The following is a 123,929-nucleotide window of genomic DNA, read 5'->3' on the forward strand; positions in this document are numbered from 1 at the left end:
TTACCATCTAAAACTATGAATAAAAACACATAATAGTATTTTAACGAATATAGACAAAATGAAACATTTTTTTCGTTTCCTGTAATGTTTGGTTCTCTGGACATACGAGGATATCATTCTAAAAAGGCGATATACATATTTTGAAATTGACAAACTAACAAATTTAATTTTGACCAAAATATTTTAAAAATCACACAAAAAAGAAACAATGCCATTCACCTCATACGTCACACGTAAAGGCTAAAGCCCTGACTCGCCGAAATCTCATTTCAGATTCTGTTTACGATAGTTCGGACGTCTGAAAATGTCATTCAACTATTATCCGAAGAATTTTCGCGCCAACGGCTGGGGTTGGCATCGTACTGCAAACACTGCGAAAGCGGTTCGCGGGTTTTTAGATAGGGAAAGGGATGGTGAACACAGTGACATCGTTGGAAATGGACTGTATCCGAAACTGCCATCGGAAGATGACTCCACGTTCAGTGGGGTCAAATTGTATCCCGCCTTGCCAGTGGAAGAGTATGAGAGTGGCGCTGTGGAGGAGGTAGTCGAGGAGGCGTGCGCGGCTGTCAATGTAGATTTGGCGGTAAGTTTTTTTTTATGTAAACAAAGGAAGTTCGGCTTCTGTAGTGTTTCTTTGTTTAATTGTTTGTGTCACCCAACCAATGTATAAAGTTACGTATATTAGTGGATTTTTATATAAGCTGACTCAACTCCCAAATGGGCTATTGGGCATAGCAACCTTGAGTAATCACCAACCTAGACTTGTTCCGCCAGGATCAAACGCACGCTAATCAGTGAACGGTTAAAAAAACCCAATTGGCTTACTGAAGACCACCTCCAATGTATGATTTTCAATGAAATATCACGATTTAATTGATATTGTTATTACTAATTTATAGAGATTAAATAATAATTACATATATTATGAGTAATCAAGGATTCAACACCCAATGAGTCATTCTAAATTACAGATAAGTCACCTTACTATTTCCGACTTCCTCAAAAGTAAATAAGACAACAAGTTTATAGAACTTAGATTAGATAATTATAATGATCATGTACAATGATTAGAAATACCTACTGACAGTTTAATATACAACAATATTCAATAAATAAATAATGTATTTTTCGAATTCCTTACAAACGAAATTATATGTTAATTAGTTTACAGACTTTTTCATACAATCGATACTAAGTAAACACTATTCTACTTTACCAATGAAACAAGTTCTATTAAACAGCTGGCCGGATTGTGAACCGACTGAATGACCGCGACCTTGACTCATAATAAATAAAAGAAAATCGTAACTTCAATTTTTTTAGGGTACTAGGTACAGATAATTTTGTTTTTAAACTTCGTAATTTAAATTGGTAATTTGCTTCTTATATAATATGTGTTTAAATGTTCTTTGTGCGTAGTTTGTTAACCATTTACGACCTCTAACGAAATGCATCCTGTCGATTTAAACGAGAACGGTTTTGACTCAGCAACTGTACTGTACTTCGTTGTCTATGTATCTATTTATTTGTTAAAGTTCACCACATTATACATAATGCTATATCGATAGTCATATACTATCATAAAAATCAGATAAATCTTAAGTTTTTTAACGTTTACAATGCCATTACAACCATAAAGATGCCAAGACTCCAAGAAATACAGTTGAATGCTAATATTATACTCTTAATAAAGCAGATGAAAAGTGACTTACTTGGAATTCCCCGAAATAAAAGCAATAAAATCCAAAATTGATGTTCGGGTTCGGGGCTTCTAATCTATTTTTTTTTGTACACGTGAAATGAATGTATTCATACACTCGAAAATACATTTAGAAATCGCGCCTCTGTACGTGGAAATTTTAGCAATTAAATCATATATGTATCTGGAGTTCCTCGAGAAAACTCGTTAACTTGAACTTTTTTGCATTTCCCTTGACATTCGAGTTATAGAGATTCCACTGTATAATGTATTCCATCTTTGGCTATATCTTTATTTTGGTTTTTGTTATATATAATTTAAGTTAGTTGAGCATTACGATATAAATAAATCCTACTGTAGCGACCTACAATCTGCGCTTACAAATTACTGTGATCAAAAGCGCTAACGTTGGAAGTTATTCTGGCCGCTAAGGACATGACTTCCCGACCTTACCCACTGGCCCAGTCAATCAGTGGTTTGACTGGCAGAGAATCCAGCCTTTAGATACGCATTTTAAGAATTGGTACGCTCTTTTCTTTCCTTCAAAAAAAGAGCGTACCAATTCTTAAAAGCCCGGCAATGCACTCGCGAGCCCTCTGGCATTGAGAGTGTCCATGGGCGGCGGTATCACTTAACATCAGATGAGCCTCCTGTCCGTTTGGCCCCTGTTCTATAAAAAAAAGATACTTCCTCCACACTACAATATCCCTGAGTAGCATAAGCTATATTTACAAAATATTTATTTAAGCCAGTAATAAATAAATGTCTGTACATTTATCCAATCTAATAATTATTTAATTATTAATTCCCCGTAAACATCTCTTATACAATCGTCTATTATTTATTTTGATTGCAAAGATAAATCTTATACTCAATTCATAATTATAAGCTGAACAAATGGTGGCCAGTGATCTAACAGTTAACCATCTGGTCTTACGAGTGCTATAAATATATCTATTTCCAACTCTGACGTGCATTTGTGTATATTGGAGTGTGTTAAGATCGTAAATGTACTGAAAAGTGGTATAAATAATTTACTAACAAAAATTCTTTAAAGATTTTTTTGTCTTTATTCCGTAATCCTACAGCTAACACAAATTATATATAACAAAAACAACATAAATATATAGCCAAAGATGGAGTATATAATATATACAAAAGGTTAAAGTATTTACAAAAGGAAAAAATTAATACATTTTATTCAATACTTTTAATACTGTTGATGGCTGTTCATTCATATCCAGCTTCTTTGTCGAAATGTATACGATCTTTGTGTTAGATACAGAGTATATATAATATACAATACAATACAATAGTATATATACATATACAATAGTCCTAGACTATATATGGAACTAAGTGAACTGTCTTTTGTTTAACCTTTTTGAACTATACCTTATTCCGATCCAATTCGACTTATGGTCCTTCAAGAAAAAACCGTACCAATTCTTAAAAGGCCGGCAACGCAATCGTCCTCTGGCTTTGAGATTGTCCATGGGTGGCACTTAACATCAGGTGAGCCTCCTGTCCGCTTGGTACATAAAAAACCGGAGTTATACTTACCGACTCGACTCTGAATAATGAAGTCAGATTTTAGCCTAAGATTTTTATTCGTTAACCTAATTGAATTAAAATATTATATTTTCTGAGCTGCATTATTACAAGATTTAAAAACTCCCATAGTTCTTTTACTAAGTACTTGTTTGCGTCCAAGTAACATGTATGACGAATCCCAATCTAGACTTTATAGTAGTATTCAGATAAGAGAGTCAAGGATAGATAACATCGGCATGATGCATTCATTAATCCTGAACTGTCCAAATTTTTAATAATTTCTTACTCACTGCATATCTCATCTCTGTCTTTTGTGCACTCTAACTAGGTACCTATAGGAGTCTGAGGAACCTGACAGAAAGTTCTGACAATTAAAACGTTGGTACAAATAACATTAGGAGCAGTGTTGGTCTAGTGGCTTCAGCGTGCGACTCTCATTACTGAGGTCGTTGATTCGATCCCCGGCTGTGCACCAATGGACTTTATATGTGCGCATTTAACATTTGCTCAAACGGTGAAGGAAAACATCGTGAGGAAACCGACATGTCTTAGACCAAAGTCGACGACGTGTGTCAGGCACTGGAGGCTGATCACAGATAGATTTAAAAATGATCATGAAACAGATTCAGAAATCTGAGTCCAAGACCTAAAGAGGTTGTAGCGCCACTGATTTTTTTTTTTACAAATAATGTTATTGATAGTTCTAAATAATTATTCACTGTCCAATATTATTCAAATTTCATGTTTTAGCATTGTCCATTGTCTTACAAACTAAAGATATATTTAAGAGAAAACACGCCAGTGCCTTCTCTATGTTTGACAGGCCGAAACTAATAATATGATAATTATTTCAGGAATTAAAATATTAGAAAACCTTGAGAATAACTAAGAATATAAAAACATAGAACTGAACTTCAGTTCAAAACTAAAAATAGATATGAGTTTTCCAAAGAATATAACTAAAATTAGCTGCCGCTCCCTATGAACATGACGTAGTGTTCCCTTTATAACCATAATGATATTTGAAACCTCATCTAATATTTAAAATGAGAACAATCTGTGGATAAAAAAAATAAACAAAAATGACAGGTATGGTATGGTATCTAGCCAGGCCATAAACCTACAAAAAAAAATATTGGTTGTTTGTAAAGTAGGTTTACGATCGAGATGTTTACGTGATAACGTCTTATTGGTGATATAAGTTTTTGGGAAGTAAGGAATTAATGAAGATAACAATTTTTTTCAATTTTAAATTACATCTATCGTTTTATTCACACTTTTGATGATAAATTTCGGGTGTAAAATGACAAGTTTACTTATTCGACTATGATATACATTTTTCTTCATACATTCACGGAATGACTGGCAGCGCCCGAGATGAGACGGGAGATCGGTCCGTCTCTCTCTCGTTATACCTGCGATCGCGCTCGTGAGGTTTTGGTGTGACACAAGTTTCTGAACATGTCACCCGACTAAAACGATTTTAAAGACGTTATCACGTCAAAAAAATAAACAAAAATGACAGGTATGGTATGGTATCTAGCCAGGCCAAAAACCAAAAAAAAATGACAGTTTACAAGATCAATAATACTTTGAATGTTTTATTATAGTTTGATTAGTTTTTCTCTCATTTCTCAGGAGAGATTTGGAAGGTGACAAAATAGATTGAACGATTGACTCTGTTATCGGGAATTGGCACTCTAACAAAGGCGGTTAATAATCATGACGGCATTAAACGACGAAAACCAATTTTAAAGCTCCTTTAATAGTCGCAATGAATTACAAAATCGCAATATTGCAATTGGAATCGCTATAAAATAACATTCATATTTGTGTGGTTTAATGTTTGATAAATAGAAGAGGAAATGCCTACGCTTATCACCTCGGGGATACAGTTATAATTAAAATAATTAAAACAGCTTATTAGACCATTTACTCGTGGGTAAAACCAGCAAAACTGCATTTGTTTCCGCCATTTTGTAATAGTGCCAAATTTTACAATATTTGTCATCTTCATTCAGAAAGAATGCATTAACAAAAATAATTTATATATATATACAGTGTTAACTCTTTATAACGTTATTCGTTATAAAGAAAAAGTCTATGTAACGTAAAAAATTAGTTAAATTTATTTGGTTTAACCCAATACCATACATTAATTCTGCTCTCCCTATAACGAACTCTCTATATAACGAATAAAATGGCTCGGTCCCTTGCAATTCGTTATAAAGCGTTGACACTGTATATATATCTATTAAGCGGGCCATAGACGGACCGCATGTTGCAGTCAAGACCGACTGCAATATGCCATATGTCTATGGCCCGCTTTAGACTAAAATATTGAAATTAATAATAATATAACAACTGTAAATATATATTTAATTAATACATGTCCTAATAGTTAATTAGGGTGACATTTAAAACAACTCCATCCATGCCCGTAGGCAACAGTATGTCGTAAAAAAATTATTACAAGGAAAACCATCGGTTAGGTTTTTTTATTATGGTTCATGACATACATTTAAAGTTCACCATAACGTGCCCAATTGATTATCAGATACCGCTACACATAATAATAACCATATGAAATATATCAATCAAAATCACATCAATACAAGTACATTTAGTACCTACTTAGTTCAAAACATTAAATGAGAACTATTTACGTTTTCGCGCTCTGACATAAAAGGCTTTCTATTCTAAATTCTAACATAGCCATACCTACTGACAGTATTATTCTAAAAGTATATAGTTAATATATGTAAGCCATTACGTAACGTAAGTATTCTACTATTATTTAACGGACGGCTAATTAATCAAAATTAGTATCTTGGGAATTTAATTATAATGAAGCTGCAGTAGACAAATACATGAAATAAAACTTAACAATTCACGTACACAGAAATAATATTTTCATAAAAACAACTAATTAAATACTTAAAAATACAAGGTGAATCACTTATTTCGTATAAAATCTCTGAGCTCCATACCTTATATGGTTTGGTTAATTCTCACATTGAAACTGTACCCATTTTAAAACCGATTACAAAAACGCGATGCAGGATTTCTTGTGTTTCACGCATTATCGGTATGATTGGTGATTGAAGTGTCAAATTTCAAACGATTTGGCTAAGCTGGGAAATAGTCGTATAGCTTCTGTATTTGGGTGTAATCTGTATCGTTCAAACTTTTTTATACTTTGTTTGTTATAGTTATAGACACACTCTATAGTCTATACATTATAGTATACTATATAGTCTATACACTAGACACTGAGCGGTTTTAAGGCAGTTTTTGCCGCGCACCGACAATATATGGATCCAACTGAAGTATGTATTTCCGAACCAAGACGACAAATCGACTAAAGTACTAATAAGGCCTTTACGAGTTAAGGAGCTTGAACTTTGAAACTTGAAGGACTCTAGAATAGTGAATACGTATTTCTTAAAAGGCCGACAACACATTTGCGAGCCTCCTCACAGTGTAAGTGTCCATGGGCACTTGACTTAACATCTGGTTTGCGCATTTTCCCCTTGTTCTATAAAATACTTATGTTTTGTATACACACTATCATTTATGTGCATAGCTATGAGCCTATGCTTACCTAATGTTATATATTTTTCCTCAAACCATATATATTAGCATAAATTAATCAGCGAATGCAAGAATTTCAATTCTTATCACATGTCCTGCTACCTTTGTTTGCATTACCATAAGAAGGCATTTTAACATTACGTCAATGCATAATCTGCATTTAATTTTCAATATTCCAATAAACGTCATATTTTTATACTATGTCTTAATATAGTATTATTGGTAAATTAGTTAGTATATTTATATTAGTTGGCCTAGTAGCTTCAGCGTGCGACTCTCATACCTGAGGTCGTAGGTTCGATTCCCCGGGCTGTGCACCAATGGACTTTCTATGTGCGCATTTAATATTTGCTCGAACGGTGAAGGAAACATTGTGAGGAAACATTTCTTAGACCCAAAAAGTCAACGGCGTATGTCAGGCACTGGAGGCTGATCACCTACTTGCCTATTAGATTTAAAAATGATTATGAAACAGATTCATAAATCTGAGGCCAAGACCTAAATAGGTTCTATTACGAAATGATATTTTTTACATGAAAAACTTAATTATAATAGGAACGAAATGCACGCCACCATCAGACAGCCGTCCTAATTTTAGTCTTCTGGGCTCATTCTGATATTATCTCCACTCTGACCTCCACAGCAAGGAGCTATTAAATAATTGTTGCAATGATAAAATTAAAACCCGTTCTTGCGAAATAAAGCAGCATTGCCGACCAGTGTAGATCTTCATCTATACTTTAATCCACTAGTGGCTAAAGCAAGCGACTCTCAATTCTTAGGTCGTACGTTCGAATCACGGCTGTGCACTAATTTTTATTTCTATGTGCTCCAATAACACTACCTTGCACGGCGAAGGCAAACATCGTGAGAAAACTGGAATGTCTTAAAACCCCAAACATTTGCGACATTAGTCAGGCACAGAAGGCTGATCAGCTATTTGACTATAAAAATAAAAATGATCGAAGAAACCTATACCATCTGTGATCTAGACCCAGAGTTGTAGCGCCACTGGATTATTATTTTATTGCGAAAATAACAATAAAAATTTAAAAATGTAAAATACTCAATAATTAAATAGTACAACGATAAGGATCATAATTTTTTTTTTAAATCATGAATAACGTAATAATCCTTACGTCATTTCATCCGGCTAACTGTAGTATAAAGCTACTAAGAGCAAAAGTCGATGTTTATAATACGAACATATTCTTTCGCTGGTTCGTTTAAAATCATCCGGTTTCTTCGTTGTATAATGTCAATATTGGAATCGTGAATTGTAGAATGAGCAGTGAAGTGTCAGATGTCAATATTCGTTCAAATTATCTTGGTGCGGTTGTGTTGAAAATATTTTATCTAAATTATTGTATTAAATTAGTAAAAATGGTGTTAAATTAAGGTAAATTCACCTTAGATTTGTTGCTATGTTATATGGAAAAGTTATAAAAATAGCCTCTCAATAGTATGTGGAAATAATGAATTAAAGTAGTAGATGCAGCTTTTGTATTTTTCGATGGGATGACCTCACCAGTTAGATTTGTGACGATAATGAATTTATAGAGCTTGGAAGAAATTTTATGGTTGTGGTAGTGTAGTCCGCCGTTAGTTTTAGGTTGGACTCGCCATTGACCTGAATTTAAGTAAGCAATTCATTAAAGGCTAGACACTTTTAGAATGTAATTGTACACCCACATATGTAGTGTATGTAACACGAGCTTTTAACTCATAAATAAAATAATTGATATTAGCACTTTGCTAGTTTAAAGCATATCTTTTAAGTAAAATTTTATAGATCATATTCTGTAGCAGTATTATTATTAATAATTAAATAATTTTGAGTTCTAGAAGTTTAATCTAAATTTTGGGATCTTACTTTGAGTCATTCTATTTGGCAATTTTATACATCAAGAATAACTTTTTCATGTACATAGTTTCTGAGATAAAAACATTGTAAAGCCAATTAGCATGTTTCTAGTATGATGTCATAACATACTAGGAATATGACTGCTGACCAGGCTTATTACATTTTTTGTAATTAAATATGCAGCATACACTTGTAGTAAAATATCTTATTTTACTAATACAATGTTTTGTTTTAGACAATATACCTACCTTAATTTTGGATGCTATGCATATTTAATGTTTATAACACTTCTAAGTTAAAGAATCTCTTTTACTCATCTTTATTCTTATTAGAATCATTTAGATATATAAAATCTAAATAGTAAATAGTAATTTTCAAAAGTATCATACCATACAACAAACAGAAAAATATTTTTCAACAGTCACTGTCAAGATGTCATAGAAGTGTGAGAGTGAATGGTCAATATGGCGCAAAATGGTGGTGATTTTGGTGCAATATTGCAAGGTGCAGGAAAACAAATTTTCAACCAAGGGGGACAGGCGTTACTCAATTATGGGGCACAAGCATTGGGAAACATCATCAATGAGGTCTTCCAAAAGAAAGAAGCAGAACAAAAGCGGTTTTTGCCAAGCATTAAAAATTATAAAGTGGTATGTTTTATGCTTAGTAATAATAAATAAAAATAAATCAATGGCGCTACAACCTCTTTTCGGTCTTGGCCTCAGATTTCTGAATCTGTTTCATGGTCATTTTTAAATCTAATAGGCAAGTAGGTGATCTGCCTCCAGTGCCTGACACACAACCTTCCTCACGATGTTTTCGTTCACCGTTCGAGCAAATGTTAAATGTGCACATAGAAAGAAAGTCCATTGGTGCACAGATGGGGATCAAACCTACGACCTCAGGTATGAGAGTCGCACGCTGAAGCCACTAGGCCAACACTGCTTATTATCCTTAGTGATACCATGTCTTAAATACCTTATATGTGACTAGGAAAATCTGTAGTATGCCTTCTTTTACTATGAGTATTAATGTATACCATTGGTTTATTTAAATATGTAGATGTAAGTACTAATTTGAATTTCTAGTCTGGAGTAAGAACTAATTTTACATAGTCAGAATTTGACAATTAGAAGAACCATATGTGGTTGTGAAATATATTTATACAAGTAATCAGGATTCGGAAATTAAATATGATCTCAGCTTTAATGGAATTCAATCAGCAAATAAATCCTAATTATAAGAATTACCATTTACCACCCACATAGTTCATTCACACCTTTATTTTAATGTTGGTCATCCTTACTTCCTTTATAACATTTAATTAAATCGAAATATATAAGGCTACTGAACACCATCAGTGGGGCTCGGAGCATATGTTTCACAGACATTTCTGTGTATTCTATAGATTATTTACATCCGTACCAATGAAATAATGGAGGCTGTGAATACCATTTATTCATTTAAAAAAAAATGTGTGTGCAGGGCACCAACATTCATTACCTATAGAGTAATTTATTTTCCTAAATATCATTATACATTTTATATTGTAATGCAACAAAGTGTAAATAAATAAATATCACAAACAAAATAGACATGTGATATTACCAACAGGGAATTTATGTGATTTAACTGTCCGTTAACCTTATCCCAGATGTAGGAAAACGCGTTTGATTAAATTCTAATATAAACAAGAAACGCATAGTGTTTGATCTGGCGGTTTCCTCAGTCGAAGGTCGCGATGTGTCATAGTAATTACTACGGTTTGCGAGCTATGTTTACCCCACCAGAGTCTATTACACTTCAGTGACTCAACTTTACAATTTAGTTTGAACACGTGATTTCTGACAAGCACCTTGTATAATCACTATTGTTTAAAAACATACACATCTTTCACTGCAATACAGGAAAGGGTAAATTGTCAATTGATAAACTATGGGTTTTCAATTTTAATTAAACTTTTAATAGTTAACTCCTATAAAAATCTTAATTCACATATTATGTAGCGTTCAAGCTTTTGTATATGTTACTGTAAAGCTCTAATTCCTTGTTTTATTAATTGATGAAGTCTGTAAGGTTTTTGTGTAAACTGGGAGATTAATAATTTATATCTAGAAATATAGAAGAAACCTTTACTTTAAAACAAAATTAGGGAATATTTCCTATTCTATCGGTACAATTGAACCGCTAACAACGAACTTCCCACGATACGTAATGTCTGCATTGAACAAGACTCACATTGTCGAGTTAGACGCGTATAAATTAAATTGGAACTAGCTCGATTTGTTGCCCCATATATTTTGTTAATTATCATAATAGTATCTCAGAGACCTGTTATTTCTTGTCTAGTTCTATAATAATTGTATTACACGCTCGTATAATTTAAATTACTATATTAAGCTAGAATATAAGGATTGAAAAAAAACGACGGGTTGCACTCCGGGAGTGCCGGCAGAAGTGAAAACTTGAATATTAACGTTGTGCATTTTTGATATTTTGGAATGGTTAGGGTATAACTTTGCACGAATTGCTTTAATTATAAGTATAAAAGTACTATCATTTATGTGGTAAATACAATATTTATTTATTGCGCTATCGTACACAAACATGACAATTTATATCACATTAAATACGCCGCGCCAGCTATCACTCTCCAACCGTCTTACGAATTTTCGATCAGGTCACGTGTCCTGACGCGAGTTTAACATTTTGTACCCATTCCAAAAATTAAATGTACGACGCCGCTAAAGAAGTTTTCACTTCAACATGACAAAAATGATGAAATTAGAAAAATAATTGTCACTAAAAATGTTAAAGAAAGTATTCCCTCGTAAATACAGATAAAAGGATTCTACCGTGAGTTGGAAGTGCAAAAATAAACTCTGACATTCTGCCAAAATGTAAGAGATGGTAACCAGTACACAATTAATAGTCTAAAAGTCTGGAACAAAATAGAGATACTACTCCTAAAATTATGTGCGATAGCTCATTGGATCCGGAATGACGTCTAGAAAAATGTGCTAAAAGCGTGTATTAGCACATAAAAAATTGCAAAAGTTATAGACCATTAAAGATGAAAAAATAATGGCATTTAGTTTTTTGCCAATATTTAATAAACTATTAATATTTAAGAAATTTCAAATAAAGATTCTGAAAGAAGAGGAAATTTCCAACAAGAAACTCCTGACTCCCGGAACTCTATCTCCATTATTTATAATGTTAATTTAACGCTAAAAATAGGTCTGCGGGTGACATTTTTAGGATTCGCGCGTGGCGTCAAAAGCGACTACGGCACATTAATTAATTTATTTAAGGTATTGAATATTTTTTTTTAAATTTGAAAAAATTCTGGTGTGTTCTGAACACTATAATTAATTTATTCCCGTTGAAAATTTTACTTAAAGTTAATTTTTCAACAAGTTAAATAATTGTTAACTAACGAAATTTTCTCGAACGACCGTCTTAATTGTAAGTGAAAAAAAATGTTTAAATAATGGTCGTAAAAATATTTCGCTTCGTAGAGCCTTTCTTACATACATACTTAACAAGATCGTGCCATAAAAGTTAAAAAAATATTTATACTTTGTTTATAACAATTTTTTTACTTAAACAAAAACTTAAAAATCCATGTAATGATGTTAAAAAAAAATTTTTTTTTCTCAATCATCATATAATCGTTTTTTTATTAATACAAGATATTTATTGATTTGCAAAAAAAAAAATTCCCGCCATTTGTTGATAAATTTTTTTTAAACAAATTGATTAAATCAATATTTAAAAAAAAAATTTTAACACAACTTTATTACATTAAAAATTTTATGATTTAAAAAAAAAAATTTTCCTTAATAACAATTTTTAATTGTTTATAATCGTTTTTTTTAATTTTCTATTGTTTAAATAATTAGTTAAGAAATTTTTTTTTCCTAAAAATCATAATTGACAGTCTTCTATAAAGTAACAGAAAAAAAATTTTTTTTTATCAACAATTCTATTGTTTATTAACTTACCAATTTGTTATAAACAAATATTCAACTTTTGTTTATTTTTTTTCTAAAACTTCTAAAATTAACAAAAACAACCATATATAACAAAGTATAGAAAAAAATTTTTTGTAAATTTTTTGATTATCATGAATATTACTTTTATTTAAAATTAAAAATTTTTTTTTCTATACTTTGTTATATATGGTTGTTTTTGTTAATTTTAGAAGTTTTAGAAAAAAAATAAACAAAAGTTGAATATTTGTTTATAACAAATTGGTAAGTTAATAAACAAAAGAATTGTTGATTAAAAAAAATTTTTTTTCTGTTACTTTATAGAAGACTGTCAATTATGATTTTTAGGAAAAAAAAATTTCTTAACTAATTATTTAAACATTAGAAAATTAAAAAAAACGATTATAAACAATTAAAAATTGTTATTAAGGAAAATTTTTTTTTTTAAAAATCATAAAATTTTTAGTGTAATAAAGTTGTGTTAAATTTTTTTTTAAAAATATTGATTTAATCAATTTGTTTAAAAAAAAATTATCAACAAATGGCGGGAATTTTTTTTTTGCAAATTAATAAATATCTTGTATTAATAAAAAAACGATTATATGATGATTGAGAAAAAAATTTTTTTTTTTAACATCATTACATGGATTTTTAAGTTTTGGTTTAAGTAAAAAAATTGTTATAAACAAAGTATAAATATTTTTTTAACTTTTATGGCACGATCTTGTTAAGTATGTATGTAAGAAAGGCTCTACGAAGCAAAATATTTTTACGACCATTATTTAAACATTTTTTTTCACTTACAATTAAGACGGTCGTTCGAGAAAATTTCGTTAGTTAACAATTATTTAACTTGTTGAAAAATTAACTTTAAGTAAAATTTTCAACGGGAATAAATTAATTATAGTGTTCAGAACACACCATAATTTTTTCAAATTTAAAAAAAAATATTCAATACCTTAAATAAATTAATTAATGTGCCGTAGTCGCTTTTGACGCCACTCGCGAATCCTAAAAATGTCACCCGCAGACCTATTTTCAGCGTTAAATTAACATTATAAATAATGGAGATAGAGTTCTGGGAGTCTGGAGTTTTTTGTTGGAAATTTCCTCTTCTTTCAGAATCTTTATTTGAAATTTCTTAAATATTAATAGTTTATTAAATATTGGCAAAAAACTAAATGCCATTATTTTTTCATCTTTAATGGTCTATAACTTTTGCAATTTTTTATGTGCTAATACACGCTTTTAGCACATTTTTCTAGACGTCATTCCGGATCCAATGAGCTATCGCACATAATTTTAGGAGTAGTATCTCTATTTTGTTCCATTTTCAACTTGTCGACTAGACTATAATAGGAAACTAACGAAACAATTAAATTTATAATCTAATGAAATGATAAACAGGAAAAATACTTCGATGCTTGTCATATTGTTCTTATGCGACACTCGATCTTACCTGACTCATTTTTACTATTTCTACGATCGATTTATATATTACTAGCTGCCCTGCCTGCTGCCTTTTTCCATTTTTTCTCTCCATAACAACCTTCGTTAGACTTCAAATAATAAATTTATAAATACTCTAATTGGTCCAGCCTTCTTCGAGTTTTGCGCTTAACATACTTTGCGATTCATTTTAATGTATATAGATTTAAAACTTAAACGCTCGTATTACATAATACTCGACGTTACGAGATCGAAGTGTTTCTCACGTATATTTTTATAGGAAAAATAAACGTAGGTTGCGGTGATTATAAAAATTACAACAAAAAACCTTTATATAATAATTTTAATGCAGGAAGCAAAAATAAGAACATTTGTTATCGTTTCAAACCCTTGTCTATTGATTGAGGGTTGCATTAGTCGAGACGAAATGACATGAAACTCTTGCTTCTGAACAATTTATACTAAAACCATACACTGTCTAAACAATTGATTTGGTCAAGTACCAAGTACTGTGATGAGACGTGTACGTTGAGGAGCGTTCAAGTATTACGTAACGAATTTTGGGGGAGGGGGGTCCTTTTCTAAAACGTTACGACGCGGGGCGGGGATTGAATTACGCGTTATTGTTAATATTATTTTCGACTTTCCAGTACTTTACACAACATAATGGTAACTTTTAGGTATAAAGAGTCACTGGGTGGTCACGAAACGTTTTACCATTGGGTACAGAAAAACGTTACGGCGTGTTACATGGGGGGGGGGGGTCAATAATCTCCAAAAATTGTGTGACGTAATACTTAAACGCTCCCTTAACTTATATATAACAAAATAATCCAATAATTTGATAGCATTTATTGAACACTAAAGCTGTTGAGAATCGCAAACAAATCGTTAAATGTACAATCGTATTTTCAGTTCGTTTCATAGGGCATGTAAAATTGTTGTTAATGTAGAACAATAGTGACGCTACAACTTATGATCTTGGCTAGACAAGTAGTATAACGTCATAGATCTGTCGCAGCTTAATAAGCTGTTCAATTAACAGCCTAGCCTTTTAACTAAACAGGGCCGTTTAACTAGCGGCCTGAAAGATATTATTTTCATGATGGGTTATATCTAAGGTCGCCGTATCTTATCTGTCCTTGAATATCCCCAAACTTTCGTTAAGGCGATGAGCAATTCTCTTTATCGCTTTTCATGAAAATTTCTTTGTCGTGACTATTATACGTCAGGTCGGTATTGATAACCTAAGTACATTTGACACACCTATCATTAGATTGTCTATACACTATACAGAAAAATATATTTCAGAATTCTTATGTAGGGCTGCGGGTGGGAACTTTTTTGTGGCTCTTTCTTTGACGCTTAGGTCGAATCAACTTGTCAATTGAGCTTTGACACTTTATCACAGGGGGCCTACCATGAACTTTCTTAAAACAATCCAGTTGAGATGCAGTTGAGTATAGGTACCTAAAGTCAGTAGCATTTTTTCGTACCATGACCGCCTATAAGCTGAAATGTATTGGCATCGCAAGAACGAATGAAAGAACGATAATTTGTTTGATGTTTCTATGTAAGTTTTGAAATTTAACTTTCAAACTTTATTTGACAGATGTTTCTATAAAAATAAGTTTTAAATAATTCATCGATCACAATAAGCTATTATATGTCTTAATATATATACATATTTATTTAATATAAAACTATTCTTTTCATATATTTTAAACGTTTCCGCCAAATTTTGATAGGAGCTTTCAATACTTTGGTGTTTACAAAATTTCAGTTTTAAAAATATAGTTTTACAAATTGTTTAACTTATAAAATAATATAATGGGGTAAGTATTGTTCACAAATTTGTTTATTAAAAATAAATACCTATATCGAAGTTAATTCCTGATATAAAACCCTTTGCAAAAGATATTACAAATCAACTTATTACTCGAAAATCATAAGTAACTATAATAAAAATTAATTCCTTAAAATTTTACAAATTAAGTTTATACGTTAACTAATTCGTATAGTAAAAATAATTATATTTTCTTTACAGCTTAAACTGACTGAAATATCTAATATATAAAATTCCCGTGTCACAGTTTTCGTTGCCATACTCCTCCGAAACGGCTTGACCGATTTTGATGAAATTTTTTGTGCTTATCCGGTATCAATGAGAATCGGCCAACATCTATTTTTCATCCCCCTAAATGTTAGGGGTAGTCCACCCCTAAATTTTTTTCTTATGTTTTAGACAAAAATTTTAATTTCTATTTTTTTATGATACATCATTAAAAAATACATACAACCCCTAATTTTCACCGCTTTACGATCAACCCCTATTTTTTATTATAAATGATGGCAAAACGACGTTTGCCGGATCAGCTAGTATGAATATATGTTTATATCCAATTGAACATTGCCTGAAGACATCTTTTTCTATCTTGATTGAGTCATCCTAACTAAATGAATACTGTCATTATAATATTTTCAAATGGCTTATTATTTACACATTATAAATTTGAAAAATACCTATGTTTTTTTAAACAACAGCAGAGGAGAATAATAAAAATTCATTAACATAATGAGGAAAAATTTAATTATTATAATTAAATTATTAATATTATATTATTATCACCTAGAGATATGGCATTCTCATTTATTGTAAAAATGATATATTGGGGAATTATGTTTTTGTTAGACATGCCTAAATAATTAATTGAATATTATTGGACAGTTTGTGCAATTATTTGTACACTGAAATCTTCAACGAATCAAAATCGTTAATCTATAGCAAATTATAAACTCGATCTACGATGTCGGTAGAAGGGCATTGCCGTCTTGTTTCAATCTCCGTCGATAATTTAATAATTTATTTATAATCACACTTTCCCAAAATATCCGATCCGATTTTTTGTTTCCTATATTAGCCATAGTAGATACATCTTATTATTTTAACTTTATCAACAAGTTTTAATTCAAATATTGAATTTTATTGGTTCTAAACTATTATTTGGACATTTCGATACAAAAAAGTTGAACAGAAGGTAACTTTTTTAGAATCGCTTATTCTGTCATAGTTTGAAGGCGCAACTGTCAAATTTCGGTTCAGCCGAGCGGTCATGGTACGAATTTTCATACAAATTGAATAAACGAAATCTGATAACCGCTAAGCTTACGTGGGAACCTAAACTGTCTCGTTTTTTGGATGTCATGGTACGAATTAGCGATGCTATTAGTTGTAGAAGAGCAATAAGAGCTCATGGTAGGGCCCCAGACTTCAACAACAACAGACAAGTATCTATATCAGATACAGTTAAACAAATTACATTATTATTGTCTGTGTATTTTTTCTTACCTCATATCCATCCTAACAAATCGATATCAACTAATGCTTTCGACGTAGTTACTAATTATAATTATTGCGTTAGCTTTTAGCTAATTGGTCCCTTATCTAATTATGGGTTTTATTGTACCAACAACAGGTCCTTCATATAATAAATTTAAACCACGCCTCAGTTATGACGTATTGTGTAGTATAGGGGTGAAGTCTATGGCCATTTTAATTTTTTTTTCTTCTACTAATAAAATTATGGCTAAATAAATACCAATAAACATAGAACCTATATATATTCTGTATATGTGTTTGCATGTTAACATGCATTACGGAAAAGCTTTTAATCGACTGTGGTTGAGGTTTGTGTTTATTAATACTTCGTTATCTAAAACATACATAAAAAACAGGTTACATAAGTAATAAGTCAATGGGCGGTCTTATCGCTAACAAGCGATATCTTCCACCCAACCCTAGTAAAAATAAAAAATCACGTGTATCCGAAATTCTAACTAAAACTAAAAAGTAAAAATAATAATATTATTATATACGTTGCTATTATACATTTTAGAGAGTCTACGCCTGGCAGGTTTATCTTCATAACTTAACAGTTTTTCACCAAAGTAGGAAAGGTTTTTTTTTATTTGCATTAATCTCCAAGACATTAGTTCCCATCGACATGCTTATTAAACGTATTAGACTGTTTTGAACAGCTCCGTCTAGTCGTGATAGAAGTAAATGGTCATATCCCTATGGATTTCACACCTGTATATAGTTATACTGTATCCATCACTATTTAAAAACTTGTTATCAGCAATTTATTTAGTCAGTCACGACTATATTTTAGCGGGGTGTGGACATGTTATAAGGACTCAATACGTAATTAGAACAGTGATAATGATTGTTTAAATAGTCTAATTGTTAAAAAACTATTATTGATTTTGTTACAAGGTCTATCGTTAAAAATTAAAATTGGTTTAAGAATGGAGGTAGAGGATAGTTGTGTTCAAATATATGCTCACGATGCGCGCAATATTAGTACTCATTTTGCGTCCCCAAATATTATTAATGTGTTTGAAACCTGGAAAAAATCCGTAGAAACGAAGAACATAAAAGAAAATAAAGGAGGTCAAAAACCTGATAGTACTGGAGACGAAAAATCTGATCAAAAAAGATGGGCAGTCCCATGGTTTAAAGGAAAACAAGAAAAACAAGAAAAAACTGTCAAAATAAAAATAATTCCTAAAGTTAATAAAGTAGTAACGTTTAATGAGAAACAAAAAGTGACTTTAGCTGATAATGACACACCTAATAAGAAGCTATTTTCTGTGGTTGAACATAAAGAGAACAATTTGAAATTACCCCCATATTATAAAGGAAGTAATATGTTCATGCCGACAGGACAAAAGTTATACTGGGTTTGTTAATTTACATACATTAAGTGACTAGAGACAGATTATTGTGATATTAATAAGTATAATCTTAAATCTATATCCAATTCTCAAAACTAAATCAGTCTTGTACTTCTAACTTTCGTCTCTTTCTGTCTAGTTAAGTTTACGCTATGATAAAAAGAGGTGCTTTAGACGATTTTTAGTGGTGTACTTTTTTAAACGGTGATAGTAGTTGCCTATATTATTTTTATAAATAGGAGGATATATAATGCTACTTTAGATTATAGTTCTTACATCTGATTTCTACCAGTATCGTCTGTTATAAGTATTACAAAGTCAAATCATGTATACTCTAATTTTCATTCAACTTCATTCAAAAATAAAAAGGTATATTTTTTATTTTGGAACTCGAGTTCCAGTAGCCACCAAAATAACAAATATGTATCTATTTTAATGCTTTACTTAATTCTCATGTAGGACTCGATAGAGCTTTAAATTTGAAGGTCTAACGGTAATTCTTAAGTTTATTTGCGAGCTAAACAAATGTGTCGAATTAAGAACCTTTTCTGTAAATCGTGTAAAACAGTACGACGGATTTTGTTAATCTTATATTACTCGTTCACACACTTCTTAAATGGACAAAACTAACCAAGATTTCAAAAGAACTTAGTTCAGATAAGCGTTTAAACTTTAAACAATCGCTACCTTTGTAAAGTTAGTTTACAACTAATTAATATTCAGGTTAAAAGAGCTTGTAAAAGTGAGCATTTACATAATGGTATGAGTGGCAAGGAGAAGTAGAGATACAACGCGTCTTATGAATTCGGGTTTTATTTTTAAGCCCGGCTGGGTCTAATCTTTTTCGACCTCATTTATAATATTGTTACATATAATAATAATGACAATTAAACCTCTTTATTCCTTGAAACATTCATCCATCTTTATAAAATATACACGCACTTAAAATTGTATACAGAAATAAATTATATTTTTCTTCCAAGGACCTCTTATAGAGTATAGGCCTCCTCCAATGAGCTCCATCTCTCTTTAAACTTGCCATCCCACCGTACGGACGGCCTCTCTTTTTTTTCTGGTGGCCCTTTCCGCCTTGCCTCTCTGTCCATCTGCATTTGAGCGAGCGGTGTGGTCCGCCCACATACAGATATTTATAAATGTTCAAGAAATGTATCATAGGCATTAAGAATACAATATTTGTAATAATGACAATATCTTCCAGCTCGGGGAATCACGACCATCATCATTTGGTCCGGCATCATACCAGGATTTCAAGGAGATCAAATCCAGTTGTCTGGCCGAAGGAAGACTATTTGAGGACCCTGAGTTTCCAGCAACTGACCGGAGTCTGTACTACAAGGAGAGGTTGGACCGCCCCATCACTTGGTTGAGACCTGGGGTGAGTTATATAGATACTAGAAAATTCAAGTTAATGAATATTTTTTTAAAGTCTATACACGGCACTTATAAGCTGAAACCATCTTATACATATACATGTCACTTTATTGACACTAGGTACTTAACGGTATTTTGATTTTTTTCATGAATTAAATTTAATAACAAAGACGAAACATTCTTAGATAATCTGTTTGTTAAACATTTAATATTCTATGAATAACATCCAAAAAACGCAGAACGCTTTATGTATATATGTTTTTTATCTACCATAAGGTTCGGCCATTGCGGCTAAACTCCAGCGATCTTTATATCGATATAATGATAATGTACAAGTGTGTACAGTTGCGGTGTTATTTCTCTTCATAACTCCATGACTCAATAGAGTATGGCGAGATCTGGAGCTCATTTAAAAGCTTTATGTACTACGAGACCCTGTTAGCATAGGGAGCGTTCAAGTATTACGTCACGCAATTTTTGGAGATTATTGACAAACCCCATGTAACGCGCCGTAACGTTTTTCTGTACCCAAGTATAGTAAAACGTTTCGTGACCTCCTAGTGACTCTTTATACCTACAAGTTACCATTATTTGGTGTAAAGTACAGGAAAGTCGAAAATAATATTAACAATAACGCGTAATTCAATCCCCGCCCCGCATCGTAACGTTTTATAAAAGGACCCATCCTCAAAATTCGTCACGTAATACTTGAACGCTCCCTTATCCATAATTGATTGTTACATCATCTTGTATTGCCCGACACGTCATGAACTGAATACGAACAAACTAGGCAACCAAGTCCTTGACTCACCTAATTTTGGGTAATTTGTAATTATGCTCAATAAAGTAGATAGTGTGTGACTAAGCTTATGTCTACTTGAAGATTAGCTGTAAATTATTTTTTTAATATTCTATTGTTTTAATATAAGTCATGAAATTCAATTTCTTAAATGGGTATTAAGGAGTTCATTCAATCGTACAGATTTAAATTTCATTGATAACAAAGCTACTCAATAGATATCACACATCCAACAGACAATAGAGGAACCAAAGAAGGAAATAGAACTTAGCAAATATCAATCAGTATTGTCTTTTATTGACACAGAAAAACTTTTACTTAACTTTTAGACATAGAAAAACACTTTTTAACGGATTTGAAGTTATGTTTTATTATAGGTTTCTGCAGTGCGTGCGGTCACCGTGACCACGCACGCTGTAAAGCACGCGAAACGTCGGTTAAATTTAAAATTATGTAAAATAATTGTATAATGTATAATAAAACATAACTTCAAATCCGTTAAAAAGTGTTTTTCTAAATATCAATTACTTAAAACGAACTTACTCGTTTGTGGAATACCCAAAAATAAAAAGAGCAATAACATAGACATAGAGAATTGAAGAAAACAAAGCAATTTAAACATGTTGAAAAGGATAATACAAAATGTGCCAAGAAAGTTATTATAAGTAAAGAATTTTACAGGAAATCGTAAACGATCCACAACTCTTCGTGGAGGGCTACAGCCGATTCGACGTGCAACAAGGAGAGCTTGGGGATTGCTGGCTTTTAGCTGCCGTCGCCAATCTCACGCTGTATAGGAAGTGAGTTTAATATAATATATAGCTAGTATAATATGAGATACAAAAATTTGAACAAATACAATTTTTTAAATATTAGGTTTAAAGACATTTATTCTCATAACATACAATAGTCACTTACATCAGAACTTATATACTAAAGATACAATTTATCACGTCGTGGGTCATTGAAGAGCTTTAAGGATGAATTAGCGAACTAGAACTTGGGTGGACTTTTACGTAGTGAACTGAGAACACTCAAGAGATGGTCTTTTAGTTTTTCCCCACTCCACTTCCCCAACGCTCAATGTTTTTTACCGTAAATATTTAACATGTAAGTGAAAATAATAGCGAGCCGTAATATGCATAATAGAACAGATTACGAAAGGAACTAAATATGGCAAATTGAAAAAAAAAATTCTTAGGATTGTTTCCTGAAAATTACGACTACTTATTTAATACAAATAAAATTTTCATTAAATACAAACTATGTAGCACACACTTCTACATATAGACTGTATATGTACTATCATATTGCGTGGCGACGCCAACAATATAATATAACAAAAATAAATAGCCCGCGGCCAAATAAAAATAAATCGCAAAATATGTTGCTAAGCTCAAAACTCGAAGACAGTTGAAATCCAGGTATTTTGTTTTTTGTTTATTCCTAGAACTCTGAGCTTTTTATGAAGAGTGAATATAAAAAAAAAGTGAAAAATTTAGTTTTCATTCCGGAAAAGCTAACAGTGTCTTTGGGGTAGCATAGCAAAATGTTATATAATAAGTTGGTATGTAGCTACTAAAAAGGTAGGCTAAGTAAAAAATTAATATCATTGCGAAACGCAGTTCGCGGTGGCTTTATAGTTAAGGTTACACTTAAACTAAATAAATTATTTATACGTTACAAACATAATTTATATTACAAATACAAAACATTATTAAAAATGAATAAAAAATAACAAAGTAAGCATACCCTTTTTAGCCGTCGTATAGTGATTATTTTTTTTGGTGAAAGATTCCACTATATTTCTTATTGATATGGTTGTAAAATTAATCTTCAATTGCGGCATTATATAATTTTCGTATTCTTAGAACGTTTAGATAAAAACAGAAATGCTCTACTCATATACAGTTTCATAGATGATTTCCTTTTAATAAATTAATTAAAAAACCTAAATCATGCTATTATTTCTTTTCGTTGCAGCCATATTTCTACTAATTATTGTTTCTGTAATTTTCAGACTCTTCTTCCAAGTTGTTCCGGATGATCAGAGCTTCGACGAAGAGTACGCTGGCGTGTTTCATTTTCGGTTTGTATTTATACATTTTTATAGAAAAAACCACTCCAATAATTGTTCAATAATTCAATTTGGAATACCTACCTTATTCAAACTTTCAAATTTAGGCGGAAAAAAAGGAGCAACAATTCTTAAAAGGCCGGTAACGCACTCGCCAGCTCTCTGGCGTTGAGAGTGTTTGCCTCCGGTTCTAAAATGTTTTTGTCCTTTTCTTCTATCGTTTCTAGAATTTAAACCAAGCCAAATTTCCTTTTGTGTAATATTTAAGTTAACCAGTCGTGGTTGTTACTAGCCACAGATTTTTTATAGTATACGTCTCGTTGCAATTACGAAAGGTTTTTGAATTTATCTGGCCCCAAGCATTTTATGAGCATTTTTTTTTTAAAAATAACTCTTAGATTATAAAGGCTTACTTTAAATCAGTATTACCAATTTAAAAAAATATCGTTTTAGTTTCTGGCAGTACGGTCGCTGGGTGGACGTGGTGATAGATGACCGTCTACCAACGTACAGAGGGAAACTGGTCTTCTTACATTCTTCGGAGACCAATGAGTTCTGGAGCGCTTTGCTGGAGAAGGCGTATGCCAAGTTAGTATTTTACAATTACATACAAAAACACTTAATTTTATAGCGATTCTTGAAGAAATTAAATTACTAATAACTTTTAACTATTAAAAGTTCCAGAATTATATAAACGCTATAGTGTCATATATACAGGTTGTTCAGAGTGTGTAGTTTTCATTTACAGGATGTACAAATCTACCGATATCTGAATGAAACATGTTCTTTTGTCCTGATTACCAGTACATATTATTTGATATGGAAATTAAAAACATAAAATACGTGGGGTCCTTCAAAAGCGTACCAATCAAAAGGCCGGCAACACACTGGCGAGCCCTCTGGCATTGAGTGTCCATGGGCGGCAAAATATAAACGACTTAGGGTCCTTCAAGAAAAGCGTACCAATTAAAAGGCCGGCAACACACTCGCGAGTCCTCTGGCATCACTCAACATCAGATGAGCCTCCTGCCAATTTGCCGAATGTTTTTAAAAAAAAATATATGCACATTGAAATTTGAATGCATATTTCCTGGGTTTAGATCCCCACCACTTACGGAGAGCTGATCAACTTTTACACGCAAAACGATTTTTCTGTCACCAATTAAAAGGCCGGCAACACACTCGCGAGCCGTCTGCCATTGACGAGCCTCCTGTCTATTTGCCCCCTGTTCTATAAAAAAAATACATAGGCATATTTAGTGAATATAGTTCCCCACCACCTACGGAGCGCTGATCAAGTTCTCCACGCATTTTTTTAATTACCTATTACGTCATTATAGTAGTGTTTATAAGTAAATTTAATACAGGCTCCATGGATCGTACGAGGCCCTCAAAGGCGGCTCCACGTGCGAAGCTATGGAGGACTTCACGGGTGGAGTCACGGAGATGTATGAGATGAATGATCCGCCACCGAATCTCTACACTATACTGTTGAAGGCCTATGAACGGAATTCCCTTATGGGGTGCAGTATTGAGGTAGGTACCCGCTTTGTGTATTTGGCATAATATTAGAAAAATCTATGTTTCCCCCTTTTATATATAGAATCGCAATCGCAACATTTGCTCTTCTCTGATTGATCGTAGTAATATTCGTACTTTTATTCGTAAAGTAATAATTGTAAACTATGAAAGAATTAAAACAAATACAAATACAAACAAATATCGAATCAAAATAAATTAAGATTCTTAAAATTAATAGAAGAAATCATAATAATTAACAAAAGCACCAAAAAAATCAACGGTCAATTGACTCGATCAGAACATTTCCTGATAATCCGAGCATTCCTTGACAGATATAAAATACGGACTAAAAATCATTTTGCGCAAAAGCTAACCACAGCTGCTGTAAAAACCTAAAGATTGATTTAATTTTAAATTTCGATTAATCCGTGTCGAATACACACGCCTTAGCATAAACTTTACGATATTCGTATACGTTAATGTACGTCAACTTTTTATAGTTTTACGTACACGTTTTCGATGCATACGTTCCGTTTTCCGGTTATTTAAAAAAAATCTATTACGATAGCTACTAAATTCCTTTAAATAGATTAATTGGTTGATTTCAGCCGGATCCGAATGTCCTGGAAGCGGAAACGCCAGTAGGTCTTATCCGGGGTCACGCGTACTCTGTGACCCGGGTGAAATATGTGGACATAGAGACCCCGGGGAGGTCTGGAAAGATTCCTTTACTGCGTCTGCGCAACCCGTGGGGTAATGAGGCAGAATGGAACGGACCCTGGAGTGATAAGTGAGTTCTAACGCGTTTTTATATTTGCCTCTAGATCTATAAACGAAAATAACATTATGTAGAAGTAGAAGCAGTGAATATGTATATAATCTTTATATATATAATTCTTCTGTGAGTGTGTATGTCACTGAACTTCTCTCAAACGACTGGACCGATTTTGATGAAATTTTTTGTGTGTGTTCAAGGGGATCTGGGAATGGTTTAGATTCACAATAGGCCCGGCAGGTGGCGCTGCAGTCGGTACTTTCATACTTTAATATCCTAATAGCTTGAAATATCATGCAGGACAACGTCTGTCGGGTCCACTAGTATACCTATATATTATTTTATAAGAAAAAACATAACATTCTAGACGCTATTACACACTGCAATAAATTTAAATGGAAATGGACATACACCTCGATACAAAGAATATAACAGCTTGGTCTGTTCCACCTGGAGTAAAAGAGAGGTGGTTAGAAGGAATTAATAACACACGGGGGGAAAGACTTGGCTAAGGTTAGGGAAAAATGAAGTGGTCTGGAAGAAGACCGTTGTACGTAAAGAGGTCCTTACAACTAAGGGCTGACTAGGATTAAATTCTTTTATTTTATGTTGGTCACATTTTAACCAAATTTTATATCTTGGTAATAGTTGTAAAGGCTTTTTTAATTATTATTTTTTAAGTATGTACCACTAACATTTTCTAGTCACCCACAAAATAAATACCATATGTTTTTGCAATATTTTTTTTATAAATACCATATGTTTTGCCATGTATATTATTTCTAGGAAACATTTTTTTCGTTCAGTAAAAATAACTATCTACAATCATTAAAAATAGGGGTTGATCATGATGAAAATTGAGGTGGACACTCCTTATCACTTAGGGGTTTGAAAGATAGATATTAGCCGATTCTCAGACTTACTGAATATACATAAAAAATTTCATAAGAATCGGTCATGCCGTTTCGGAGAAGTATAGGAACAAACATTGTGACACGCGTATTTTATATATTAGATTACTATGAATTTTCAGGTCACCAGAATGGCGTTTCATACCCGAATCGGAGAAAGAAGAGTTGGGCCTAACGTTTGACGATGATGGTGAATTCTGGATGGCTTTCAAGGACTTTTGTCAGCACTTTGACCGGTGAGACATTTATCAATAACTCATTAAATCATTCTGGAGATTTGTGTTATAAAAAAAATTGTGTTCCAGCCTGGAAATATGCAACTTGAATCCCGATTCTCTGGACCCAGCCGAGTGCCCCGAAGGATGTACCAAGAAATGGGAAATGTCCGTGTTCGAGGGGGAGTGGGTTCGAGGTATGATTTTTTGAAGTTATACGACGGCATATTAATTTTGGTGCGTTACGGGAAAATAATGAGAGTAAATTTTTACAGCGTCACAAAAAGCCGACACCCTGAATTAATTTAAACGTCGGTGAAACAGTCTGGGCCGCTAGTTGGCGCTTGCTCTGTTTTATCGACAAGTTGCATTGTCATGGCGTAGTTTTTTCAGAGTCGTGTTTGTTTAAACCAAAATAATGATTTCTTTACGAGAAAACCCGTTCCAATGTGATAAAAACATAGTGTCCATTGTAAAATATCATGATTAGTACATATTATATCCTTTCGATTGGAAGTGACCATTAAAATGGACAAGAAAAATGCAACTTGAAGAGGGAAACGTCCCTCTAAAGTGCTTAAAAAAATTATTACGCCAAATAAGTACAACTTATAACGCGTGTACATAAGTAGGTACGCGTTTTTTTTAAATTGTGTTACAAAAATTAAAAATAATAATAATCAACAGTCTTTTCAAGTCAATTGCGTTTTAAAGCGATAAAATTTTATTTTTGTTTGTATATAAATGTAAAGATGTATAGGTCGGTTATCGAAAGCCGGCGGGTTCACAGTACTCACACTAATGCAATTTCACATACAGTATGTTTCAAAATATATTTTTTTTGCCATGATATACATTTTGTCCACTCTGGTTTTAGTATGGTTGGGTGGGTTGTAAATAAATAAAAATGTGTCAAATACATATAAATATTATGTGCATACGAGGGTGGATCCAAAAGTTCTAAGCCAGACCAAGAACGTGAAAGAGTAGTTCGTGTAAATAATTTTTCATTTTTCGACATAAGCTCCATCTAGCTTAACCCACTTCACTTTTACTTCACCAACTATTTTTTCAATACTCCTCTTAGAAACCCCAGTCGCATCTGATGTCAAATTAAATATAACATATTTTCATTAAACTGTTTTTATTAAGATGCTTAAAATAATTAAAAACATTGTGCACCATTTCACGAGATTGCCCTGGTAATGTTTGAAAAAAGATCAACATGTATAAAATAATAATAATATAAAACAGTAAAGATCAACATAAACAGTAGCAAAAGAAAATAACTGTCTCTAGTATTGTCTTTGATTAACATAACTTATGTTCATTTGAATAACACACTATTTTGACCAGATTGAAGTTATGTATTATTATAAATTTACAACTATTTAACATAATTTTAAATTTATCCGACGTTTCGCGTGCTTTACAGCGTGCGTGGTCACGGTGTCTGAAGACAAACCAATTTTGACAAGATTCTTCCCAAGTTTGGTACGCGAAGCCATTGAAATCAAAAAACACCCCAATTTCAATAGAGAAGACGGCCTAAAATTGTCAAACACCTGGGATCCAATAATATCCAAATTAAAATCTCAAAAAGAAACACAATCCGCGAAAATAGAGGACACCGTGAGCCATTTTTGCCAAAACCCTCCATCTTTTAGTCGATACCAACTCCGGGGAAATAAATACAGATAATGCAACTTTCTCTGCAGCTGTGATTCTTTTTGACATTCAACATCTTTTGTCTTCAGTCACCGTGACCACGCACGCTGTAAAGCACGCGAAACGTCGGATAAATTTAAAATTATGTTAAATAGTTGTAAATTTATAATAATACATAACTTCAATCCGGTCAAAATAGTGTTTTATTCAAATAACTGTCTCTTTTATACTCATAAGCTTGACCGAGCGCGAGAGAGACGGACAGTCTTTTCATGATGTATTTCAGTTTGACATCACGTCTCGCGCTTATTCACAGACACTACACAAGCACAAAGTGTAAATGTGTTGAAGCCGCCAGCTTTAGATAACATACCTATATATTGATTAAGCCTGGAAATCCTGGGTTTGATATATACACAAAATCAATGTAACAGTAACCCTAATTGTTCCTTGTATTTCAGGTGTAACAGCCGGTGGTTGCAGGAATTATCTGGAGTCGTTTTGGAAGAACCCACAATATACGGTCACTTTGAAAGACCCTGATGAGGATGATGAAGAAAATAAGTGTACTGTAAGTGTAGAAGCATTACTACGTGTATGGGGCATGGGGTATTTTTTTATAAACTATTTTCTAGGCAACACGAAAGTGTGAAGTTAATATTATTTCATTGTACTCTACAAGACTGATCTTCGTTAACTCATCCCAGCGAGAATAGATATTAAAAAAACTTTTTTTTTCTTTTCTCGGTTGACAAAAAAAAACATTTATATATATAACTAAGAAAATATTATATTATTAGGAAACACAAAAGATTAGAACGTGTAGGTACTTTAGACTTTTAAAATCTACTGAGGTTAGGTTAGTAACAAGTCCGTTCCGCACGAAGTCTCGAAATAAAAGTGAGTCAACGCCGGTGTTGCCACGCTTTATATAGGTTTCTGCTACAAGATGGCGTTAGTCCGCTAACAATATTATAATTTAATTTATATAACTAAGAAAATAAAACATAATTTCATTTTTAATTCATTTTTGTGATTTTTTGCTATTTTCGTGTAACAAAAATGGATGAAATTCCAGATAATCGTAGCGCTCATGCAAAAGAACCGTCGGTCCCAACGGCACCAGGGACTCGAGTGCCTCACCATCGGATTCGCAGTCTACCGCCTCCCGGACTACGGACACGTGCCCAAGCCCCTCGACGTCAACTTCTTCAAATATAATGCTTCTGTTGGACGCTCGCAGGCGTTTATCAATCTGCGTGAAGTTAGCGCTAGGTAAGACAAACGGATACTCGAGATTCCAAATTTGAATGTGTGAAGTTAGCTATATGTACTCATATAATTTCGAATTAATGTGATGTGGTTCTATTTTTAAAAAGAGAATACTATGGAAGTATATTTAAATATATACTAGCTGATCAGAGAAACATTGTTTTGGCAAAGATTATTACCGCTATTAATTGATGTGCTTTTAATTCCTAATTATAAAAAAATCTACATGTTCTCAGACCTCACAGAATATGTAAATTGGTCAAGTCGGAGGAGTTTGATTACAATATATAAATATCAATATATGTCAGCTGCCTTTGTGATTATGTCACAGAGGTCATAAATTCATAGTCATTATTATTAAAATTTATTATGTTGGAAGTAACGAGTGTCAAATGATTACTTTACAGTTTACACATTACAGCGTACGTAAACGTAAACAAATTTAAAAAAGACTACACATATTCTAATAAAATAAAACGTGGGATATTTTTTATACTTTTTATTAATTTTTTCAGATTTAAGTTGGAACAAGGCCGATACGTCATAGTTCCGTCCACCTTCGAACCGAACGATGAGGGAGAATTCCTTCTTCGAGTCTTCTCTGAGAAGGACAACAATATGACGTAAGTTGAACTGAATAATTCATGTTTATTTCAGTTTTTTTTTAATAATAAAAGTGAGAAGCAACTTTTGCTTGGAAGAGATTACTTAATAATGATACCCGTCGCACTATTCGTCGTAGTGTTTTATTCCTGTTTCATATTTTGTCAATTGAATTTTGACATGTTTGACAGCGCTCAAGCCGAGATTGTGACTTAGATAAGAATATAAACTTGTTTTTAAATTGTACCCTTAGGGTCAAGCCCTGGAGCGAAGTAAACCTTCGTATGTCAAAAATATTGGAATTGTCATGTTTTTTTTTTACTTTATGCGTAGAATAAAGTTTATATATTGTTTGTATTTAAGTCTCCTTGTGTTTATCCTTAAATATAAAAAATATCTTTTCAGTGAGAATGACGAAGATGTTGGCATGGGAGAAGTTGATGATAGGGTAAGTTTTAAATATTATAAAGAGGTAAAGTCAGGTTGTGGGGGGGAACCTCTGGAACTACTGAACAGATTTTGAACATTTTGCCATAGAATTAAGAAACGTGTATAAACGCGTTAAAAGTTATACTTTTTGGCGTAATCATTTTCTTTGAGCATTTTAGAGAGACGTTTCCCTCTTGGAATTGCATTTTATTGTCCTTTTTAATGGTCACTTCCAATCAAAACGATATAATATGTACTAATCATGATATTTTAGATAGATAGATATTTTACAATAATCACTATGTTTTTTATCACATTGGAATGGGTTTTCTCGTATAGAAATCATTATTTTGGTTTAAATAAACACGACTCTGAAAAACACTACCCTATACTAACAGCTAGCGGCCCAGACTGTTTTACCGACGTTTGAACAGATATGATAGGGTGTCGGTTTTTTGTGACGGTGTGCGCGCGCATCGTGAAAATTTACTCGTAATTTTTCCTAACGCGCCAAAGAAGTATAACTTCAAAAAAATCTAGGTTTATTGCTTCCGGTTACCTGCCGGGGCGGGTCGCTCGTCTATTGATGAACTTCGTTTTCAAAGTCTTTATAAAGAGTATATATCTTAATCCACAAGTATAAGGGTCTGTTTCACAATGTATGGATAAAGTACCAAATAGCTATGCAACACATAAATTATTTGCAAGATAAATTATGCTATTTGACATTCATCGAACTCATAACTTTAGATGGACTTTTTGTGACGAATAGCGCTATCTGACAGTCGTGAAACGCAACAATAGTGTTCGTCCTACCAATAAGTAATAAATAGCTAATTTGGAACTTATCCGTACATTGTGAAACAGACCCTAAGTTTAAAAATACTTTGGTGGTTGACAATAAAAATGACATTCTAGGTGAAAGACGTCCTTCCCTCTCAACCGGAGCCGGCTGATCCTGTGAGGCAGTTCTTTGACCGTCTCGCTGGTGATGACGGAGAAGTAGACTGGCAGGAACTGAAAGAGATCCTGGATTACGCCATGAGAGAGGGTAAGTAGCAGAGATAGTTTTAAATATATAAAGAGAAGGGGTAGAGTTTATTAGGAATTAAAGATTTTCTTTAGTAATAGGTAAATAACAAAAATGTCTAACAATAAATGTCAAATGGAAGGTTAATATCATTCATATAGATAGGTAATGGCCTACAAAAGAATTGGTATCTAAATTGGGTCCAAACTCAAAAATTTAAGATACGTTTAGAAGTATACTCTTACATTAGCTACACAGTTTTGGCCTGGTGTCTTTAGCGTGCGACTCATTCTTGAGGTCGTAGGTTCACTCCCCGGCTGTGCACCAATGAATTCTATGTGCGCATTTAACAGTCGTGAAGGAAAACATTGTAAGGAAAGCGGCCTTAGACAAAAAAAGAAAATGATCACGAAACCTATAGAAATCTGAGGCCCAGACCTAAAAGGTCGTAACGGCACTGGTTCAGTTCGGTTTTATCTAAGAACAATTTTATTATACCTTTTGTGAATATTCATTTTGGCCTACAAAGGAATTGGCACCGATATTAGTGCCAATTTCTTCAAAAGCTTTAGGATAAATAGGTTCACTTTCATTTTTATTTCAGAACACTTATTTTTTTTGTTTTTAAATTTTAATTATATGTTGATTTCGCATATGTTATATATTTTTCGTATAAATACATATAATACGTAATAAAATGCCCATTTTGTGTCATTAAATTATATACAGTTTCGGATTAGTTATATTTATAGTTGAAACTGTATTTAATTTAATTGATGTGTATAATATTGCTTGATGTTTTAATGCTTCTTATTTCGCTGAGAAATTATGTAAGTAACTAATCAGTAGTAGTGTATAAATGACAATTTATCACCTCTTAAACTAAATTATTCTTAACGCAATCACAATAATATATTCGTCTCTTTCTGTCAAATCGTGTTTACGCTGATGAAAAGAGACAGCATCTGTCCTCTGTAAATCTTGCATCAAATATTTGTATGATTATATTGTTTAAATTTTTTTTATTATATTGTTAATTTAATGACGTATCCAGATTTTGCAGATATGTTTTGCGTAACCAAAGCTATATATGTATATTTATTTATAACGAAACCCAACAAAAATAACACAAAATCGAACCAATGTGTGGTCTCGATAATAGGTGCACAAACAATGATTTTTTAAAGGCTGACAACGCATCCACTATAATGAGTGTCTGTGTATGTACTCTGACTGACTTTTGGCTGCCCTTTTTGGGCTTCACGTAGGAGCGTATGCCCCTTATACAAAAAAATAAATAATATGTCATTAATAATATAGCAAAGTGTACCAATTCTTCGCACCAACGCACTCGCGAGCCCTCTGGCATTGAGTGTTTATGGGCGGAGTGCCAGTATATTATCACTCCATGTATTTTTATATCTATATTCTCACTGTTTTCACACTGTATACGTGCTTATGATAATATAAATAAATAAAAAATCTGCGTTTACTGCACAAGACGTTATGCGACAGAATTGCCATCTAAAGTTCTAATATGTAACTACTAAACGAATACATAAACCATAGCGTGTATTTTTCTCGATCTCTCTTACTCTCTCTCTCAATCTTTCTTACTATAGCTCTCTCCCTACTCTCGCTCCATGGCTATTTGCTTCATGCTACGTTCGCCCTTTCTCACTCTCTCTCAATCGCTCTCTCCCTTTTCTTCGACTAAAATCTGCACATCTTCGTGACGCTAATATTATTTATTTATATTGCGTTTCATCCGTAAAAATGTTACCCTCATGCGCCTTAAAAGAAGTTTCACTTCAAAATATGAAGATTGTATTAAGTAAGTTTCAACCTGCTTGCTTACCATATATTTTCTGTACACGTATTCTATTATTTATTATTTGTTCGTGTTTCCGTTTAGTTGCAAATATTTCATACATCAAATAGTTTTATTTTAAACAAACGCTGTTTAACAAATATTAGATGCAGGTATATTATACTGAGATTACAGAATAGTAAAGACATTATTACTTTAACAGCCTACAATTGGTAGCCCAAACCTAACAACTATACTAAAATCAGTGTCTCTGTCCCAAGTTTTGTTTCATTTGTCTTACATTAACAAAAACCATTATAATAATGCAATAAAATGGAGAGTGCCCAATATAACATTGTGTTAACAAATTAATTGAAATTATTGATCATAAAACTCGTTACCGTAACGGGCAATCTCCTTCAATGTTGTGTAATATTAAGACAACATCATCTACGTACGTTAATAGAAATGGCAATGCGTCACGGCGCTGCATACGATGGCGGAGGGAGTCCCCAAGTTGCAGAGCAGAGTTGCCTAGAGCAGTTGCTCTGTGCACTCTGCGCACCCATTTGCAAGGAGATCGGGGTCGACTTGCAACAAGTAGCCCAACAGAATCAGGAACAGGTGCATTTGAATCAGCCACAGCCGCAAGGTAAAGGAAAATTCAAACAAAACAATTTTGAACGAAACAATTCAATTCAAACAAGACCATTTCGAATGAAACAATTCAATTCAAACAAGACAATTTCGTACAAAACAATTCAATTCGAACAAAACAATTTCAATTTTAAATAAATCCATTTTAACGTAAGGTGCGAATTCATTGTAGATTACTGGTTTTAAAACAAAATGTTAGTCAATTTATTCACGCTTCTTTAAGAACTACTTAACCAATTTTGTTGAAAGTTAATGATGTCATTTGTAATGAACATACAATCATTTAATAAAAACCTTCATGGTCTTTGATTTTTCAAAATATTTTTGATGTAGCTAATAAGGTATTTTAAATAAACTATTAATGTGTGTTTACATGTTCACAGGATTGCAGTGCCGTGCATGATTCTATTATTTATATTTTATCGAAATGGAGGCTGCATTTTAAAATGTCTATTTGTTTTTTTTTATTATGTGTTTTTTTTTTCAGGTTTTTTTAAATATTTCGAAATACGAAAAATAAATGTTTACGCTTAAGCCACTAACCATCATAAATGTAGATTTTGCCAAAGAATTTGGTGAAATTTACATTTACCGCTTATTGCATGTTTATCACAAAAATGGGCATTTTAAGTTTATTTAAAATTTATTTAAAATTATAAGAAATCACCTCCATTTCCATAAAACTAGAATGTAAGAGAAATGACGTCATCAGAATAATGTTGTTAACTTCAGTAACATGTTACTACAGTTAGCAACACATTGTTCTTTAAAGGCCTACAGTTATGTCAAATATAACTATAATTTAAAGCAAAATTGAACGATAAAGTTTGTATCTTATAATATATTTAATAATGTTATTTAAATTGGAAAAGAAATACAAAACACACATACACAACATAAAGACAAAAATATAATAACTGTAGGCCCTTAAACGTGTTTACTATTGTATTATTATCAAATATATTACTTCTATTGTATTATTATCAATTATATAATTTTTATTGTATTATTATTAATTATATTATTTGAAAACAGAACTCCGCGGTCAGGGTTTCTCGAAGGATGTATGTAGGAGTATGATCGCAATGCTCGATAAAGACAACTCGGGCGGACTCGGCTTTGAGGAGTTCAAATCGCTTTGGATCGACTTGCGACAGTGGAGGGTGAGTTGATTGATTATTGAAGTCATTTTACTGTGTACTAGAAGATTTCTAGATTAAAGGAAGTTCAGGAGGAACAATTCGTTTTTAAAGGAATAATAATAATAAATTATTAATTTTAATATTTAGGAATGTAGGTAACTTTACTCTTAATTTTTGGTCTAATTTGACCGGACTATTATAACCGCTTATAAAGAAATAATTTATAATAACATAAACAATATAGTTTTTCAAAGTCAACTTAGTATTTTACTTTTGGCGAAAATTTATTATTCTATTAATTATTATTTGCGTGAAACATTATAATTAATATTAATTTGATCACGCAATAATATATTTTAATAATGTGATAAAATAATTCATAATGAAATAAATGTAATATACATATAACTTTTATCTAAAATTCTACCTTTTAATTATATAAGACAAATTTTATGTGGCAGATTGTACCACTATAATATTTTTGTACCATTTTCTTGCAAATAAATTATTATTATTATTACAAAGAGTTTCGCAAGAGTAAAAGCATCAAAAAACAACCGTTACTAAGGTCATATTGTATACGAAAGGGTTACACCGTATTTTTACTTAAACAAGTACTACTTTGCCCCCTATCTTCTAATATATAAAATTCTCGTGTCACAATGTTCGTTCCCATACTACTTCGAAACGGCTCGACCGATTCCTATGAATTTTTTTATGTATATGCAGTAAGTCTGAGAATCGGCTACTATCTATCTTTCAAACCCCTAAGTGATAAGGGGTGTCCACCTCAAAAAAAATCTTTTTGTTTTAATTTTTTTATGATACAGCATACAAAACACATACATCCCCTAAATTTCAGCCCTCTACGATCAACCCCTATTTTTATTATAGTAGATAGTTATTTTTATTGAAAACAACGTCATCAACATCAGCTAGTTTTATATAAAAAATACATTGGAAAACATTTTTGTCAAAAAAAAAAAATATGTTTATACATAAAATCACTATATTATTGGTATCACTTATTCCACGTCATTAAATTTGAATTTGTAGGCATCCCTACTCATCGGCAAAGAAAACAGAAGGTGTAGGCCGAGAGAAAAAGCCAGCGTAAAAAAATTTCGATACTCTTTTAAAATAATCATCAAACAACACTTATTTTAAAAAATATCACAAATTAATTAGAAGTAGCCTGTCTAGCACTAGTCCCAAGCCCTTTTATCAATTAGATTATCGTTAAATTTATAGTAAGCCTTTTTACACATCTTTTCTTAAATTTTTTCTATGGAATTCCAAACTTTAATCCGCTGATAGAATTGAAAATCGTTTTTATCTTTCAAGGCGGTGTTCCGTCTTTACGACACTGAGGGTCGTAGCGCAATACCAGCTCAGCATTTAAGGGACGCTCTACACTCTGCCGGGTACACGGTCAACGCGCACGTCCTTAATGTTTTGGCTCACAGGTAGGTTTCATTAATAATTACTGTCTATTAAGATCAAAATACATCAGTGGCGCTACAACCCATTTAGGTCTGGGCCTCAGATTTCTGTTACATGATCATTTACCAATCTAATAGGCAAGTAGGTGATCAGCTTCCTGCGCCTGACACACGCCGTCTTTTTGCGAATGAGACGGTTTCCTCACTATGTTTTACTTCACCGTTCGAGCGAATGTTAAATGCGCACATAGAAAGCCCATTGGTGCACAGCCGGGGATCGAAGCTACGACCTGTGGGATGAGAGGCGCACGTTGAAGCCACTAGGCCAACACTGCCTTCTCTGTCTGTGAAGATCAAGGAACAGAAATCAGAAGTTGTCCTGGTCGACTAGTTCGATTTCGTTTATGGAATTTGAAGTTACCGTTTTTTAAATAAATTTGACATCAATCAAGCTATGTTAAGAGTAACTTTTGGGTATCGTAAACATATCTATATATAATTTAATAAATATCCTAAAATTTTAAATAATGTTGTACATAAAAAATGTTTATCGAATGAGATTTTGTTATACTATTTTATATTTACGATACGTTGCCAAAGTTACTCGTAACATAGTCAAATTTCTTTATTTATAAAAATCGTGCTTTTTAATAAATACAGATACGGAACAAGTGATGGCTACATTCAGTTCGATGATTTCATTATGTGCGCTGTGCGACTCAAAACTATGATTGGTAAGTTTTTGTTTCAGTTCAAAGCATGTAAAAATAGTTAAATATATACGACATTTAGCTTAGAAGTTTATAAAATAAATTAATTATTTAAAATTTTAAATGTCTATTTTTAACGAAGTATTGAGCAAAATTAATCATTTTTTTAAACTCTTTTGGATTGTATAACAATTTTTACGTTTTTAACGTTATTTTTTACAATTAAATAAATACTTTTTATTTTACAATTTTCACAATGAACTATAACCCCAAATAGTTTTTCTATATGAGAAAAAGTATGTATGTTTTTTAGTATTATAATTAATATTAATATAAAAACAGCAAACAACGAGCCGCTTGAAAATCTCGAACGTGAGCTGGCGGTCCCGTGAGCGGACAAACGGACACACGAACAAGTATAACTATACAATATCACCATATTGTATGCATCATTCAAACCTAAGAGGAACGTCTGAAAACAGATTAAAAAATATCTTTTTTATATTCTATATTTTCTTTCAATTTCGATTTTTTTTGTTACATATTTCGATTTTCCTCTTAGATATTATCGTCTTTTGCAATGGTTTAAATAATTTAAAAGCTACTTGTATTCTAATTTTAATAGTTTTTTTTTTAAATATGACTATTTGCAAACGGCTCAATTCATGTATAGTTTGTTTACAGGTGATAAATTTAAAAAAAAACGATACCCTGTAAACATTCTATCACCTACACGCTTACTAATCAAACTTCGCGCCATTTTTTATTTTTTTTTAAATATTTTTTTTAATTTTCAGAAACCTTCAAAGGAAGATCTTCGGGGGGCGAATACGCTACGTTTTCCCTAGACGAATGGTTGAATCGCACAGTCTACTCATAGACAATTGCCTTATACTAAACTTGTATATTCCTCTACTATTAATGAGATATAGATTTTTCAACATTTGCTTTTTAATTAACTGAAATTGTATAAATTATGAAATATTTTTAAGTTATAGTACAAATATATGAATGTTGAATCTCAAATATAACAGATTATGTCACAATTTTTCATATTACATAAATAGCAGTATTTTTTTATCCACCGATTTTCCATTCCAATTTAGTCTTTGGTTGCTGTGCGATTAAAGTTTCAAGTTTACCGACTTTTTAACGCGCAATTAAACAGTTAAAAAGTCGGTTAACGTAACTAAATGTATACACGTTTATATTCTCTATATTATTTTGCGATGACAATGCATTTTATTTGCAATTTTATTTATTTTATGTCAAATCTGAATAAATAATGTTTTAAAAGTTTTGTTTTATTGTTTATAATTTTATGACTACATGACGTAATCTGGTTACCAATAATTATAATTTTTCTGTGTTAATAAGAACAATCCTTGCCCTTAGATTGCTGTTTCTTAATTTTTCCTTCTTAAGGACCTATCCGGTCGCCAAACTCCAAAAAATTACATTGTTTCTTTCCATTTTTCGTTATCGTTTCTTAAAGTAGGGCGAATGGAAAAAATATATGTTGGAGTTGACTAGTTTATGTATCCATTTTGAAAGTTGTTTTAAAATAAGTGTTGTATGCCATATTCATTTTGAATGATGATTTTTTTAAAGAGTACCGAGAGTTTTTCACGCCGGCTTTTTCTCCCGGCCTACACCCTCTGTCTTCTTTGGCGATGAGTAGGGATGTCTTCCGATTCAAATGTAATGATATGGAATAAGTGATACCTGTATCTTATATTCCATAATAAACATATTTTTTATTTTAACCATTCGACTTAGGGGTCCTTCAAGAAAAGAGCGTACCAAATTTAAAAGACCAGAAACGACTTTCGACCCTTCTGGCACTTTGAGTGCCCATGGGCGACGGTACCAATTAACGTCAGGTAAGCCTTGCCCGTTTGCCCCGTTCTATAAAAACAATTCATTTCAAAACATCTTTATTTCTCGTCTACCACTTCTCCCACGTTTCAACCATTTCAACATCTGCTCCACCCTGATCCAGGCTTTGAGCTAGATCTTGTTTTATTTCCTCTGGAATTGAGTACTTCTCAATATCTTCTCCGCGTATCACCAGTTTACAATCAGCTGGAAATATATACGGTTATAAAAGCTAAACCTTAATCATAAAAACTACTTTTTCCGTCTCTTTCTGTCAAATTTTCTGCTTTTTTTTATAGGTAAATTTCTGTCGCCGTGACGAAAAGCGATATACAGGATGGTCAAAAAGTCGTGGATCAAACGCAAATAGGGAATCTAGTGGATATTATGAAAAAGATACAGGGTGTATATTTTTTTCGAATTTTAATAAGAATTAGTAAAAAAAAGTCAATTTTCTTAAAAAAACGCAAAATAAATTATAACTCTGCAGGGGTTGAGCTTAGAGACCTCCCGTAGAACAATTTTTTGCAGCTGATGACCTCATCTAACCCCTATTTGAGTTTGATCCACGACTTTTTGGCCACCCTGTATATGGAGATAGAGGTACATATTTATGAAGGGAATTAATTCATCTAGATTAGTAAAAATGTCACATTTATTCACAGTTTCTCTCTCCTTGCATTTTTGACGTCACATCTGACATTTTTGTAAATACAAAAAGGTTTAAACATTTACGAAATGAAACAGTCAATATTAATTATTAAATACGTAATTCTTTTTTATAACTATATTTAAGGTTATAGGATATAACTTTATTATGCACAATATACAAGATATTTAGATTTAACGAGTTTTAACGGTAGAAGAATTTATACTATAAGATTGTCCGACTAATATCTTTTAATTTATTTTGGAGTTTACTCACCCAAAGAAATGTTATCCTTAGCTAACAATTTGTTATAGTTTTGTCTCGGCACTACACACGAAAGCATATTAAACATTTTCTCAGATCTTGCGAATCTCTTGATAAAGAAACTCTTAAATAATGGTTCGGTAATAGCACGATTTGGCATGTATGGCTCGCCGTAAATCTGAAATTATTTAGAATTTGAAGTATCGAACATAAATATAAAACTAAAAACGTATAGGTATATAAGATTATTAATAACAATAAAAATTTCGTCACTTCTCGTTCATCGAAAAAAAAATCATTTAAAACTCCATGTAACGTCAAAGTCCCTAAAACGTCAAAATTCTTTACTTTTTTTTGTTCATAATAATAATAATCAGTGGCGCTACAACCTCTTTAGTTCTGGGCCTCAGATTTCTGAATCTGTTTCATGCTCATTTTTAAATCTAACAGGCAAGTAGGTAATCAGCCTCCTGTACATGACACACGCCGTCGACTTTTTGGGTCTAAGACATGTCGGTTTCCTCACGATGTTTTCCTTCACCGTTCGAGCGAATGGTAAATGCGCCTTGTTCATAGAATTCTTTATTTCCAACATAATTATTATACCTTTACGGTTATTACTAATACGATATAACTATATGTGCCGTTTACATTGTATTATACAAATCGTTAAACAGATTAGGAAGTTGTTATAATAGAAGATGCCTTGTAAAATACGTCTAAACTTTAGAAAATCTAAGAACAAAGGTAATATGAACAACGCAATTTGAGCGTTTGTTTGAAAGAGATGATGCGATTGGCTGATATGAGATGATCCTTTTATTTCAAGAAGCAACACAGATTAATGAAAATAATACAGTTTAATAAAGAAAAGAATTCTTCGATTGGTCAAACGAAAAGACGCATGTGATTGGTCAGTTGTTTACCAATCACGATTCAACGAAACGCCATAGTGTTTTTACACTCATAATAGTTCGACGTAGTTGTGTGTGGATTGACACACAAAAATTACTCGATGAATGGTTTTAATATCCAAAAATGATCTTACCCGGACCTTTTGATACATAGGTAATTTAGGTAAAAAGTGTTTGTTTACAACTTCATTGACTATCTGAAAAAAAAAAAGTTCAAATTTGTCAAAATATCTTAATCTAAATAAGAAAATTATTATTATTAAACGGTTAAATAATTATTCCATTGAAATGGTGTATATTTAGCAAATAGCGTCTAATATTAAGTGACATCGCCCGCACATTCATATTTCCAGAGGGCTCGCAAGTGCGTTGCCGGTCTTTTAAGAACGAAATGAACGAACGTTCATTTCTTGAAGGACCCTAAATCGAAATGGTTCAGAAATACTTCAGTGGGCAGCTGGTTCCAACGTATTGGTGCGCGGCAAAAACAGCGACAAGAAAGGCAGTTGTGGAAAGACGGGCGTCGTGGTGATACGGTTATGGACTTTTGATTTATCGACAATAGCAAACAGCACTCAGAATAAAGTAAGTAAATAAATAATTCAAAAGTATTATTTCAAAAACACGTATTCTAAGCTATAAAAGTCGTTTGAGACAAATACATCCATGCTCTAATTCGTCACAACAATCTCGTCTTGTACACTGTCAAATAAGTCAAAATTCTTACAGAAAAATGGTTTGACAGCTCTCGAAACTAGATTTAAGTTTGACAGGAAATATAATTTTTATATTATTCTTGCAATCAATAAATTATTATTATTATTATAACTTACATCGGGCAGAAATTGTTCAAGCCTCTTCAGCTGTTGCCTAACTTTTGCTTTAGCCACTCCCACTTCGGGATTTTCCGGATCTTCAACTTCAGTCTTCAATTTATTTATATGCTCGACTACCTGGAATATATTCATTCTCCTTATATATTCATGCTTATTCTCTATACATGTATGTAAATTAGAAACAAAGCGATTTTACAATTCTAAAAAAACCTTTAATATTCACGGCACGCAAAAATTATTAAAATCCTACTAATATTATAAACGCGAAAGTTTGTAACAATGGATGGATGTTTGTTACTCTTTCACGTAAATACTACTGAATGGATTTTAATGAAACCTTACAATAATATAGCTTATATATCAGAATAACACATAAGCTAAAATTTATAAAGATATTGTGTGAATTGTCCAAAATATAACTATATCTTATGTCAAAATAGTGAACCTACCATACTTACAATAAAAATTGATAATCAATTTCAAATGCACAAACATATACTTTCTTTATACTTAAAATTGCTTCTGGTATTTAAAGTAGATAAAATGTCTTCCACGCTTAATCCTGCGCAGACGAAGTCGCGGGCACCAGCTAGTTTAATATAATGTACTAACTAGCAGACCTTAATTACAAATTAAAGATATACTTACATACCGGTTAACTCCGGAGTGCCGGCAGAAGTAAAAACTTGAATATTAACGTTGTGCATTTTTGATACTTTGGAATGGTTACGGAATAATTTTGCACGAATTGCTTTAATTATCAGTATAAAAGTACTATCATTTATGTGGTAGAATACAATATTTATTTATTGCGCTATCTTACACAAACATGACAATTTATATTACATTAAATACGCCGCGCCAGCTGTCTACTCTCGATACGTCTTACGAATTTAACATGTTTTACCCATTCCAAAAGTGTACAACGCCGCTAAAGAAGTTTTCACTTCAAAAATTGCAACGACATTTACAAATCATACTTCAAAAAAAAAAAAAAAATATGTGACAGCAAAACATTATAGATAGATATATTAATGTGCGTATGTTATTTATTTTTATATATTATATGGCTTAAACTTTCCCTGAACTTCCACAAATATTTTAAGATAATTAGCCAAATCAGTCGAGAATCTTTCGTAAAATTTACTACAGACTGAATAACATAATTTACTACAGGCTGTTTTATATTAAAGCGCAAACAAAATTAAGGAAAATAATTAAAATATAAACTTTAGTATATAAAAACCTAATTTACCTTCTTTACAATACGAGCGGAATACTTTCTGCAAGTTTCTTGAGCCTTTTCTATCGGAACGTTGCCGATCACTGAAAATTGTTTAAATTGATATCGCCTATGCACATGTTAATTGATCAAAAATATTAAAATCGGCTAATATAAAATTATTTAGTTATTTTCTGATATATTACGAATTAATTTACCAAAAGAATTAATACATCTTTCGACTAGAGTCTTTAAAAAGGGACTTGATGTATTACTTCTGGAAAAAATGTACTAGGTATACAATATATGATTATTATTATTATTTGCGTGAGACATTATAGTTGATATAAATTTAATAAAGTATGATATGATATGTACGATACAAATAATATAAGAATTGAACCTTCACTAATAATGTAAAATTCCGCCATTGTGTGTGGCAGAATGTGCGAACTTACGATTGTACCACCTTACAAATTTTTGTACCATATTCTAGCAATAAATTATTAAGATTATTCTATATAAGTATCTTAAAGTTCTATATGTCACCGTAAAATTGTAAAAACCGTTAGATTGTAATCTATCTCGCGAGATTGTAAACTGTCGAAAGATTGTGAACCTCAACGAACTGCTTACAAATTAACGTATTATTATTCGGTAGTTATATGAAATTGTTGGGAAGTAAAATTAATCTGTAATTGACCAAAGAAGTTTGAATGATAACTAAGTTAGTGTAGTACAATCTACCGAATAATAATACGTTAAATTGTAAGCAGTGCGTTGAGGTTCACAATCTTTCGACAGTTTATAATCTCGCGAGATAGATTACAATCTAACGGTTTTTACAATTTTACGTTAACATATATAAATTTAGACTTACGAAATTGCTGATTCACTGTAGACATGAGTTCTTTCTCGTTAATTTGCGATCGCGGCAACGCTTCCGCATCTTCGATCCCGTGTAACGTCGCCAACAGTAATTGGAAGTCCCCGAAGTGCGGATACGCCTTTCTGTACGCTAAACTCAAATGAAACGGAGAATCCATCCTTTTAAAAGACGACGCTACTTTTTTTAATCTCTCCGCTATTACCTGGAAAATCAATAAAAATGTGTAGTGATTTGCCTGGTGCACATGTTTTTATATATATTGAGGTAACTGTCTGTCTCTCTCTAATCTAAGAACCCTTAGGCCGTTTCTCCACTGCTCCGGTCCGGCAAACGTTAATTACCGATCCGATTTAGAAACTCACAACAGTACTTACGTGCTTCTCCACTACTCCGGCATCCGGTTTTTAACGATCCGATAACTTGCTAGATCGGAACGCGGTGTTTTATCGGTCCAAGTATATCCACGAGGGTATAAATTATTATACATAGGTTTATTTATTTATAGTTATATTATATCATCACCTCCCCCCTTGGATGTCTGGCTGACTAGACGTGTTTTACGGCTACACCTTATAAAATTATTTTAAAAATATTTTTAAATTTAATATATTCAAAAATAAGTGATTCGAGTACTAGGCGCACATAACTCCCGAGGATACTCAAGACAAGCTTCGTGCACTGCGAGGTGACTGACGGCTCTCCCACCAAGCTCCGAGGCCACTCAAGTAACGCAGCATAAGAGTGAGTGAGATAATTATATTTGGCGCATCTCGTCGTTACGCATCCCGCAATTCGAGTGGCTAATTAGCAGTAACGCCCACCTGCGTACGAGCAAGTTAAAGGAGGCGTGGCTAGTACTAGGCCCAATAGTGATTTATTAATTATACCATAAGATCAATAGTAAATCGCACATCACTTTAAGTGTTGTCGCCTTTATATTTTTGCACTGACACGGATAGCTTCTTCTGTTTGCGATCACAAAATGATTAGAAGTCCATGTAAACAAGATGTACAGTATGGCTCCGCTCCAAACTTAAACTTAAGTGATACTAGCACTATTGATGACAACATTACTCAACGTTCGAAGCGAAGGCGGTGCGAATGTGGTGGAGTTTCGGAAGAGTCAAAAATCGATAAATTCTTAAACACGATTAATATGTGGCGACAGGAAACTGATGAGAAATTGTCAGAAATAAAAACGTACGTGCAGGATGTTGTGCGACAAAACACAGAAATTCTGGCTTCGCAGAGTGAAACAGAAAAATCTATAGAATTTTTGTCGCAAAAGTATGATGACTTGCTGTTACAATTGAGTTCACATCAAAAACAAACACAATCTTTCCTTGAGCGTGTATCTAAGGTTGAAGACACAACAGAGGATATGGACCGTCGTTCTAGGCTGAGCTCCCTGGAAATTCGTAACATCCGGCTGGCAAACAGAACTCTGTCTCAGGATGAGCAGATATCTGTTGTCACTCGGCTTTTCAAGGAGATATCGGTGGAAGTCTCGTTGTCTGAGATATTTGATATCCGCCGTGTCCCGTCAAAGTCTGATAGTATCACTCTGGTATGCACCCTGAATTCAGTTATTACGAGGGGAAGAATTCTGAAGGCTTTCAAAGAACATAACAGAGGCAGTAACAAACTCAACTCCACCATCGTCGGTGGTCCGCAACATCCGATTTACATCGCCGAGCATCTGACGGCACAGGCACGCCGCCTATACTATCTAGCTCGAGAATACGCCAAGACGGAAAAATATAAGTATTGCTGGACTTCCGGAGGCCGAGTGCTGCTGAGGCAGGCAGACCACACCAAACTCATTGTTGTTACTAATGAAAGTCAGCTGGTTGGCCCCCAGCCAAAAAACTAGATCCTTGCGACGTATTTCCGTCTTTGTTTATGATTAGATTTAGTTTTTTAATTACTATGATATTAGTACTAGGTAAAATCATTGTTTGTAACTGTGCTATAGTGCCGACGCGCCTTTACATATGTATTATATTATATTTTATATTTCCACATATAATATACCTATATAATTTAGCATTTCTGATAGTATTTGGTTCCTTAGGCTCAATTTTCAAATATTATTCTAGAGTTGTTACTCACGTAATTAATTTCATACCTCTTTATTCACACACAAATATTGTAGACACTTTTCTCTTATACATAATCTATGACTATCTCACTGATATATACTATTTAAATTGTACTCTAATTCCAATGCGTGCATATATCCTTAAGTTTAGTAAACCTGTGCTTGCACTCATTGACCTTACACTGCTATTCCCATTTAATAACTGTATTGTGCTAGCAAATTGGTTACTTTTAGTTACTCAAGGCTTCAAAATTCGATCGTAATAATAGACAATTATTAAACAACATCGATAATGTATCGGTTGCTTCAAGCCATTGCTGTGATCCACATGAAGTCCGAAACTATTTACCTAAACATAATAAAGTCCTAAATATTATAACGCAAAATATTCGGAGCTTATCGGCAAATTTCGCGAACTTTGAAATTTTACTTACAAATTTTCATACTATCCCGGATATTATCATTCTCACTGAATGTTTTCTAGAAAGCAACCCGGTAATACCAACCATAAAAGGTTTCTCCAGCATCTCTTCCTGTAACCCAGTTAATAAAAATGACGGAGTCCTGGTTTACTATAAAAATTGTATTACAGGCATCTCAATTGAAGAACCCTCTGTAGCAGAAGCCAGCGTTCTCTTAATTAAACTTAATATTGATACTGCAATTTTAGGTATTTATCGACCAAGTGCTTTCAAAAATAAAACGAACTTTATTAACTCTCTAAATACCTTGCTAGAATCTCTTAAAAGTTTCAAAAATATAATAATCTTAGGTGACATAAATCTTGATATTACTCCAGAGAATCTTAACCAAGAAGCTGAAGATTATCTTAACATGTTGGTTTACCATGGGCTTCTCCCAACTCATACCTTCCCTACTCGTTTTCCTTCTTCTACGTGTCTTGATCACGGTATTCTTAAATCACCTCTTACTGCTCTTACTCTTGTCATCAATTCTTCAATCACTGATCATAGTTCAGTAGTAATGTCCTTAGATATAAAGAAACGCTACTCTGCTCCTACTCGATCTATCAATAATGTGGATCATGATAGCCTCTCACAGTCTCTCCTGAATACAGATTTTTCATCTGTTCTCAATAACACTGACTGTGAAGAAGCAACCAACAATTTGATAGAAATTCTTCAATCAGTTATCTCTATGCACACCTCCGTAATGACTCGCTCTCACCGCACTAAAATCATCAAGCCATGGATGACCCCAGGCTTACTTAAATGTATACGTAATAGAGATAGAATGCATTACAAACTAAAAAAGCAACCTGAAAATGATATTCTGCGTAAAACATACTACAGATACCGGAACTTCTGTAATAGTCTACTGAAGAAATTTAAAAAGAATTATGAAAAAGGTCTACTACTAAATGCAGGAACTAACACCAAAAAACTTTGGACAGCTATAAAAGACGTTAGTAATCTTAATAAAAAACATGATAGACCAAGTGACCTCCTAAAATGTAGAGCGAATCCAAAAGACTCAACAAACCATGTTAACTCTCACTTTGTGGGTATCGGAAAATCGCTTGCCTTAAATATACAACCCAATCATCAACACGACTCTCCACCTCCATTACGGCCAAATCCTCCTTTTCCTCTCCAATCATTCGTCATGCTCGACACTTCTATTGAAGAAGTCGAAATCACTATAAATTCCTTGAAAGAAAGCTGTGCTGCAGGTTGGGACAACATCACGTCTGCCATACTTAAACGCAACCTTAAAATATTAGCTACACCAATCGCCCATGTATGTAACTTAAGTATGCGTACGGGAATCTTCCCATCCGCTTTTAAAAAGGCAATAGTGCATCCCATTTTCAAATCCGGCAACCGTGGCAGTGTCGACAACTATCGCCCCATCTCTATTCTGTCAGCACTGTCCAAGATCCTTGAACGCCTAATAAACAAACGTCTCGTTAGTTATCTGGAAGATAAACAATTACTTTCTCCGAACCAATTCGGTTTCAGAGCTAAAAGATCTTCATCGGATGCCATCCATGAATTAACCGATCACATAGTTAGGAACTTGGACAGCCATAGGAAGTGTCTGGGCATATTCTTAGACCTCGCGAAGGCATTCGACACTGTCTCGGCCCAAATCCTTCTACAGAAACTGGAAGCGCTTGGAGTGAGAGGAGTTCAACTTTCCTTATTTAAAAGTTACCTCAGCGGTCGGAGTCAATGTGTAGTGGTAGATGGCCATGTCAGCTCTTACCTTCCAGTGGAATTCGGAGTCCCCCAGGGCAGCTTTCTTGGTCCTACGCTGTTCCTAGTGTACATGAATGATCTGTGTTCCCTGAAAATACCTAATTGCAAATTGGTCTCTTACGCCGACGATACTGCTCTTGTTTTCTCTGCAAAAAGCTGGAGGGAAGCTTTCTCTTATGCACAGACCGGATTTGATATCGTTTCGTGTTGGCTGCGCCAAAATTTATTAACTCTTAATATAGAGAAAACTTGCTATCTTACCTTCTCCATATATACTCCTCCCATAGCCTTAATCCCGTATTCCTTAACTGCCCATACACATTCTTCTGTTCCTTCTGTTCCATGCTCTTGCGCTACATTGAAGAGAGGTTGTACGGTTAAGTATCTTGGCATCACACTGGATAGTCGACTCACGTTTCAGGCCCATCTTATGAATATGTGTGGTAGAGTCCGCAAACTCATGTTTATCTTTAAGAAAATTCGTCATGTTGCCGAGCCTCATATAGTCAGAATGATGTATTTAGCATTATGTCAATCTGTTTTATTATATGCTATCACCACTTGGGGTGGTGCAGCCAAAACCCATCTGCTGTCCCTGGAACGTGCCCAGAGGGCTCTTCTAAAAGTTTGCTTATTCAAACCCATTCTTTTCCCTACTTTCACCCTCTATCAGGAAGCTCAGATACTTACAGTACGTCAACTGTTCATCCTAAACACAGCCCTCAAACAGCATCACGAACATAAACCTAGTCCTTCTTCCTCTCGATCTGCTCGCCGCCCACCCCTTGTTCACCTTCCTTCTCTCTACACTGCCTTTTCCCACCGCTTCTACTGTTACCTCGGCCCTTTTATTTACAACAAACTAAATCGCAAGCTGAATATTCACTTACTCTTATCCTTCAGTTGTAAAAAGAAGGTCACTGCCTACATACAAGGTCTCAACTATGATGAGACTGAAAACTTAATCCAACCAATGGTCTAACTTACAATTTATAGCTTATTTTTGATTTACTATTTATTTTTATACTTATTTAAGTACTGTTATCTATTTATCTAAGTACTAATATATATATATTTATCTAAGTACTAATATATATATATATATATATATAATAATATATATAATAATTAGCACGGATGTTATATCGGCGCGATTGCACACCTACATATTTTAATTAGGTACCTCTTTTCTCCATGTTACATCTGTAAAATGTCCTTATTAATAATTTACTCTTGTTACTGGTTACTTTTTACACCATGTGGGGAGAGGCTGGTTGTCTGAGATACAAGCCCTGCTTAGTTCAGTCACCAGTCTCTCACAATCTTATAATGTTTCCTTGCGACAATATATCTGTTTCTTAATATTAGTTAATATCAATGTAAGAATGTGGAGAAAAATAAAGATTTTTTTTTTTTATTTTTTTTTTATCATAAAGTATTAGTGAACTATTTATTAAGTAGATTATAATATTTCAAGATAGACAATATAAAAAAAGTAATAAACTAGCCAGGCAATAAAATATTCAGAATTTAGAACGTTTTATTAATAAAATAAAGTATATGCGTTTTAGTTAATATCAGTGTTGCATGATAATGGGGATAAAGGGCCTTAGGCCCTTTCTCCACTGCTCCGGTCCGGCGTCGGATACCGGAATGAGTCATGAGAAAAATATCGGAAGGCCGTATTGCACTTCTCCACTAAATCCGATCCGACAATAATCGATACTTAAATATTTATCATGCAACACCTATATTAACTAAAACCTATATACTTGATTTTATTAATAAAACGTTCTAAATTCTGAATATTTTATTGCCTTGGCAAGTTTATAACTTTTTTTACATTGTCTATCTTAAAATATTATAATCTACTTAATAATAGTTCACTAATACAATGGTATAAAAATATAAATAAATAGCAACATAATTTGGTTTGGTCCAGGTTATCCAGATTCTTTCAAATTAAACAAACTATAAATAAACCTGTGAATAATAATTTATAACCTCTTGGATACTTGGATAAACTTGGACCGATAAAACACCGCGTTCCGATATAGCAAGTTATCGGATCGTTAAAAACCGGATGCCGGAGTAGTGGAGAAGTACGTAAGTACTGTTGTGAGTTTCTAAATCGGATCGGTAATTAACGTTTGCCGGATCGGAGCAGTGGAGAATCGGCCTTAGGCCGTTTGTCCACCACCGCCGTCACCAGGACGTCACCGAGAACGAGATGACGGCGCCGATTTAGCTATACATACATTTAATATGGCGAAGTATCCACCGCTCGCCCGTCACCCGAGCGCGCTAGAACTCGGCCCGGTTTTATGACAGGCCGATGTGCCGGATATACAAAACACATAGGGCATGCATACCACCAAATAGTACCACGTAGTTCGTGTTTTAGAGTGTTATGGCACCGCAACTTGTCGCGAAGTACATAAAACGCTCCTTAGATATATCGTTCACGTATTAGCGGATGAATCCAAAATTCTTTGCATCGACTACGCCTTCAAACGTACAAAAGTTGCTACGCAATAGCAATAGAAGAAGCAATTGTAGCAGGTTGAAACTAGCTAAAAAGGCAAACGCGACTACATATATATACATATATCTACATATACATATGACTACATGCATATATCGGCGCGGTGGACACACGATCGCCGTCACGTCATCTTAAACTTGGCCCGAAATAATCTCGCTCTCGGTGGACTAACGGCCTTAGGCTATATTATAGAATGTCAAACAAACAAACTGATATGAAGTTTGTCGGCGCTAAAACTACTGACTTGAAATACAAATTACTATCATTCAAAATGAACACTCTTTTACTATATACTTACAATGCATAAATTTTCCATGAGTTTATGATCGGTCTTCTTGCTCAAATTAAACAGTCCAGTATACTTATATTCTAACTCCCGCACCATCTCATTGTGAACATTAATAATAACCTGTAAATATATTCTATATTACAGTTTCATCTTGTATTGCAGTGACAGTATCACTACTATTTGTTTTTTTCAATTTTTTTTAAGTGGAAATCTTTGATTTGACCTCGAGGAAAGAAGTTTAAGGAAGAAGAGAAAGCTCTATAGGACACTTTTGAAAATAGTGTTAAATATATTTTGGTTTTTCTTGATAAAGACCAAACCAACACAATGTTTTAATCAATAATTGATTGATTAAAACATTGATAATTGATGAATTTATTGAATTGAAATTATTCATTTCTAAGCTTTAAAAAACTAACTTACCTCTTTTGGTGATAGTTCAATTGGAATCTGCATTTTCTTACGTAGAAGGTCTGGCAAAACCCTAGGTTTCTTTCTTTTCTGTTCCTAAAAAAACGTTATTTACTAACAAGTTATAAAAAAAAAAAAGTTAACTTTAAGAGATACATTGTTTGGTGTCCTAATAAATTGATCAAGGCCTGTAGTCTTTCTGTAATTTTAATTCTATGAATTTCAAACTATTTTTATTTTGAATAATATGTAATGGTTAACACAAACCCCATGCATAAAACTATATATAACTAGAATTTGGACCCAAAATTTCACATCAACTAAAAAGCAGCATGACAACATACTATCCTGAGTATTTTTATCATGGAGGCCCTGACATCTTTAAAATTATAATTCCTACATATTATGACAATAAACAAGAATTTACATTAAAGTGAAGAAATATATATAGAATTGATAGTTGAAGTTGAAACCTACTGGTATAGGCTCATTGCAAGGAGTCACCAACAATTTGTAATGACCAAAACTGGCATCGTTAATTTTCTTAATAACATTCTGTAGGTTCAGCCGCGGGGACAACTTAATAAAACATTTCTTGAGGCCCTTTGGAGCTGGTTGCATTGCAACAATCTCAAAATGTCCTCTAACTATCCACGAGAGCTTTCTGACTATTGCTGACCCTGTAATCTGAAACTCGAAAACGTTAGTCGCAGCTGGAAGTTTTAAAACCAAATTATTGTCATTATATTCGACACAAGTTCGTTTCATACACAGTTTCTAGTTTCCAGAAACAATTACTAAAGGTGTGTTATTACCCGTCCGGGAAAGCCCGTTACTATGATATACTTTTCATCAGCCATATTAATATTGTTTTATGAATAGCAAAGAGTGAAAAGGTGAAGAATAATTTAAAACTTTTCCTTTACTTTCAAGTTTCATGGAATCATGGGAATTGGGATTGAGTTATGAGTATTTAATATATATATATATTTCTACTTTGTTGGGCTTAAAGATTTGACAATTGACAATTCACAGATTTGTGAATAGCTAAATTACCATAGCATTGACGTATTCTAGCACTTGAGGGTGACCTAGTAAATGTTATTGTTTCAAGAGCTGTCTTGAAAAAATAAGTTTATTTCTTAATTCTTACAAAATTTGATGTATGTAAAAGTTCCGGAATAAATCTTTTTTTCCTATTCCTTTATACGAGTCCCTTTCTGTGCACCTAATAAAATAAGGTCACTATTATCTATAAAACTAACAGACTACGACACAGCTGATGTTAGCTCATAGCTGATTGTTGTCATTTTAGAATTTAGACCATTTTAAGAAAAAACTATTTCAGAAATAAATTAATTCATCGCTATTTATTTGTGCTCATATTCATCTTTATTGGAACTGATTGTTATCTTAAATTTTATCTTCCTCATACGCAATTATACAGAAATCTATCCAATATCTGTGATTGGTTTTAATTATTTTATTACAACTTAATCATGTCCAATAATTGTGTAGTAGTAAGCGGTCTCCCAAAAAATGTAAGTTAATTCGTAATATTGATTATAATATTGATTATCTGTAACAAATCAAATCATTAAAACGTACGTTAACCAGGTAAAGAGGCAGAAAATGGTCCATTTTTTGAGAAGTTACGTTTTCAAAAAGCCGCCATTACAATTCTGGATCGAGTCGATGAGTTCAGGATCTAATAACTCAAAAGACATGTTAATTCGCTTTGAAACAGAAGCGGCTGCAGATTTTGCTGCAAGAACTCTACAGGATTATCCTTATCAGCACACAGATCAAGATATATACAAGTTAAAATGCTGGATAAAGAATAATCCAGATAATACTAGCGATCCACAAGAATTTGCTGAAGATGTGAAAATTGAGAGGGACGTAATGCCAGTTGAATTTCAGAGACCTTACTCTCCAGTAAGAGAAAGGGATAGGAGCCCTCACTTGCGCGAGGAACTAACAAAACTTGAGGTACTTAAAGGGTTGTATAAAGTTTGGCCACTTACCTCTATGTACTACGCTAGACTGGTACAAGATCCCAAACTCTGGTGCTGATTTGAAAATTGCCATAGTAGTGCTGGCAGCAATGACTAGTGTACTTGAAAGTATTTTGCAGATGATTTAAACAATAATGAAAAAATATCAACATTATATATATATATATATATAGAGAAAGGAGTTAAAATGAACTGTTTGCACAAATATAAATTTAAAAAAATTAACATATTTTCACCTGCATTATTGCACTTGTACCTGCATTATATTAAATATGAATTTTAATTTTTAAAGAGGTTCAACTTAAATTAATTTTACATCTAGCTGATATCATTACCTTATTAATGTACTATATATTATACTAATAGTACAAAACTCCGTCTTGTAGTACTGGGCAATTTTATTATTATTATTTAATATTTGTTTGCAATTTTCTATGAAACAGTAGTATTAGTTGATACAAGTATTAATTTCTTGTGCCAATTTTAAAGTATCATATACTAAATACATATATAATAAAATTAAATGTTAGCTATATACATATAGCTAACATTTAATTTTAAATAGCTAGTCCAGCGTATAAAATACAGGTCAGTGAGTTTCACTTGTTACTTTAAAAAAGGTAGTAAAAAGTAGTTAATATTATATTTAGTGGAAGTCTCTTTATTAATTCATTAAAACTTTAATTTGTTTTTTTTAAGTTGGAGATTGAACTGACAAACAAGAAGCGTATGCTTCTGGAGGCAGAAAGGAACCTATTACTGGAACAAAAGCGGCTAGAAATGCTACAAGTAAGTCCTTACTTAGTTTGCTTAGTAGTATTCATGAATTTTGGTACAAAACAAATCAATGTTAGTAAAAAATTCATGAGCTGACTATTATCATTAGGAAATTATATACATATTAATTTAAGTACCTGATTTAATCAAGTATGTTAAAAGGTCATAAATTGTTTTTAATTAATCAATGCATCCCAAATCAAATTACATTTCTGGGAAAAAATGTTTCACAGAAGTCAGGAACACCTGATTTACCCGTGGAGGATTCAACACAATCCTCCACTAGCAGTGCACTTCTCACTGTACCTCCAAAAAAACGAGAGCGGAAGCGGCCACAAGACCAAACTCCTCACTCAAGAGAGCCATCAAAAAACCTATACTGGCCTTCCAAAATTCTAATGAAGGATATGCTTCACTGTGTTAGAAGGAATGTAAATCCGGACCAAATACCTTTATTCAATGCTTTATTGCGAAATGTGGTCAGAAAACGCTTAACTGATATCTTAGGTGATGAACCTAATCAGAATACTAAGAAATGCATATCCATGTACCGAATGTTATATCCGAGAGATGTAGACGAAGATTTTGTTATAACCCTGAAAAATTTGATGTTGCAAGGCCAGTTGCCTCCAGAACTTCAGGGTCCTTGTCTCCAATCAGGTATTTTTTATGACAAAAATTTATGGTGCATTCACTTTGATGAAGTTGTGGTAATGTGAAGTAGCTCAAAAGCCCATTTGTTAACAGCAAGGAACCATGCTCCCATAGTTTGTATAGTATATTTTGGCCATAATGAGCTTCAAATTCTTTTGGTATGCAGATTTTGTATTACTCCTTATTTACTCATCAGCTCATGGCTCATCTCCTATGGGGATTGGGGGTAAAATGAGGTAGATGGGAGATAATACTTGATAAGCTTGCTGCCATAAAAACGTATCTAACGAGGCTAGGCCAGATTATATGCTATAAAATATTGTTAGGGAGACTTTGAATAGAATATGGCATGTCATTGATAAGAAATTCTCCGCCTCATTGCTGTTTAGGTTAATTGAGCTAACACATTTCACAATATCAATTAAAAAATTGCAATAGCAAATTTTATTTACTTTGAAACCCTTGCAGTTAGGCTTTCCTAGACATATATTGGACAAGAATTTGTTTATTGAAATTAATTTGTGTGTTGATTTGCAGGCACTTCTAATGTTAACATAACAAACACAAGTAACAACATAGATCCAGCCGACTTACCAATTTCAGAACTAAGCAAAGACCTTGATGATTGGACTGAGGATACTACTGCAAGTGATACTTAGTAATGTTTCTGAATAAGTTGGCCAGAGTCATTAGATTTGCAGAAGTGTTTGGTCGGTCTCGCCCCACTAACAGAACATGTGCATCCCCAGCACACATCTCTGACCATGCCGAGACCATTACAACTAAATAGCTACTGCTAAATTAAGTGAAAGCAATTTTTTTATACAAACAACATATGTTATCTTATTTTGTTATAAGTTGAAAAGTTTATACTTCAGTTTCCGGCATCTTAAATAATATATACTATCTTCTACATTAGAAAAAGTTTTTATTAAATACATTGGCATAAAATATTTTATTTCAATACCCAATATTTTAAAGTGGAACTTTAGGTGAAAACATTTCCGAATAAATAAGTAGATATTAATTATTCCATAAACATAGTTTTTATTGTAATTTTTTACACAAGTAGGTGATCAGACCTATCCTGTAAGAATCCGGACGCGACCACCAAGGCGTTTGAAACAGTCGTGATGCAACTTTGTATGTACCTATGTGGTTAAAGCTCACCCTGCTCTGCGTAGAGGGTGCGTCTTGCGAACTCAGAGTACAAAAAATATGACCTCCGACTCTCCGTATCCATATTATTACCCGGATGGACCCGTAAGATACCTAAATAAAAAACTGATATAGCCAGCAGTTAAATATATAACACCTAGTACCTACGTCTCTTATAGAGAACGGGGGAATATATTTTGTACTCGCTCTAACATAATGTTAGTATTGAGTATCTAATCGTATCGCATGCAATATCTAAAAAACAAACAAGTATCTTGGTAATCATACGAATGGAAGCAAAACAGATCCACTGCCAAGAAACTGCACCATACCTGCTATCCTGAGAACATGTTTACGAGTTAAAGACCCGAGGTTATAAAATTATAGAAGCGGTTAATAAACTAAATTGAAGCAATGTAAGGAGCCTCTAGTCCATGTTGACCTTCCCTAAAGAAGAGAACATAAAAATCGAATCTTTCGAATTCGTTTTCTGAAAACAGCAACAACAGCCAATCATAATAGAATCAAAGCTAGATTGAATACTTAGGTTTAACCTAAATACATTTATTAGCCCTCTTTACGATACATAAGAGAGGATTCTGGAACAAGGTACTCCTTGACAAACACCATGGGGCTAGTGTGTACTCAAAAAGAAGACGCCTTTTGAGCTGGTGTAGGTTTGGAAACTATAAGTGTAGTGCTAATAAAACTGAAAAGCTTTAATGCAAGTGAACACTATAAATGTTAATTCTAGGTAAATAGGATAGTTCAATAAAGACACTAACGAGTAGACTTTAAATAAAGTCAAAAACAACACTACTATTTTAAGTTATACTGTTTATTAGCTTAAATAGGCTAGATTACAGTATAAAAACTTAAAAATTAAGTCAAATCTACTCATAGAAACATATATTACTTAGGTATACAAAATATGTTTTATTTATTTTTACGAAGTTACACTTTGGAATATAATTTAAAAATCTTCCAAATCATCTTCATCTATGTCATCAGCTATACCATCTTCAATGTTTGCGACCTTATCACTGTTCCTAACTTTTTCATTATCCACATCCTCTATTAAGGGTGGTGAATCCTGTTTTTCATCATCTTTTTCAACAATTGTATCAGTAATAGTATATTTATCTTGTTCTGTTTCCCCATCCCTAATTACGACTCCCGTACTAAGATTTTGATCACTAATTATTACGTCATCCTTTTCAAATGTATTAGTAACATCCTTGCTCTGATCACAACTTTTGGTTCCATTTTGAATGTTTTCCATTTGTTTACCCTTTTCTTTATCATTTCCATACTTATCTATATTAGCAGCTTCAACCGAGTTGGAAATATTTTCCTCTCTTTTATCTTCGTTGGTTTCAATTATCTTGTGACCTGAGTTTTGGCTGCACGTTTGAATATCCGTATGGATTTTATCTACATCGATAATTTCCTCGTCAGGCTCTAGCAAAACAACGTCTGTGTCATTTAAGATATCCTGTTGACACTCAGCTATATCATTATTGAGTTTTTCATCATCATCATCATCATCATCATCAGATTCTGATTCGGATTGTTCGACGATCATTTCACCTTTCTTTAACGAAGACTTCTTTGGATTTACAACCAAGTGTAAGGGTTTAAAAGTGAGTGTTATGTCACCTGAGAAGAAAATTAATGTAATTTATTTTATTAAACTAGTTTAGTCTCGCTTCTCTTCCCATCTACCTACACTGGAATTTATCATAAAAACTCGTAACTTTGGATAACATCTTTACGTTCAATGCAATCAATTAACAACTTAAAACAATTATTGTTTTATCAGGTTTGTGTATTACCAATTTTATTTACCAAAATTACAAGCGACGGAGGCAAAACATCAAATTTACTTTTAAAACTTACCAATTGTTTTTGTTTTTTGTCTGCATAAATTGTCAAATCCTTTATATGTACTACATTGAACAACAAGCATTTTCTTGCGGTCCGAATTCTTCAAGCTAATAACGTCATACTGTTTCAAGAAAACCTCTAAAGATTCTCGTTTTGGTTTTTTCGGCTTGTAGAATATACGCACACCTAAATGCCTTTTAACGTTAAGTATACGGTTGGTCAAGTGCATCCTTAAGAGCTGAAAAAAAAAACATGTTAATTTTCCCAATTTGTGTATAATAATTGTTGTTAATTCAAATACATATATCAAAAAATTTAAAGTTAAAGATTAAAGAAAGCAGAGCCACAATTATAGAAAAAAACATTAAAAAACGTGAGAACTATAACTTAATATTAATAATAATAATTAAAAATTCATAAAAAGAAAATTAAAAAAAGGGTGCGTGTAAGTTATACTTCTTTGGCATTATTAAAAATATGTTTTGATTGCATGCAAATAATTAATTACAATTAAATAAACAAAGACTGGAAAAGGAGTCATTATAGTCAATAAAGTTCAATTTAATTTCAATTTACATTTGAAAAATTAAATAAATAAATATTTATATAGTTTTTCAATAATAGCATCTTCCGTGGGCATAAAGAAGTATAACTTCAAAAAATACCTTTTTAATTTCGGATACAGCGCCCTGCCAAAATTTACTGTTAGACACACCTAGTTCTTTGTCAACTTCCTTACAACATTCAGTTGCCTGAAAAAAAAAAAGTAATGCGGCTGTGACAAAATTGATCTGAAGCGAGTTCCCACACTGGGGAGTGTGTGGCTACAGTTCTTCCATGGTAGATGTTAAAACAAAAGGAAATGATAATATGTATGTTTGATCTTTTATATTTGAAAAAAAAAGTACATATTCAAGAGTTAAAAATGCGAACTACCATCAGTTTAAGAAATCGATATTTTGAATACGATAGTTTATATACCCATTAAAAACTTTAAAGCGTGTCTCTCATACATCAAAGACAATGTTTGTTTTATATACAATTATTACAGATAATACAAGTATTTTCAGAAGTAAACTTGTCACCCTAACGAAATCTGATTTATATGCAAAAAATTTAACTTACCATATTCTCTATCTCGTTCGTATGATCCTTGACTATTGATTTATACGGTTCAGACAAATCCAATATCACACCAAGTTTCTCGGCCTGCTTTTGTTCTGTGAATTTTTAGTAAAACGTTAAAAACTAAACATTAAACTTATAAAACAAAGGACTTCGCTATCAAATTTGGATGGTTTTTGTTAATCCCAAAATTGATTGATCAAAATTTTCATCCTTGCTACTCAAAAAGGTTAAATTACATGTTCGCAACAAAATAATTAACTTTTTTTTAATAATAATAATTCAATAGCGCTTAGTTAGTTAGCCTTCTGTGTAGAAAGAAAAAAAAAGGAAAACTTTATTATTTACAATAACAGAATACACTAGGATTCCCTGTGCCATACTGGTACAAATGACCCACTATTTTCCGGTCTATTACTAGGAGATTTTTTTCTATATTAAGGGCATTGGATTCCGTCTATAGAAAACACGAAAATTTTTCTCGTAAGAATAAAAATTGTACTCACGTTTAAAAAGATTCTTATCTGAAAAAAAAACAAAATATAAGTAAACACATATACAGTTCCTAAGTACCTTCATTTAATCAAGGAAAATAAATAATTTGGAATGGTACCATAAAATTGTCTGGGTGATTCCTAGTTAATATTTGTGTCGTATTGGCAAGCATAACAGCCTATTTAAATCAAAATCAAAATGTAACCCTTGCCAAGATACTACGATGAAGTCCCATAATTTCTGATGAATGATCATCCATCATATTTGAAGCAATAAACGTTTATTTTTATTAAAATTTGATAATCATTAAATCTTACCATTAAGAGGGTACTTGGGTAGTTTAATATCAGCTACGACCCGTGTCGGTGTTTTTGACAGTAGGTTCACGTTTGCTGAAATTGTGAAAAATATTACATCACATAATAATAATAATTTATTTCATGAAGAACATATACGTAGATGGTTCCAGAATTCACTGGCCTGATAAAGACCAAATAAATAATCGATTGGTCCCTTGGTCTTTTCCTTTCTACATGCACAGTAAAATTTTGGATGAAAAAGTTCCCCGGGGAGCAACCGTCGAAGACATCAACCATGAAGGACGGTGTGGAAGTGTTGACAACTTAAACTATTGCTCAGATAGAACAGGATTAGATATTTGAAAGAAACGGTTGTATTGTACCGTTTCATTTTTTTAAATTTGTGTGTCCATAAATACTGTTGCATTAAAACTTTTTTTTTTTTTCAACTTTTTAAGTATTTTGAATTTGGAACACATAAATTATTTTATAAACTTCTTTCGATTTTGCGCCATTATCGGGGCGGCCGCGTGCTGTTTAAATTACAAAGGCGAATGCTACACGCTCGATATTTATCGTGATATTTATCTTGTATTTTTTTAGTATACTACACACTCGATACGAATCGCGTCAGTACGACGGTAAATTTCATTGAGTACACTCGTACGTTTCGTGTTATAATAATGAGTAACAATATTAAGAAAGCTTGCGTTGCTATTATATTAGCGATAGCATTGAAAAAACGTATAAAGCGAAAGAAATGGGCGAAACATTGGTTTCAAGATAGAGAATAATATACACATCTGAATTTATTAAATCAAATTACCCTATCAATCGGCTTTTCATTTTTATTAAAAAATTTCAGCATATGAAATACCCAAGACTTTGGATTGTATACATTTTCAGCTGCAGCACCCGATCGCTTCGAATCTGTTATTTTATTTAATTCTTTTCTATAGTTCGATTTTAATGAATTGATCTTGGCAATCACGTCTTTAGCTGTCGCGCCTGGTTTAATTTTCTTAAAAATTTGAAGCAGCTGCTCATACGCATTCGCCCTTTTCACTTTATTAATTATGTTTGCATTTGAGCTGTCCCATATCTCAGGTAGTGTTTCTAATACAAGTATAAATTCTTTCATTAAAAGTGTTTTTGGTCGTTTGTTTGAAGTGCGCTGGGCGCCGACTCAATATGCGCGTCCTCTTCCATCGCTGGCAGAATTAATTGTGACGCGATAAATATCGACCAGAGACTAGACGCTCGATATTTATCGACGATAATTGATACGGATCGTGGATTTTTATATTTCTAGAAATCCAGCGATCCGTATCACGTATCGTGATACGCCTGTACTACACATCGTGATTCTGGATCACGATCCAAATATCACGATAAATATCGAGCGTGTAGCATTCGCCAAAGACTGTTAAAGCCAGAATTGGCAATTTCGAATAGAATATTTTTTTTATTTTTTGCAGAGACAAAGTGACGTCGAGGTGATAATATGAGTTTCATTTATCACTCGATGATGAATATTGCCGAACAGTTTTCCGAAAAAGAACCTACTTAATATAAGGAGCTGGTATTGAAGAACATCCACCCAGAGATAATAATGCACGTTTAGGCAAAAAAAAGCTTACTGCTATTTCGTACCATGAACGCATAACACGGAAGGCAACGTAATCCCATGACTGAAGCTGGCCAGCGGCCAAGTGACTACCAAATCAGGTTCAAAAATACATTTTACATTTTAAACCTGTAATATGACGTTACTTTTGTAAGTAGACAACGTCACGGGCAATAGCCAATTGCAAGTCAGCGAGAGTCACTTGGTACAAATTAAACCATGATAAGTTCCGCTTAAGTTTACCTGAACGGAAACCTTATTCCGTTCGCGGTCAGAGCCCAATACTCCTATGCAGGGCGGAAGGGCGCTTTATGGACGTATAAGAGGAGCGCTTTTAGACATTACGCACACTACCCTACCGAACATACGGATATTAGGCTAATTGTGTATTTAACTGGTGAATATATCTTCACGTTAATGCAAAGTCGATTCTTACTGTTAAATACAGTACAAATGATAACCGAATAGATAATATTATTTTCAAGTGTTCACACTTGAAAATCTTAACTTAAGGCGGATTTATATTTGTCTGACGTGTGGGGCGAAATTCGCCTTCCAACGAAGCGATTTCGTTTCGAAGCGGCGGCTTTTTGGTGTAACGCCACCATCACGACACGACAGAACATTTTGCGCTAGTACTGATCTGCCGCGTCAGAATCGTTCGTTTCCAAGAGCTGGCGCTGTATTAATCCATACTGTCCAAAGTCACCACGAATGACTTTAAACGCTAGACAGATAAATATAAATCCACCTTTGCTTTCCTTTAAAATAAAATGTCTGATGTTATTTCATTATAACTGCGAAATAACATCAGGGAATAAATACCTGGCGGAGTTTTCTTATTCTGTGTCACCGGTTTGCTGCTATGCGGGGTCTTAGTTGGCACAAAACTCGGGCAGGTCGTCACAGGTTCAGATACGTTTGGAGTCTGAGCTTGAGGAGCTACCACAGTTGCATCATCAGACTTCACACTGTCGGATGATGGCTTTCCGAATTTCGTTTTACTCTCTGATATCTCTCGAATGGCTTCATAAAGCTCATTATTTTGAGCAGGGTTGAAGTTTTTGTTGTATTCAGTTATTATCTCATCCATTGTATTCGCTAAGTGATTGCCGTATACCATATTAATACGATTCAGGATGCATTTCTTCAGTTCAACAAAAATGACACGATTCTCTTTGGGACATTTCCCTGCAGACTCTAATACTTGCTTTGCCACGCTTGACGAAACTTGTTGTACCCAAGTGGAATGTCTGTTCAGTCTCTTAGGCAAAGATGTTGGAGCGGTCATTTTTGTAGAAACTATTGTATTCGGTTTAATTTTTTTATAAGGCTCTACCGTTGATGGACGTACGTTAAGCTTTTCCTCTTGATAATCATATTTCCGTTTCAGAGTGTTATCTTGGTAGGATTTACGTGGCTGGGTAGTATTTCTATCTTGGTTATTCGTTTGACTTTTGTGTATATGACCAAAACTATCTGATGCACGCTGCGAAGACGCATTAAACTTGTTACTTGAGTTTGAGCGTTTAAGGATCTGTTTATTCTTTTTAAATTCCTCTTTTATTGACGAGGAATTTTTAAACTGTTCATTTTTTACTGAAACTATTAATGGTTCATGCACGTTTTGGTTATTAGACTCCCACTCTCGTTGATTGCGTACGTGAGTATCCCATCGAGATTCACGTAAATTGTCGGTATCTGCTTTAACATAGTTGCGATTACGAGCTGAATCGTGGCAACTGAAAGTGGGTCGGGCATCTTGATCCCGATGTTTATCACGACTTGTATTATGATCAGGATGTTCAAAACGATCACGATTTTCATGGCGATCACGATTCGCATCGCGATCACGATTTCCGTCGCGATCACGAATTTCACAGCGATCACGATTTTCGTCGCGACGACGATTTCCGTCGCGATCACGAATTACGTCGCGATCACGATTTGTATCGCGATCAAGATTTCCGTCGCGATCACGATTTCTGTCGCGATCCCGATTTTCGTCGCGATCCCGATTTCCGTCGCGATCTCTATTTCCGTTGCGATCACGATTTATGTCGCGATCACGAATTACGTCGCGATCACGAATTACGTCGCGATTACGAATTACGTCGCGATCACGATTTCTGTCGCGATCACGAATTACGTCGCGATCACAATTTCTGTCGCGATCCCGATTTCCGTCGTGATCACGATTTCCGTCGCGATCACGATTCGTATCGCGCACCCGATTCCCGTGGCGATCACGATTTGCATTACCAGAGCGATCAGGATTTACCCTACGATCACGATCTACTAGGGCATGATGTTCTTCATTACGTCTTCTATTGCCATTACTATGATCGCCACGATTACGATTATCATCTATTTTTCCGCTAGCATCACGATTTACGCCGCCATCTTGGTTAGTACTATAAGAAGTTTTCGACTGCGAAAACCAATTATACTCCTTATCAAAAGATGCGGCTTGAGTTATCTTTTCCGGGTAAGAAATGTTTTGATGTTGAATGTCTCCTCTTCTATCTTGTCTGACAGATGCACAAGCATCAAGTGCAAAGGCCGATGCCTTCGGACTTTTGAAGGACTGTTGTTGGTAAAAAGGAATATTATTTTGATAAGTCCCAATATTTGCAGACCACTGCACTTGATCTTGCTCTGAAGTCATTGTAGGAGCCTGCGAATTAATATTTATGATATAAACAATAATATTAGATGTAAAATAATATGCTGCATCTGTTTAACAAGATGCTCGATGAAATCCTGTCTTTTGTTTATTATATAAACTTGATTCTTATTTCAATGCTTTTGGATTTTTTCATATCAATGAAAATACTTTGCTTCCATATGTGCTTGCAACAGACTAGTTGCCTTTTTATTCAGAAGCAAAATAAGTCAACACAACCGTATAAAAGCCATAATTGACTGAGAGCCTTTAAACCAGTTAGTATCTTATCATCTGAATCAAACCACACATGACACAACCAACTGGCGTGATGGTAAATACACATTTTCAAAAATTTTACAAAAATCTAGCACATGACAAGATATTCTTACATTCCAGCTTACCTCAGACCTGGCTGCATTCTTATTATTTACAAGTGTGAATTTTGTCTTCTATATAATTATAACAAAACAAATAGTAGCTGTAGTATATAATTTATAATATTATATATATAATATAATTTACTTTACAATTAGATAATACACTTGCATACGGCTAATTTATTTCTTTTTTGGTATATTTCACATGCATGGTAAAAAAACCTCTGTCTAACGTTAAAAATTATTTACTAAATTATCAATTTTTAATACATACCACTTTTGGCTGTGTAGCACTTTTCTGTGCAATCGAAAAGTCTGGACAAGGTGGTCCAACTCTATCATAAACTGATGTTCTTTGATCATACTGGTTCATTACATCCTAGAACAAACAAATGTTTTTATTTACATATTACGGAATAAATACTTATAGTAATTAATGATAAAAAGGTGCATGTTTTAATTATCCCTAATTTAAGAAAAAGATGATTGTAGTTATTTTTTTGTGAATGAGCTGTATCTAGTATAACAGTAAAAGTTTCATTTTAGCAATTATTGTATTGTGGTATATGAAATGACCATGATAAATATAATGTCATTCAAAAATAGCTATAGAAGACATACAATGGGATATCCTGTGTATAAGCAAGATGAGAAGTATAGTAAAAAAAAAATATTAAAAAACATACCAGTATTTGTTGTGGAGCACTTTTCTGTGCAATCGAAAAATCTTCAGAAGGTGGTCCTATTCTGTCATAAATCGATGTTCTTTGATCATACTGGCTAGTTACAGGCTGATTAAAAACAAACAAATGTTTTATATACATATTACGTTTACGTACAACTTATAGTAATTAATGATGAAAATTTTCATTTTTTAATAATCCCTAAAATAAAGAAAGTGACATGTTGAAAAGAAAGTTGATTTGATTGATTTTTTGTTAGTGAGCTGTATCTAGTATAACAGCAAGTTTTATTCTGGCAATTATTGAAATATGGTATATGAAATATTATAGACCATGATAAATATATATTTAATTTCCACAGAAGGGACAGGACTCACATAACTATTCATCTGCTGGTAATTATAGTGATTAAGTTGCTGTTGTTGCATACTCCATGGTAATTGGTTGTTCCAGGAATTCACTCTAGTCTGGTCAGTGGGAAAATTATTTAGCTGCTGGCTTTGAATCTCCTAAAATTATGACTCAATGTGTTTAAGAATACAGGTGATCCTACTGATGCACAAAAGCTTAATAAGCAAATTTAATCAATTATATTTAATTTAAAAGAATAACTCTTACCCCTGATTTACCGACAGTCGTCACATGCAAAATATGCCCTGAAAGGTAGTAACCATTCAAATTTTTCATGACCTGGTTACCCTCTATATCATTTGCTAAGCCAACACGAACTTTCTTCAAACCATTCCCATCAGGTACTAAATTATCCAAAATAAAGTCCGTAATTTTACATTCTTGTATAATTACCGCTCTAAGATCTTGAGATTTGGTCTGCAAATAAAGTGGAAAGTAATAAGTAAAGTCACCGAGTAACATGATAATTATTAAAATTAAACTTACGTTTGTTGGCAGACCATGGATTGTTATCATCATTTTTATTATAAAACGTATCAATTATTTGCTAAAATAAGAAGAATTAATAATTAATATAGGAATTGAAGTAATCTATAAAGTATAAACATAATTTGAAATATTGTAATATGTCATAGATTATATATACCACCTGCGGCGACACAGTATACACTACACAGGCATCAGACTATAATCTATATGATAGAACACATAGTATAGTCCTTTTCATGAAAGAAGTCCCCCAGACGCGGCGCTGCAATCGCATGACGTAATGTTGCCATTTATGAGTAAAAAATTTACCTATTTTATTTACATTTACCAGATGTAATTTATCAAATAATATTATTTTCTGCATACTTCGATGAAACAATATTTCTATTATGTAAAAAAGTATATTTTTATTTACTTATATTAGCGGTGTTCTACTTACAGGGAAAAGATGAGAAAATAGGGTAAAGAAAAGCAATACAATTTTTTATTCAGAGTTTTATTGCATAATTGTTGGGTTACAATTTTTTTCGAAGTACACGCCACCTTCGTTAGTAATTCTTGTTACAGTTTTCTCTGACACACCTGCAATTAAATTATGAACAATTAAAAATAATAGTAACTTTAAGTTTATAATGCATATGTTAATATATGTTTTAATTTCAGTTACCTAGTTTTATCACGTTATGTATTTATTCATAAAAGTCCCACCAATACAGCAAAAAATTATTAAATGGCAACTCTAAAAAGTACCTGTTATGGCGGCAACTCTCTTCCGAACATTGTTTAGTGGTATTAAAACACCTTGATTCTTATGTTCCGCTTCACAGAACTCTTTCACCTTTAATATCATTTCTCGAGCCGAACTTTATACAACTTTTGGCATTGTAGTCAATCTTTAAAATGCACTAAGCTAGTTAAAAATTCACAAAAATCTACCACAACAAACGAACTTGATAACATGGACGAATGACAGCATTGCCGATCTGTCAAATTTAGTTCCAAAAATCACCGCGGGACTTCTTTCATGAAAAGCACTATACTAAGTAATTATAAAAAAAAAAAAAAAACATAGTACTAAGTCAGAGTCAAGGCCCAAGGGTGTAGAGCAGTGATTCCTACACAAATTTTGATACATTTTAAATTAATAATCGAACCCAACCAACAAACTATACTATAGTCCTTTTCATGAAAGAAGTCCCCCAGACGCGGCGCTGCAATCGCATAACGTAATGTTGCCAATAATGAGTAAAAAATTTACCTATTTTATTTAATAATAATAATAGCAGATGTAATTTATCAAATAATATTATTTTCTGCATAGTTCGATGAAACAATATTTCTGTTATGTAAAAAGTATATTTTCATTTACTTATATTAGCGATGTTCTACCTACTTACAGGGAAAAGATGAGAAAATAGGGTACAGAAAAGCAATACAATTTTTTATTCAGAGTTTTATTGCATAATTGTTGGTTTACAATTTTTTTCGAAGTACATGCCGCTATTATACCTTCGTTTATAATTCTTGTTACAGTTTTCTCTGACACACCTGCAATTGAATTATGAACAATTAAAAATAATAGTAACTTTAAGATTATAATGCTTATGTAATATGTATATGTTTTAATTTCAGTTACCTAGTTTCATCACGTTATGTATTTATTCAATTTTGTCGCAAAAACGAATTTATATCATAAAAGTCCCATCAATACAGCAAAAAATTATTAAATGGCAACTCTAAAAAGTACCCGTTATGGCGCCAACTCTCTTCCGAACATTGTTTAGTGGTATTAAAACACCTTGATTCTTATGTTCCGCTTCACAGAACTCTTTCACCTTTAATATCATTTCTCGAGCCGAACTTTTTACAACTTTTGGCATCGTAATCAATCTTTAAAATGCACTAAGCTAGTTAAAAATTCACAAAAATCTACCACAACAAACGAACTTCATAACATCGACGAATGACAACATTGCCGACCTGTCAAATTTAGTTCCAAAAATCGCCGCGGGACTTCTTTCATGGAAAGCACTATACATATAAACTCCAATCACAGCTATAGCTCATACATAGATAGTACAATAAGGTCTAAAAACAATGAATGAAAAGAAAATGAGAAAAAAGAAAAAAATATTTATGCCTAATGAAATATAAAAAAATTTAGCGTTATACTTTAACGAATTTAAGGTACTATTTTATACAACTTTACTACCTGTTACCTGCCCAAGTAACCACTACCCAAACTCTATAGTCCCTGGTCGTACCTACCTGTATAGGGGACGCGCACAGAAGAACTTTCAGCTTTTATTAAATAACGAAGGTCTGGCCGTCCTGGGCTCTTAGGCTAGGCGGAGAAACACTGTTTTTTCAACATTGTCTATACATTAAATGGACGTTGACTTTCATAGGTTACTGGTTAGCATAGGTGCCTTTTCTTAGCTCTGTCATAGCGTCGCTTATTGTATCCCGTCTCACGCCTTTTGGGACTAGCCTACCGAAATATCTACTAATATCTAGTATTGTTTTATGTTTACACGAACCATCAATTTCACACAAATTTAGTTTTCGACTTTCACATTACGACTTATACATTAAGGCGACATTCAATCTACGTTAAGACTTAAGGCGTTTTGTCTCATAAATTCTTTAAAATAAATCAATATCTGTGACTACTCTACTGAGTACTGACTAATGACTATGAGCATTGAGCATTTCAATTCTGTGTTAAAATTTTCGGATTTAATGAAAATATATTATACTTTTTATTAGAGAAATATATGTATAGATTTTTAAGAATATCTTTGTATAAGATGTTAATTGTATTTGCGCTTTGAAAAAATATTAGTGTAGTCAAGATGATGATAACAATTCATGGTTTACCATCAAACGTAAGTTCGAAGTTATTTAATTTTGTGTCACAATTATTTCTTAATTGGCACAATATTCTTTCTTTGCAGGTGAAATATCATGATCTTAAAGCAGTAATTAAGCAAGAATGCAATGTCACGGACTTCATTTTGGATAATCTTCTACCTGAAGGAAATGGTTTGAAGAAAGTTCGCATGGGCTTAGCAAATGATAGTGAAGGAAACCATTTAATAAAGATTTTGAATGGTTACAATTTCTCAGGGTATATTCTGCAAGTCACCGCTGTCGGTAAACCTGCGGTAAGTTGTCTTTACCTTTTACGTAAAAGTATGTATTATTATCCCATTATTTTAAACTTATAACCTCTTAATCTCCTATTATTACTCAATATGCTTTTATTCACCATTTAAATCAACGCCACGTCTAAATTAAATAAACCATATATGTTTAGTTACCAAGATATTGTGTCATTATTAGAGCTTTCAAAGCGAGCAGCAAAATGCATTCCCTGACTACTCAAGAGTGGATCCCTGGAACAACCAAGCGCAGTGGGGTAGTGCTCAGCAACAACAGCAGAATCAACATAATTACCAGCAAATTAATAGCTACACTCCTTCGGTATAATAGTTATTTTAATATGATCTATTTAAATAAATTTTCTTTACACTCAGAAAGTTTATTATAATTATTGTAATTTTTGAAAAATACATTTATTGCATGTTTTTTCGTAATATTTTGAAGAATTAAAAAATAATTGCTTATATTATTATTTCAGTAGTTTTCTTGTTATCTTCTTATCTTAATGTTATGAAAATTATGAAGCTATATACTAGTTGTATAGTTTCAAAGTAGAATTTAGAATTCGTAATAAAACATATTAAATTGTAAAGAATGAATTCAATAATGTTTGTTTCTTCTAGAATGTCATTAATCAACCCCCGAGGGCCCAATACGATCAAAGAACATCAATCCTTGATAGAATTGGTCCACCTTCTCAAGGTTTTCCAGTTACTTCAAAAACTTCTCCACACACAGTGGTAAGTAGTTTATATTAAAAAAAACATGTAACAATAATTATTGTTTGGCCAGGAATCAAATCAAACATCTTCATATACAACTAAGCTATCGCTACCAATTCATTTTCGCTTATTTTAAAAGATTGTACTTGTTCAGTAGATGCCCTTTGACCAGAAAATGGCGTCAAATGTAAATATTGCTCATCGTATAATCTGTGTATATGTCATAGCCAACTAGCTTAATCTACCTAGCCTTTTTACTTAACAGCGCTATTTAACTAGCGGCCTGAAAGATATTCAGCCAGTTGATCAAAGAGCTAGGCAAAATGACTTGGATCGATGATGTTTCATTACTTGCACATATATATATATTCTATAATCACTCTATCGTACGAATGGTCTAAGCATTAGCCAGCCAGTTTATTAATAATTCAGGGCGCTAGTTGAATGGAGCTGTTAATTGAATGGTTGATTAAGCTAGTTGGCTGCGACATGCGACACTACAAACAATTTATTTTGGACCCTAGTATTTGCCCGCGTGACTAAAGACAAGTTGATTTTAATGATTCTCGTCATGTGTGTGCGCCCAAGACAAGAAGAGATAAAGATATTTATGTTAAGGTTTTAATATTTACTTTCAGTCACAAGACTCAAGTCAACCCTCTCGGGGTTTCCTTAGGAGTGTAGAATTAATTGATACCTCACATAGTGTACCACAGAGACAAGATAACTTTGTTGGAACTCACAACAGGCCTGTAAGTATTTATTTGTTCAACCCACACAATATCTCAGAATCTTAGGTCTCCACAGGATAAGACGTTCAAAAATTCATTCAAAACGCCCCTTGAAGCAGTGATGTTATTACTACTAAAGAAAGTCCCCCATAAGATCAACTTCAAATACCCCCAAATATTGATTAAAAATACATGAAGTAGTTAAATATACTATATATGTACTAGCTGGTGCCCGCGACTTCGTCTGCGCAGGATTCAAATAATATTTGTCCAAATGATATAGCGTGAAAGCCATTTTATCTACTTTAAATATCAGAAGCGTTAATAGTATCTATTTTCATTTAGCAATATTGAAGGTATAATAAAACACAATAATAACTAAGACAGAAAAGGAATTGTTATACGATTAAAATTTCTTCTGTCTAGCTTTGAAAGCTGCTGAGTATCAGCAATAACTACATCGAAATTTATATTTTGTATTGCCTTGTGTTCGATGCCTTGGTATATACCAAGATTGTTAAGCCGCGATTGGGCAAATAGTTTTTTATTAATTTTAATTTAATGAAACTCCTCTCACATGAAGCTATGGACACGCAAACCGACATGAAAAATTTCAGTGCAATCATAAGGTTTGGAAGAGATTCTAAAATCCTATTCTACATTAAACTTTAAAAAATCAAGAGAATATTATATATCACTATAGCAATAACAATAATACACGTTTAACAATTCATGTCAACCAAACACAACACGCTTCACGAAACAAAACACAACGTCAAAGATTATGGGACGGGGAATCCCCACGACAGCGTCAAGCTCTTTTGCGGGAATCCCCTAAGACTAAATAGAGCTGAGCTGGAGTGGAGGAATCCCTGAAAAAGAAATTTTTATGCTAGCGATTTTTTTTTCTTTGTAGATTGTTCTTAAAGTTGAGAGACCGGGTGGGTGTCACCCGAAAAAAGGTGACACCCGGTGCACAACCCGCCCCCCCTTTTTATACGTTACTGTCCATATTATTGTAAGGTTTCATTAAAATTAAACTTAAAAACAGTTAAAACTGCTTGAGATTGCTTGGCCGATATTCGAAGGTCCCAGCTCGTTCGAGGAATTAAATCGTAGAACTAAGTACGAGAGATATTAGAACTGTTTTATACGCCGAAGCAGTTCGTGATTCTACATTATTGTAAAATATATGTTTATTTACACGTCGTTTATAATATTTTATTAATTTATTTGTAACTATATCCTTATTGCTAATTTAACAAAATAAATTGCTCTTAGTTGCCAACAGTTATCATGTATAAATGCTTTTTAATTAACAAATGAAAATATAGAATAGCGAATGTCAAGGGAGCGAGCATTTTTATTCTTTATATTACGTTATAGGGAAGGAAGAATTAATGTATGGGTATTGGGTTTAACCAAATAAATTTAACTCATTATTACGTTATAGAAAGTGTTTCGTTATAACTAATGATGGTATAAAGAGTACACTGTAATAAAATGTAGACGAAATATTAATTAATTGTCAAAGTAATTGAGATGTTCAGTTGTTTCTATCTTTTCATATTCATTATGTGGTGATGCTAATTCTAATACGGGGTGTAGCGCCCCTTTTAGTATTTTAAATAGTGCTTTTTATTAATTTTTGCAGGCCACAATAAACAAAGATAACTTTCGTGGTAGACAATACAATTCTCCACCTGAACAAAATCTGGAACATTACCAGCAATCGTGGGGTCAACAGGTAGGGGCTTCAAATTAAATATAACTAGCTGGTACCCGCGACTTCGTCTGCGTAGGATTAAAATATTTCTCCAAATTATGTAGCGTCAAAGACATATTTTATCTACTTTAAATACCAGAAGTAATAAAAGTATCTATTTTCATTTAGTAATCAATTTATTACTACCAAATGTGCTTTGAAATAAATTATCAATTTTTATTGTAGTTATGGATCACTATTTTGGCTATAACGGCTTACACATAAGACATAGATATATATATGCTGTGGCGGGTCTTTTGTAGGACTATTTAAGATAAACATTTCCATACAAACATCCATCCATACTTACACACTTTCGCGCTTATAATATTAGTAGGATATAATATAATAATATCTAAAACCTAATGTCTTTCTTACAGATTTGATAAATTGTATGTTTATCGTATTAAGTGACTGAATTATGTGTAAATAAAAAAATTTTGGTTCCCAAACAGGATGTATTACCCAAAAATCCGAGGACCGCTTACGATACTCCTTCACAAGACAAACGGGCACCTATGAAAGATGCCATAAAGGATATGTCTTTCAAAGAAAAGCACCAATTCCAAGGAAGAGCACTGGACATTTCGTCACAGGAACGCGTAGATTCCTCTAGAAGGAACATTCCTTCGTCTGACATACACCTGTCTCACCCGAGACGCTTTTCACCACCCGCAAGACGCGTATCACCAGCCGAAAGACGCGTATCACCAATTGCGAGACGCACGTCCCCTCAACGCTCGGGAAGGCCCAGTTCTCCCTCGTACAGACCCGTTATACCCGACTCGCAGTACAGAGCGTTTCAAGAGTCGCAATCCTACAGAGCCGCTTCGCCCTCAAACCGGCAAACACAATCTGGTAGACGCTCGTCTCCCGGAAGGCGGATGTCACCAGCCGATCAGCGAATTTCGCCTTTTAGTAGATCAATGCCTATGCAAGGAAGACAAGTTTCACCCTCGCGGAGGAGAATATCGCCGGGAAGAAAGATGTCACCAACGGGGAGAGGACGGGCAAGACATTCACCGATGCGAAAGGAGGCAATGGGTATGAGTTATTATATATTTATTAAACAACGATCAGTGGTACAATCATTTGTCAATATAATGCGTAAGTAGGTGATCAGCCACCTTTGCTTGACACACGCCGTCTACTTTTTGGGTCTAAGACAAGCCGGTTTTCTCACGATGTCTCTTCCTTTACCATTCGAGCGAATTTTAAATGCGTACATAGACAGTCCATTGGTGCATAGCCGGGGATCGAACTGCACTGCATCGCTATTATAAAGAATTTGTATTTTTGTTTGCTTCTAACGAATATACTAAAATATATATCCATAAATGCTAATTGTTTTCGGTAATTTTGTTTTATATTTAGTTTTGCACTTTGCACTTTAACTTTAGTATTTTTTATATAATTCAACAAAGTGTCAATAAATATATTTCCGTGGCCATAGGTCAGAATATGATAAATGCAATCTCATTACGTTACACTACAAGCAATTAAATTATTGAGAAATCTTGAAGGCACTATTAAAATATGAAACACTCGATATATGAATGTACTTATCATTGTCTGATCTATGTCCACAGATTTATTTCCATAACACTTAATGTATTTTAAAAACTGTACGAAGCAGGTTGTATGATTAGTATAAACTTTCAGATGAAAGAAACATTTCGGGGAGACGCGAAGATATGAGACGTACGTCACCAAAAAGACCCGGACAAGAAAGGTAGGTAAAATTGAATTGAAAAAATGAGATCTTTATTAATAATAAATTGTATCAATATTTTTATACTATTTTAACTACATTTTGGCTCTTTGACATTGTATTTCTTCTGAAAACAGTTCACGAGTGTTTAAGTATAATTTAGTCTCCTTGCCGCATTAAAAGTACAAAATAAATTCAATGAATTTTGTAATTTGTTTAATTGAACAGGGGGAATTCACCTGATGTTAAGTGATGTCCATGGACACTCTCATTGCCAGAGGGCTCGCAAGTGCGTTGCCGGTTTTAAGAATTCGTACGCTCTTTTCATGTAGGACCCTAAGTAGAGTTGGTTAGGAAACACTTCAGTGGGTAGCTGGTTCCACATAGTGGTATACGCGGCAGAAATTGCTGCGCGTATTTATAGAAAACGTATAGATTCTAACTGAAACATAGAACCAGGACTTACTGTTAGTTAAAGATGCGTTTTTGTTTTTTATAATATTATTTTTGTTTAGGTACTCGCCTTCGAGAAATTTCGTTGATACAAGACTTGCAAAACAAGTTAGGCCCGCGTATGACTCCGCTTTGGTAAGTCGTTTCAACCCGTTTGGGTATAGAGCATTTGCGTGTATCTATAATTTTTCTGTCTTGGACTTACCATTTTTGTTCAGCCGGATAATAATCCCAGAACCCGCCTCTTGCTAGCGAGATGGTAGACATTTTTAATTTAGTTTATATAATATTCAGTTTTATTTTAATTTAGTTAACTTATATTTTTTGAGACGAAAGCGAATTTAAACTAATAAAACTGCTGGTCTAGATATAATAGCTATCACTTGTAACATCTATAAACAAAAGGAAGACAATAGAGATAATTATAAAAATGAAATGTGTCAAATATTATTCGTTTGTCAAAGATTTAATAATATAGAGCAGAACCTGGCGATGAATGAATTATTAAGAAAAAGAAGAGCTCAATTAGTAAATGGACAGCGAAACAAAACAAAAGAACTCAACAAATGCTATGATGGCAATAAAATTGAAGACTTCGGAATGTTAGAGCAGATTACTTTTTAATATGTATTCATTACGAGTTCAGCGTACAGAGCATTACATTATATTGCTTGAACATCGTATTCAAAATACACAGAACGAATTAGACAATGGTGCTGTTTATTAAGTAATACAATAATAAATGTTGCAGTTACAAGTTACCGGACATCTTTTATTGATGACGTAGTCTTGCTATTTAGCGAATTTTGTAAACGTTTTTGACATTCATAAGCAATAAGCATGCCCTAAGACGCATCTAAACTGAATAAACGTATTTTGATTGATTTGATTGATATTATTGAGCTGAAACAAGAGGATGATTGGCAATTTCTTTGAAATTCAACAAGAGTCTTATTTCAAAGCCAAAAAGTATTGTGAAATTCAAATGTCCAATTTTCTATGAAGATACTATCAAATGAACGTCATACCAGTAGCAAATTATAAATTGTTCCATGAATATAAATCATTGTATTTATTATAACGGTCATATTATAATGAGGATTGATTGACCTGGAAATAATTGGTAATGATGTGTCATTACTATACTGTATTTGAAGACCACGATAGAAAGATTTCGTATAGATGTCTATAACGATCTTGAACACGTAAGAGGTAAAAAGGACAAAAACATCATTCTCAGGTCATATATATCTGATGATGATATGATATACATCTGATCTAATTTCTGATGAAATAAGATATTAATCTGCCTACAGAAACTTTTTAGCGAAAAATTATAAATTATGACGATGAATACACAAAATACAGATCAAGTCAATTATTTAAAATAATTTGAATTCATCTAAGTAGTTAGTACAGATATTAAGAGCTCTGAAATTATAATTGAAGTGAATTAAAGAGGAAAAATTGATAAGTACATATCTTTTGGTTGAGCTTATTTCTTGTTTTATGAATCGTTATATTTTAAAACCTATGTTTTAAAATGATTTTACTTGTTTTTTTAGTAATATTGTCTTTTTGCAAAATGACCTTCAATTTACAGGATTCCAAACAAGCCACGTACTCTGGTGGTTTTCGTCAAAATGAAAATGTACGTTACACGACTAAAGGCCGAGAAGAAAGAGCAGACCCTTGGTCAAACAGAGTCGGTGAACATAACAAAAGTCATCCTGAGGATAGAAGAGATATGGGAAGAATGGCGAAATTTGAGCATCCAAGATCAATCGAACATTCTAGAGTGATGGAAGATGAGGTGAAACGGTCTTCTTCTAGAAACCGTGAATCAAGATCTCCTCGACGCGATCGTTCTCCAATTCGTGATCGCTTCAAGAGGCATTCGCCATCACCGAGGTCTCCAAGACGATCTTGGGCGCTAGAAAAGAGACGGAGCCCCGAAGATGCTGTAGTACCGCCTCCACCGATTTGGCCAGGTCAAGATCACAACGCTATAAAAGATATTCGCGAGAAAAGAAAACCCTATCCTACTCAGGCACAGGCTAGTCGTGGTCCAACTTGGGATATGAACAAATACGAACCAACTATTGATGAACGCAGGGAAATCCGTACAACCGCTGATGATAGAAGAGTTTTTGCGTCGATACAAGTGCGTAAGGATTTAGAAAAATGGAAGCCAATTGGAAATGACAGTCCGAAACTGAGTCCACCTCGTTATAAACCAGAAGAAAATGAGAGGGCTTTGCGTAAAAGGGACATTGAAATCCGCCATCAAGATCACCGAATGCAAGACAATGAACGAAAGATACGACCAGAAAGAAAAGAGTTTGAAGAGCCTCGACGTGACGATGAAAGACACTATAAGACGGCCTTTACTGATGCATCGGAGTTATCAAAAATTAAAGAAGAATTAACACGCCGCATCGAAAAAAAGTCGGAGATACTAAAGAAACAAGAGGAACTGCAAAAGGAAATTGAAGATGTTTACAAACGCGCTGCAGACTTTACCAAGAAAGCTGAGTACAGAAAGGGTGATCGAAGACACGATGACTATAATGAACAGCGTAAACGCGATGACCTCGACCCCAAAGAATTTGACCTTCCCACCTTAACACGCTTGAAAGAAGAACGTCGGGAGAGATATTATGAGCGGGAGGACATGCGGCCAGAGAGCAGAGATAAAATATCAAGACATGAGGATTCTAGAGCAGATGATGGCAGTGAAAAGAGAAATAAAGCTTGCGAAGCCATTACAGATAAAATATTAGAAAAATTTGGCGGTATGCTTCCCAAAGATATTTTATTGCGCGTACAGAAAGAAATGAAACTAGCTGTTAGAAAAATTTTAAACAGAATGTTTGGCGATGAAGATGTTTCTTTCATAGAAATGATAATTAAGTTTAACTCTAAACACTCAACAAAAGATGAAGAAGATATATACGATAGAGTCTTGTCAAGTTTTCCGTATCAGTTCAAGAATATAAAACGACCAGCAAAAGGTAAGCTTTGCATTGAGATTGTATATAATTTAAAATTAACAAAGTGATAGTATAATTTTAAATAAACATGAGATTACTAATAAAATAATTAAAAATAATAGTTATGCAGTACTTTTTATAGTAATACAAATATTTTAATACATAAATATTTTTGCTAATTATGTAAAATCTTATTGATCGTTGTCTATTTACAGATGAACCTTCTGAAATCGCAGCAAAAATACCAAAAACGTCTCCGATTTCTAATGTAGAGAAAGGTAACAATTACTTTTATAACTATATATAACGCATTCGAAATCTCCATCTAACAAACATTCTAACATTAATTTCCAGATGTTGAAGCTACTCCGAGTTATCAAAGTAAGTATCTGGTCTACGCATACTTTTCTTCAATAATATCCGGATTCTTAACATCAAAGTGTCTTTTTTCACAGCTCCAAATTGGCCTTACAGCTACGGAACTCAACAAGTAGGCCAAATACCAACAGCTGCCTTTATGGCCCCTCAATACATGTTTCCCTATCCAACATTCTTCCCAGGTTATACCGATGTGCCCCAAAGTGTTAAAATGGAAATTAAGACAGAGAGCGAAGGATATGCGTTATTTTTGTGTAAAGATGATTTCCAACCAATTAACGGTTATGAAGCGGATCTTTTAAAAAATTACATTATCAATGAAATTAGTCAGGTATCACAAAACGGCCAGGGGTGGTCGCCTGACTGTACATTGAAAGGGTTGCAGAGTCCTTTTCGGTATGAAGTTCGTACCCGCGATACTGCATCCAGGGATTGGCTCTTAGGCGTAGACTTTAGTAAATTGACGGGCTTTAAGGTTCTCGTTTACACTAAGGAAGAATTGTGGTATGAGCGTGCTGCTATTTGGCTGCCGGGTAATTCGAGATGTCGTATAGAGCCGCTGGAAAAGCTTAAACTGCAGAACAAGGGTCTCAAAAGCATAAATATAGGTACGTGGAAGGTTGTGAAGAAGGTAGTCACTGCGAGAGGTACTCGGATCTACGTCGACATGCCCCCGTCCTCCGCACGGGCTTTGGAGAATCACAAGATGATGCTGAGCTATGAGCTACAAAAAGTGAGCGTCTTTCTCAAAGCCGTTGCTGTAGACAAGGATGCTTTCGACGCAGGGTTAAAAGAAAATTCTTTTAACTCTGATGCTATCCCGCAAAGTCCAATGCCATCTCTTCCCAATAACCCAAATGCAGTCCAATTCTGCGAGACAGGAGATAAGCCAGTGTCTCTTGCAATTGCTCGCAAAATAAAAGACTCAATTGTATACCATCTCTTCAAATATCTCCAAGGCGGCGGATCCAGTCGAACAGATTTCGTCAAGTACGGGTTAACCGTCGCCGGTTATTTTGGAGTCATACCTGAAAATGATGAGTCTAAACGATGGCTCACTACCTTTGAATTTCGCCATATCAATAATCAACCCATAATCGTGGTCGGTGCTAACGATTATCGGTCTCGTTTTATTAAAATGTTTATTTTAATACCTGGAGAACAGTTGTGCAATTCAGCTTTAGTGTTAGAAAGGCTACGAGTCAGCAATCAGGGTGTGAAAGGTATTAATTTCAATAAATGGCAATACCGGAAGATGGAATTTCATAAGGTTCCCCGTCAGTCGACTTATGAGTTTGACATGGATATAGACTCTATTGAAAGGATAGCTCATCTGAAATTCCAGCTGGATTATGTTGTTAATGGGGATGAAAAGGTTGTTACTGTCAAGTCTCAGTATCCAGTATTTAAGTTGAGGGAAATGATCCAGAAATACAAGGATGAGAATATTGATAAGTATGACGTAGCTAACATGGAATTGGCTTCGGGTTCGGAATCGGAGAATGATGAAGTTGTGTGCTTAGGCTAAAATTATGTTATTACAATTTATGTTGTAATTATGTTATGTGTATGTATGTTATTACATTATTTCCTTTATGTTAACGTTGTGTTGTGTAGAAGCGAATAATACAAACATTTGTAGAGGTAACTGATGGTTTTATTCAAGTATAACTTTAATTAGTACGAGTGTTGAACTTTACAAATATATTTTGCGATATGGACATCAATGAAGATCTTTTACAAGTCTACCCGATCGGAAGAACACCTTATTAGATGATAAAAGGTATCATACCTTTCCAAGTTTTTTTTCTCATAGAAGGTAACCTATTATATCAACTTCAAGTCGGTCTGCTAGTCTTTGATCTTGGTTCTTCATTCGAGCTCAAAAGTAAGTATGTATATTCTTTGCATTCGTTTATGAATACAAAAAAGTTCAATGACTTGCTTAGTACGTTTCAGGATTTCCACGATGTATGCTGGGCGTTGTGTGGTTGATTGACTTGGGAAAGGCAGAACTAGAATGACTATAGATGAAGATATAACCTAGTTAAGAAGACACCAACTCTTACAAGTAAGATTTATTATATTATAAGTACATGAATATATAACTTGCAGGGGCCAACCAGACATATTAACAAAGTTGCTAACAATTATTGACTGTCTATGAAGTTTTCAGTAAATGCAGTGTATTTTCAGGAGATTTTTCATTGAAATAGAAAAAAAAAAAATCCACAAACCAGACTTGTTTTTAAAGCTATATAGATGGAGGTTCATACGAACGAGATCATGTGAGACCGTAAGAGACTTGAAAAGACTAGACAACTTGTATGTCGGGATTGTTGAAATTTATTTTAGATTTTGTTACAAATATACTATCTATTTCGTTGTTAGCTGATGGTAGATCCTTGTGGGCATTGGAGGTCGTAGGAGCATCGCAGGAGTACGAGGACTGGTGTTTCAATGTTTGTGAATCATGACGTTTCTTCTCTTATCGTTTAGTGGGAATAGCGGGAATTGTGATGTAGGAATGTTACGTGAAACATTTTTAAATGTTAGGGAGAATCAGAGGAAGATAAGTTTATCGTTGAATCAGGTAACGTAATATTTGCAACTTGTTTGTAAAACGCATTAATCACAATGAATGTGAAATGAGGCAGTCACCGCAAACTTCTGTGTCTATTCGCCTCATTTAATGAAAGTGGCATAGTTCTGAAAAAGATTGTGTATTTTTCCTTAATTGAACTATAGTATTTGTGCTATAATTTGATAAAATTAAATTGGTATCCTGTACTTTGTCTTAGAATTTGAATTGTTAAGAGCGTTGAAAGGATCAGCTGAAATTATCTCTTTCCCAAGCAGAAACTGTGTGTGTTGACTTGTATTGAAATGTGGATAATTTTCGAGTGTTTCGATTGGAGGTGAAAAGCAAATAAATAATTGTTTATGGATTATTTAAGTATTGTTAATCACTAACAACAATGTTTGACTTTGTTTCAGAACCCATATTTAGACGTAAAGAACCTCTGCCACAAAGAAACGTTACTTCTAAGAAGCTGGTGAAAAGAACAGGTAAAATTTGTCCATTATAAGATAAAAAAATTACCCACGTAACTGAAAAATAATATATTATTAGTTAGCACAAAAGATTAGAACGTGTAGGTACTTTAGACTTTTAAAATCTACTGAGGTTAGGTTAGTAACAAGTCCGTTCCGCACGAAGTCTCGAAATAAAAGTGAGTCAACGCCGGTGTTGCCACGCTTTATATAGGTTTCTGCTACAAGATGGCGTTAGTCCGCTAACAATATCTATTTAAGTACGCAATTATTTACCGACCTAGTATTGTTCCAAGGCTGTTTTATTGAATTTAATTAGAATATTTATGACTAGTCCCAATAGTAAGATTATTGAAATGAACCTCGATTTAAGATTGCATTTTAATATTACTTAAATGTCTGACAAGATTTTAAATCCATTGCAGATTATTTATTAGTGACTGTACAAATTGTAATTTTTATTTCGTTTTAATATAGCTACTGTCAATTTCTTACTACTCAAAATATGTTTGACCGCGATTTTGTGAATAAATTTTTAATAACTGTATAGATACGAAGATTCAGAGCGTTGAAAAACGAAAAGTTATTGAGAAGAAAGCAACGGTAGAGGAGGAAGACGACGAAAATGAAACAGGTTGGTGCCATAACTTTAACAATCGAAGCGACTGTTCTGTTGAGGAGCTACTCCTCAATGAGATATATTTTTGTTTATATATTGATATATGTTGGTTTATATGTTGTTATGGTATATGTTGGTTTATATGTATGTTGATATATTGATATATGAGATATATTTATGTCATTATAGTGGAATTCTTCGGAGATAATTACCAGGTCATATCTTACTATAGCGAGATAAGACTTCCCAAGAGCTGCTTATATATACATATATATACAGTGTAATCTCCATGTAAACTCCTTCAATTTAACGATGAATTACCTACGTCGAAATAGTTGGCTTTGGTTGGTTAAGCTTATCTTCCATACAATGATACACTCTATGTAGCATTACACCTACTCTCAATAACGACAACAATTGAGTAAAACAGTACTTTTTAATTTGCTAAAATTAGTAAAAACTGCGCAGCTGCGTACGTTCTTTTGTCGCTTTATTATCCTAGCCCGCAATGAACTCGACTGTCGGCATCATACATACGTACTTTCTAAGAAATACGTATTTTGTTTACAAATAATTGGGATTGCTTTAACGTGCAGACTGTTGTTGACCATGACTAATAAGTAGGAGTCATGGATCATCTATACGATTTTCTTCTCTCCATTTAACGACAACTCTCTAAAACGCATCAAAATGCAGTCCCTTCAGTGTCGGTATATAGAGTTTACACTTTTATTTGTAGACTTATCGATGTAGGTATTATTGTGTAGTTCTATCGTATTAGTAGTAACTGTTCTGATATAAAAATTAAGTGGCAATAAATTAAAAACAAAATTTGGATGGTTGACATGAGTAACTTACAGGAACTTTGATTTCTTCAAATTGATTTATGGATGTAAAGATTTTTCGAGGTATAGACGAACGCGTTGCAATTTTATTCCTGTTCACAGCTAAGATAGAGAGTCAAGAGGAGATAGAAGCGATGTTCCCAACACAAGCTGTCCAAGGTACGAAGGAATTGGACCAGCTCACGTCTAAGCTGTTGGAGTATGAGCTCCGACATATCATGATCAAGGTATGTTTTCACATCAATTTAGAATCAATACTTTATACCTCGGACATTCAATTATAATAAAGTTTTATTATTATTATTGTTTTTTTGGGATGAGAGGAAGAGCAGTGTTGTGTGCTACTCTCATTCCTGAGGTCGTAGGTTCGAGCCCCGGCTGTGCAACATCATTTACTTGCCTATTAGATTGATAAATGATGCCCAGGCTTTAAAAAGGGTTCCACTGATTTTTTTTTTAATGCCACGGGTTTTTTAATATCGAAGAAATAAATTTATTATTTGTATTAATTTTCGACACTTTTAATGACAATTAAATTCCTAACATATCTTCCATTTCGTTCGTTCGTTCGTTATTCGTAGTTCGTATAAATATGAACAAGACTTAAAAATTAGTTTGCCAAAGAAGTTTCACTTCTGACATGTGTACTTTGTACGCACGCACTTTTTATTTTTCTTTTGTACAGGTATGGCAAGTGTTTCCCGATGATCCCGTTACGGATGATGTTAAGTTTGTCACAGAAAAGTTCAGAAATGAAGCCGGCGATGACCTGAGGAACGTAAGTATTCGTGTTTGAAATTCTTATGCAGAGTAAAAATAATTCGTACCGTTTTCTCTTTCGAAACTAGTAATATGTGAAATGGATGTGTTGTAGATTCTAACCTTATGATTAATCTTTTTTATGTGTGTACTTCTCTTCTAGGTGATCGGGCTTAACGTCACAAAGAGACTGCTAAATGTTCACAACAAACTGATTGTCAAGGTAAGGATATATTTTAATGTGATCTATGATAAATTTAAATAATTTTAAATCAAATTATGTTGTAATGTATGGTCATATCATCACAAATTGTTTAGCTAAAACATTGTGTTACAAATACTGTTAAAAAATTACCAAGTTTTAAAGGGACAACACATTCTAGCCCTCCACAAATATCCCTTAAAAACGATTATTTCATAGGATCTTGTATCACCGTTTCATTTTATTTATTAGAAAAAATTCCTGTAATAGAAAAGTTACAACATAAACTTGCAATATTATATAAGAACGGACAGTAGAATGTTAACATAAATAAATAATATTATAGTACTTGGGCGATTACATAAGACGACAAAATACTTATAATTATATTGGATAGGGTTAGTTTCAGCTATATATTCTATATTCGTAGATTTAAATACATTTATATACACGTAACAAATCACATAAGACGTAGTAACCAATAATAATAGTACTGAAGTATTTACTAATCAATTCGACTTAGGGTCCTTCAAGAAAAGAGCGTACCAACGTACTTGCCAGCCTTCTGGCAGTGGACACTCACACTCTCACTCACACATGAGCCGCGGTATCACTTAACATCAGGAAAGCCTCCTGCCCCGCCTTCTATTACATTTAAAAAAAAAAGGGACTATTTTTGCAACTTCTTTATTCTGCACTAGTCCTAGTTCTAGAAGGTAATGGTACCTTCATTACAGGTGCGTTTTTCGTGTCGTCCGGAGAAGGAGAACCTTCTTGCCTTTCTCAAAAAGTATAGAGTGACGGGATTCAAACGCATCAAATCAGCCACCAATACATTTGCGGCCCAACTGAAGAATATTGATGACTTTGACAAAATATGCTCCACCAAGGAGATTAGATGTGGTAAGATATTTTGGTACTGATTTAGATTTTTACTAGTAACCTTTTTGTGAAAGCAATCCAATCAAGCCGGATTTAAGTATGCATAAATAGCTGTAAGGAAACCTAATACATATTTACAAAATTAAAGGGATCATGCTGCAAAGCCGCAGTCAATGGCTAGTATAAAATATATACAGTCAGACACACGGAATCTTATAAAATAATAAAAAGCATTAAAATCACTGAGGAAGTGCTGTTTTTATATTTATAATGAATTAATTATGTTAAAAGTAGTAATCAATTATTTTTAAAAATCTGTTTAATTACACTGTTATATCTAAAGTACTTGGTAATCGCTTTCAGACATATTAGATTTCCCCTTAGGAAGATTATTAGCGCTTTTACAAATTCATTTTATTTTTTTGAAGATGTTTGACATTTTCCACCTTACTAAACAAGGATGTGAGGAAATATTTTAAAAGCTGGAATTTGTCTTTGACTTTATTTAGTAGTAGTAACAATTTAGTTTTTTTTAAAATATCAGTTGTTGTTTGTTTATTTGCAGTTTTCTTTTATTTATCTATTAATGTACTTATATTTTCTCTTTCATGTATTTTGTTTATCAAATCTGTTTTGGCTTTGTATATTGTCTAAGTGTTTTCTTATATTATATGGATATGTTTAGCTGTAAGATTACTTATAAATAAATGAATAAAACGCATTATCTTTAACATTGGTTAATTTCAGGGAAGTCAAAAATTACAATCACTCCGTGCTACAACTTCATGAAGCGGCCACCTCATCTTAAAACTAAATTTGTCGACGACACTGATGACGAAAAGGCCGAAGAATCTCATGAAATACAACAAAAGCCAATGGAAGCTCCTGAAATTAAACTAAAGATGGAAGTAAAAAAAGCGCCAGAAGAAAAAATAAATATAGAAAACACACCTTTACAACACAAAGAAATTAAAGGTCAAAGTGTACACAAATTGGAAACAATGAAAAAATCTTCGAATGAAAATACTGTTATTGACAGCACTAGTACTAAAACGGATTTCAATACTAAACCTTCTACAAATACACCTACAGCCGTAGAGAGTGTTCCTAAAAGTGCAGAAAAAGTTGTAGCCAGTGGTACTAAAGTCACCAAACCTACTGCCACTAAAAATAATACTGCATTCAAAAAACCAGTTCCAAGGGATGAAATGCGTTTGGTTTCTGAAAAACAAAATATTGAATCTGTAAAAAAATTACATCCAAAAACCGCAGAAAATGTTAGTAAATCAATACAAAAAAGCCCTAAAGTTACCAAGATAGAGTCCAAGGAAACTGTCAAAAAGATTGTAGGAGCTAAATCTCGGCCAAAGATTGTATGTCCAGTTAAAAAAACTAATTTTAAATCTCCGGTTGCAATGCAAAAAATAAACAAGAACGATATTATTAATAAGTACAACGATTATGATGAAATGAATGACGAAGATATAGTAGCTTTGCTGGCGGATTCCGTCGTCCTAGATGAATATGCCTCGGATGATGAGTAATTATTAAGACTAATTTTAAGAATTGGTAATTAAATTAAAATGTTGATGTGAATTGTGTATTTATCAATACAAATAATCTCTACGCTGCGTGTTTGTTATTACAACTACCCCCATATTTAATGAGTACATCATAAAGAGGAAATATAATAAGGGGTTTTCAGATATGATAAATTATTAAAAAATCTACATGCAAACTAAATTATGGAATAGTCTTTATCATAAAATTATTCATCATTTTCAAGCAATCTTAGAAGGCATCAATCTATCTGAGGATAATGTGATAGTTAACAGTTTTCTTTGCAGGTTTTAATATTTATATGTTACTTTTTGTTATGTAAATTTAATTCCTATTCTTTTAGCAGTTAATAGCAATATCACAACATGGGATTATGAAATGTAGATCTCCTGAAAAATGATATTATTTTACCGATAGAACGATATTTTTGCTTGTATTACGGCTTCAGTGATGTATATACGTGGTGTACTTATACATATTATGACGATTAAAACTCTTTCAACTTTTTGAATCGTTATATCTCAAAAACGGTGGCTCTTAGGAAAAAAGTATTTCGACATTTTTTATAGATAATTATCTGATCTACAATTTTTGTCTAAACTAATTTTATGATAAAACTTACTATTTTGCTGAAAATCGCGAAAAACCCATTTTTGTGATCTTTGACCCGGAGTAAATTTTTTTGCACGTGCCGGATCGATGAGGACTTTTCACATTCCCTAATAGTGTATTGAGCAATCCTACCAATATGCAGCCAAGTGCGAATTATTGTAACCTTGGATGTCTAAATTGACCGGACTATATGTTTTTCTATAAGTTTTGTAACTATTTTGTACGCTGGCTTTTGTTTATTGACAAGTCAATAAACAAAAGCCAGCGTACAAAAGCGTCCGCCAAGGCGGATTCATAAATTATTTTATACACACAGTACTAAGTAGGTAGGTATATATGTTTTACAAATGTAGACACCTATTGCTTACTACTGTTTCCTCATTTGAAGGTCGCAAATTGACTAGTATTTCTTGTTTATGCAACACTTTACACTGATGGTCCGCCCTTATCGGTCATTATAGATCGTTATAACTCAATAATGTATAAAATTATTTTTCGTCTTATATAAAGCAGATACCAGTTAGTAAGTACTTAGTGTATAAAATAATTTACGAATTTGAAAAATCTAAAAGCAAGGGTATGAAATAGTAACAAAACTAAACTTCAAAACAACACAATATTGCATATTTTAATTTAAACTTTTAGTTCTGTTTAATATTATTTAGCAACTAGTCTGTTTTTTTTTCTGAAATTATTTATGAAAAAAAATTAAATACCAACTTTTATAAATTTTTATTGTTTCAAAGAATGTTGAGTATTTTGGTTATATTTGAGATTCTGGTTAAATTATTTTGGAGGCTGTGGGGTGTCTGCAACTTCATCTTCAACCTGCAAATAAACCCCAATTACATTATAAGTTCCTACTTATATCTTTTATTAAATCTAAAAAAATACTATATATGCAACGACAATATAAAATACCTAGGTATATGTATGTAATTGTTTCGTCAAATTACTACCATAGACTAGGTAGGTATGAACAATAACTACAAAAGGACCTAGTTTATTTTCTAATACTCTAAAGGTGTGATGTTATACTAAATACACGACATGGTATAAAAATATTGCCTGTGAATGGCTAAACTAATTTTGAGCAGCACGAAGCAGTGAAGATGCTCGTCTTTTCTTAGGAGCTGCTGCTTCTAGTCTTTTTCTTTCAGCTTCCGCTTCATCAGCTATATTATAAACATCTTTGGGAGCAACCTGAATTAGAAATTCTTATTTTTATAGAGTAAATACTTCTTGGGTTCTGCTACTAGCTAGGTCTGATGTAAAATAAAATGAGAAAGTGCACTGGCTGGCACACTAGGCTTCTCTGTTAAATGTAAGTAAGGATCTAATACATTCTTTAGTAGTATTAGAAAGTGGAAACCTATTCAGAAACAGACGTACATATATACAATAATGCATTAGAGCGCGCAGAACAAAACGTTAAGTTGTTTTGACACCTGTGTATCTTAAATATATAGTAGTTTGCCATCATCACACATCAAGGCGTTAATAAGTTAGTTGTTGGGGCCTCAAGTAAACAGGTCAAATTTTGCGGTCAAAAGGAAAAACTAACATTTTTAAATTCAACTTTTTTAAAGTTTAGCGCACTTTTGTAATTAGGTGTTGGCAACATTACACAACAGATTTTCGGATTAAACTTTTCAAGTTTCAACTACTAATTAGTAATCTAGTCTGTGATAGGGATGATCGATGTTAGAAAAACATCGATATTGACATCGATGTCATAATCGAAAGCCCAACATCGATGTTCGACATTTATCGAAAACCGAACATCGATGTTGGATAACATTGATGATTTTTGCATTAATAATTGACAAAGAAATAAAAAACAGTGAAATGGTTCGAAATTAATTAAGAAACAGAACAAATTATTACATATTTATCAACTGATTGAATGAACAGTAATTTTTGAAGAACCTTTTAATATATTTCTTTGTTGGAGTAGTGAGGAACTGTGAGAGAGAAAAAGCGAGGGAGACTACGACGAACGAACAAAGGGCACGACCTGGGCGCAAAGAAAGAATACGCTTTCAAAATTTTAATAAACCTGATTTGTGGATGCGTTCATAGAAGACATAATTTGTTTCGTAAGTTGCATTGGTCGTGGCCTTGAGTTAACATCGATGTAACGATATTTTTCGTATAGCAACATCGATGTTTTTGCTTTCAACATCGATGATCATCGATCATCGATGGTTATCGAGCATCCCTAGTCTGTGAAGTGTGTACTTTGTACTGTCAACTGTGTAGTCTGTAGTGTGTACGCCGTACGGCTTCTCGTTTAGAGTGGTTCAATTAAGTTGTAATTCTTTGGTAGCTTGTTATATTTCTGATACTTAATAATAAACCCATAAAATATGAGAGGCAGAGGTGGACAACGAGGTAGAGGATTCGCTCAAGGTGGACAGGGCAACAGGGATTGGCACGCGAAAAAATCTGCAACACAAAATGGCCCACTGATGACGGATCACTTGAGAGTACGTACCGTTAATAATTTATATTATATGTATTACATTTCTGCAGGATCTTAAGATGCTTTCATCGCACAAAACCATACTATTACCATAGAAGTCTCATCTTTCCAATTACAGCTACACAACGTCGATCTTCAAATTCTATTGCCGAAATCTACGGAATCGTCTACTAGCCCGAGATGTAAATTTTTATTCTTGAAAATTCTCAAAATAAGTCGACAATTTTAGATGTAGTTCTGCAATACCTTACAAAAAAAACGTAACTTATCACATCAGTTGTGTTTTAAAAACCAACTACGTCTCTGGTCAGTTACTCGTAAAAAAAGTGTTTTCAGATATAGTTTTACATTTAGACTGATCCGAGTAGATTTACACTATAATGCAAATTACACATTTCTTGGTTCAAGTAGTAATGTTTAATTTATCATTTATTTATACAGGATATTGATATAGAGTTGGAGATATTGAACAGACGAAGACAGATGCTTCAGCAAGAACATGAACTGCTTGATCAGGAAAGGGAATATAATGTGAAGGTATATTTTTTGAACATTTAAGATATATTACAACTTAACCTGAAAATATGAAAGTTATACTAAAATAATAATATCCTAAGTAATTGCCTTAATAGGATGCAACCCACATACATTTCTTATTTAATCTGTATTCATATACATTTACTCTGTTTTATCATTTTTTTTATTATTTCATTTTAAAACATCAATTATAAAGTATTATACTATACAGTTGATGATGGTTTAAATGGAATACCTTAAATATTTTTAAGACTAGGTTTTAACAATACTTCCAAAATTGGTTAAATCTTACTAATATGACCAATATATCAATTGATTTTCAGAGACATTATGATTATGAGCAACCTATGACTTCTTACAACCAGCCTAACTACTATCACAGGCAAGGCAATAAACGCCAGGCTGTTGAAAGAGCTCCTTCAAATCAGTTCAACCTACCTGCAAGAGTTGAACCCTGGGAGCACAATGCCCAATCAAATAACCCTAGCTTTATCCCTCCATTACTTAGCTCTGTGACAAGAGACCTTCTGACTAGGCCTGCTAGACCCCCTTCACGTAAAGAGTTTAGGCCAACTAAGCCCAAAGCCCCAGTGCGTAGCAATTTCAATCCAACTAAAGTAACAAAACAGAAATTGCGTACTGGCTTTTTAAAAAAGACTTCAATTTCTCACCCTCAAGACATCCAACCAAAAACGATCATTACACCAAAATCTAGCTATGTGCCTCCAAAATCTAGCCATGTTCCTCCAAAATCTAGCCATGTGCCTCCAAAATCGAGCCATGTTCCTCCAAAATCTAGCCATGTGCCTCCAAAATCTATTTCTGTGCCTCCAAAATCTATTTCTGTGCCTACAAAATCTAGTGTGGCTTCATCTTTCGCTCCAATAGAAGATGACACATTCATTTTGCGTCATAACGTCCAACCTTCGCCGCAGTTGAACGGCCGATTGGAATTAGCTTTAGGAAGTATTACAAAGGATATTAGAAAATTAGATTCTTCTAATTTCTCCCTAACCACGGCGTCATTTCAAAGCCAACGAATACTTAAGCAGATAATTAGAGAAAGGATTCACTCTGTCATGCTAGATAAGAAGGTTGGGAATATGCAAGATATTGTTGCTTGCTACCGAAAAAAATATCCAGTAGAGACAGACGCCGAATTACTTAAACTTGGCCATGATTGTCAGGTTTACTATATCCACACCTTGGGTATTACGCCTACTATTAACTCAGGTAGTTATTACACTTTACAATCTCTGTAATGATTTAAACTAAATACCTATCATTCAGAAAGCTTGTTCAAAGCTTCAATTGAATGTCTCGATGAACTGACAACTTAGTACATCTTAACATAGCAGAGACTATAATTTCATGGTCACTCTGAAATTATGTTATCTATTGCTATACTTTTTTTGCTCACTTAAATCAGAACTTGTATAAAACAATAATATGAAAATAATTTGTTTAGGGTTTAACCTAATTTTTAAGTGCTGTATTTCAGATAATGTTAAGGACTTTTTCAAGGCCAATCTGACTAAAGTACTTCATAATAAAGTGGAAAAACTTTTAAGTCAAGTGAGTATAGCTTTTTTTTTGATATAGCTGTAACTCTTAGAGCTTGTATTGTTTTGCTTTTAGTATATTAAAAAATATTTTGTTTAACTAATATACAAATATAATAATTTAGCTTAAGGATATCAGCTCCGTTCAAGATGGTGATGATACAATACTGAAAATAATGGATGATGTAGTTGATCTAGAAGAGAGTGATATAGTAGAAAATGCACCACGAAAACCTAAGAATGACGACCTGTCTAAAGATGAAGTATCTGAAGAAGAGAAAGTTAATAAGAAGATTGAGAAGGCAAAGATTTATATGAAGTTGATGGAGAACTTGATTGACGTTAGACTGCCTGCTATACTTACCAAACATAAAGAAGTTAGTAACTATTCATGTTCTTAATGTTCACTTGTAAAAATATTACTATACTGGCTTCCACATGCAGCTTACACTGTGCATTTTGTGCATTTTGTTACCTTCATTTGTTAATATAATTATATTATACTAGCAGAACGGCCAAGCGTTGCTGTGGCTAAATTTTTTGTTCTATTACATAGTAGCAAACTATTCAAGGGAAACGGTATGAGAACACCAGTCATGGGGACCACCATGCTTTTTTTGGTGGTTATGCCATTAAATTGTAGCTTATGCGAAACGTTGGTACTTTCAACACAGCGCCATCTGGTAGAATTGTGACTATCAAATTTTTTTTTTTTTTTTTGTTTGATCTGCTTTGACTATCAAATAATAAACAAATATTTTGCAATAAAATAATATTGCGGGTATAATTTGAGATGTAATCATGTAAGCTACAAACTACACACGGTGTGCAAATTTGATTGATATTGGTTCGGTAGTTTAGGAGTCCATAGCGGACAAGCAACCTGACACATAATTTATATATATATTAAGATGTATATTTATTATGGTTGTAAAAAACTACAAAAATCTGTTTGGTAGTATTTTTATTATTCCTTTTTTCCAGAGTTTTGTCACAATGATAGAACCTGATAAAGAATATAAACTTGCCAAGGCTGAAGTTATAGAGGCCACAGTGAAGGAAGCTGTTTCTCTTGTTGCCAAGAAAATTGATAATACCAGGTTTGCTATTATGGATGCAATTATTGATAATACTACAACCACTAAAGAGACTGAACATACTGAAGAAAATGAAGCAGTTTCAGTCAATACTGAAGGTTCCAATGAACCTACTGTTTCACAAAATATTTCAACTCCGCCATTGGTGTGTGTGAGCACACCAACTTCCAAAATAACTGAACATCCCTATTATGTAAAGGTAATGTGTATATATTAAATTTTTAGCACAAGAAAAATAAATAATCAAGAATATAATAGTGTCCAAGAATTAGTATTATAAATTACGTGAAAACTGCATTCATATGTATTTAATTGTTGTAGAAAAAAAAATATTCATAGAATGAAGCTAGAAGACTATTGTTAATTTGCGATTTCTTTTTGGTTTACATGTGTACTCCTCATTCAACAACTTCTTAAATATATATCAACGTGAATTTAATCTCAATAGCACGTTTCGCATGGTGTACATTATGTAATCAATTCTTTTAAAAATATTTAATATACAATCATGAAAAATTTTGTATAATGAATTTATACTGTTTTCAGTTAATTGGCCGTCCTGAATTACCATCTCGCGCCTCAGTCTATGCATATTTAGAGCAATTCAAACCTGCTAGCATCAAAAAGCATAAAACTATTGGTAATTTGCTAGTCATTGGATTTAATGACAAGGAAGCTTATGAAAAAATAATGGAGGCTGGCGATAAAGTTATTGGTATGTTCTATAATTATTATAGTGGAACAATTAAATGATCTTGATATTTTTTTATAAATTTATAATGTATGTGTATGTGTGTAGACTCACATACTTTAAATTCTATACTTGCACAATTAGGCAAAGGCTATGTATGTGATTTCCTCATTAGTAGGCATTTTAAATAATATTTTATTGCACGCAGGTGAAAATACCATGACTGTAAGGTCAAGTGAAAAGGTAAACCTGACTCCTCAAAAAGTTGAAAATGTGAATGCAACTCCACAGAAGAGTGATGATGCACTTAATGACACAACTTCAAAAGAAAGTACTTCACTTAACGATGCAGCCGAAAATTCACTCCAAGATACAACCACCAATAAAGAAGGAAACGAAATTAAGGATTTGGACGCAACAGATCTTAACGACAGCTTGAATATTGGTCAAGATATTGAAGATCAAATAACTAACTTACTCACGGAAGTTAAGAACGAAGATGATAATGATGAACATCCAAATACTGATAAGGAGTATGAAAATAAAGACATAACTAAACCTAGTGAAAGTGACGATAATATTGGCGAAGAAGCTTCTAAAACGATTTCCGAAGTTACTGAAACAACAGCTTGTGTAGAAAATATTCAACCAACTAAAACTAAGTCTCAGGATAATGAAAACTTAAATGGTAATGATACAAAAGATGACCACGCAAATGAAAGCGATCCAAAAAAACAAACAGAAAACGCACATGTTGAAGTAAATGATGTTAAAAGTAATCTTAAAGATTGCGGACGCGCAACACCTACAAGGTCCTCATCTCGATTAGCGGCGACCCCTAGTACAATTAAAACTAGACGCGCCAGTAGATTAGCGCAAAATCAATGATAATAATAATAGTTTGCTGAAGTAAAATTTGATTGAAATTAATTTTATGTGAATTTGGTATAAAGCTGTGTTAGCTTATAATTATGTGACTAATAATGGATTAAATTGATTAAATTCTTACTTGTTTTATTTTTTATTTGAAATTTCCGGTAGTAGTAGTACAATGTTGTTAATTTGAAAAAATATATAAACGCAACCAACCAATGTTATGTGTGTACAAGAATAGTTTTTTCTATTTAAAGTAAAAGTCATAACTATAACCGAAATTTTGCATTATTACAAACTTACGTCTTCTGCGATCGGAATTGTTCGTGGAAGAAGGAACATGCTGCACTTTCACCGACCTAAAGGGAGAATCCTCTGCCACTGACTGGGAAGGTCTAGTGGCTAAAATCGAGAAGTTGTATATATTCTTAGGCGTCGGAATAATTGTTGCCACGAGTTTTGGTGTCACTACAGGTTAATCTATGCCGTAGTGTTTGAACTCATGCCAAAGATGAGTTACTTTAATATAAATCGTATTAAAAGGATACATACCATGAGCTGGTTGATGTAATACTCATAAGTAATAGTATCCGTGACAGGATCTAGAGCCGTTTGCATCATTTCTTCAAACTCTTCCTGTAATCAATATTTTGTAGCAAATATGGTTAATTATAATTCAGTGGTGCTGCAACCCTATATGGTGTTTGGCCTTAGATCGCATCTGTTTCTTTGATTTCCATAGACAAGTAGATGATATTACGTCAACGCTTTTTGAGTCTTAGAACATGTCGGTTTCTTCACGGTGTTTGCCTTCACCATACGAGCTGTTTATTACGGACAAAGAGAAATCCATTGATATACAGCCGGGATTTGAATGTATATGTTAAACTTTCTGCTAACAATTTATAGCGATGTCTTAAACTACGTACCTGTGTAAATGGTTCTCCTTCTTCAAGCATGAGTTGTGTAAACCTCTCTTTTGAAAGGTACCCGCGTCCTTCAGTATCAAAATATCGAAACGCAGCTAGTAACAATTCTGCTGATGCAGGGTAAAACCTAAAAGGAAATGATCAAACATGTTCACGCAATAATCAGTTCGTCCTTATTCGAATCCTGGCGCAACCAATAATTGCCTGTAGCAAGACAGGCCTAAATATTACTCATTTGGTTCTCCACCCAAAATTTGTCTGTTAAGTGTTAACCTCATATACTATCAAAGAAACACAACGCTCAAGACCCTGTATAGAAGAGTTGCAAGCCTTAATAAATCGAGGATAAGTTTCAGTGTATATTAGAAGTTAACCTGTGTTCTATCATCACTTTACACATAAATGGTAGAAAATTTGAAAGTGGTACATTTCCGGTAGCTTCCTTGTTTTCTGTCGCAAGTATAACTTCTTGTATTTCTGCTTCTGTAGGACAACATCCTGTAAATTTTCATCATGAATTAAAAATAATTAGTACCTATATAATAAAATTCTTTTTTATATCATTGGTTAGGTACATACCTAAAGATCGTAATATGGTTCCTATTTCTCTCACATCAACTACTTGCTTTCCGGAATGATCGAAGACTTCGAATGCCTCTATTATTTTCTTCTCTAGATCATTATTAGGTTGAACTAAAAATATAGACGTACTTATATTGTACAAACGACGAATACCTTTTCGTACTTTATTGTTACTTGAATATATAAATAAATAAAACACAATGCTGCTTATATTAAGTTTAGGCTTATATTATTAATGTTGCTTTACCAATTAGAAATTAATTGTACAAGACCATTATCTTTATAGTTACTTAAGAATTGCATTCAAATTATAGCGCTTACTTTTGGGCTCTTCTTTTCGCGCCATTTAAACGAGAATTTAATATGAGATTCTAAAATATAATATAAAAAATCTGCACCACCCACCCAAACACAGCAACTATAATAATTGTTACCACATTTGATACAAATAAAATGTTACTTAGCAACGCGTAAATATCTGTTTTTATTTCATTGGTACAAGTTGTCCAGAGAACATAGTTGGTCTGTACTCTGTAATCTGTTAGACCTTCAATTTGGGTTATGAAACGCCGCCGGTCGCCATTTTGGCAGCCATATTGTATTGTAATAAACTTGGCGCTATCGTACGCTGTTTTCGTTCCTAATAATTTTCCAAGTAATGTCTGATTTCTTGTACATTTGTTTGTTTTAATGTGATCTATTGTATTTGAAGTCAGTGATTTAGATATTAAATAAGTTACAATGGATCCCGCTAAAATGAAAGTGGTTGATCTGAGATCGGAGCTTGGCGCACTTGGTTTGGATACCAAAGGCAACAAGCCGGCTTTGGTTGAAAGGTTAAAGAAGGCCCTAGAAGCAAAAACTGGAAAAAGTAAGCATTTATAGGTTTTACTCTATCTCTTAAAGTGTATGTTTTAACTTGAAGAAACTGATGCGAATGTTCTACTGCACGTGTAAATTGACGCTTCTTCCATATTATATTTGGTTAGGTATCTTCGTTGTATTTAACAATTTTAACATGGTGCCTGGCAATAACAACATACGTGTTAAATTTATCATTCAGTGCAAAATTTATAAATATAACTTGGACAAATAGTTTGTATTTAGGTTTTAATGTTTTGGAAATTATAAATTGTTGCTATCTTAAGTTCCAAGTACAAACTTGACTAAAATAATTTTATAAATTAGATTTTATATTAAATTTAATTCAACATTTAAATAAATTAACTTATATAAGTAAGGTTCAGTGTTTATTTTACTAATATATGTATAGTGTAATAGAAGATAATCTACATTTTTCTTATAGTAGACAACTACCTTTATTTTTAAAATTCTTTAACATATGGTAAGATTTAGAACTCACTGAATAGATCATGTACTATAAATCGAATGATTGGCTCAAGACTGCTTGATTCGCCGCTTTAGCACTAAAATGTTATTAAAGAAACTTTAGCTAAAGTAACATAAATGTATAAAGTATCATTCTCAATATATCTCAACATTAATTATTATTTGAATATAATAATGTAAGTTACAATAAGAATTTACTAATTTGTTACTTACATTTTATGAAAACCATAGAGATGCCTTTACTCTACATATCATTGGAGTAAAAATATTTATATATTCATAGATACACATACAACAGGCAACTAAATTGACAAACTTTTTAAGACAACGTGAAACTAAGGTGCTGAGCCATTATAATTAAATCTATTTAAGTTACAAAATTGATTATTTATTGGAATTTCTAGACAATTTATAGAATAAAGTATATTGGTGTTGCTTAGTTTTACAAAATAGTAAAACTGTTATCAGTAACATAACCATGTTTATTAAAGTTTGAGTTTCTAATAACTGATAAGAAATGCTTGAAATGGTTTTGTCACAGGTAACTGTAGTTTACGTGTACAAGTTATTCTTTTAAAAGAATTTAAATATCAATTTCGTTGTTTGGTTTTTATGAAAGTAATATGTAAGTGTTCATGTTGTATTTTTTAAGATTTTTTATTCATGATTAATTAAACAAAAAGCATAAAAAATTAATTGTGTAATTAAAGCTATATATTTGAATCTGGAGACTGACTTTAAGGTTTTTTTAGATATTCCAGATACATCTATTCTAGACACATCTACAGAGGATTCGGATGAGGTGGCTACACCTCGAAAACCAGGATTAAGGACTACTAGACGTAGTTCTTCATCAAGGCTTACAGGCAGCACTCCTGCAAAGGTATAAAATACTTTTTTTTTAAAGATTTATAGACTATCTTTAACTAGCTGTTCCTTGTATTAAACTACTAGACAATTTTGTGATGGAGTTATTTTAATACTGTGATATCTTTAAATAAATAATGTTTTTTTTAAATTCTTGATCCGCTGTTGGTAATATCATTGATTTGACTATCTTCAACATAAAATACTTTTTTTTAAATAAGAATAACATGTTCCACCAATCAAAGAATCAAACAATCTCTATAGCTTCAAAACAGAACAAGGATAGATTTACTGTGTCCATACATTTGTTGGTATCATGTAGAATTGATAATCATAAACAGATTTCATTCATAAGGAAATTGTAGAACAAAATAAAGTATTTGTATAAAGAAAATACAATAAATTGCTTAGGTTGCAAGACAAGAGCCACCTGAAGTTATACCAGAAAAAGAAGAGAAAGAGGCATCCCCTCCACCTAAGGAAAGTCCTCCGCAGGCAAAACCAATTGCTAAATCTCCTGAACCTGAGAAACAACCTGAACCAGAGACTATGGAACAGGATGACAAGTAAGCCATATGAGTGTTTATTAATATATTATCTTATATTAATATAAAAAATCAGTAGGGTGGTGAATAAAATTACTTAAGATTCTAATTATTGAGGTTCAAGCTAAGATTTAGATATAAGTATGACCTGACTCTAATTAGTCAAAATTTAATGAGGTAACGTGGGATTGCCAGGAAAAGCACCTCATTTTCTAACTAACTTGTATAAATAAGAATGTCTCAAATATAATCAAATGTTTTTATGTTCACTAAATTTTAACTTAAGTCACACCATAGCCATTGTTTAGCTGTGCAGTTGTCAATACATACAAATTCCTCGCTGTACAACTTGTTTACACCACAAACGAGCATTTCAGTATTAATAGTATAAATAGTACACTGTACTAAGAAATTTAATCTAACATGAGTTTGTATTTGTAGCAGTCAATCATCGACTCCATCAAAGGAAGAAGATTCTGAACCAGGTAAATTTCTTAATGGTGTCACTATCTTAAAGTGTCTACACACGGCCCTAAAATCAAAGGCAATATCAGAGAAGTGGTGGGAAGCACCCTCGATCTCTCACGAAATAGTCTCAATGTGTGTAGGCAAATCATACCCTTATTTTATTATCAACCCTACTGCTACTGCCGATTCAAACTACGAGACGATTTCATACCCACTACTATTGTCCCGATATCCCCGCTGAATTTAGGGCCGTGTGGAGACGCTTTTACATTGCTTCTAATGGTAGCTTCCATTGAATCTATGGTTATTTAAATCTTTACAAAATGCTGAAGTACTTTAATGAACAACTTTAAGTGAGACTGTAATGCTATCAATATTTATTCTTAATCTTCTTTCAGCTGAATCTATGGACGTTGATCAGAAACAGGAACCTAAAATTGATGATCATAAAGGTGATGGTGAAGAAGATGAAAGTGTTAAAAAGGAGCAAGCAGAAAACGAGGACAGAAAAGATACGGACAAAAGAGATGCGGACAGAAAAGATGAGGACAGTAAAGATAAGGATGTAAGAGATGATGACAGAGAAGATAAGGGTAGAAGAGATTATGACAGAGAAGAGAAGGGTAGAAGAGATGATGACAGAGAAGTTAAGAGTAGAAGAGATGATGACAGAGGAGAGAAGGGTAGAAGAGTTGATGACAGAGAAGTTAAAGGCAGAAGAGATGACGACAGAGAAGTTAAGGGTAGAAGAGATGGTGACAGAGAAGTTAAGGGTAGAAGAGTTGATGACAGAGGAGATAAGGATAGAAGAGATGATGACAGAGGAGATAGGGATAGAAGAGATGATGACAGAGGAGATAGAGATAGAGATGAAGACAGAGAAGATTCTGATAGAAGAGATTCGGATAGAGAGGTAAATTCATAGTTATCATTCTAATGTTCCAGTAAAAGTCACAATTATAATTTACAACTTCCAGTTTACTGTTTTTTTTAGAGTTCGAAGCTAAGACCTCGAAATAGAGGACCTCTGTAAACCTATAATTATATTGTAATTTTAGAGACGAGAAATGGAGATAACTGAAGAAGAAGAATGGGACTTGCTCAATGAGAAGCTGATCGTCAAGGAGAAAGAACGGATTGAGCGAGAGAAGAAACAGCAAGAGGAAGATGCGAAGAGATTTGAGGAGCTGAGTGAGGTAAGATATTTATCTCTCTCTGTCTCTTTCTGTTGAGTGTTTTTATGCTCTGATGTGTAGAGACAGACACAGCTTATAAAGCAGAGGTTAATACTGTAAGCTAGTTAATGTCGCCACTTTACGAATAGAATACTTTTTAAAGGCATATTACACTAATGTAATTGTATTTACATTTAATCTACATTTAATTGTATTTTTGAAGTTATACTTCTTTAGGCGCGTTATGAAAAATTGATGAGAGTGAAATTTTACGATGCGCGCGCACCGTGACACAAAATTGACAGAATGAAGTTAGTGGCGCATGTTGGCACGCACGCCGCCTCTGTTTGTTCACTGTGTATTTATATTTATAATATTTATCCACATGCTTTGAGTTTCTACATTTAAAACACGTGTTTTCATTATACAAGTGCGAATTTTATATCTGAATTATAATCAGAAGTGATTTAAATTGAATATTTAAATCAATACTAATTAATCTTAGAAAATAGTAATAAATATAATATTAATAAATATTTATTTATTTAATTTTTCAAATGTAAACTGAACTTTATTGACTATAATGACTCCTTTTCTAGTCTTTGATTATTTAATTGTAATTAATTATTTGCATGCAATCAAAAACTATTTTTAATAATGCCAAAGAAGTATAACTTCTTACGCGCGTATATAAGTACACGCACCCTTTTTTTTAATATATCTAAACTAGTTCTAGCAAACAACAGATATTAAAAATAATTATAAAAACATTCTGTATGCTTATAAACTGATTTTTTGTGATTAAGCCACATAGACCGTTAGTCTGGATTTCATTATTTATTACATGTTATTACTTTTACTTTGAGCAGTGTTCGCCTAGTGGCTTCAGCGTGCGACCCTCATCACTGAGGTCGTAGGCTCGATACCCGGCTGTGCATCAATGGATTTTCTTTCTATGTGCGCATTTAACATTAGCTTGAACGGTGAAGGAAAATATCGTGAGGAAACCGGCTTGCCTTAGATCCAAAAAGTCGATGACGTGTGTCAGGCAGAGAAGGCTGATCACCTACTTGCCTATTAGATTATCAAATGATCATGACTGATACAGAAATCTAAGGCCCAGACCTAAAAATGTTGTAGCGCCATTGATTGATTTATTTTTTATAACTTTTACACATGTCAAAAGTGGAATTAAAAAAATATAATATAGCAGACTCGGCCAAGCTTTGCTGTGGCTAAAGTTTTTGTTATATTACATAGTAGTAAACTATTCAAGGTAGGAGATCACCAGTCATGGGGACCACCAAGGTTTTTCGGTGATTATGCCATAAAATTTTAGCTTGTGTGAAATGTTGGTACATTTAACACAGCGCCTTCTATTAGAATTGTGACTGTCAAATAATAAACAAATAATTTGCAATAAAATAATATTACGGGTATAAATGAAGATGTGAGCTATCCTATCTTTTAAGTTAGTTCAAACTGCACACGGTATGCAAATTTGATTGAAATCGGTTAAGTAGTTTAGGAGTCCATACCGGACAAACAACGTGACACGTAATTTATATATATTAAGATTTGTTTTTAGGATCCGATTAAGCTTCAGCGTTTGAAACGAAAATTTGAAAGAAAAGCACGTTGGAGCAACTACTATAGAACGATTGAAGCTACCAATGAAATATTGACCCCACCTGTTGAGGTAATTCATTATTTGTATAAGTTACTAAACTGTTGTTTATGTTATAATATGATTTGACCAAAGAAATAAACATGCTGAATTTATGATATTCTATGGAGAGTATCTTAAATCATTTGTCACTGTTTTATGATTAAACTAGCGACCCGCCCCGGCTTTGCACGGATGCAATGCTGTTACTAAATTCAAAGTGCTATAGTGTATAGGGAGAACCGCGGCCTCCGACGCGATACGTCCCGCAATTTTTAAATTGTAATATCTTTGAAAATATTCATTTAAACCATAATTGCTGTAAAGGGCCACATAGGTCTATATTAAATGAACAATATATTTAATATTTAATTGGATAAGGATTAATGCTGTATTGGTTAAAATTCGCTTCGAAAATTAGCCATTATTTATCGTAAAAAGTAAATGACAAAAAATGTTATCGTGGGATATCCATAAGAGGTAGACATATACTATCGCGGAGTTTTCTGTAGACCTTTTCAATGTGTACAATACTTAGTACATTATTTTGATTAATATCGTAGGGTTCGCAATGTAAGCGGAAAAAAAATAATTATTTACGACATCACATAAGAAACCTCAAAAATAACAGTATTTCTCCATCCATATTTAATGGATGTTATTATACATATAAACCTTCCTCTTCAATCACTCTATCTATTAAAAAAACGCATAGAAATCCGTTGCGTAGTTTTAAAGATTTAAGCATACATAGGGACAGAAAGCGACTTTGTTTTACACTATGTAGTGATAAATCAGTTTTTGTTCCTGAAGTGACGGGTCGCCTAGAATAGATAGCTTTATACTCATGATAAATAAATAATCTATTCTCTTAAATAATCTAACTCCGAGCTGGGTCTGTAAATACAGTTCTCACTTTGAAAAAAAATTACCTTTAGTTTTGTAATATATAAATCAAGGTATTTTTTTCTCTTTGTGCTTTGTTTTGTTTGAGCAGTGTTGGCCTAGTGGCTTCAGCGTGCGACTCTCATAAGTGAGGTCGTAGGTTCGATCCCCGGCTGTGCACTAATGGTAATTTTTCCTATGTGCGCATTTAACATTTGCTCGAACGGTGAAGGAAAACTTCGTGACGAAACCGACATGTCTTAGACCCAAAAAGTCGACGGTGTGTGTCAGGCACTGGAGGCTGATCACCTACTTGCCTATTAGATTTAAAAATGATCATGAAACAGATTCAGATATCTGAGGCCAAGACCTAAAGAGGTTGTAGCGCTACTGATTAATTTTTTGTTTTTTTTGTTTGCCGAACAAATTCAACCTTACATATTATTTTTTTATGTATGAGTGTGCCAAGCATTCGTGAGCTTTTGTAAATAATATGTAATATTGTTTTTTTTATTAAGATCCTAATTATTGCCGATAAATAGGATCAGATTAGATTGCTTAAAAATAAACAGTTAAAGTTAAAAGTTTCTTGTTTTGTATTCCAGCCTGTTCCCATGCTGCAAAAGAAGGAAGTGGAGGAGCCTGAAAAACCCGTTGAACCCGAACTTAACGATAATAAAGTTACTCTATCTTGGTGTAAGTTGAAATTTTTAAATATTATTTTATAATTAGTTTTAAATTATCAAGTCAAAAATCGTTAATCGAGGTCCCAAAATAAATGTATTTCGACATATAAATTTTTAAAATTGGATATGTAACTTTTAACGCACTTTTCGAGCCTATTGCCACTGTTGATGTATATTGAAATATGTAATTTCAGAATGACAAAACATAAATATTCACCATGCCTCCTGCTGATAGAGGACAAATCTTTGTTTTTAATTTATTTTATTATTATTTATCACTTAAGATGTCATGTGGAACATGGTGTAATGGTTGCAGCTCCTTACAAACGTTGTGTAAAAAAAAAACATGGCGATTAAAAAGAGTGGCGGTGAGTTTATAGCCAGTTCTTCTCTTCCGTTCTACGCCCTTGATTTGAGAACTGGCAGTAAATGTTAAATTAGAAGCATTTAATGTATTTTTTTTGACGTTCATAAGTGTACATTGTGTTAGCTACATGAAAAAATGTATTTTGTTTTGTTTTCAATTTCTAACATAAACAAAAAGAACGAAATCAAAACCTTCCTAAAATTACTTTACTCCCGTCAAATCTAGGAACGTCCGCACAACACGACGACTCGAAGCAATGTGTCGCGCGTCCTACCCTCCTTTTATAATGTTTGTTGTTGCACAGATGACAGCGACCTTAACCAATACATGGATCTGCCTGAGCTGAACTCGGTGGTGGCGTTGAGCGAAGGCGCGTTCGCCTACGCATGGGCAGGCGTCCGCGCCACGCACGGAGTACAGGATCAACGTGTTTGCTTCGAGGTAAATATGGCATAGGAAAGCTTAGATTTCATTTCCGAAGTTATTCTGGCTTAATTAGTTGATTTAAAAAAATAACTGTTGCAGAAATGTTTTTTCCCCTTATGTATTTAATGGTTTGTTAAATTTGACGAATATTTTAATGATCCTAATCCTTGAGATTTATTTGCTCCAGTTCAAACAATTTGTATGAATCAAAACTTAGCGATTAAAAAGAGTGGCGGAGAGTTTCTTGGCAGTTCATCTTGCACGCTCTACACCCTTGACTTGCAAACTGGTAGTAAATGTAAATTTACAATTAATTTGACATCTTTTCTGTTGACGTTCATAAGTGTACCTATATGAATAAAGTTATTTTGAGTTTGAGTCTGTCTATGTCTATATGTAGGTTATTGACAATTATAGTGTTAATAAAATGATTGAAAAAAAATTGTATTACAATTTTGATTTGCTTTAATAAAAATTCATTTCTCACACGAAATCTTTGGAGTATGATTGCTGTGTTTTGATGTTCTCAGTATTTGAAACTTTTGTTTAGTTAATATAACTTTCCTAGGTACGCGTTGGTTCAGTGGTGACTACCAACGAGGTGGCAGACAAGGAGACAATGCCTATCAACGGGTTGAGAATCGGTTGGTCAACTGACGACTCTAATTTACATCTCGGTTAGTATATAAACTGTAATAAAAATATTCATCTGTAGTAATAATTAGGTATACAAATTTTTAATTCTATGAACTCAATATTTCGTTAAGCAAAACTATATATTGTACTTTATATTGGGTATAGAACGCGTCTTAATGTTCTAGGTGATGGCGAATTCAGTTATGGCTACGAAAGTACCGGTCGCTTCTTTAACGCTGGCGAATTTAAAGAGTACGGGAAAACGTTCACCGAAAAGGACGTCATCGGGGCCTATGTCGTGAGTTATTCTTTGTAATGATTATTTTTGCAAAAGACAACATTTGTATCGTATCTGATTAGAAGAAGATGATCTCGATATGACTTAGTTTCAGATAAATGTTTGGACAAACATACATACAAAATATTGTACTTGGAAACCTTAATTCAAATATGCATTAAAAATACATTACATAGCTGTTATTTTGATCTTGTATTACAGCTTTTGATATTTCAGTTATACGCTTGTAGGTTATATTTCGTTTAGTTTGTTGGTTAGATTATGTTAATTTACTGTATAGAATTATGCGTTTAAAAAAAAATCGAAATGAATGTGCCACCTAAAAATCCCCCACCTTGTTTTATCCTAAATTTGGGGGGAAAACAACCAAGTTGGCATCACTGACTCAATGATCGATCCTACGCACTACTGACATGTTTACTCATTGACAATTGACATGTAAGATGTGTGTGGTGTTGCCATTCTAAAAAAGTAAATGACATCATGTTCCATATTAAATTATTTCCGAAACATACAATTTTGCATAATGTTAATGTACAAGTTATGTTAATAACGGTTATTTTTATATGGACGAAAGTAAGAAAAATTTAATAATATGAAAAACTAATTTTAATATATATTCAGCCTGTATTTTATTTTTAAGTGTTACCTATAATAAGTAGCACTCTTTAAAGTGCAGGTAAATAAATAATTTGTATTTACTCTCACTTATTTTGTAATTATTGAGATCGCAAGCAAATTGACATAATTTTTGACTGAAAGATCGCTTTTATACGTATAGTTTTTGTCTTATGACTGAAATTTACTTTTCTCGACTAAAGTCGAAGTTTGTGAGTTTAATATACTAATGAAATAAATTTCATTTCATTAGTATATTAAACTCACAAAGCCGTAATCACGCTTTCATTGAAAGTTCTAAAGATATTTATAATTAAATATTTTAAGAAACAAGTAATTTAAGGACTTGAGTTTATTTTATTTCATGTATTTCACAGGTATTTATGATCTTTGAATTCAAATCCTGTTTTTCCCAAAGTCTATGGAACTCCAGTACACTGTTAATTAAAATCCGACAAAAATAAAAAGTCAAGTAAAGGATATGATGGTAAAGTAAATTTTAGGCCATTATTTTTGTTAGGCTTATAGTCAAAGTTTTTGGTAAGTCGTCGATTTCGTGGACTTGAGATTAAGCTAAACTAGCACTCAGAGACAGTGACTTAACACGAAAGTTAAGTTTGAGCAAAGTCTAAGCGCGCTCTATAGATCTTGCCCTAAGACACAGTGATCACATTTGGGGCTAAGTTTCCGAATCTAATCTTTGGTTACTAAATTGAAATTAAACGCCCGATTAGGTAATGTTGGATTTGAGGAAGTAGCAGATATCTATGGTAAATAATTGATAAATTAAATTGTATTTAATTTTTTATTGCATTACGTAACCATAAACGTCTTAGTGCGGTTGATACGGTCTATATAATGTTAAAGCAGGACTGGTTTATTTTAAAAAAAAGTAAGTTTGTGTGTTTCTTTGTATTTTAGGATCTTCAATCAAACCCGTGTAAGATATTCTACACTTTGAACGGCGTAGAGCTCGGCAATGCGTTTGAGTTCGATAAAGAGAAGTTGGGCGGTAGAGCGCTTTTCCCGCACGTACTCACTAAGAACATGTGCTATAAAGTCAACATGGGATATGAAAGGTGCGTAATGATTTTTGTGATTTCCAAAAATTAATAACTAAGCCCAGTTTTATGACTTATTTTTTCATTTTTTATTTAATATTTTATGCTTGCAAAGGAAAGTTATATTATAAAAACTTGTGGTGTACAAGTATTTTATGTATTATTAAAACTTCTTAAACAAAGAGACATCTAAATTAAATTTTTTTTTTTCAGATATAACCTTCTAACTCGTACTAAAATAGTGCGCAAACGCATCGAGATACCGATCGCTGAGGTGTTAGAAGAAAGGAGAAAAAAGGAGGAAGAAATCAAAAAGAAGAAGGAAGAACAAATTAAAAAGAGACAGGAAAGGCAAAGGAAAAGGCGAGAGGTATGTTTTATCTTGAATTTTATTCATTGAACGATTTTTAATTAATGTATTTGTATACAAATATAATATAATCAATTAAATCAGGATAGAGAGAAAACGGAACGCGAAAAAAAAGAGAAAGAGGCGTCAGAAAAGAAAAATGAAGAAGCGAAACCTGATGTAGCTATGGAAACAGATGCGGATGGAAAAGAGATGGAGGAAGACAAGAAAGAAGAGACCAAGGATGAATCTATGGTAAGTTTAAATTGTATTTTATTTTTTTCCTGGATTAAAATGCATTTTATCATCAATATTGTCGTATTGTATATGTATTGAGGTTGATTTTAACTTTGTATTTTACGATGCGGGCGGGGATTGAAATACTTTTACAGTACTTTACACCACATAATGGTAACTTTTAGATACAAAGAGTCACTGGGTGGTCACGAAACGTTTTACTATTGGGTACAGAATAACGTTACCGCGTGTTACATGGGGGGGGAAGGGGTTATAACCTGCGTGACGTAATGATTGAACGCTTCCTAAGATATAGGAATATAATGTGAGGAATTATCACTATATTTGTGTGACGTATAATGATTAGATATATTTGATATCCAGTTCGTGACCGTCAATTAGTTGAGACATATGACTCCCAAGTATTGAGGAGGTGCTTACAAATATTTTGTAAAAAAAAACTTGAAGATTTAAAGGAGTTTATTGTCAGTTCTTCTCGTCCGTTTTACCTTGATTTGAGAACTGACTATCATGAGTGTACATAAGTATTAAATTATATTGTATTTTGATATGATTTTGTTATGTCCAAACTATAATCTGTTTTACTCGGTACCCTGTCTCTGTGTAAATTAGTTGTGTATTTTTTGTGCTCAACGCAACGAGACAGGCAAATTAATATTTTGTATTTACTCTCGTGCGTTATATAACGTTTGAGATCGCAAGCAGAATAACATTTGCATACACTCACCATTAATTAATGGTTTCGCACCACAATGTTGTTATTGTGTACCACCAGGTTTTATCTCGTGAACCTTATGAGGTTGAAAAAGCGAAACAAAAACCAGTGGCGCTACAACCATTTTAGGTCTGGGCCTCAGATTTCTGTATCTGTATCATGATCATTTGTCAATCTAATAGATCGAGTTTTTTCGATGACAAGCCGGTTTCCTCACGATACTTTCCTTTGCCGTTCGAGCGAATGTTAAATGTGTACATAGAAAGTACATCGACCTCAGGGATGAGAGGCGCACGTTGAAGCCACTAGGCCAACACTGCTCTTTTTTTAATTAAAAAGGGAAGATGGGATAAAATATTATTGTCTCTGGGTGTCTAAATCTAAAATGTCGACCGAATTCGTACGTTGAGAACCGGCTGATTTTAAGATTTTTGATAACCCGGCAAGTTACAAATTTTAAGAAAAATTACAAGTATTTAAATAGATATATTTATTTATTTTATTTTTGACTGAGCTAAAATATTAGTCGAAACGTTGTTTTTCGTAAGATAAAATCTATATTATAAAATTTACTAAAATTCTTTTATTCTTAACAGGAGAATGGTGAGAGACCAGAAGAAGTCCCAGTAGAAGTGAAAACAGAGCCCAAAGATGACGCTAAAGACTGGGAGAGTAAAGAAGAATCAGGTAAGTTTTTGTCCCTTAATAACGCTTAGTAAATTTAGTAATGATCTAATAAAAACATCATTTTTATTTCAGGTGAGGCCGAAGAGATTTCAGAAGAGCAAGCGTTGGCTGGTGCCACTTTGGACAAGAGAGTCAAGTTTGTCTTTAGGTAGGCAAAATAACTATTTTCGTTTATTCTTCGCAATTTTACTTATTTTTTTCTTGTTATGATGGTTTTTCATCTAATTCAATCAATTGTTTTTATTTTTTAAGTTACGTATTTTTATGATTTTCCTTTTTATGCGGATTTAGTCTAAGTAATATTAAGTAAGTAAGTATTGTAAGGAACAATTTAAGAGATAAGAATAAGGGATATGGCCGCAAACGGGCAGTAGGCTCACCTGATGTTAAGTGATACTGCCGCCCATGGACACTCACACTGCCAGAAAGAAGCAGCAGAAGTGCGTTGCCAGCCTTTCAAGAATTGGTACTGTCTTTCTTTAGGGTCCTTCAGGACCCTAAGTCGAATTGGTTAGGAAATACGTCGGTGGGCAGCTGGTTCCAGATAGTGGTGGTGCGCGGCAAAAACTGCCTTAGAAAACGCTCAGTTGTGGAACGACGGACGTCAAGGTGATACGGGTGGTATTTTGTATTTTGCCTTGACGTCCGATAGTGAAACTCAGCTGCAGGTATTAGAACAACTCTGAACACTCTCCATGGTAAATGCGGTAGAAGATGCAGAGAGATCCCACGTCTCTACGCAACGCTGCACGGAAAGTGACTGGTCGTCACTGACCGCGAAACTGAACGTTATTCGATATGTCAACATCAGCTATGACATATGTCAACATCAATTATGACATATGTCAACATCAACTATGACATAATATGTCAACATCAATTGTGACATAATATGTCAACATCAACTATGACATATGTCAACATCAATTATGACATATGTCAACATCAATTATGACATATGTCAACATCAATTATGACATATGTCAACATCAACTACGACATATGTCAACATCAAATGTGACATATGTCAACATCAACTATGACATATGTCAACAGCTAATCTTTAAGGAGAATGTCTTCAAAGAGGAAAGTAGCGACAAAGGGAGTAGGGAGTTGTACTCCTTACTGTGCTGTGTATATTTTTTTGTGTGCAACAGTGTAATGAAAAATGTATTGACAGACACACAGTGGAAGAGGAATTAGACGGCGCAGAAGCCTGCCTCGTCCCTGGCTACGTGCTCCTCGCCCAGGCAGAACTCGTGGAGGGACCCAGACGACCCGACTCCATCGCGGAATGCGAGGTAACTATCACACGGAAACAGATTCCACACTTTACATGACTACACCGTTTTTGACTCTGGAATCAGGAATTTGATTCTTACAACGAAGTGTTGTTGATTCTTCTCTTAGAAAAAAACAAGTGAAAGATACATTTTGAAACGTATGAAAAAACCTTTGTTGATATTCAATTATGTTGAATGTCGTATTAATGTTGGATGTGAAATGTGCACATGTTAGTAGCAATCATTTTAGTAAATTGTAAATGTCCAATCATTTTCAATTTTCAAGGCTACATTATTAAAACATACAAGAAATTATTAGTTCTAGTTCTCTGTTCTCAAACACATCTCCGCTAACTATAGATCTTAAGTTAGTTAAATTCTTCATTTAACATCTCATACATTGTATCCTGCTATACACACAATATGGCCTGTGAAGGAAGATATATAAAGACACAGAAATGTGTCCAAATAAAATTGCAAAAAATTTCATGAGAAAACTCAGCTTCCGCATTTCTTAGCATTTTGTAGTTGTATTGAGTAAGTGAAACTGCCAACACTCTTAGAGTGTCATTTTATACAGGTGATAAAAAGGATTGTATACAGGATGTATTAAAACCGCAAGATATAATCGACATTCTACAGGATTTTTCACCTAACGGTGAGGGAAGTACGAGGGATCAGAAAGAATCGGATTTTTTCATATAAATATATGTTTAAACAATAATATGTATATAAACCTCCTACTAGGCCGGCTAGCTGCCCTCTGTACTCGTTGACGGGCGGACGACGTTACTTCGCGCCGTAAAAGGTACGATTTTGAAAAGAAATACAAATCTATGGATTTTTTCCCAAATGCCATTGAAGCGCCTATGTGTTTGCAGGATTGGGTTATTGCGATATATAATTGTGTTTTTCAATGAGTACACGAGTCAATAGGGGGTTTCGACTGAAATCAGGCTGAATCAAACTAATTTTGGAGATTTATAAGTTGAAGTACATCTTTGACAAGCGACGATATCTGCGATCTGAAATGTATTGCCGAAGTCGCGGGAACTAGCTAGTTGTTTGCAGACATTTGCTTACAAAATTTATTAGAAAACAATAATGCTTGTCAAACTTTTTTTTTCGCATTTAAAGACGCGGGCAATTGCCAGTTATTTACCAGATGTAATACATTTAAATGATATCGCTATGTCTATGATGTTACTTTTCATTGATGTATCTACAACGCAATACTTAATTTTTATTCGTAATAAGTTTACTTATACACAAGATTGTATTTAGGTCTGGGAGCTACATGTGTCGAGATGTCCTAATTTGGTTGCTTTCGGTGGAAATGTTTTTATTGTCACGATAGAGAAAGACTAGAAAAAACTTAAGGATTAGTTAAAGATACTGAAAATATTGACTAGGTCAGTTTGGGATATACACTAGTACAAGAAGTGTCAAAATGGTTAAAAAATCTCTTATATTTGAACATAATTTTCAGAAATTTTGAGTTCGAGACTCAAATGAAGATGCATGAATCTAGAAGAAGATTTTACTATTAACTGGAAGAGAAGTTTCTTGATGTAATAAATACAAAGACGAGCCTGAGCCTACCCACTTTATACACAACTAAACAAATTTTTATTACAAAATATATTAATATTCATTATTAACGAGAACAATATAACAGGTTATCCTAATGGTGGGCATGCCCGGCTCCGGCAAGACCTACTGGGCCAGGAAACACTGCGAAGAGAACCCTGACAAGAGATACAACATCCTCTCCACCGGAACTCTCTTCGATAAGATGAAGGTATGTCCGTTTACAGCTAAAACACTACACATTTTATCAAAGAAAAACCTTTGCTTTTAATCGGTTATTTTTGGGTTGAATGTTTTTTTTTTAATTTACTTCTTATTTTGTATGACGAATGTATGGTATCGAATGTGCAGTTCCGGTATTCAAATATTTTAGAGTATAAGTTTATAGAGTCTACCACACGCAACACAAACTAATATACCTCTCTTTCAGCATCAGGTTAGATGAACAAAGTTGAGCCACGAAATCTATACTAATGTACGTCTATGTTTTCAACAGGGTGCAATATCTGCATATAAAAACAAAATTGTTATTTAAAACTTATAAATGATACCAGAACCAGTTTGAAGAGGTAGGACTCGTGTCGAGCCAACACGGAACACCTGGTATCGTTATATTTTATCAATGCCTTAGCGCGTAAGAGCTAGCACTTAAGTAGGCTCCCGAGTTGCGTATCAGGGATTGTAAGGATGTGTCGTACTCAGGTGGACTGTAAGCCCTTCCGCACGAGCTACGAAGGTCGCTGGGACGCCATGGTGTCCAAGTGCGCCAAGTGCGTCCTTAAGTTGTTGGAGATGGCGAAGGGCCGTCGCCGAAACTTTATCTTGGATCAGGTGAGGACCGCTCCCGTACTTGACGCGCTTTCTTTTTGGGCAACACTATCAGGACAATTGAGATCGTTCTCCGGTTTATTTTATTATTTATATTTTAAGATGGCTGGCGATTTACATCGAAATTTATGTGATTTATATAACGTGTTACTAATGTTTTCTATTTAGCGCCGTCTCTTCGTGTAAAGGTATGTTTAGTAGATAAGTAAACGGGCGGAAAGCGGATCTCTATTGAGCTTGTTATAGGCTGCCCGGTGAACATGTGTATAATGGTGAAATGTTTGTTCCACATTACGGCGGTATATTTGTTAGACGAACGTATACCCGTCGGCCCAACGTCGCAAGTTGAGGGAATTCGAGGGTTATAGAAGAGTCGCGGTGGTCATCGTCCCCGAAGCCTCTGTCCTCGCGGAGAGACAGGCCTCCAGAGAAACCACGGACGGCAAGGAGGTGCCCGATCCTGCCGTCATCGACATGAAAGGTTCGGACGAACGAACGATTATTATGACCGAGCGCTTCCAGACTTTGCCGTTCGGCACGAAATTGTTGCACTTTTTCATTTAAATTCCCCTAATTAACGCTGTCAATTCACGAAATTTTCGCGCTGAACGGTCTCCTGCAACCCAAACGCGTCGGAAGTTATATTTTTGTCGTCTTTCCAGCGAACTTCACGTTGCCCGAGAAGGGCACGTTCGTAGACGACGTCATATATGCGGAGCTGGACGAAGAGGGGGCCAAGAAGGTGATAGAAGAGTACCTCAAGGAGGCGAAGGCGGCCGGCGTCGTCAAGGAGAGAGAAAAGAGAGAGAGGTCTGCCGCCCGAGAGACGCAGTCGGCGAGACCGCGTTCAAACGACAGAAGAAGAGACAGGGGGGACGACAAGAGACGGGACGGTGGACGAGAAAGAAGTAACTATAATGAATATTTTTTTGCAATTGTGTACTGCTTTGTGTCTTTTAGCAATTCTTATTTAATGTCAAAACCACAAAATAAAGCCTTTTGTAAAGATTATGTAAGAGATTTAGCAGAAAACTTACTTACTAAAATTTATAATTGTAGCAGACCGTTGGAGTAGTGGTGGCAGCCGTTGGGGACCAGGCGCAGGAATGGGAGGAGGACCCCCGGGAGGCATGGGCGGCAGAGGCGGTGGACGCTGGGGTCCTCCCGGAGGAGGCCCACGCGACAGAAATTGGCCCCAACCACGGTATTACACTTTTTTATTTCAATTTCTAAATTAATAGAGCTGTTCCTGTATTCTATATTCAGTGTTGCTTCTAATGAGTATCACATGTTGAAGAGCAGGTATATCAATTATTTGTATTTACTCTCTTTTATTTTGTGATAATCGAGATCGCAAGCAAATGTACATTCTTTTTTAAGAACTTATTGAATTGGATTGTACTTACAGTGAATGAACATCTTAAATACATTCGTCGTTTGATTACATACTGTTTTAATTTCAGAAACGACTTCGGTCGCGAGCGTGATTTCCGCGGTCGAGGCCCGGGCGGCCCACCGGGGCCGATGGGCGGAATGGGCCATATGGGTCCAGGTGGTCCCCGCCAGGACCGTGGGCCCCGGGGTCCCATGGACAGAGGCTTTGGGCGAGATCGCTCACAGAACAACAGACCGCCCCCGAACCAACAGGACAAGAGACCTGGCCCCGGAGGTCCTGGTGGTCCCGGTGGTCCTGGAGGTCCCGGCGGTCCAGGCGGTCCCGGCGCACTCGTCGGACCCACTGGTCCTCCTGGCCCCGGACCTGGTATGTAATAATATATACTATCACGAAATTCAACAATCGTGTACTTACAAATACAGGCAAACTTCTTGAGCATTAAACAAGGGAGTGGAATAAAGTTTGCGCAGCGTGGGACACAAACGTCAACTGATTTATTAATCACGCTATCAGTGATACCTAAAAATCGCTCCTGCGCAGGCAAGGACATTCGTTCAAGATGTTTGCCGGTATCTATACTGATACCTTATTTTTGATACGTCTATAACTTTGACCACTTTCTTTAATTTTGTATAATAAATTAAAGAAAGTTTAACATATTCAGATGACATACAAAATTTAAAAAATTCTCTTCTTTAATATTACAATAACAATAGTTTTAAGATTCAACATATTTTGTTTCAGTGGGCGCATCTAACAGCGGCCCATCAGGGTCCTGGCAGCGCGGTTCGGCCCCGAACCAGCGAGGGACCAACAGACCTGCGCAGAGTAGGCCCAATCCCAACAACCAGAATCAGAAGGTCTACCTTTTACTATTTCACTGTTTGTTGTATTGGATATACCTCGTGAGCTTTCGTCTCTTTCTGTCAAATTGTTTGTACAGTTTAACGAAAAGAGATAGATGTGTACTTCAGTTAAAACGGCGCAAATATAATAAATTATTTCATTGATGAATAAGAGGGATAGAAGATATGTAAATTTTCTTTAAATACGCATTTGTATTGATTTTTTATAATAATATTTCTAGGACTCTGGCAACAATCAAATGGCGAATCAGAATCAGTCACAGAACCAGCAAGCGTGGAATCAGTGGAGCGGTGCTTGGGGTGGCTGGGGGGGAGGCAATAATTGGGGCAATCAGAACCAAGGTAATGCTGATGGGCAATACTACTTTTTCTATGTAGCCGACTCATTAAACACTTTTTGAAGTGATAACTTATGGAAGGGTAGTCCTTCGTTACGTAACGCGTTACGGCGCCAGTCTAGCTTCCTGTTCTCTCACGCATACAGCACAGACTCTCTCCCTCTCTCTACTAAGTGTTTAGTATGCGTTAGACAATTACTATTGACATTGAGTATGTAATCTGAAAGTATTATAAAAAACAGTGATTATAAAAAAGATGATGAATGAATCAGAGGATAATCTTCGGAACATTCCAGAATTAAATAGTTCAACTTCGATTAGTTTGAGTTATCACTTATGTCGGGCTTCCAGAGACGCTCGCATTTGTCTATTATTTAGGAGGAAATTTTTTAACATTTATTTTAACTCCAATAAAGTAAAGGAATGTATGGATGAATGTGTCAAACAAATGTCCTAATTATATCAACTTGAGTTAAAGGAAAATACTTTCTATTTCAAACATGTCGATTTTGTTTATATTTTTTAAGAACCCCGCAGTTAAAAGTAGAGATTTAGGCATTATCCAACAGAAAAGATGACTATACTCTGATTTTTAATTCCGGAGAATTCTGACATTTCATAAATGTTGCTACTAAAAAAGTTTCCCACCGAAAAAGGGACAAATTTTGACCCATTTTAAGGCAAAATAAAATGCTACGTATTTTATTTTGTTTATGATTTACCTACAAAAGGTCAATTTTAATATTTAGTCACTCAAGTGACCTAATAAAAAATAACAAATATTTCAATATCACGAACAATGTATCGAATTAACTTTAATAACTTTATTTTATTCTTTAGCTGGCATCACTGCCTACTAATTCCAGGTTTAGTAAACCTTTTAAAAAAAATGTTATCTTTTCTTGTATGTTTTTCACTGTTTGTGATGACAAGGGACGTAATTATTATTCGCCGTAAAACTACTTTTAATGTACATACATTCACTAACAAACATACAGTCACATCGATATATCTGCGAACCTGGCTTAATGACGTCATACAAACTGGAGAGATAGCAAAAAAATTGAAGATGTAAAAATAAAAAATATTTTATTTGTGTACTTATTTTTATTGATACTCGTACCTACTTGAAATTTACAAATACTTATTATTTACATTATTTAAAATTCAAATTATTTACAAATAATACAAAGTAAAAGTAGAGAGGAAGAGAAAGTGGCGAAACTATTCTAGAAAAGCCTCGACACCAGACATGGTAGCGCTGTCGTTTTCGTCATCTTCTATATTATCACTCAAAATGTTGTCTTCGGTTTCGCTGTCACTGTCTTCTCCTCCTAATGAAATAAATTGAAAATAAATTATTAAACGGCGATTGCGTTGGCAACGGTACTGGATAGGCGAAAACGGGGCGGGGTGCGGGGAAGCGCCAGGGGAAGCGCATTCCAGCGAGGTTCGCAGATATTTCCGACGGCTTGTAATGTTTGTATAGAGTCATATGTTGACTCGTATTGAAATCGAAAAATGTGCCCGGCCAAAAAGGTTTGTAATCTCTGAAATGTCATAAAATGATGGCTGTCAGAATTAAAAATGTAAAAATCTGAGTCTATAAATAAACATAGATAAGACGTTTAAAGATAAACCCTCGCAGGTTGGGGCAATTGGGGTAACTGGGGCTGGGGCAACAACCAGCCGAACAACGCCGGCGGGCAGCAGGGCAACGCGGGCAAGGGCGGCGGCCAGAACAACGCGCAGGGTCAGAACTCGCAGTGGGGCGGCTACACGGCCCAGCAGTGGTACCAGTGGCAGCAGTGGCAACAGCAACAGCAGGGCTGGCCGGGGGTAACTAATTTTTTAGTTAACAATATGTTTAACCAACTTCAAAGAAAACCAATGGAGGAGGTTATTGATGCGACGTGAAATTATTTTCTATACTTTTCTGAGTATATGCAGTATAGTTGATTGCTAAATTTGCAAAGGAAGTGTTTAGATCAATTAATTATAAAAATCCGCACCATCAGCCATGTTAAAGTAACTTATTAATATCGATAATGTCGTATAATAAGAACATTCACATAATATTATGATAATAAGTTGATTTATTTATAATAATTTTTATCAGATTTATAGTCTAAATACTGGCCCAAGCTATTAAGGCTTTAAAACAGGAGTTACTTAAAATATTGCTTATATTATCATAACAAAATTAAGTACGTGCATACTTAAAGCTAACACAGACTTCATTATGAAAATAGACATTTAAATATGTAAGTAATCAAAGTTAGTAATAAGTTTAGTGGTAAAAAGAATAAAAAATAATTTTATAAGCCAAGGACACAACCAAACTGAGAGGAGGAACAATTACAACATATAGATCTAGTTAACACGTTGGTTTTTTTTTAAACGGTTTTATTTAGCTCACCCCGTTTGTTTTATTCTTGGGTCAAATTTAGTAATTCAAATTTCACCCTCTTCCTGTCAACCGATTAATCTGAAATTTTGTATACACTTTGGATTTTGGTGACAATACAATAAACTAAATAAATAAAATAAAAATAACTAAATATTATAAAATATATATTATAGATATATATATATATAACATTATATTAAAAAACTGTATCTATTTTATTAATTAAATATATATTATAGAATTGATTTATTTATATAAACTAACGGGCAAGGAACCTTGCAATAATGAAGCACTAAATGAATTAAACAGAATGCGAAATAAAAACTAAAAACTAGAAAATAAAAATAGGTAAAAAAACTTTTTAAGTTAAACGGTTTTATGTTAAACATACATTGCAATGTTTAAGATAAATGTACTAAAAACCAAAAAATAATAAAATAGATACAGTCGTGGGAATTATAAACATATGCATAGACTAGACTAAAATAAAACCGTAGGGCACGTCAATTGTCTACAATCGTTGATTAAAATGTTTGTTTTGTAATGTTACACTATAATTAGGCAGTTGTTCAACCGACAACGATGGACGTGTGATAAGTAGGGCTAGAATGTGGAAACAAGCTAGCAAACTCGATTATAAGCGAGTTTTAGGGTTTCATAGTGGTGAGCGAGTAGTACTTTTATCATATGTTTTGTCAATTAAAGACAAACTACGAGCAGTGAAACGATTCCTCGCCAGCCAGCAGTGTGAATGTCCAACGATAAACTAGTTGAAACATCTCTTTTATTTACATGGAGTGTATAACTATTGGAATTTCCATGAGCAAGAAAATAGTAAGTAATTTCCTGACCGTCTGCGGGCCAACTGCCTATTTTAACGACGAATTAAACGATTCTTCTATCTCACATTAAGTCGATAATTTGTAGACAATTGACGTGCCCCACGGTTTTATTTTAGTCTAGTCTATGCATATGTTTATAATTCCCACGACTGTATCTATTTTATTATTTTTTGGTTTTTAGTACATTTATCTTAAACATTGCAATGTATGTTTAACATAAAACCGTTTAACTTAAAAAGTTTTTTTACCTATTTTTATTTAAATTTAAATTTTGAATGTCCTTATTATATGATCTTGATTTATTTCCTTGCAGCAATACAACACTGGTGGTCAGACAGGCTCAGGTGGCAACCAGCAAGGTGCAACGGCGGCTGATCAGGCGCAGGCGTGGGCACAGTATTACCAGGTAAAAATTATATTCATGTGTAAAAATTACGAGTTTTTTTTTAAATCTGTAAAACATAATTATAATATAAATAACTGTTTTCAAGTGGCCAATCGTCAACCTCACCAAGGTTACGTGATACTTCAAAAACTACTAAACCTATTTTGATGATTTTTATTGAAAAGTTGCAATATACCGATGACTACTCTAAATCAGTCTCTCTCTTATCTCATTCTGGGAGATTTCTGGACAAACAAACATACAAAATTTAGAAAGACTACCTTCAACAATTAAAGACAAACTCCCTAGTCTAATTCTATATCTAATTGATTTTTTTTTCAGAGTTATGGCGCGGGTAACGCAGCGGGCAACAACACATCCGCGACGGGGGCGATTGACAATAAAAAGTAGATTTATTTAAATGAAACGTTTACGTACCAAAAACGGGCAGACGACGCATGATTGAATCAATTTTAAAGAGATTTCTCAGTTTTATGCACTGCACATAGAATTAAATATTGTCTGGCTGTCATTTAGAATTTCTCACGTGTTTTGAGCATTTTTGTTATTCACAAATATTTGTTTTAAATAAAAATTCTACGTTTAAGTTATCCATAGGCACTTGTTTATGGATAATTGAATTTTTTTGTTGTGTAAATATTTTTGTCTCCAAACTTAAATACTGCTTATTTCTTCTGGCTATATTTACATTTTGTTTGCATAGGTCCCAAAATCGCGATTATAGAGATAAGATAGACAATGATTTCTCTACTGAAATTGTCTATGAAAATCAAAAAGGTCGAAAGTGCCTTTGACGAATTGTTCTGTAACAAATTGACTCCATTTTATTTCGCATTGAATTTGATTGTTTAATGACTTCACTTTTCATTAATAAGTTATCTATTAAGCGGAAAACTAGTTTTAACATTTAGCCTGCGTGGGTTCTCTGTAATTTCACATTTCTTGTACGCCATGCCAATTCTGCATGTCTGCTACGGATATTGAAAAAAAAAATGTATCGAAATTCGATACTAAAGTTTTTGAAGTTACAGAGTACCAGTCCTGGCGTTTTTAACTCTTCAGTCAAATTTATTATTTCAAGTAAACCAATGTAATAAAAACTTTTTGTACTCATTATAAGAATGAAATAGGTTTTTAAGATACGTATAAAACATCCTTTTGTTATAGTTAACAGGATTTTTATTTCTGAACATATTATTCGCTCAGAATAGATTTTTAAATATCTCAATTTAAGTTGTATTATTATTTTCAATAAAGTTCATGGATATTGTTACTTTGATTAAAAAAGGCGAAGATCTATCAATACTAACATATGTTGCAATTAAGATTTTGTTTGGTTTAAGTATGATTGGGGAGTTCTTCATATTCTAGTTATTAAAAGGTCAATTGACAGATTGACAATTGTCTTTAAAATAAGAATATGAAGGTGGTGAGAATATGAGTAGAAGCCAAAGCTTCACGTGTGTATGTACAAAAGTAGTCTTAAGTTTCTTATGTCAACACATTGATGCAATTTGATTAAATTTATTGACAAAAAACTTGTTTATTTTTACTCTTCCTTTCCTTAAATTCTTACTTTAGCGATATCAAACATCGGTAGATAAAGCCCTGATTTTTACAAAAATAAAAAAAGTTCACATGATAAAATATAAAATGATTTTTCTAGTGCAATGAACTAAAATTTGAAAATCATACAGAATTCTGTACTACATACCATTCTGAAGATGCATATACAATATGTTATAATAAGTTGAGGGTACTGGAAAAAATAGCAGCGGACTTTTAATGTGACTAGCAAGGTGTAAAAACCATTAGAACTGTCCGGCTATTGAGATAACTGTTTTTCATAGGTCCCCAAGTAACATATATAACATTTAGCTTTTATACTCTAACGAAAGTATATTTATAATGTATTAAAGTTTAGGGGTGTCTGGCAGGGGGTATCAACTATCATAAGTGTCTGGCAATGTATGACGAGATTCCTTAAGTTATCTCTATAAAATATAAAAAAAAGGTGCGTGTACGCGCGTAAGAAGTTATACTCCTTTGGCATTATTAAAAATAGTTTTTGATTGCATGCAAATAATTAATTACAATTAAATAATCAAAGACTGGAAAAGGAGTCATTATAGTCAATAAAGATCAGTTTACATTTGTAAAATTAAATAAATAAATATTTATTATTATTCTCTTACATTAAGTGTAACATAAATTCTATTATTATTCGAATGTTGTTTTTAAATTATGTCCAATGCCGTAGCATCTTCCGTGGGCAACTTCATTCTGTTAATTTTGTGTCACGGTGCGCGCGCATCGTAAAATTTCACTCTCATCAATTTTTCATAACGCCTTACGAAGTATAACTTCAAAAATTGAGCTTTATACTTTAAGGAATTTAAGGTACTATTTTATACACCTTTACTACCTGTTACCTGCCCAAGTAACTACTACCCAAACTCTAAAGTCCCTGGTCGTTCTTACCTGTAGAGGGGACACGCACAGAACTTTCAGCTTTTATTAAATGACGAAGGTCTGGCCGCCCTGGGCTCTTGTTCTATTAGATTTAGTATTTAAATTTTATCTCTTATCTCCCTTAACATGTCTACGCACATCAGCCGTTATTATAGTCCTAATAAATGGTTCTTTTGACTATATGAAACAATATACTTGCGTCGACGATAATTTTCTTAACATCGATTCCTGAAAAGAGATTTTGGAAGAAACAAATGAAACACATAAATTTTGAAAACTGTTTACTTTTCAAAACTCTAATGCCGATATATTTTTTAATGTTACAATATTTCCGAAAACCTTATCGTTCAGTCATACGTATTTTGTTAACATTTCACAATTTCTATCAACGCTGGATTCCCATATTCCACAAATTAACCTTTGCAACATATAAGAATCCAGCATTTTTCATAACAATGAATACTTAACAGTAAACCTAGGTATAGAAATAATAAAATAGAGATTTTATCCAAACCATACCTTAAAGTAACTAACGTCAAATTTCCATTTTCGCTTACGACAACATTTTTGTCCAGGGATAGGCAAAATAAAAAATAAATGTTCGAGTAGCGTATTAAAAGTAATAAATGCCAATTTAACACAATCAAACTTTAAAATAGCCAATGTTTACTAAAATTCACTAAATGATTTTAATATAAAACAATAAAATTAATGCCGCTTCGCCTAGGCCATCACTTCTAATAAATATTTAATTTAGGTTTGTCATGTTATAAGCCACTCAAGAACTGTAAAAATGTTCTTTGGCTTCTGGCCTATACAGAAAATTATTTGTGTACAACAAAACATCAATACGATGAGAATAGCGATCTGTTAAAAATTAAAAACAATACAAGATTGATAAAACCCTCAAACAAACATACAATACACGATGTATGTACATAATCATATTAAATTAAAACCCGACACAAAATCCCAATAGGTGGCGCTATTAGATATTAGGTATAGCGCCATCTACTTGAAGGCATACAAATGAGGCTCATTCAATTTCAACAATATCGAGTTGACTGGCGCATTGTCAAGATACTATTTACAGTACGTCCTAATCTATTTCGTTACCCTACGCATTATTATCATTATGTTTGGTTAATCGTTATTATCACGTGGCAAACTTGTATACGGATCCTATCAAATTTCAGATCCGTCCGAAATCATTTAATCCACATAAACGCGAATTTACAACATTATTTACATTACTTAACGTTTCGAGCGCCGAACACCAATCGCGTTCCGCTGTTTCGAAGTAAGTATTTGCCTAAAACCTCATAGAACCCATAAATGTGTCAAACCGGTTTTTATAAGTGGTTATTGTGTGGAGTTAGAACAAAGCTCAGAAGAGCTTAAGCGTTCGAAAACTTTATTAAAATGCATAATTTAGGGTTTTATATATTGATTAAACTTATAATAACTCCATACTTTGCTATAAACATTTGGTGAGTTGATTTATAAAATCTACAAATTCCATTTTAAACGACTTAAAATCAATAAGAGTCTTATTCAAATCCGTACCAAAGCCTCAAATAGCCAATATTATAGCAAAAACAAAAATTAATACATGTTTATAGTACGGTTATGAATAACACCGTTTTAATTAATCTAAATGACGCCCTTAATTTGAATAGAATAACAACATGGCACAATAATTATTTAAAAAACACTTATATTTTACATTATATGAAAGCGTGGGATATAGTTATGTACTTTGCATAATAAATAACAATTACATACAAATAGACATTGTACTGTGTAACATGGTGTAATGGTTGCAACTCCTTACAAACGTTGTGTAAAACAAAAACATGGGGATTAAAAAGTGTGGCGGAGAGTTCATTGCCAGTTCTTCTCTTCCGTTCTGCGCCCTTGATTTGAGAACAGGCAGTTAATGTAAAATTAGAAGCATTTAGTGTATATTTCTTTTTTTTTTGACGTACATAAGTGTACATTGTGTTACATACATGAATAAATGATTTTTGATTTGATTTGAATAATAATTGATATAAATAATATCAATAAAACTTCTGTAACATATACAGGTCGTCCCAAGACTATGAGACATCAAGGGATATGTGTTTTTTCACATTTGAGTCGGTTCGATTACCAGGCGAGACATTGAATGCATATTTAATTTTCAAAATAAAATAAAGTTTCCTTTAGCAACATATCCTATCTACGATATTTAAGGTACTTTCTCTTTATGTCCCATAGTCTTGGGACGCCCTGTATGAGCGATTTATATTTACATTGTGTAAACGTTTTTAACTCATATATTTCATACTTTGTTCATTCATAATTTCATACTTGGTATCTTGTAAAAAAATTGATTTAATTGAGCAACGGAGATTTGAGTATTGACAGAAATAAAATAAATAAATCAGTGGCGCTACAACCTCTTTAGGTCCTGGCCTCAGATTTCTGGATCTGTTTCATGATCATTTTTAAATCTAATATATATATATATAAATAAGTAGGTGATCAGCCTCCTCGTTCCGTTCGAGCAAATGTTAAATGCGCATATAGAAAGAAAGTCCATTGGTTCACAGCCGCGGATCGAACCTACGACCTCAGATATGAGAGTCGCCTTTTCTATTTTACTAAATACATATATTATTTGTTTTACTAAATTGGTTTCTACAAAGTTCTATTTAGATATGTGGTCCTTGAATAACCTGAAGACAAGATTAGTGACACTTTCGTATTTCTATTTCTAGACTGCTAAAATAAAATCCATAATTATATCCCAAACGCGTGTGATGTATTTGATTACATAATGTGATGAGTTAATATTCTAATGAATTAAACGGACGGAAAACTACAGCTAAGTTATAATTAAGAAATACCATGGGGAAAATGTTATGGAATTATCATTTATTTGGTCACCAATCGGGAAAAGGGAAAATTTGGCCGTAAAATATATAGTTAAATAAACTTTAGTACGTAGCAA

At 33.5% G+C, this 123,929-nt stretch overlaps 8 protein-coding genes across 24 annotated transcripts; 5 read left to right on the top strand and 3 right to left on the bottom strand.

Moving 5' to 3' along the window:
- The first annotated feature begins 265 nt into the window (after positions 1-265).
- Positions 266-38,644, top strand: LOC125052264 (calpain-B-like). Of its 7 annotated transcripts, none has more exons than XM_047652984.1 (20): positions 267-586; positions 20,115-20,291; positions 21,768-21,886; positions 23,107-23,175; positions 23,617-23,751; positions 24,531-24,699; positions 25,293-25,474; positions 26,493-26,606; positions 26,676-26,782; positions 28,715-28,824; positions 29,332-29,528; positions 30,041-30,148; positions 30,534-30,576; positions 31,476-31,608; positions 33,864-34,049; positions 35,090-35,217; positions 36,541-36,662; positions 37,299-37,372; positions 37,691-37,764; positions 38,146-38,644. In XM_047652984.1, the coding sequence occupies exons 1-19, from the start codon at positions 305-307 to the stop codon at positions 37,738-37,740; spliced, it is 2,505 nt and encodes an 834-aa protein (XP_047508940.1). In that variant the 5' UTR covers positions 267-304; the 3' UTR covers positions 37,741-37,764; positions 38,146-38,644. The 7 variants fall into 7 exon arrangements, with proteins under 7 accessions (XP_047508939.1, XP_047508944.1, XP_047508940.1 ...); XM_047652987.1 differs by lacking the exon at positions 37,691-37,764 and adding an exon at positions 9,136-9,364 and having other exon boundaries at positions 494-586; XM_047652985.1 differs by lacking the exons at positions 267-586; positions 37,691-37,764 and adding exons at positions 8,122-8,249; positions 9,136-9,364.
- Positions 38,645-39,268: 624 nt separating this feature from the next.
- Positions 39,269-52,545, bottom strand: LOC125052687. 3 transcript variants are annotated; one of them, XM_047653663.1, is made up of 10 exons: positions 52,384-52,545; positions 52,046-52,255; positions 51,581-51,664; positions 51,167-51,277; positions 43,992-44,202; positions 43,145-43,215; positions 41,887-42,006; positions 41,188-41,250; positions 40,152-40,317; positions 39,269-39,433 (listed from the first exon to the last, which is right to left on the bottom strand). In XM_047653663.1, the coding sequence occupies exons 1-10, from the start codon at positions 52,426-52,428 to the stop codon at positions 39,297-39,299; spliced, it is 1,218 nt and encodes a 405-aa protein (XP_047509619.1). In that variant the 5' UTR covers positions 52,429-52,545; the 3' UTR covers positions 39,269-39,296. The 3 variants fall into 3 exon arrangements, with proteins under 3 accessions (XP_047509619.1, XP_047509621.1, XP_047509622.1); XM_047653665.1 differs by having other exon boundaries at positions 52,339-52,428; XM_047653666.1 differs by lacking the exons at positions 39,269-39,433; positions 40,152-40,317 and adding an exon at positions 41,047-41,087 and having other exon boundaries at positions 41,124-41,250.
- Positions 52,546-52,679: 134 nt separating this feature from the next.
- Positions 52,680-55,968, top strand: LOC125052688. 3 transcript variants are annotated; one of them, XM_047653667.1, is made up of 5 exons: positions 52,720-53,109; positions 53,186-53,560; positions 54,286-54,375; positions 54,597-55,023; positions 55,555-55,968. In XM_047653667.1, exons 1-5 carry the CDS (start codon positions 53,068-53,070, stop codon positions 55,674-55,676), a joined length of 1,056 nt encoding a protein of 351 aa, XP_047509623.1. In that variant the 5' UTR covers positions 52,720-53,067; the 3' UTR covers positions 55,677-55,968. The 3 variants fall into 3 exon arrangements, with proteins under 3 accessions (XP_047509624.1, XP_047509623.1, XP_047509625.1); XM_047653668.1 differs by lacking the exon at positions 53,186-53,560 and having other exon boundaries at positions 52,680-53,109; XM_047653669.1 differs by lacking the exon at positions 54,597-55,023 and having other exon boundaries at positions 52,770-53,109.
- A 1,029-nt stretch (positions 55,969-56,997) lies between these two features.
- Positions 56,998-66,420, bottom strand: LOC125052686. Its single transcript, XM_047653662.1, has 12 exons — positions 66,234-66,420; positions 65,955-66,164; positions 65,714-65,845; positions 65,340-65,444; positions 64,928-65,032; positions 62,434-64,285; positions 60,000-60,074; positions 59,694-59,711; positions 59,188-59,282; positions 58,728-58,814; positions 58,075-58,300; positions 56,998-57,834 (listed from the first exon to the last, which is right to left on the bottom strand). Exons 1-12 carry the CDS (start codon positions 66,264-66,266, stop codon positions 57,149-57,151), a joined length of 3,624 nt encoding a protein of 1,207 aa, XP_047509618.1. The 5' UTR covers positions 66,267-66,420; the 3' UTR covers positions 56,998-57,148.
- A 2,504-nt stretch (positions 66,421-68,924) lies between these two features.
- LOC125052213 lies at positions 68,925-86,144 on the top strand. 5 transcript variants are annotated; one of them, XM_047652892.1, is made up of 19 exons: positions 68,925-69,124; positions 69,194-69,403; positions 69,582-69,722; positions 70,025-70,141; positions 70,762-70,875; positions 72,509-72,601; positions 73,063-73,663; positions 74,282-74,351; positions 74,846-74,918; positions 76,387-77,797; positions 77,992-78,054; positions 78,131-78,157; positions 81,152-81,223; positions 81,759-81,842; positions 82,775-82,899; positions 83,358-83,450; positions 83,595-83,654; positions 84,371-84,536; positions 85,263-86,144. In XM_047652892.1, exons 1-19 carry the CDS (start codon positions 69,092-69,094, stop codon positions 86,057-86,059), a joined length of 4,350 nt encoding a protein of 1,449 aa, XP_047508848.1. In that variant the 5' UTR covers positions 68,925-69,091; the 3' UTR covers positions 86,060-86,144. The 5 variants fall into 5 exon arrangements, with proteins under 5 accessions (XP_047508848.1, XP_047508849.1, XP_047508847.1 ...); XM_047652893.1 differs by lacking the exon at positions 78,131-78,157; XM_047652891.1 differs by lacking the exons at positions 81,152-81,223; positions 81,759-81,842; positions 82,775-82,899; ... (2 more) ...; positions 84,371-84,536; positions 85,263-86,144 and adding exons at positions 78,232-79,695; positions 79,745-79,802.
- A 1,259-nt stretch (positions 86,145-87,403) lies between these two features.
- LOC125052640 (dynein regulatory complex protein 8-like) lies at positions 87,404-95,924 on the bottom strand. 2 transcript variants are annotated; one of them, XM_047653591.1, is made up of 7 exons: positions 95,765-95,924; positions 95,441-95,554; positions 95,236-95,359; positions 94,862-94,988; positions 94,485-94,568; positions 87,756-87,890; positions 87,404-87,515 (listed from the first exon to the last, which is right to left on the bottom strand). In XM_047653591.1, the coding sequence occupies exons 1-6, from the start codon at positions 95,787-95,789 to the stop codon at positions 87,771-87,773; spliced, it is 594 nt and encodes a 197-aa protein (XP_047509547.1). In that variant the 5' UTR covers positions 95,790-95,924; the 3' UTR covers positions 87,404-87,515; positions 87,756-87,770. The 2 variants fall into 2 exon arrangements, with proteins under 2 accessions (XP_047509547.1, XP_047509548.1); XM_047653592.1 differs by lacking the exon at positions 87,756-87,890 and having other exon boundaries at positions 95,765-95,923.
- On the top strand, positions 88,949-94,067 carry LOC125052639. The gene is made up of 8 exons (XM_047653590.1): positions 88,949-89,176; positions 89,614-89,709; positions 90,033-90,942; positions 91,211-91,284; positions 91,397-91,648; positions 92,256-92,567; positions 92,915-93,083; positions 93,268-94,067. The coding sequence occupies exons 1-8, from the start codon at positions 89,057-89,059 to the stop codon at positions 93,945-93,947; spliced, it is 2,613 nt and encodes an 870-aa protein (XP_047509546.1). The 5' UTR covers positions 88,949-89,056; the 3' UTR covers positions 93,948-94,067.
- A 99-nt stretch (positions 95,925-96,023) lies between the features above and the next one.
- LOC125052638 (heterogeneous nuclear ribonucleoprotein U-like protein 1) lies at positions 96,024-119,454 on the top strand. Of its 2 annotated transcripts, XM_047653588.1 has the most exons (28): positions 96,025-96,314; positions 97,546-97,676; positions 98,072-98,226; positions 98,647-98,690; positions 99,072-99,586; positions 99,732-99,869; positions 101,437-101,547; positions 103,005-103,095; positions 103,757-103,893; positions 104,447-104,555; positions 104,700-104,812; positions 106,352-106,509; positions 106,705-106,861; positions 106,946-107,095; positions 108,410-108,500; positions 108,573-108,648; positions 109,681-109,801; positions 111,462-111,584; positions 112,076-112,204; positions 112,514-112,682; positions 112,864-113,109; positions 113,261-113,405; positions 113,665-113,963; positions 114,342-114,457; positions 114,685-114,805; positions 116,450-116,640; positions 118,367-118,459; positions 118,781-119,454. In XM_047653588.1, the coding sequence occupies exons 1-28, from the start codon at positions 96,185-96,187 to the stop codon at positions 118,847-118,849; spliced, it is 4,128 nt and encodes a 1,375-aa protein (XP_047509544.1). In that variant the 5' UTR covers positions 96,025-96,184; the 3' UTR covers positions 118,850-119,454. The 2 variants fall into 2 exon arrangements, with proteins under 2 accessions (XP_047509545.1, XP_047509544.1); XM_047653589.1 differs by lacking the exon at positions 101,437-101,547 and having other exon boundaries at positions 96,024-96,314.
- The last annotated feature ends 4,475 nt before the right edge of the window (positions 119,455-123,929 follow it).

The sequence above is a fragment of the Pieris napi genome, chromosome 9 (genome assembly GCF_905475465.1).
Source record: "Pieris napi chromosome 9, ilPieNapi1.2, whole genome shotgun sequence".
In the NCBI taxonomy this organism is placed as follows: Eukaryota; Metazoa; Arthropoda; class Insecta; order Lepidoptera; family Pieridae; genus Pieris; species Pieris napi.

Coding starts and splice junctions, on each gene's coding strand:
- LOC125052264 (XM_047652983.1), top strand. CDS start 305: ATGTCATTCAACTATTATCCGAAGAATTTTCGCGCCAACGGCTGGGGT. Junction 26,607..26,675: donor TTTTGTCAGCACTTTGACCG/GTGAGACATTTA, acceptor ATTGTGTTCCAG/CCTGGAAATATGCAACTTGA. Junction 30,149..30,533: donor GAGAAGGACAACAATATGAC/GTAAGTTGAACT, acceptor ATATCTTTTCAG/TGAGAATGACGAAGATGTTG.
- LOC125052687 (XM_047653663.1), bottom strand. CDS start 52,428: ATGGCTGATGAAAAGTATATCATAGTAACGGGCTTTCCCGGACGG. Junction 42,007..43,144: donor CCGCTCGTATTGTAAAGAAG/GTAAATTAGGTT, acceptor AATATATTCCAG/GTAGTCGAGCATATAAATAA. Junction 41,251..41,886: donor TTGAACAATTTCTGCCCGAT/GTAAGTTATAAT, acceptor TTTTTTTTTCAG/ATAGTCAATGAAGTTGTAAA.
- LOC125052688 (XM_047653667.1), top strand. CDS start 53,068: ATGTCCAATAATTGTGTAGTAGTAAGCGGTCTCCCAAAAAAT. Junction 53,561..54,285: donor AGGAACTAACAAAACTTGAG/GTACTTAAAGGG, acceptor GTTTTTTTTAAG/TTGGAGATTGAACTGACAAA. Junction 54,376..54,596: donor AGCGGCTAGAAATGCTACAA/GTAAGTCCTTAC, acceptor AATGTTTCACAG/AAGTCAGGAACACCTGATTT.
- LOC125052686 (XM_047653662.1), bottom strand. CDS start 66,266: ATGATGATAACAATCCATGGTCTGCCAACAAAC. Junction 65,846..65,954: donor CGACTGTCGGTAAATCAGGG/GTAAGAGTTATT, acceptor TCATAATTTTAG/GAGATTCAAAGCCAGCAGCT. Junction 65,033..65,339: donor GTGCTCCACAACAAATACTG/GTATGTTTTTTA, acceptor TGTTTGTTCTAG/GATGTAATGAACCAGTATGA.
- LOC125052213 (XM_047652890.1), top strand. CDS start 69,092: ATGATGATAACAATTCATGGTTTACCATCAAAC. Junction 72,602..73,062: donor AGCAATCGTGGGGTCAACAG/GTAGGGGCTTCA, acceptor AAAAAAATTTTG/GTTCCCAAACAGGATGTATT. Junction 77,798..77,991: donor TATAAAACGACCAGCAAAAG/GTAAGCTTTGCA, acceptor GTCTATTTACAG/ATGAACCTTCTGAAATCGCA.
- LOC125052639 (XM_047653590.1), top strand. CDS start 89,057: ATGAGAGGCAGAGGTGGACAACGAGGTAGAGGATTCGCTCAAGGTGGA. Junction 90,943..91,210: donor TACGCCTACTATTAACTCAG/GTAGTTATTACA, acceptor GCTGTATTTCAG/ATAATGTTAAGGACTTTTTC. Junction 92,568..92,914: donor AACATCCCTATTATGTAAAG/GTAATGTGTATA, acceptor TACTGTTTTCAG/TTAATTGGCCGTCCTGAATT.
- LOC125052640 (XM_047653591.1), bottom strand. CDS start 95,789: ATGGCGCGAAAAGAAGAGCCCAAAA. Junction 94,989..95,235: donor AAAGTGATGATAGAACACAG/GTTAACTTCTAA, acceptor ATTTCCTTTTAG/GTTTTACCCTGCATCAGCAG. Junction 94,569..94,861: donor AAGGAGAACCATTTACACAG/GTACGTAGTTTA, acceptor TATTGATTACAG/GAAGAGTTTGAAGAAATGAT.
- LOC125052638 (XM_047653588.1), top strand. CDS start 96,185: ATGGATCCCGCTAAAATGAAAGTGGTTGATCTGAGATCGGAGCTTGGC. Junction 106,510..106,704: donor GTCAACATGGGATATGAAAG/GTGCGTAATGAT, acceptor TTTTTTTTTCAG/ATATAACCTTCTAACTCGTA. Junction 113,964..114,341: donor TCCTCCTGGCCCCGGACCTG/GTATGTAATAAT, acceptor ATTTTGTTTCAG/TGGGCGCATCTAACAGCGGC.